Source organism: Puma concolor, chromosome B2, assembly GCF_028749965.1.
Source record: "Puma concolor isolate L17-30 chromosome B2, mPumCon1.1.hap2, whole genome shotgun sequence".
NCBI lineage: Eukaryota > Metazoa > Chordata > Mammalia > Carnivora > Felidae > Puma > Puma concolor.
The window spans coordinates 42,212,779-42,325,545 of record NC_141671.1 but is presented as its reverse complement, the minus strand read 5'-3'; the positions used below and the strand labels follow the sequence as shown (position 1 = coordinate 42,325,545).

Here is a 112,767-nt window from a genome sequence, read left to right as displayed (position 1 = left end):
GTTTGTCCTGTTCCCATCATCTCCATCAGCAAATATATAAAGCCATGTGATCTTCCACTGCAATTGTTCTCATGGTCCATGGTTTTGTTGGAGAGACATAATTTATAGGCACAACAGGGCCTGTGAATAAACATATGAAAATGAAAAATTAGGGGCACCTAAGTGGCTCAGTCAGTTAAGTATCCAACTCTTGAGTTCAGCTCAGGTCTTGATCTCAGGGTTGTGAGTTCAAGCCCTGCGTTGGGCTCCATGCCCAGTGTGGAGCCTGCTTAAAAAAAAGAGAGAGAGAAAATGAAAAATTAAAGTATGTGGTAGCAAATGATAATGTGCTAAGTTTCATGGATTCTTTAATAATATAATAGAAGTTTAGAAGGTGGAGAGGTAAGTGTGCTTTTGGGTGGCATAGAGAAACAGAACTGAGGACAGCTGTCTTAGAATTCTCAGGCACAAGCAATGGAAATAGATTCTGATTTTTTAAGTTAAGCTATAAACGGCTCACAGAATCACTGAGAAAGCTGGAGAACCAGGCTCAGAGGCTTAACAGCTAAAATCACAGCCAAAATCACTCCATAATCAGTGTCTGGTGAGAACACCGCTGTCCACTAGATGTCACTCCTCACACCACCTACATCATCAGGCTGAGAACCGAGCTGCACTGACTGCCAAGGAAACTGGAAGTTGGTGCTGCCAGGAACACTCTTCCATTGATTCTGCTTCTTTCCACCAGTAATTCCAGAGTCAAAGTCTAAGATACTTGCATCTGATCAGCCCAGCCTATGTCAGTGCCAGCACCAGCTGCAAAACGGGGCTGGGAAAGCAAATACCAGATATTTGCAGCTTCTAAAGTGACAAGTGGGGTCTGCATAAAAGATTCATAAGGTGGGAAATTCTCAGATGCTAGGTAGCCTCCACCCACACCCCTCAAAAAAGAAATGTCCACCTACAGTTGGCCAAACCTAGAGGGCAGAAGGAAAGGGAATGGTCTGTCAAGAGATCGAGAAGTGGTCTAGGATGGTGGGAATGATTCTCCGAGTGCCTTGGAGAATTCTAGAAAGGCTAGGAGTGCTCTTTGTGTTTGGAAGACCTCACCAAGGGCAATTTCAGTCGAATGCTGAGGTCAAATCCAATTATAGAGAATTGGAGAGAAAATGAGGATAAAGATGGGGAGGAATCTAGTATCAAAAATATTGATAATGTTTCCCTCTGTTAATCATCGCAAAAGTACAGTGTGTTTTGATTACTCATGAAGATGATCATCTTTCAGTGTTTTGTTGTTGTTGTTGTTCTTTGGACACTTGTATTCCTCTTTTGTGAATTGCCCGCCCATTCATATATTTTGCTTATTTTTCTATAGAGGTGTTTTTTTCCCCAAGGAATTGCAGGTGCTTTTCATTGATTACAGGTGTGAGCCTGTACCTGTCCTACATGTTGCAAATATTTATTCTCAGTTTATTGTCTTTGTGGTTCCTTTATAGTGTCCTTTGCTATTCAATTTTAAACCTTATGTTAAGCGTGTCTTTTCCTTTTTTGCTTCAGAAGATTGCACTTATCGTAAAGTTATACAAATGTTTGCCATGACTTTCCTCCAGTATTTTTATTATTTTATCTGGATCTTCTTTATTCTGCATGGCCTGTCAGTTAATACAAGTGCAAGTGTTTCTTGAGTGGAATTGCTAGGTCATTGGTTCACAAGTGTTCAAATTCACAAGATGGTGTTATAAGTTGTTTTGCCAAGTAGTTGAACCAAATTACACTCCCATTAGGAGTGGATGAGAATTTCATATATATTTTCTGACACCTGGCATTATGAGACTTCATAATTTTTAAGAAACTGGTGGCTAGGGGCGCCTGAGTGTCTCAGCTGGTTGAGCATCCTACTTTGGCTCAGGTCATGATTTCATGGTTCATGAACTCAATCCCCATGTCAGGCTTTGCGCTGACAACTCAGAGCCTGCTTTGAATTCTCTGTGTCCCTTTCTCTCTGTCCCTCCCTCATTTGTGTACTCTTTCTCTCTCAAAAATAAATAAACATTTAAAAAACCCAAAAACTTGGTGGCTATACATAGTATCTCATATAACGTCTTAATCCTTTTTGTTCACTGAGTTATAATTTACATTCTCGTATGTATGCACAGATCTCAAAAAAGTTTGAGAAGTTATAACAAATACATACTATCATCACCCTAATCAAATTCTAGAACATTTTCATCACTCCAGAAAGTTCCCTCCCAACCCTTTCTTGTCAATTCCTGGCCCCCACAGAGGCAACCAAAGTTCTGGTTTGTATCACCATGGATGAATTTTGCTGGTTCCAGCACTTTATTTATTTATTTTTTTAATTTTTTTAACCTTTATTTATTTTTGAGACAGAGGGAGACAGAGCATGAATGGGGGAGGGTCAGAGAGAGGGAGACACAGAATCTGAAACAGGCTCCAGGCTCTGAGCTGTCAGCACAGAGCCCAACGCGGGGCTCGAACTCACGGACTGAGAGATCACAACCTGAGCCAAAGTCGGACGCTTAACCAACTGAGCCACCCAGGCGCCCCTGGTTCCAGCACTTTATATGAACAGTGTGGATTCTTTTGTGTCTGGTTTCTTTTCCTTAACATCCCATTTTTGAGATTAGTCCATGCTATTGTGTATATAAGTTTGTCCTAAGTAATATTCCACTGCAAAAATACCATAATTTGTTTATCCTTTCATCTGTTGATGGAAATTTGGATTGTTTTCAGTTTTCCAGCAGAAGTTTTTAATTTTAATGAAGTCCAATTTGTCTTTTTTGTTTTTTCTTTTATGACCAATGCCTTTTACATCATGTCTAAGAAATCTCAGTCTACCCCAAGATTGTGAAGACATTCTGTATTGTATTAGTTTGCTAGGGCTGTATGATCTGTTTTTTACTCACAATACTTGTGACATCGATGTTATGCCCAGAATTCGTGATCCCCAAAGGCCACCAGGGAGCCGAGTCCAATGCAAAAGCAAAGAGCCTTTATTCGAGCTAGCTCGAGCTTAATCCCCTACCTGCACCGAGGCAGCGGTGAGATGCTGGGGAGGGAGAGAGCGAGTTTCAAAAGCACAAAGGTTTTATAGGGGTCTAGGGGCAGTTGGTGAGGTAATGGTTGTGGCCTCAGCCGATTGGCTGGGGAAGGGTCGGAGTCCTGTTACGCAGGCCACCGGGCGTGTTTTGATCGGGAAGTTTGAACGGGTGAGCAGGAGGTTACTCAAGGGGAGGAGGCATGGTCTGAGGTTTGAGATTTTCCCAGAAAGGGGGCATGTCGGGGACATAGTCACTCAAGGTGGAGGACACAGAACAAGATGGAGTCGGCCGGCATAGGTCCGCTCTTTCAATCAAGGGTGAGTTTTTTCCATACCAAGCAACTTTCTGCAGGCATCAACTGAGTGTCTTACAATTCAATTCATTTCTGACACTAACTACTTGGGGTAAGCGTCAGACTCCATAACTTTAAGAACTTAATCTCCCAAAACTGCCCTTCCTTCAAACATCCACTGAAAAGTTCCAGGTTGCCACCAGCACTTCTGACCAATTGGCTATAACTTGTGAGGGTTCTCACAACTCCCACCTCAGATTCAATAATTTGCTAGAATGGCTCACAGAACTCAAGAAAACACTTTACTATTACTGGCTTATTATAAGGGATGCAACTCAAGGTCAGCCAAATGGAAGAGACACATAGGACAAGATATGGGGGGGAAGGACCATGGAACTTCCTCTTGGCATGCTACCCTCCCAGCACTTTGGTATGTTTACCAATCTGGAAGCTTTCCCAGCCCCATCAGTTAGGGGTTCCATTATTTAAGCATGATTGATTAAATCACTGACCATTGGGAATTAACTCGATCTCCAGCTTCTCTCCCCTTCCTGGAGGTGGGGAGTGGAGGATGGGACTGAACGTTCCAACCCTCCAATGAAGCCTTAGTCTTACCAGCAACCAAACCCTTCCCCCCAAGCCATTTACAGTCTCCCAGGCACTAGTCATCTCATTAACATACAAAGGATACTGTAAACACTAAGATGATTACAAGGGTTTTAGAAGTTCTGTGCCAGAAACTGGGGACAAACACTAAATACATACATTTCTTTCTTTCCTTCTTTGGTACAAAACACTAAATATATATATTTCTTTCTTCTCTTTTTTGGTACAAACCAATGTGAGTTCACTCCTTGGTGAGTCAGAAACTCCACCAGGTTGAGTTGTCACACAAAGTAAACTTTATTTGCAGCACATAGGGAGATCACTGGGAATAGCTTCCAAAGCCAGGACTCTGGGAGCAAGGGTGGATGAGTTTCTTTTATTTAGGGTTAGGATGAAAATATGATAAGGGAGCCTTGCCATGATATGTAGAGGTGGGCATAAGGTCATGCATGCACCTTAAGGAAACATGACTATATTGTATTTACCTAACATTGTATGTTATGTAAATGAGGCTTGTGCTCCTCATTGGGCAGAGATTTTATTTATTTAATTAACTTATTTTAAAGTTTATTTTGAGAGAGCTGGGTGGGGGGGCAGAGAGAGAGGGAGAGAGAGACTCCCTGATGAGGGATTGTGGGGCAAGTTGAGGGCAAAATACAGGCTAATAATACCCCTTTCTGCCAGGTGGAATATGTATGATATTCCTTGGACACTCCAGGCTATCCAAGAACAAAGGAAAGGAAAGGGGTTTAAGTGCTGGCCATGGTAATATGGGAAGCTAAGGCAAATGAAAAATTAAATTCCCTTACTGCCTACAGCCCATTGACAAATCCTTGAGACCAGCAGAGTGACCTCCCTCTAGGAACTCAGCTGCCTCAAGGATGATACTTTGTTGGGGGCAAAAGGGAACCTTAGTTTAACATTATCCCAGCCTCAAGGATCCTGTAAGTTATCTCAACTGTCTCAAGATATATGCTGGCAATCATACTCCAAGCTTATGGCTCCCTGATACCCATCTGAAGGGTCTCATGACTGAGATTTTATTAAATGGTAATAAATGGTGATTCCCTAGCAAGAGCTAGCCCCTCAAGGTCCTGGAAACCTTGCTTCCAAAATGCCTTAGAGACTTACACTATCCCTGACCCCCTCCAACCTGAGGGTATATAATGAGTTACCTGTCAAGACCCCAGGGCAGCTCTTTCTGCCAATGGGTCCTGTCCCTGTGCTTTAATAAAGTCACCTTTTTGCACCAAAGATGTCTTAAGAATTCATTCTTGGCTGTCGGCTCTGGTCTCCCCCATCACCCCAAAACTTCATCAATCCTAAGCAGGCTCCACACTGATAGTGGAGGGCTCTAACTCACGAACCACAAGATCATGACCTGAGCCAAAATTAAGAGTTGGACATTTAACCAACTGAACCACCTAGGTACCCCCAGAGATTTTAGTATTATAATGAGATAAAGGTAGTTGTTGATCACTCTAGAGGTCATTCTGATAAGGTTTGAAGTGTTGGGGTTCAGAGCTGATGGCCAAGAAAGAATTCTTGAGACATCTTAAGCGCAAAAGAGGTGGTTTTATTAAAGCACGGGGACAGGACCCATGGGCAGAAAGAGTTGCAATTGAGGAATGACTGATTATATGAGATTTTCTATTCTATGGAGGGGAGCGTGACATCAGGACTCCAGGAAATTGAGTCTATAGGTTTCTGGAGATTGTGTTTTTTTCTTGCATATCATTAAAGATGGTTGCAAACTGATGGAGACTCATGTCCTTCAGAACTATTTGTTTTTCCCTTTCTTTTGTTCTTGGGCAGTTTAGAGTGCCTGAGGAATGTCACACAGATCCCACCTGGGGGTGGGGGGTTGTTGTGGGGTGTTAGCTTATGCTTTGCTCTCAGCTTGTCTTTGGCTCCCTCATTCCAGGATCCATCTGTGCAGGTAAGAGTCAGAGGTTAAGTTCAAACTGGTCTGGAACAGCTGGAGGTCTTCTCAGGGTGTTATGCCCAGAATTCATGATCCCCAAAGACCACTAGGGAGCCGAGTCCGATGCAAAAGCAAAGAGCCTTTATTCGAGCTAGCTCAAGCTCAATCCCCTACCTGCACCGACGCAGCGGTGAGATACCAGGGAAAGAGAGCGAGTTTCAAAAGGACAAAGGTTTTATTGGGGCCTGGGGCAGTTGGTGAGGTAATGGCTATGGCCTCAACCGATTGGCTGGGGAAGGGTCCTGGGGAAGGGTCCGAGTCCTGTTAGGCAGGTGAGGGGGGGGGTTACTCAAGGGGAGGAGGTGTGGTCAAGGTGAAGGACACAGAACAAGATGGAGTCGGCTGGCGTAGGCCCGCCCTTTCAAGGGCAGTCACTCTTCCTCCAGGGGTGGTTTTGCTTTCCCTTTGCCCGAGTTAAGAGATAAACTGGAAAGAAAAGGAAAAAATGTGGGACAAAGGTTGGTGAGTACAAGCAGGTGAGCAGTAAAGATCAGGTCTTGAGAAGGAGCTGGTGACAATTTCATTTAAATTTATTTTTGTCAACATGTTGCAAACAAAGGAAATCAAATTCAAGATAATGCATTATAATTTTACACTTATTTTAATGAAATACATTTATGCTTTCAAACATGATTCTTCTGTAAGTACATTGATTGCATTTCTTTTTTTAAATTTTAGTTTCACTGAGGTATAATTGACAAAAAAATTTGTAAGACATCTCAAGTGTAAGTCGTGGTGTTTTGATAAATGTATGTGTTGTGAAGGAATCCTCCCCATCTAGTTAATTAACACATCCATCATCTCCCACATTTATCATTTTTGTGTGTGTGACAACAACATTCAAGTTTTACTCTCAGCAGATTCCTTTTTTTTTTTTAATTTTTTTTCAACGTTTATTTATTTTTGGGACACAGAGAGACAGAGCATGAACGGGGGAGGGGCAGAGAGAGAGGGAGACACAGAATCGGAAACAGGCTCCAGGCTCTGAGCCATCAGCCCAGAGCCTGACGCGGGGCTCGAACTCACAGACCGTGAGATCGTGACCTGGCTGAAGAAGTCAGACGCTTAATCGACTGGGCCACCCAGGCGCCCCAGCAGATTCCTTTTTTAAAAGGAGATTATTTATTTTTAGATTTTAGTAAGCTCTCCACCCAACGTGGGGCTCAAACTCACAACCCTGAAATCGAGAGCCACGTGCTCTACCGACTGAGCCAACCAGCCCCCCCCCAACAAATTTCAATGACACAATATAGTATTATAAACTGTAGTCACCGTGTTTTATATTAGACCCTCGGAACTTAACTCATTTTATAACTGGAAGTTTGTACCTTTTTACTAACTCTTCTTATCTTCTGCCCCCACCCTCCTCACCCCACCCCTGCCTCTGGCCACCACTTTTTTACTCTGTCTCTATAATTTTGATTCCCCCTCACACACACACACACACACACACACACACACACACACACACACACACACACACATAAGTGACACTGTGCAGTATTTATCTTTCTCTGGTTTGTTTCACTTAGCATAATGCCCTCACAGTGTATCCATATTGCTGCAAGTGGACTTCCTTTTTTTCTCATGGCTGAATATTCCATATATACATAATCACATCTTCTTTATTCATCCACTGATGGACACTTAGGTGGTTTCTATATCTTGGCTACTGTGAATAATGCTGCAGTGAACATGGGGGTGCAGATACCTCTTTGATACTCTGTTTTCATTTCCTTTGGATATATACCCAGATGTAAGATTGCTGGATCATATGGCAGTTCTATTTTTAATTTTTGGAGGACACTTCATGCTGTTTTCCATAGTGGCTATGATGAGGGAGCATGGGGCAAGCTGAGGGCAAAGTACGGGCTAACAGCACCTCCCCCCACCCCCAAGTGGGATATGTGGGATATTCCTCCGACACTCCTGGCTGCTCAAGAACAGGGGAAAGGGAAGAAAGCAAATGGTTGACTGATAGAAATCATAGGCATGCAGGACAGGAGTCTCCTTCAGTTTACAGATAACTTAGTAAACTGCAAGAAAAAGGCAATCTTATCTGTAGCCTAATCTCCAGAAACCTATAGACTCCATTTCCTGGAGCCCTAATATCACCCTCATCAAGATGTAAGGGGGATTAAGTGCTTGCCATGATGATGTAGGAAACAAAGGCAAATGAAAAATTAAATTCCCTTACTGCCTACAGCCCATTGACGAGTCCTTGAAACAGGCAGAGTGACCCTCCTCTAGGAGCTCAGCTGTCTGTATGATGACACTTTGCTAGGGGCAAAAGGGAATCTTGACTTAATGTCATCCTGACCCCCCAGGATCCTGTAAGTTTAGTTTAACATATAAAAATTCCTTTGGAAACTTCCTTTATCTCAACTGCCCCAAGATATATGCTGGCAATCATACTCCAAGCTTATGGCCCCCTAATATACATCTGAAGGGTCTCATGACTGAGGTTTTACTAAACGGTAATAAATGGTGATTTTCCTAACAACAGCTAGCCTCTCCAGGTCCTGGAAACCTTGCTTCCAAAATACCTTAGGGACTTAAGCTGTCCCTCACCCCCTCCCAACCTGAGGGTATATAATCAGTTACCTGTCACAACCCCAGTGCAGCTCTTCCTGCCCATGGGTCCTGTCCCTGTGCTTTAATAAAATCACCTTTCTGCACCAAAGACGTCTTCAAGAATTCTTTCTTGGCCTTTGGCTCCGACCCCCACCATCATTCCCAACCCCATCAGCTGCACTAGTTTACATTCCTACCAACAGCTGACAAGAATTCCATTTTCTCCACATTCTCAACACTTGTGATCTCTTGTCTTTTTTGATGATAGCCATTTTAATAGGTGTGAGGTGGTATCTCATTGTGATTTTTTTTAAGTTTATTTATTCGTTTATTTTGTGAGGGAGAGCATGTGCACCTGTGCCCACGTGCAGGGAGGGAGGTGCAGAGAAAGAGAATCCCAAGCAGGCTTTGCACTGTCAGCGTGGAGCCTGACTTGGGGCTCAAACTCTCAAACCATGAGATCATGGCCTGAGCCCCAAATCAAGAGTCAGATGCTTAACTGACTGAAGCACCCTGCTGCCCCTTGTTGTAATTTTGATTTACATTTCTCAGATGATTAGTGATACTGAGCACCTTTTCATGTTCCTGTTAACCATTTATTTGTCTTCTTTGGAAAAATGTCTATTTAGTTTCTCTGCCCATTTTTTAATCAAATCATTTTTTGCTATTGAGTTTTATTTGTCCTTATATATTTAGAATATTGATCTCTTATCAGATATATGATTTGTAAGTATTTTATCCTATTTTGTAGGTTACTCTTTTCTTTTTTCTTTTATATATTTTTTACTTGAGGGAGAGAGGGAGAGAGAGAGAGCACACCTAGGCACCCTTGTAGGTTGCCCTTTTCAATTTATTGATTGTTTCCCTTGCTCTGCAGAATCTCTTTAGTTTGATGTAGTCCTGCTTGTTTATTTTAGCTTTTGTTGTCTTTGCTTTTGGTGTCAAATCTAAAAAATCATTGCTAAGACCAATATCTAGGAGCTTGCCCTTACCTCTTCTAAGAGTTTTATGATTTCAAGTCTTCTGTTCAAGTCTTTAATTCATTTTGAATTGATTTTTGTGTATGGTGTGAGATAGGGGTCCAGTTTCATTCTTTTGCATGTGGCTGTCCAATTTTCCCAACACAATTTATTGAAAAGACTCTCCATTCCCCATTGTATATTCTTGGCTCCTGTGAGAAATAAGCTCACCAACCCAATCAAAGGAGGGGTGCAGAGACTCAGAGCACAGTGAAGCAAGGCTTTAATCATTGTTCTTGCAAGAGTGGGTGTGTGATGAACAGATGCACTCGGGGCAGTTACAGCAGACAATTTATCTCCTAGCATGCAAGTCCCTCCCCTGGTTCCTCACTGGCTGAATACTACAGAGGTTACAGCCTTACCCAGAGGTTGCCTATGCCCACGTAAGGCAAAAAGTAGTCTGACTGGAACAAATTTACATTCCCTGAGGTGATGCAGAGACTTTCAGTCCCTTTTTCCTTTGTTCTTTGGCACATGTTCATTGCAAACACATGAAAATAAGCCCACGAAACAGAGAGGGGAAGAACCGGGAAGTGAAGTGTCCAGGGTTTGGGATTCCATTGTGGGGAGTGGTTCGTACATATTTCCAATATGTTGTAAACCTGCTGTTAACTAGACAGCACGGTTTTTATTTGGTATTTCTGAAAATGAATCATCTCCCTTCTCACAGCTCTTTATTGTAAGTCGACTATATATGCATGAGTTTATTTCTGAGGTCTCTGCTGTTCTGTTGATCTAGGTGTCTACTTTAATGGCAATACTGATACAGAGAACAAAGGCAAAAGAAACGTAGAAAAAATTCAATCGCTTTACAACTTGCAGCCCATTGATAAGTACTTGAGACAGCAGAGTGACCTTCCTTAAGGAGCTCAACTATCTCAATGTTAATACTTTTCTAGAGACAAAAAATAACCTTAGCCTGACATTAGCCTGACCTCCAAGATCCTGTACGTCTTCTTTAACATATAAAAATCCATTTGGAGGGGCGCCCAGGTGGCTCAGTCAGTTAAGTGTCTGACTAGATTTTGGCTCAGGTCATGATGTCATGGTTCGTAAGTTTGAGCCCTGTGTTGGGCTCTATGCTGGCACTGTGGAGCCTGCTTGGGATTCTCTCTCTCTCTGCCCCTCCCCAGCTCTCGTTCTTTCTCTCTCTCTCTCTCTCAAAGTGAATAAACTTATAAAAAAAAATCCTTTTGGAAACTTCCTTTATATCTACTGTCCCCCCCCCCCGCCCACCCCATATATGTTAGCAGTCCTCCAAACTTATGGCCCACTGGTATACATCTTAAGGGTCTTGTGACTAATATTTTACTAGACAATAGTAAATAACCTTACCTTAACGGAACTAGCCCCTCAAGGTCCTGGCAACCTTGCTTCTAAATTCCTTAGAGACTTAACGCTATCCCTAACCCCCACTAATTAAAAAGTATATAGTCAGTCACCCCACACAATATGAAGTGCAGCTCTTTCCGCTCACAGGTCCTGTCCTCATGCCTTAATAAAACCATCTTTTTGCATTGAAGACATCTCAAGAATTCTTTCTTGACTATTCACTCCTGGATTCCAACATTTCATATCAAATACCACACTATTTTGATTACTTACTATAGCTTTGTAATATATTTTGAAATCAAGAAGTGTGATGCCTCTAGCTTTGTTCTTCTATCTCAAGTTTGCTTTGGCTATTTGGTGTCTTTCATGTTTCCATATACATTTTAGGATTGTTTGTTCTATTTCTGTGAAAAATGCCATTGGAATTTTGATAGGGATTGCATTGAATCTGTAGATTGCTTTGGGTAGTATGGACTTTTTTTTTAATGTTTATTTTGAGAGAGAGAGAGAGAGCACAAGCAGGGGAGGGGCAGAGAGAGAGGGAGACACAGAATCTGAAGCAGGCTCCAGGTTCTGAGCTGTTAGCACAGAGCCTGATGTGGGGCTTGAACCCACGACCCATGAGATCGTGACCTGAGACGAAGTCAGATGCTTAACTGACTGAGCCACCAGGGGGTGGGGGGGGGGGGTGGGGGCGCCCTTGCTATGTTGTCTCTTAATATAAATCTGTCCTGGGAAGTGTAATTTGAATAAAGCGGTCATATAAGACTTTTGTCCTGGGGCAAAATAAACCTATGGTTCTTATTAGTTTTCTTACTTGATCGTGTGCTTGATTTATTGCCCTAATAATATTGTGCCAATTGGTATTTTTGTTACTAAACGCTAAGAATACTAAAAATATAAATACTGTCTCCTCACTTCAAAAGAGGATGATTGGCATAATGCAAAATATAAAAACCCCTAACTGTGCTAGGTTTTTTATTTTCACAAAGAGATGGGAGTCTGGGCTCATTGTTTTCTTCTTTTTTAAATTTTTTTTTTTTTCAACGTTTATTTATTTTTAGGACAGAGAGAGACAGAGCATGAACGGGGGAGGGGCAGAGAGAGAGGGAGACACAGAATCAGAAACAGGCTCCAGGCTCTGAGCCATCAGCCCAGAGCCTGACGCGGGGCTCGAACTCACGGACCGCGAGATCGTGACCTGGCTGAAGTCGGACGCCCAACCGACTGCGCCACCCAGGCGCCCCTCATTGTTTTCTTCTAAGTAGGCTTCCCGCCCAGTGCAGAGCCCAGCATAGGGCTTGAACTCAAAACCGCAACATCAAGACATGGATGCTTAACCCACTGAACTATCCAGGTGCCTGCCCCTGGTCTCATTTAAATGAATACCAAAGAATGAGAATAATTATGAAAGAAGCGCCCTCCAGAGGCAGGGAGCATTAGAATCATTTACACTTAGGGGCACCTGGGTGGCTCTGCCTGTCGGTTAAGTATTTAACTCTTGATTTTGCTTCAGGTAATGGTCTCAGAGCCAGAAGATTGAGCCCTGCAAGGCCTGCAAGCCTAGTGTTGGAGCCTGCTTAAGATTCCTCCCCTCCCGGGGTGCCTGGGTGGCTCACTTGGTGGCTCAGTTGGTTAAGCGTCCAACTTCAGCTTAGGTCATGTATCTTGTAGTTCGTGGGTTCAAGCCCCACGTCGGGTTCTGTGCTGACAGCTCAGAGCTTGGAGCCTGCTTTGGATTCTGTGTCTTTCTCTCTCTCTCTGCTGTTTCCCTGCTCATGCTCTGTCTCTCTCCTTCAAAAATCAATAAACATTTAAAAAAATTTTTAAAAGGGATGCCCGGGTGGCTCAGTCAGTTGAGCGTCTGACTTCAGCTCAGGTCATGATCTCATGATTCATGGGTTCGAGCCCCATATTAGGCTCTGTGCTGACAGCCCAGATCCTGGAACTTGCTTCAGATTCTGTGTCTCCCTCTCTCTCTGCCCCTTCCCTGCTCACACTCTGTCTCTCTCTGTCTCTCAACAATAAATAAATGTTAAAAAAAAAAATTAAAAAAGAAAACAGGAGCCAGTATCTTAAAAAAAAAAATACATACATACATACATACATACATAAAGATTCTTTCCCTCCCTCTTCTCCTCCCCACACATACAAAGAAAGATTAAAAAAAAAAAGAATCGTTTACACTTATAATAGTATGTGGTTACAAAATTAATTATACAATCACATGTGCTAAGAAAACATAGCTCATTTTCTTTTTTTATTAGGGATTTTTTTTCCATTTAAATTTTAGTTAACATACAGTGCAATGTTGGTTTCAGAAGTAGAATTCAGTGATTCATCATTTACATACAACACCAAGTGCTCATCACAAGTGCCCTCCTTAATACCCATCACCATCTTGCCACCCTCCCACCTACCTTCCTCCTGACAGGTTCTCTGTCATTAAGAGCCTCTTGTGGTTTGTTTCCCTTTCTTCTCTTCCCCAGCTTCCCATATGTTCATCTGTTTTGTTTCTTAAATTCCACATATGAATGAAATTGTATGATATTTGTCTTTCTCTGATTGACTTATTTCATTTGGCATAATATATTCTATCTCCATCCACATCATTACAAATGGCAAGATTTCATTCTTTTTGATGGCTGAGTAATATTCGATTTAATATGTATCACATCTTCTTTATCCATTCATCAGTCGATGGACATGTAGGCTCTCTCCATAGTTTGACTATTGTTGATAATGTGCTATAAACATTGGGGTGCGTGTACCCCCTTGAATCTGTATTTTTTTATTCTTTGGATAAATACCTAATAGTATAATTGCTGGATCATAGGGTAGTTCTATTTTTGTTTTTTTGAGGAACCTCCATACTGTTCTCCAGAGTGGCTGCACCAGTTTGCATTCCCATAACAATACAGGAGGGTTTCCCTTTCTCCCCATCCTCACCAACACCTGTTGTTTCTTGTGTTGTTAATTTTAGCCATTCTGACAGGTGTGAGGTGGTATCTCATTGTGGTTTTGATTTTCTAGAACCTGATCAAATCTTCACAATCCCAGTACCACTAGTGGGTTGGTAACTTAAACTTTCCAATTAATAGAATCTCCATCTCTTTCTATCTAAACAGATTCTTCATGGCAAAACAACTCATTCAGGTAAATTCTTAGGCCTTTAGATTGTCTCCTCCTCCTCTTCTTTCTGATTTGTCTTCTAGAGTGGGAAATGGCTATGTGACCTCCTGGTAAATGGGGAGAGAGAGTCTTAGATCTGCTCTCACAGGGGCTCTGCACCTCTGGTTTCTGAAGCAGTTTTCCTTGTCTGCCTTGCTGATTACTGAGAACCTTGTTGGCAACTACCCTTGAAGTCTGCATGTGATGAAATGTTGGTCTAATTTCTTGGTTCAGTCATGAATCAGCAGTACCTCCACTGATAACTCAGTCTCATGTTGGTTCCTGTTGGCTCTAAGGATCTCTCTGAGTCTCATCCATGTCCTTGAACCATTTTGGTTCAAGCTGAAACACTGTTCCTCTGAAACACTGTGAGGTCTCAGGAAATTTCAGAGGCCCTCTTTGCCTAGTTAGGGCACATTACCATGTCTACACTTCTATGCATGGCAAGGAAGAGAGGCGAATGGAGATGCAGGTTACCTACCTCTCAAATCCCTCAGAGTTCAAGTTCTTTGACTTACCTCTGACTTCCCCTTTCTTCCCTGACTCAAGGAATTAGAAAAAAAAATTTTATGTTTGTTTATTTTGAGAGAGAGAGAGAAGGACAGAGAGAGAATCCCAAGCAGGCTCTGTACCACCAGCACAGAGCCCCATGTGGGGCTGGAACCCACTAACCATAAGAACATGACTTAAACCAAAACCAAGAGTCAGTCACTTAACTGATTGAGCTACCTAGGCATCCCCGACTTAAAGAATCACTAATTTCTTCTGAATCTATTGAGAAAAAGACCTGTCTCAGAGATTTTTCTTTCAAGATGATTGTTTATAAAATTTTTGAATTGAGGTTTTTCAGCTTCTGGGATTTTACCCTGAAAACTTTTCTCTCAAATTATTTTCTTGGCCATGAATTTAAAATAGCAACTTTAAAAAGCAAGAGTTGATTAAGATATGAAAACATCCCATTAAGAAAGTAAGAAGGCAAAAAAAAAAAAAAAAAAAAAAAGTAAGGCAAGCCACTGTATGGAAGAAAACATGTGTGATGTGTATAACTGACAAAGGATTCAGCAGAATGTATGAAGAACTCTTAAAAATTGATAAGAAAAAGGATAATCCAGTGGGAGAATAGGCAGGAGAATTAATCAGGCAATTCACACAGGGATATTTGAACGACCGATAAACATATTAGGAGATGCTCCATTTTATTTGTCTTCAGGGACATGGAAATTAACCCAACAATGATATAGTACTTATATCACTTATGTCTACAGGATTCACAGAGGTAATTGAGTAATGACATGGAGAGACGAGAGGAGATGCCATTGAGAGAAGAGTTGTATTATGTATTGTTTCTAGGAGAAGAGGGGACACATGCCATGCTGGGCCACACGGGGAAGCACCAGGTTTGGTCAGCAGGGAGAAGCAGGAGTGAGAGAAAAGGATAGGCCACAGCCTTTATTGAGGTTTTTGCAAGAAAGGCAAGGCAGGACAAGGTAAACAGTTTAGGATTGGCCAGTTGAATAATGTCAGCTATACGAGTGGTCTCTAGTTGTCTGGCACCTAGCCCTGGATGATTTCGGACAGGGGAAATGTTGGCTTGGTGTGCGCAAGTTAGGTAAAGAGGGGGTTGGGAGGATGGATGTGGGCTTTGTTGAGGGGTTTGTCATGTGATTTTTGCAGGCTCACAAAGCCAGATTGCAGGGGAGATGCAAACAATTTGGCTGTTAGTTTGGCCCTGTGATTAGTGGATGCCAAATAGACAAATGCAGAATCTAAGAAAACAGAACAGCACTACCTCTACTAGAAAGGCTAAAAATGAAAAGAAAAACTGAAAGTACCAAGATCCGGCAAGGATGTGGGGAGCAACTGTAAGGCTCATACACTGCTGGTAAATGAAGTTCAAGAATAGGAAAAATTAATCAAGGTACTAGAAGTCAGAATAGTGGTTTCATCTTCTTAGGGGGAGCGTTACTGAAAAAGGAGGGGCACAACAAGAATATTGAATTGGTGAAGTCTTTTTCTTGGGCTTAGTTAACAGAAAACAGATATGAGACACAACAATATGCATTTATTATATTGTCTCATGGCTACATGAATTCTTGGGCTTCATGCCACAATTTAGTACACAGGGATTTTGACCATCATACCCATTCCACAAGATTTCTTGCTGGATGTGACATAATAAGTATATATTCGATCTCTGCCCTTGTTCCTAAACACAGAGCTCCTAAAATCCATGTCATTTCCTGAGTAACAGGGGTGACAGGAGCATCTTACATAGAGCTCTGAAATCCCTTGGACTTTCCTGGGTGATTGGAATGTCTTTTGTTCAAATGAGGTGGGTCTTGGTGGACTCTTGGAACGGGCCTGGTCACCAGAAAGACCAAGCCATATTTATAGGGTTATAGGGGAGAAGTGTTATAAAGACCTAACCTTGAGCATCATTTCTGAGAAGGTTTAAAAACTTAGGTGAAAACATGAGGCAGAAACATCAGAAGTAGAGAAACCAACATTGTGATTTCTAAGTGCATGGAATTTTAGGAGAAAAAGATGACACAGCCTATGACCTGGAACACCAGGCTTACCTGACACCTGGGCATTTCTTCTTCTTTCACCTCATTCTCTAGATTTCTTTCTCAGAAAATGTTTGTGGAGAAATCACAGCTGTATCAGGAAAAAAATTTTTTAATGTTTATTTTTGACAGGGAGAGAGCACGCAAGTGCTCGCGCGCACACACACACACACACACACACACACACACACACACACACACACACAAGTGAGCAGGGGAGGGGCAGAGAGAGATGAAGACACAGAATCTGAACAGGCTCCAGGCTCTGAGCTGTAAGCATAGAGCCTGATGTGGGGCTCAAACTCACGAACCGTGAGATCTTGACCTGAGCAGAAGGCAGACAGTTAACCAACTGAGCCACCCAGGTGCCCCAGGAAAAAATGCCTTTAAAGCCACCAACACAGCGTCTTCACTAGTAAACTCTTCACTGGCAGGCAGGACTTTGAAATGAAGAAAGGCCCAACTTCCCAGTTTTTTACGTCAGGAGCTTTTCAGAAATTAGGAGCTCCTCCTTGCAGACCAGTCTCTGAGTTTTCCTTCTGTGCTTTCAGGGGCCCCTCCTTCCAAAGACACCCACAAATTCTGCTTGAGCATAGGCATACTTTGCTATATGGACCTGACCCTCCCCAACTCCTATAGAGATCCAGTTACCTCTCCTTGAGCCAAAGCCTGCAATCAACTCTTATAAATTAATGGAAAGCCTTTCTGTGTAACCCTGGCCTCACTTAGTGCTCACCCGGAGTACTTAATTAAAACAACGACAACAACAACAACAGTCCCATCCTCTGGAGAGATGAGAGGGATGTCAAGACTGAGTTAGTAATCAATAATGCCCATGTGATGAAATCTCCATAAAAATCCCTGAACCACAGAGTTTAGAGAGCTTCCAGGTTGGTGAACATATCCATGTGCCAGAAACTTAGCACAGCACACGGTGCTCAGGATCCTTCTGGATCTCACTCTATGTGTCTCTTCCATCTAGCTGGTCATTTGTATCCTTTATAATAAACCAATAAAAGTATTTATCTGAGTTCTGTAAGCGCTTACAGCAAATGATCAAACCTGAGAAGGGGGTCATGGCAATGGCAATGGCAATGACAACTCCCAATTTGTAGCCAAATCAGACAGAACTGGTCCACTGAATAGATGACATCGGACTAACAGGACACACAGAGTATAAAATGGCAAGTACCTTACCTGCTTTAGGAAACACATGAATACCAAAGGATGGGGAGACTAAAGTACAAAGGCTTTCACTTCATTGAGGTGTTTTGTGGTTTTGCATACAGGTGTCCCTTCCAAAATGAAGGACATGTTGTTTTACTTGTGCTAGCTATCACTAAATGAAAAAACAAAGAAACAACATTCAGGTGATTTGAGAGACAATGTTTACCATAGTTAGGTGTGCTGCTCTGACCTCCTTACCTGGTCACCTGAAAAGAAGCCACATCTGAGTGAGACTGAGAGGAAGAGAAGCTTCTCCAGCTGGTCCAGTCTGCAGTGCAACTTGGTCTTTATGATCCCTTTGGTGTGCACTGTTTGTGACAGAGGTACTGTATGGAGCCTGGGTCAAGTTCTGACAGGAGAGTCACAGCAGAGGCCCTGTGACCATGACCTTTGACAAGTAACTGTCTCTTTGAGAGTCAATTCTTGGCTTGCTGCTGGGCCTTAGACACAGAATTGCCATGGAACTCAAGCTGTTCATCACGAGCTCTGTAGTCCTCCTAAATACGAAGCTGGATATGGATCCATTATCAAATAGAAATGATATATATACGGTGATGCTTGAGCAGATCCTGATGACACGAGTGTCTCACAGGACCCATGCCTGTACTTCTGTATTACCACTATGCTTCCCTGCTTCTGTCACTATGACCTGGTGAGATGTGCCCTGTTATCAGTTGGCTGTGGTGGAAAAGCATCAATATTAGTTTATAGCTGCATTTACCTGATATGCTGGCATTAGAAAGAAACAGACTGCAGCACTATTATGGCCCCAAATCAAGGGTGACCCTGGAGGACATTGGGGGTGGGGAGAACTTCAAGAAATACATCTCTGTAGTTTTCCCAAAAGGAGAGATGGCCTGAGGTAAAAATATGCACTGATTCTTGGACAGAGGCTAACGGTTTTGCTAGATGGGGAGTTAGAAGTAATCTTAAAAGGAAGTTTGGAGAGGAAGAGTGTAGATGAAATTCTCAGAAATGTCCCAAATGTGAGAATGTCTGTCAGGCTTTGGTTGCAGACCGCAGATACCACTATCTGCTTTAAGGGAAAAGGGATTTACTCTAAGGTGGCTTCTGCAACATTTGGAAGGGCTAGAGGAATAAATTTTATGTGGAGCTTGTAAGAGCAACTTCCTGCCCCTAGAATCTCACCGGTTCTGCTACAGTTGGGTAAGCTATGGCTGTCACCACAGGAAACTGTCAGATTAGTGAACTGGTAACCACAGATGCGGTTTCTCTGCCATGATCCACAGCAGCAAAGTAGATACTTCACACTCTGCCTCCTCTGCCCTTAACTCAGTTAATTCAGTTTTCAATTCAAGTTTCATGTAAGCGCAAGATTGGCAGAATCTCAATCACGTCTGGAACCCTGACAGCAATAGGATCCAAGACTTTGTTTTAGCTTTCCAGGCTGAGTATAGGAAGGTACACTAGGAGAAGTTTGGAATGTGTGTTGAGCGCACCATTCTACTATAGGGAAAATATTTGTGTCCCAGCTACAGAAGAAGCTCTAAACAATCAGGTAGACAATATGACCTAGTCTGTGAATGGTGTCCAGCCTCCACCCTAGTTACTCCAGAGCTTGCTCTATGAGCTCATGAACAAAGTGGTCTTGGGATGATTGGTTCTGCAAGGGCTCAGCAATAGGGACTTTCCCATGCTAAAACTAACCTGGCTAGTGCCAACTTGGACCCCTTCCAGCATGGAGGGAGCGCTAATATATCCTCACTATAGAAGAAACTTATTTTGGATTTCTGTGTATTTCCCTGCCTACTGTACTTTTGCTAACACCACCATCCAAGAAGTTATGGAGCGCCTTATATATCAAGCTGACATTCCACACATCACTGCTTTTGACCAAGGGAATTCACAGTGAATGAAGTAGGGCAGTTGGAAGACAAGACACAGTTTAACCCTTATGGTACTCCTTTGTCTTTTCATGTATTCCAGCTGGCCTTATACAACAGACCTATTGAAGTCTTCGTTCTTTTGCCATCCAGAAAACAGCAATTCATAATATTAGAGTGCTATTCTATACAATGTGCTGTGTGCTCTGAACGTGAGCAAGTATAATGGAGCTATGTTTCTCATGCCCATAATTCACAAGGGGTGCCTCTTAAAATTACACTTGAATCTGTAACAGATCACCACAAACGTAGTGGCCCAAACCAACCCATTTATTATCTTATAGTTCTAGAGGTCAGAAGTCTGAAATGGTTCTCACTGAGCAAAAATCAAATGTCATTGTGGCTATATGACTTTTGGACATCCTAGGGGCAAACCTGTTTTCTTGCCTTTTCCAACTTCTAGAGAGTGCCCACATTCCTTGGTTCACGGCCCCCTTCCATTTTCTTTTTTTTTCTTTTTTCTTTATTGAGTTTTAAATTTAATTCTTTTTTAAATGTTTATTTTTACATTTTTAAAAAAAATTTTTTTTTTAACGTTTATTTATTTTTGAGACAGAGAGACACAGAGCATGAACGGGGGAGGGGCAGAGAGAGAGGGAGACACAGAATCGGAAGCAGGCTCCAGGCTCTGAGCCATCAGCCCAGAGCCCGACGCGGGGCTCGAACCCACGGACCGCGAGATCGTGACCTGAGCCGAAGTCGGACGCCCAACCGACTGAGCCACCCAGGCGCCCCTATTTTTACATTTTTTAATGTTTATGAGAGAGAGACAGAGACAGAGACAGAGAATGAGTGGGGGAGGGGCAGAGAAAGAGGGAGACACAGAAACTGAAGCAGGCTCCAGGCTCTGAGCTGTCAACATAGAGCCCGATGCAGGGCTCAAACTCCTGAACCCTGAGATCATTACCTAAGCTGAAGTCAGACACTTAACTGACTGAGCCACCCAGGTGCCCCGATGTTTATTTATATTTGAGGGAGAGAGACAGAGAGAGCACAAGGGAGGGACAGAGAGAGAAGGAGACAGAGGATCCGGAGCAGGCTCTGCTCTGTCAGCACAGAGCCCAATGAGGGGCTCAAAACCACGAACCATGAAATCATGACCTGAGCCAAAGTTGGATGCTTAACTGACTGAGCCATCCAGGAGCCCCTTAAATTTCAGTTTTAATTCCAGTGTAGTTAACATACAGTGTTATATTAGTTTCAGGTGTACAGTATAGTGATTGAACAATTCCATACATCACCCAGTGCTCATCATGACAAGTGCCCTCCTTAGTCCCCATCACCTATTTCACCCATCTCTCCACCCACCTTCCCTCTGGTAATTATCAGTTTGCCCTCCATAATTAGGAGTCTGTGTCTTGGTTTCTCTTTCTCTTTTTTTCTTTGCTTGTTTGTTTTGTTTCTTAAATTCTACATATGTGTAAAATCATATGGTACTTGTCTTTCTTTTGTTTTTTTGATACTTAAGCATATCATTCAAAAATTTGCAGCATTACAAATGTAAATGAGCAGACATTTCATCTGAGGAGGAATGTGGGGCAAAAAAGTAAAGCTGAATGAAAACAAAGTCAGAGAGAATAGGAAGGCAAAAACCAAAACATTTTGACAGCAGAACTAGAACCAACCAATGATTTCTTGTTATGCACACATTCTGAACTCTCCTTTCTGTGCCCTGACTGAATATGAATTTACAGTATCTGTTCTCTTTGATATCATGCAGCAGAAATGGCATGTATCCTGTAACACTGCTGGTGAACAGTAAGAAAAGAAGAAGCTAATGCCACCATATTTACCATTTGGGTATTTCCAACATAGCAGTTCTTATTCCATAGGCTTATTTATTTATTATTATTATTATTATTTTGTAATTTAAATCCAAGTTAGTTAATATATAGTATAATAATGCTTTCAGGAATAGAAGTTAGTGATTCATCACTTACATATATACTATCCAGTGCTCATCCCAACGAGTGTTCTCCTTAATGTCCCTTGCCCACCCCATCTCCCACCCTACACCCATCCAGCAACCCTCAGTTTGTTCTCCATACTTAAGAGTCTCTTACGGTTTGTCTCCTTCTCTGTTTTTATATTATTTTTGCTTCCCTTCCCTTGTATTCATCTGTTTTGTATCTTAAATTCCACACGAGTGAAGTCATGATATTTGTCTTTCTCTGACTGACTTATTTCGCTTAGCATAATACCCTCTAGTTCCATCCATGTTGTTACAAATGGCAAGATTTCTTTTTTTTTTTGATTGGCAAGTAATATTCCATTGTATATATATACCACATCTTCTTTATCCATTCATTAGTCCATGGACATTTGGGCTCTTTCCATACTTTGGCTATTGTTGATAGTGCTGCTATAAACATTGGGGTGCATGTGCCCCTTTGAAACAACATTTTTGTATCCTTTGGGTAAATACCTAGTAGTGCAATTGCTGGGTCATAGGGTAGTTCTACTTTTGGTATTTGTCTTTCTTTGACTTATTTTGCTTAGTATTATATTCTCTAGCTCTATTCATGTCATTGCAAATGGCAAGAGGGAAATAGAAGCAAAAATAAACTATTGGGACTACATCAAAATAAAGAGCTTCTGCACAGCAAAGGAAACAACAAAACTAAAAGGCAGCCTACTGAATGGGAGAAGATATTTGCAAGTGATATGTCTGATAAAGAGTTAGTATCAAAAATATATAAAGAACTTATACAACTCAACACCCAAAAAACAAATAATCCAATTAAGAAATGGGCAGAAGATATGAACAGACATTTCTCCAGAGATGACATCCAGATGGTCAACAGGCACATGAAAAGATGCTCAACATCACTCATCATCAGGGAAATGCAAATCAAAACTACAATGAGCTATCACTTCATACCGGTCAGAATGGCTAAAATCAACAACACAAGAAACAACAGGTATCAACGAGGATATGGAGAAAAAGGAAACTCTTGCACCTCTGGTGGGAATGCAAACTGGTACAGCCACTGTGGACAACAGTAAGGAGTTTCCTCAAAATGTTAAGAATAGAACTGCCCTACGATCTAGCAATCACAGTACTGGGTATTTACCCAAAAAATACAAAACTACTAATTTGAAGGGATACATACACTCCTATGTTTATAGCAGCATTATTTACAATTGCCAAATTATGGAAATGACTCCTTTCCATTTTCAAAGCCAGCAATGGCTGGTCAACTCTTTCTCATGCTTTATCACTGACATTGATCTCCTGCCTCTTTCTTTCATTTATGTGGTAAACACATTGGGCCCACCTGGATAATGCAGGATACTTTCCCCATCTCAAGGTCAGCTGATTAACACTCTTCATGCCATCTGCAACCTTAATCCCTCTTGCTATGCCTAACATATTCATAAGTTTTAGGAATTAAGACGTGGATGCCTAACTATTCATAAGTTTTAGGAATTAAGATGTGGTCATATTTGGGGACCATTATTCTGCCCACCACATCATCAACTCTGAGCTCTGCTAGGAGGAAAGGTTTGACCAGTTGGCACAATAGGGAGAGTCAGGTTGCCACTTGGCCATTTGGACTCCTCATTGCAGTGGGTCAACAGAGAAAAGTAAAAGTTACAGTGTTGTCTATAATCATTAATCCTAATTTTCAAGGAGAAATAAGTTTGACTATTTCAAACTTAGTTCCCAGGGGTACATCCTTATACAGTCACATCCAGTACAAGAAGTTAATGAAGGACTCCTTCAACCTCTTGTATAAGCAGGACCACCGAGGGCTTGGATCCCTCAGAAATGAGATTTGGGACACACTGTGGGTACAAAGCAATAGCTAGGGGAAGTTCTGCCTAAAGGCATGGAGAACATGGACCAATCAGAGAGGGCAAAAGTTATAAATACCCACAGCCTTACAATCAGTTATGGAAATGAGAACTGGAGTCTCTACCCATATTTCCTTCCTCAATTTTTCCGAAATATATTTATCTATCTAAACTAATTTCTCTTTTCTTTTAATTCCTTTCCTACTTTTTAAAGAAAAAAATTTTTAATGTTTATTCATTTTTGAAAGACAGAGTATGAGCGGGGGAGGGGCAGGGAGAGAGGGAGACAGAATCAAAAGCAGGTTCCAGGCTCTGAGCTGTCAGCATAGAGACGCAGGGCTCGAACTAAGGAGCCATGAGATATGACCTGAGCCAAAGTTGGACGCTTAACCAACTGAGCCACCCAGGCACCCCCTACATTAAAAAAAATATTTGTTAATGCTTATTTATTTTTGAGAGAGAGAGAGAGGCAGAGTGTGAGGGGGGGAAGGGGCAGAGAGAGAGGGAGACACAGAATCTGAAGCAAGCTCCAGACTCTGAGCTGTCAGCACAGAACCTGATGCGGGGCTTGAACTCAAGAGTCGTGAGCTCATGACCTGAGCTGAAGTCAGACGCTCAACTGACTAAGCCACCCAGGTGCCCCTCCATTCCCACTTTTTAAGAAAAGTTTATTTATTTTATTTTATTTTTATTTTTTTAAGCATTTATTTATTTTTTTTTAAATTTTATTTTTTATTTTTTAAAATTTACATCCAAATTAGTTAGCATCTAGTGCAACGATTTCAGGAGTAGATTCCTTAGTGCCCCTTACCCATTTAGCCCATCCGCCCTCCCACAACCCCTCCCATAACCCTCAGTTTGTTCTCCATATTTATGAGTCTCTTCTGTTTTGTCCTCCTCCCTGTTTTTATATTATTTTTGTTTCCCTTCCCTTATGTTCCTCTGTTTTGTCCCTTAAAGTCCTCATATGAGTGAAGTCATATGATTTTTGTCTTTCTCTGACTGACTAATTTCACTTAGCATCATACCCTCCAGTTCCATCCATGTAGTTGCAAATGGCAAGATTTCATTCTTTTTGATTGCCGAGTAATACTCCATTGTATGTATATACCACATCTTCTTTATCCACTCATCCATCGATGGACATTTGGGCTCTTTCCATACTTTGACTATTGTTGATAGTGCTGCTATAAACATGGGGGTACATGTGTCCCTTCGAAACAGCACACCTGTATCCCGTGGTTAAATGCCTAGTAGTGCAATTGCTGGGTCATAGGGTAGTTCTATTTTTGTTTTTTTGAGGAACCTCCATACTGTTTTCCAGATTGGCTGCACCAGCTTGCATTCCCATATTTTTAAATAATCTTTACACCCAACATGGGGCTCGAATTCATGGGGCTTGATCACTCATGTGATCAAGAGTCACATGCTCCACCGACCAAGCCAGCCCAGGCCCCCTACTATCCCACTTTTTGGAAAACATAAATGCCATAAATGGTGATTGATAACTTTACAAGTTACTCTACAGAAGTATCAGGATGAGCCTGGACAGAGCTAGGAGGGAAGTAGGCATCAACAGACACTGGACTTGGAGCTGGGTGCAGTGACTACTGAAACCTGAAGTTGTCTTTTTGCGAGGAGGTAGTGGGTGATTTCATTTGTATAAGGAATATCTAAAGTTGCTGAATAGAATTACTTTCTGGAAGACTAAGTATAAGAGAAGAATGCATGTGGATAATAGGCAGCAGGAGGGATTTTCTGAGCCTTTCCCATCAACACTGTGAACTGCACAATTTACTTTCAATCATTTTATTTTCTGCTTAAGTTAGCCAGAGTTGAGACGTCTCACTTATAGCTAAACACCCTGATTGGCACAGCCTCCCGGCTTGCCTTATCCCTCCACCTCTCTCTTCACACCTACCAATTTCCTCTTCCTAAAACACAGAAAGGGTACATCACTTTATTTTATCAGGCAGAAATGTCCAAAGACTTCCCCACTACTAACAGCTAAAATTCTAAATTCCTTACACTGAGATGTGGGGTTTTTCACCAGACTGAGACCAAGCTCTTCTCCAAATGCGTGTTTGCCTGCTTCCTTCTAAAAGTCCAGCATTCAAACCAGATTGTCTCTTGGGTGCCCAGAGAATCACCAAGAACATTGCAATGTAACCTTTTCTCAGGACAAAGGAGTGTAGCCTTCTTTGACGTCCCAGTCCTCAAAGAGGTCTCCATATACAAAACTCCTGTTTGCAACAATTGGACTTAATGATTCACCACCTCAAGATTTTTTTTTTTTTAAGAGAGAGCGCACGAACGGGGGGAGAGGAGCAGAAGGAGAGAGAGAAACTCAAGCAGGCTCCACATTCAGCACAGAGTCCAATGCTCAGTCCCACAACCCCAGGATCCTGACCTGAGCTGAAATCAAGAGTCGGATGCTCAACCAACTGAGCCACCTGGTGCCCCATGTGTTTTTTTACTGATAATGAAGGAGAACTTCAACTACCCCCATTTTGACCTCAGTTTGTACTTTCTAATTGGTTAAGTTCTTCTTTCCAGCTTACATAACTCAGGCAAAAGACCCTATGGGCAAAGCATCCCCTGATGGGAACTGAAACTACCCCTCAAGCAATAAGGACTGCCCTGAGCCACCAAGACCCTGTGTGACTGACTCCAAGACCATAATCCACCTGCCCACCTGCATGTACCCACTGACCTTTGTCCCACATTTTTCTTACATAAACCAGGAAGTATTTTTAGCACTTTGGAGACAGTCTTTGAGATGCCAGTTTGGGGCCTTCCTGGGGTGGGCCTTACTGAAATAAATACCCCCCCCCCGTTTTTTTTTTAGAGAGAGAGAGCAAGAGAGTTGGAGCAGAGGAGGGGGAGAGGGTGAGGGAGAGAGAGACTGTTAAGCAGGCTTCACACTCAGCACAGAGCCCAACACAGGGCTCAATCCCACCACTCTGGGATCATGACCTGAGCCGAAACCAAGAGTCAGATGCTTAACCGACTGAGCCACCCAAGCGCCCCTGTCTTGAATGGAAATAAATTCCTGTCTTATTTCACCACTACTTATCCCTCTGCCTTTGGATTTTGTCAGTGGCAAGTGGCCAAACCTGATGTGTTTGGGACCCCTGGAGCCAAGTGCTCCTGCACTCCTGCTCCTCAGCTACGATATTTTGAACACTACAGAAAGAAACCAAAAAACACCCCCCAAACCCTATGAGCTTCTCAAAGAGAGGGACTGTGTCTTACTCATCTGTATAGATCAAAACATAACAGTGTTCCTGGCAGCTATTATGATTAGAGTTTTCAACAATTCAGGGATGTTTAATTTTTTTTTCTTTTTGCAAATTACAGTACCAATTTGAGCTAAGTTAAACTAAAAATGGAATCAATTAGAAGGTGTGATAGTTAATTTCATGTGTCAACTTGGCTTAGCCATGGTGCCCAGGTATTTAGACAATCATTATTCTGGATGTTTTTGTGCAGGTGTTTTTTGGATGAGATTAACATTTAAATGGGTGGATTTTGGATAAAGCAGATTGCTTCCGTAATATGGGTAGGCTTCATGCAATCAGTTGAAGGCCTTAATAGAACAAAGTGACGTCCCCAAGCAAGAAGGAATTCTGCCAGCAGACGGCCTTTAGACTCTTCCACGGGTCTCTAGCCTGCTGGCCTCCCCTGCAGACTTTGGGCTTGCCAAGCCATCACAACTGCATGAGCCAATTCCTTAAAATAAATCTCTATATATATCTACATCCTGTTGGTTCTGTTTCTCTGGAGAACCCTGACTAATACAGAAGGTTATTAGGTTGTTGTGTGTCATAAGAAATATATTTGGCCTTCTCCCCCAGTTTCTAGCACAAAGTCCCTAAAACCCTTGGAAATTCCTGATAGGAGTGTTTTGGCTATTCATAAGGAGCCCCAATAAGCACACTTGACTTTATGCTAAGGTGACTTAGAGTGGGACCCCCAGATAGCCTTAAAATGGGGCTGGTCATCTGAAGACCAAGTGATTAGAAAGTTATAACTTTCAGCCCCACCCACTGACCTCTGGGAAGAGGAAGGAGAAGGGCTGCAGCTTAAATTCTATAAACTCTTTAAATATGAGATTTGATCAATTTCCTGGTTGGTAAACACATCTACATGCTGGGAGGGTGGTGCACCCCAGTTCCATGAAGACACAACTTCTTTTGCCCAGGACCCTTCTGGACCTCACTGTTATGCAACTTTTCATTTGGCTGTCCATCTGTATTACTTATAATACTCTTTATAAAAAATTAGTAAATGCAGGTGCCTGGGTGCCTCAGTCAGCTGGGCATCTAAGTCTTAATTTCAGCTCAGGTCATGGTCTTGTGGTTCATGGGTTTGAGCCCTGCATTGGGCTCTGAGCACTGATGGTGAGGAGCCTGCTTGGGATTTTTTCTCTCTCTCTTTCTCTCTACCCCCCCCCATCTTCAAACTAAATAAACTTTAAAAAAAATAATAAACTGGTAAATGTAAGTAAGTGTTCCCTTGATCTTTGCAAGCCATTCCAAAAAATTATCTAATCTCAAGAGGGGGTTACTGGACCCCCTGAATTACAGTCAGTCAGAAGCACAGGTGACAGCCTGGACTTGTGAATGGCATCTGAAGTGAAAGTAGTCTCTCTTTTTTTTTAGTGTTTATTTATTTATTTAAAAAAATTTTTTTAATGTTTTGATTTATTTTTGAGACAGAGACAGAGCATGAGCAGGGGAGAGGCAGAGAGGGGGAGACACAGAATCCAAAGCAGGCTCCAGGCTCCGAGCTGTCAGCACAGAGCCTGATGTGGGGCTCGAACTCACAGACTGTGAGATAATGACCTGAGCTGAAGTCGGACGCTCAACCAACTGAGCCACCCAGGCACCCCTGAGAGACAGAGAGACAGAGAGAGACATAGCTTGAGAGGGGGAGGGGCAGAGAGAGAGAGAGAGACAGACAGACAGAACCTGAAGCAGGCTTCAAGCTCTGAGCTGTCAGCACAGAGCCGGACGTGGAGCTCAAACTCATAAGCCATGAGATCATGACCTGAGCCAAAGTCGGACGCCCAACTAACTGAGCCACCCAGGTGCCCCATGAGGTAGGAGCAGTCTTGTGGGATGGAGCCCTTACCCCATGGGATTTGACATCATCTCCAGGTGGATAGTGTTAGAACTCAGTTAAATTTGTAGGACATCTAGGTGGTGTCCACTGAGAATTGGAGAATTGCTTGGTGGTATTAGAAAAGAGTCATCCAGGATTAATTCCAGACTTATCTCATGAAATCCAACTAAAGTTTTAACAGCTAGGTCTTGAGAAGAAAAGGAGCCAGCACAACTTCTGGAATATAAGCAGCTGGAGTTATTTACACCATTGTCACTGATGTGACTCGGCTTGTAACAGTTCTGTGCATTGGTGTCTCTCACTGTTAAAACTCCCAGGAGAGACTAAATGATCGGCTTAACTAAAATCAGATATCTATCTATGTTTCAGTCAATTCTGACTATAGAGCACAAACATGATTAGAAATGACATATCTCTTTGGGGGAGGCAGTTTCCAGAGAAGGATAAATCACTGTGAAGAGCACAACAAATTATGGTATACCATATGAAGAATATTATAATTTAATTTCTCAAGCTACTATTTCTTGGTCCTAACTTGACCGTAAGCTCTTTGAGGACAAGAAAGTTGAGGTATAATTATTAATTCCTCAGAACTTAGCTCATATAACCACTAATAATCTAAAGGAGATCCAACCTATGTCTACTTCTGAGATTGATTCTAGCCAGTGGTCTGATGAGCCAGTGGCAAGGGCCTGATAAACTAGTATAGGGAACATCCTTGGGAAATACCTCATTCTAAGGGAAGAGAACATCTGACAGATAAACTTTGACTAATGACAAAATCTCTGTGATGGTTAATTTTATGTGTCAACTTGACTGGGCCATGAGGTGCCCAGATATTTGGTCAAAAATTACTGTGGCCATGTCTGTGAGGATGTTTTTGGATGAGATAACATTTGAATCCATAGACTGAGTAAAACAGATTGTACTCCCTAATGTGAGTGGGCTTATCTAATCAGTTGAAGGCCTAACTAGAGCAAAAAAGCTGATCCTCCTGCAAGTAAGAGGGAACAGCTGCCTGACTGTTTGAGCTAGGACATCAGTTTTTTTTCTGCCTTCAGGCTCAACTGAAACATTGGCCTGCTGGAATTTTGGACTAGAACTCTACCATTGGGTGTCCTGGATCTCCAACTTGCTGACTGCAGATCTTGGGACTTCTGGACCTCCATAACTATGTGAGCCAATTCCTTATAATCTGTCTCTCTTTCTTTCTCTCATTCTCTCTGTAGTCTCACTCCACATAGATTGGCCTCTCCAGTGGACTGCTGGACTTCCTGCGTAGCACCTTAGGCTGTTCAAAGCAAAAGCTTTCCAAAAGGGAGGAAGTTAAAACTGCCAGTCCTTTTAAAGGCCAGGAACAGAACTGACCCAGTGTCATTTCCACCATGTTCTATTGGTTAATGTGAGTCATAGATCAGCCTGCATCTAGAGTTGGAAGGAACTACCCAAGGGTATAATCATTAGGAAGTGTAGTTCATTGGGAGCCCTCTTTGCAAAGCTACCACAGATAGTTTAGCTGGGTGTCAGATCTAAGTTGAAAATCATTTTTCAGGGGTGCCTGGTGGCTCAGTTGGTTAAGCATCTGACTTTGTCTCAGATCATGATCTCATGTTTTGTGAGTTTGAGCCTTACATCGGGCTCTCTGCTGTCAGTGCAGAGCCTGCTTCAGATCCTCTGTCCCTCTCTCTCTGCCCCCCACCCCCGCTCACTCTCTATCTCTCTCTCTCTCAAAAATAAACATAAAAAAAAGAAGAAAATTATTTTTCACTCAGGATTTTTGCTACATTGTACCTACTGAGAAGCCGAATACCACTCTGATCCCTAACCTCTCTATACATGGCCTCTTTTTCTGTCTGGAAGATTGTAGGATATTCTCTTTATTGTCAGCGTTCTGAAACTTCTGGTGCTCTTTAGATGGGTCTTTTAGATTCATTGTATTGGGAACTCAGAGAGCCTTAAAATTTAAAGACTCATCCTTCAGTTCTGGGAATGTTTATGTATTATTATTATTATATTTTTTGAAAATTTGTTCCCCTCCTTTATCTCTGATCTCTCTGGAATTTCTAATAGTCAGATGTAAGATTTCCTGAACTGATTATCTAATCTTATAGTCTTATTTTTCCCCATTGTCCATCTCTTTGGCATTTGTTCCACTTTTTTTTAATGTTTATTTATTTATTTTTGAGAGACAGAGAGACAGAGCACAAGCAGGGGAGGGGCAGAGAGAGGGGGAGACACAGAATCCAAAGCAGGCTCCAGACTCTGAGCTGTCAGGACAGAGCCCAACACTGAGCTCAAACTCAAGAGCCCGGCCGTGAGATCATGACCTGAGCTGAGGTCAGATGCTTAACTGACTGAGCCACCCAGGCGCCCCACATTTTTCCCACTTTCTAGGAGATTTCCTTGTCCTTAAATTCTATTCTTCAATTTAAATTGTTATTTTGCCCAATAATGTTTTAATTTCAAATACCCTTTTTGATTTCATTTCTTTAATGTTTTTATTTATTTTTGAGAGAGAGACCCCATGTATGCGTGTGCATGAGCAGGGGGGTGGGGCAGAGAGGGAGACACAGAATCTGAAGCAGGCTCCAGGCTCTGAGCTGCAGCTCAGAGCCCAATGTGGGGCTCAAACCTACGAACTGTGAGATCATGACCTGAACCGAAGTCAGACACTTAACCAACTGAGCCACCCAGGTGCCCCTATGATTTCATTTTTATAGTCCATTTCTCTTGGTTCATGATTGCAATATCATCTCATGTCTTTGGGGGGATATTGTTACTTTTAGTTTTTAATTTCTTTTGGCCCACTTCCTCTGTTCCATTTGAGTTTCTTTTTCCTTTCTTTCTTTCTTTCTTTCTTTCTTTCTTTCTTTCTTTCTTTCTTTCTTTCTTTCTTTCTTTCTTTCTTTTTCCTGATGTTTAGCCTATAGGTGGTTCTCAATGGGTGATCCTTGGCTATCATTTGTATTTAAGAGAGAGGCACTAAGAAGCTGAGTAACTATAGGTGCATGGTGTGGGCTTGTGGGCAAGTCGGTATCATTGCAGAGTGCCCCAAATGTTGGTGTCTATAGACATTTTCTCTGGGGGTGATTCGATCTCTTCAAGGGAGAGTCCTTCAGTCTCTTGGCTAGGAATATAGGCTTCCTGCCTGCCTGCATTCTGGAAGCTGGTTAAAAAAAGGACTGGAAGGTCTGGCCAGACTTTTGTCCTGTTTTTCAGTATGCTATCTCATCACCATGCTCTGCTGTGGAGATTGCTCTACTGTGGAGACTGCTCTCGACTGTTGGGGAAGGGAAGGTGCAGTCGTCTGGCTATGTGGGCTAGAGGAAGAGGTCAAAGGGTCCAACTACTCATTATACCAACTTGAACCCCAGTTTTACTGTTTCAGCACCACCTCCCCTCCCACCATCAGAGGTACCTGAGGTCTCTAGGATCGTGAGAGTTGTGTGTATGAATCATTGGGTCTCTTTTTTGGCTACCTCCCTGCATGCCTGTTTCTGCTTTGCTGAGTCAGTTACCCATCACCATTTACTTTCCATTTTCCTAAATTTTGTCAGCATCTCCTGTCTGTTCTCACCAGTCCTCTTACTCCTTTTGTCCCTAAATATTTGCCTTTTTAATTCCTTTATTGTCTTTTCTTTTTAAATTGAAGTAACATTCACATAACAAAAAATTAACCATTTGAAAGCAAATAATCTGGTGGCATTTCAGGCATTCCTATCCCCAAGTAAGGTCACGTTCTGAAGTACTGGGGGGACTCCAACAGCTTTTTCTGGGGGACACAATTCAACCCATAAAGGCGGCATGGATGTTAGGTAGGAACTTACTCAGAGAAAGAATCACTGGGCTTGTCGTGTGCAACAAGGTAAGGAGGTTGTCCGGGCAAGGGTAGCCTGGGATTGGTGTTAGAGCCCCTAAGGGAAAGAATGTGGTGGCCCTATGTGGGATGTCATAGGAGGGTGTTCACACATCAGCCTGGCACAGGGTGTCAGAGTTCAAGTGGATTGAGAAAAGGGTATCGGCACAAGGGAAGGGGTGGTGATAGCAATGGGAGACTGGTTGGTTACAAGTAGAAAGGCTGATAAATAAGTAAAGTCGTTAAGGATCCAAGTTTCTCAGTGTTGCAGAAGAGAAAAGCAAGTATGGAAGGGGAGGAAACTAGATGGAGCCCTGTGGAGTCATACTGAAATTAGAGATATCATTGTGAACCCATGTTATTCAAGAAGGAGATAGATAGGGGTGTCTGGATGACTCAGTCGGTTAAGCGTCCAACTTTGGCTCAGGTTATAATTTTGCAGTTCATGGATTTGAGCCCTGCATCGGGCTCTGTGCTGACAGCTCAGAGCCTGGAACCTGTTTCAGATTCTGTGTCTCCCTCTCTCTCTGCCCCTCCTCCGCTAGCACTCTGTCTCTCAAAAATATGTAAACATTAAACAATTTTTTTTTAAAAAGGAGATAGATAGGATAAGATGAGATGAGATAACGAAGGGAAGCCTGGGTGGTTCAGTGGGTTAAGCATCCAGTTCTTGGTTTCGGCTCAGGTTCTCATAGTTCGTGAGTTCCAACTGAGAGTCAGGCTTCGCACTGACAGTGCTAATGCTCCTTGGAATTCTCTCTCTCCCTCTCTCTCAGCCCCTTCCCCCACCCTCTCAAAATAAATAAATAAACTTAAAAAAAGATAAGATAAATAAGATAGGTAGATATGTAAATGTATACGCGTATATATACATTTTCTAGTTCTGTGCACTGAGAAGGCCAAGAAGTGGCAACACTCCTATAGCAACAAACACACCAACTTCATAGATCTTGGATTCTAAGTATTATGTCTCACTGAAAGGGCTTCTTGCAGGAATGGCTGACTCCACCACTGGAAAGAAGGAAAGTACAAGATAGGCTGAACATTTTGCTGTGCCCCCAAAAAAGGAAGTACTCAAAGAGTAATGGAAATGTATCAAAAGAACACAGAATGGGCTCTCACTAGCTAAATTGAAGACACTTTGAGGATCAAAATAAATAATGATAGTAACAGATTACAGTTCATTGAATATAATCGAAAACCATAAGCCAATAGTGATATAAATGAATGAATGGATTATATAATGAACAAGACAATTATAGTTTCAAATGCTTCTATGCAAAATACTTAACAAATTCCTAAAAAAAAGAGAAACTGCACAGTAGATAAGCCTGGCAGATATCACCTTCCTCAGGTGATGGGAAAGTTCACCTTATCAGCACTATAAAGGAACATTTGAAGTCTTGCACCACCTGATGGGATGCAATGAGAGGAACATATCATCCCTTCTATAGTATTCCTACCAATCATATATAGTGTGAATCCAACCACAAGGAAATCCCAGCAAAACCAAATTGAGACACATAAAATAACTGGCCTATAATCTTTTTTGTTTTTAAAGATCTAATTATTTTTTTAAAATTTTAAAAACGTTTATTTATTTATTTGAGAGAGAGAGAGAGAGAGAGAGAGAGAGAATGTGGGGGAGGAGCAGAGAGAGGTAGAGAGAGAGAATCCCAAGCAGGCTCTTCATCACCAGTGTCGAGCCTGATGTGGGCTCGAACTCACGAACCATGAGATCATGACCTGAGCCTAAGTTGAACGTTTAAACGACTGAGCCACCATGGTGCCCTGGTGGCTTTTAAATCTTTTAAAATAATCTTTTAAAAAGTCAGGTCATGAATGTCAAGCAAAGAAATGAACTGTTCCTGATGAATAAGACTAAAGAGATATAAAACTTAAATGCAGTGTTATGATTATGATCTGGATCTTTTGGGGACAACCAGAGGCTCTTGAGCAGAGTCTGCAAGTTAAGTGGTTGTTCTTTATCAATGTTAATCTTTATTGTATGGAAGTTATGTAAGATAATGTCCTTACTTTAGGAAACACCTACTGAAGTACTCAGAAACAGTGGGGCAATAGGTAGCAATTTACTCTCAAACCATTCAAGAATAAAAAAAGCTCTGTAATTTGTGTAACTTGCAAGTTGTTTCCAAACCTCATGTCAGGACTGGGTTACAAGTGTGTCAAGAAATTATTCCTCTCAGTCCTGGGGCACCTGGGTGGCTCAGTCGGTTAAGTGTCCGACTCCAGCTCAGGTCTTGATCTCACAGTTTGTGAGTTCCAGCCCTTCATCGGGCTCTGCACTGACAGCTCAGAGCCTGGAGTCTGCTTCGGATTCTGTGTCTCCCTCTATCTCTCTATCCCTCCCCTGCTTGCGCTCTCTGTCTCTCAAAAGTAAATAAATAAACATTAAAAAAGAAAAGAAAAGAAATTATTCCCCTCAGTCCTGAGCAGGAATACGTACAGACTGACTAGGTGACTAGAGTGGACAGAGCCAAAGACAATGAAAAATGAAAATATCGGGAAGTCCCAGATAAAGGGTTCCCTCTGCCTAGAAGGCTTTACCCTCCACTTCTGCCTCCTTCTCATCTTCAGAACTCAACACCAACATCACTTATTTGGGAAGCCCTCTTTAACTTCTCTGGCCATGTCAGATCTCCTTGCTATATGTTCTCAGACCATCCCATGCCTTTTATTTCATCATACTTATCACGGTTGTAATTTTATGTTTGTTTGTTTACTAATAAACATACGACTCTCATACAACTCATCTTGACCCTAAGTTATATGAGAGCAGGGACTGTGTCTTCATCTCCTCTTTGTAAACTTTTTATTTATTTGTTCGTTGGTTGATTTGTTTATTTAAAATTTATTTATTTTGTGAGAGATAGATGGGGAGGGGCAGAGAGAGGGAGAGAGAGAATCCTCGCAGTCTCCTTGCTCAGTGTGTGAGAAGGGGCTCGATCCCATGACAGTGAGATCATGACCTTACCTGATATTAAGAGTCAGATGCTTAAAAAAGGGCTTCTATTGTGAGTGGCACACATAGGGCAGCTCCATTGCTCTTCGTGCGGAATTGACATCAAGAGATTTCAGAAGCATAATTTTTTGGTACCCAGGCAGCTTGTGATCATTGGTCCTGAAAGAAAAAAAAAAGAGTCAGATGCTTAACCGACTAGGCAACCAGGTGCCCCTTTTTACAAACTTTTCAAATTGAAACCTATATACAGAAAAGTGCACAAATCCTAAGTGTTTAGCTTGATGAATTATCACAAAGTGAACACATCTTGGTCAAGAAATAGAACATTCTCAGGATTCCAGAAGCCCCCCTCACGTAACCATTGAACTTCAAACCTCATAATTAATTTTGCCTGCTTTCTGAACCCAGTATAAATAAAATCATTCAGTTTGTATTTTTTGTGTGTCTGGCTTCTTTGATGCAACATTGAATCTGTGAAATTCATATAGTTATTGCATATAACTGTAGTCTATTTTTTGCATTGCTATATGGTATTCCATTGTATGAATATACTACAATGTGTTCATTATACAGTTGAAATCTCGACTATTATAAATAATGCCATAAGAACGTTTTTGTATGTCATTTTTATTGTGGGAAAACATACATAATATTTAACTTTTTAACTATTTTTAAGTGTACAATTCAAAAGCATTAAGTATACTCACAATGTTGTGCAACTATCAACACTATCCATTTCTAGAATTTTTCTGTACGTGTCTTTTTTTAAATGTTCATATATTTATTTTTGAGAGAGAGAGAGCACGTGTGTGAGCTGGGGAAGGGCAGAGAGAGAAAGAGAGAGAATCTTAAGCAGGTTCTGCACTGTCAGCACAGAACCCAATGTGGGTCATGAATCCACAAACCATGAGATCATGACATGAACTGAAATCAAGAGTTGGATGCTTAACCAACTGAGCCACCCAGGCACCCCTGTACATATATCTTTTTTGATGCATATATGTGCATATTTCTGATGGGCATATGCTTAGGAAATGCTGGGTCATAGAGAATGTTCAATTTTAGTAAATACTGCCAAACAGTTTTCCCAGGTGGTTGTACCAATTTACATGCCCACCAGCCCTGTATGAGAGGGCTGTATTAATCCTTTAATTAACCTAATAAGTGTTTAGTACAGTGTATCTTTTCCCATTTCTCTGATAACTAAGACAGTTTAGCACCTTTTCGCATGCTTAATGGCCATCAGAGAGCTTCTTTTCTTAAATGACTATTTAAGTCCTTTGCCCATTTTTTATTGGATTGCCTATATATTTCTTATTGATGTGCAAGTTTTTTATACTAGTACAAGCTCTTTCTTGGATGTTTTGCAAATATTGTCCTTCATTCCATGACTTATGTTTTCACTCTCTTAATGGTGTCTTTTGAGCAACCAAAGTTTCCACTTTTAATATAGTCTTATATACCAGTTGTTTCATTTACAGTTGGTGCTTTTTGTGTCCTATTTAAGAAATCTTTCTTTGCCTATTGAGAGTCATGAAGACATTCTCCTATGTCATCTTCTAGAAACTTAATTGTTTTACCTTTTACAATCTGAAATTTGCATGTAGATAATATCAATCTGGAATTAACTTTTGTGTATGGTATTAGATAAAGGTCAAGATTCATTTTTTTCTCCTGTAGTTATATGCCCAGCAGACCCAGCCCATTAACTGAAAATATCTTCTGTTTCCCAGTGCACTGCAGTGACAAATTTGTCCTAAAACAAGCATGGATTTGTTTCTGGACTCTGAATTGTAGTCATTGATCTATTTGTCTCATTGTGCCAATATCATACAATCTTAATTTGTAGCTTTCTGATAAATCTTTTTTTTTTAAAGTAACCTTTACATCAAATATGGGGCTCTTACTCATGACCCCATATGCTCTACTAACTGAGCCAGCAAAGTGCCCCTGTAGATTTCTGATAAGTCTTAATATCTGGTAGTGTTCTTCTTGCAAAGTGCTTTTGCCATTCTTCAACTTTTGTGTTTCCATACATATTTTCAAATCAAGTTGTTGATTCCTACCAAAAAATATGTTAGGATTACATCGACTCTATCTATAGATCAATTTGGGAAGAGTTAATTAACATTTTTACAATATTGAGTCTTTCAGTCCACGAATATGGTATATCCCTCCAGTTATTTAGATCTTCTTTACTTACTTTCATTAATGTTTTATAGTTTTCTCTGAAGAGATTTTATACTTCATTTATTAGATTTATTCTAAGTACTTGGAATTTTTTGAAGTTATTGAAAATAGGCCTGTTTTTCAAATTTTAGTTTCTTTCCATAGGTATATAGAAATACAATTGATTTTGGTGGCCCCTGGGTGGCTCAGTCGGTTAAGCTCCAGGTCTTGGTTTAGGATCAGGCCATGATCTTATGATTCATGAGACTGAGCCCCATGTCTCACTCTGCATTGTCAGCTTGGAGCCTGCTTGGGATTCTCTGTCTCTCTCTCTCTCTCTCTCTCTCTCTCTCTCCCTCCCCCCCAAAAATGAATAAAATAAACTTTAACCAAAAAAAAAAAAAAAAAGAAGAAGAAGAATACCATAGTATTACAGTTTCCTTAACATTAAAAGTCAACCTTAGGGGGCGCCTGGGTGGCTCAGTTGGTTAAGCGGCCGACTTTGGCTCAGGTCATGATCTTGCGGTCCGTGAGTTCGAGCCCCATGTCGGGCTCTGTGCTGACAGCTCGGAGCCTGGAGCCTGCTTCCGATTCTGTGTCTCCCTCTCTCTGACCCTCCCCTGTTCATGCTCTGTCTCTCTCTGTCTCAAAAATAAATAAATGTTAAAAAAAAAAATTAAAAAAAAATTAATAAAATAAAAGTCAACCTTAGGGGTGCCCAGCTGACTCACTTGAAGAACATGTAACTCTTTTTTTTTTTTTTTGGTAGTAGGTTTTAAAAAAATGTTTACTCATTTTTTAAATGTTAATTTAGTTATTTTGAGAGAGAGACGGAAAGTGCAAGAGGGAAAGGGGCAGAGAGAGAGGGAGAGAGAATCCCAAGCAGTCTCCGCCTGAGAAGAGCCTGATGCAGGGCTCTATCCCATGAACCATGAGATCATGACCTGAGCCAAAACCGAGAGTTGGAAACTCAACTGACTGAGCTACCCAGGTGCCCCAATGTTTATTCATTTATTTATTTATTTAGAGAGCACACATGTGAGTGGGGAAGGGGCAGAGAGTGAGGGAGAAAGAGAATCTCAAGCAGGCTCCAAGCTGACAGCATGGAATCCAACATGGGGCTGGAGCCCACAAACCATGAGATCATGACTTGAGCCAAAAATCAAGAGTCTGATGCTTAACCAACTGAGTCACACAGGGGTCCGCCGCATGCAATTCTTGATCTTGGGGTTATGAGTTTGAGTCCCAGGTTGAGAATAGAGATTATGTAAATAAATAAATTAATTAAATAAAATAAATAAATAAATAAATAAACTTAAAAAATCACCTTAACTTCTTTTTACTTTGCCTCCAATTTAGCAATATCTATGAAGATATAAATTTTATATGCAAGCCAGTTTAAATTCACTATTTATTTATTTGAAAGAGAAAGTGCACAAGCAGGGCAGAGGGGCAGAGGGAGAGAGAGAGAGAGAGAGAGGGAGAATTTAAGCAGGCTCCACTCTCAGTGCATAGCCCAATGTGGGGCTCAATCCCACAACCCTGGGATCATGACCTGAGCTGAAATCAAGAGTCTGACACTCACCTGACTGAGCCACTCAGATGCTCCAGCAAGCCATTAAAAAAATTTTTTTAATGTTTTATTATTTATTTTTTGGGGGGGGGGGAAGGGCAGAGAAAGAGGGAGACACAGAATCCAAAGTGCAAACTCACAAGCTGTGAGATCGTGACATGAGCCAAAGTTGGATGCCCAACTGACTGAGTCACCCAGGCACCCCAGCAAGCCATTTTGTAATCAATTAAGCAAACGCTTGTCTATTAACATATAAAAGTTTGTTTTACATAAATCTCTAGAATTACTTCAGGTGTATATATTACACTTTGGGATACATTGCTGTAAATGTTAGCTGTTTCATAAACATTTGTGTTAGCTGTTCATATTGTTGCTAGTGTTCATTTTTTAAAAATATTTTATTTATATATAATGTCTACACCCAATGTGGGACTCAAACTCACAACCCTGAGATCAAGAGTCATATGCTCCACAGACTGAGCCAGCAAGGTGTCCCTATTAATGTTAGTTTTTAAATTATTTTGTAAGTTGTCATATTGGTCACACAGACCAAACCTAGTGCCATATAGGAGGGGACTATACAAGGATGTGAATACCAGGAGACAGAGATCATGGGAGGCCATCTTGGAGGCTGGCTACCACATCTGAGGAACATAAATTGCTTGCTAGCACAAAAATAATACCATCTGGACTTCAAATTTCTTTTCTTTTTTTTTTTTTAATTTTTTTTTCAACGTTTATTTATTTTTGGGACACAGAGAGACAGAGCATGAACGGGGGAGGGGCAGAGAGAGAGGGAGACACAGAATGGAAACAGGCTCTAGGCTCTGAGCCATCAGCCCAGAGCCCCACGCGGGGCTCGAACTCACGGACCGTGAGATCGTGACCTGGCTGAAGTCAGACACTTAACCGACTGCGCCACCCAGGCGCCCCTGGACTTCAAATCTCATAGGCTACAGTTTTGTCTTCTCTCTTTAACCCTTTTATATTGTAAAAATTTTCATACTGTACATAAAAGGTGCGTAAAACATAAATGTGCAGTTTACTAAGTTATGAAAAAGCTGATATCTGTGGAAAAACAATCACCCAAGTAAAGATCTGGAACAATGCCAACACCCCAAAAGACCCCTCTCCATTCTCCTGAATCACAGCGCCTTCCACACTTTTGATGACCACCATGCTGATTCTTAGGGTTTTCAGTTTACTTTTCTTTATAATGTACCACCTAAGAATGCACTCCTATTCACTATAGTTTAATTTGCCAGTTTAGAAAATTTTTTACAAATGGAATCATGCAGTATGTAGTACTTTTGTATCTATTTTCTTTGGCTCAATATTGTTCTTAAGATTTATTTCTGTTATTGAATTAAGCAGTTCATTCATTTTCAACTCAGTATAGTATGCCATTCTATAAACATACAAAGTGAATCCATTTTGCTGTTGAAGAATATGTGGACTGTTTGTCTATTACAAATAAAGCCTCTGTGAGGGTTCTTTTTAAAAAAAAAATGTTTACTTATTTATTTTGGGAGAGAGGGAGGGAGAGAGAGAGCAAACGAATGTGAGTGGGGCAGGGGCAGAGAGAGAGGGGGAGAGAGAGAATCCCAAGCAGGCTCTGCACTGTTAGGAGACAGCTCACAACCAGAAGTTTACGACCTGAGCCTAAATCAAGAGTTGGACCCTTAACCAACTGAGTCACCCAGGCGCCCCTCTGTGAGCATTCTTACACACATCTCCCAGTATACCTGCACATGATTTTCTTAGGATATATACTTAGGAATAGAATTAAATAGTCATTTTCAACTTTAGCAGATAATGCCAAACTGTTCTCAAAGGGGCTGTGCCAACTTACACTCCCATCTGAAGTGTATGTGCATGTCCTTTGTTCTACCTCCTCACCAACATCTGGAATTTTAGCCCTGTTAGAAAGTGTAAAGTGTTATTTCATTATGGTTTTACTTTTCATTTTCATGATTATTTGTGAGGTTTTACATGTTTACTAGCAATTTGGATTTCCACTTTTGAGCACTTAAATATTTTGTCCATGTTTTGATCGAGGTGTCTGTCTTTTTCTTGTATTTTAACTATTGTTTATATATTGTATATACGAGTCCTTTTTACGTGTACCATATCTTTTCCAACTCCATTCTCTTTTTTTAAACTTATCTTTATTTTTTGTTTTTAATTGAAGTATAGTTGACATACAATATTAAATTAGTTTCAGGTGAGGGGCGCCTGGGTGGCTTGGTTGGTTAAGCGTCCGACTTCGGCTCAGGTCATGATCTCACGGTCCGTGAGTTCGAGCCCCGCGTCGGGCTCTGTGCTGACAGCTCAGAGCCTGGAGCCTGTTTCGGATTCTGTGTCTCCCTCTCTCTCTGCCCCACCCCTGTTCATGCTCTGTCTTTCTCTGTCTCAAAAATAAATAAACGTTTAAAAAAAAAATTAGTTTCAGGTGTACAACATAATGATTTAGCAGCTCACACATTTCCAAATTCTCACCACAGTAAATATATTACAAAATTATTGACTATAAATATGTATTTTTTACTATAAACCAGGTATTGTGCTACATGTAGATTTTACAAGTTTGAACAAAATGGACATGCCCATTAGTCTCACAGAGCTGACAGATATTAAACAAGCAATTATAATTATACTGGAGATATTATAAGGATGTCAGCAAGGGGAATCTAATTTATTACAGATGGTCAGTGAGGGCATCTCAGCAGAAGTGATATTAAATGCTTCTTTCCTTGTATTAAGTTTCTGTATATATCAGCGTATGATTTAGAGCCATACTGACTTTTTATTTATTTTTATTTATTTATTTTTCACATTAGCAATGATTTTAATGAAAATGATCTAAATATACAAGTTAAAAGCCTGAGATTTTCAGGGTGGATTAAGAAAATCGTATTCAACCATGTTATGTGAATATGGTTAATATTTTAGGAAGGAAAATTATATTAAGTAAAAAAAGTAAAAGTGATACACTATTCAAACAGCCAAAAAAAAACTACAATGGGTATAAGGACAATATAGTCATTAGAACAAGGAAAATTATCATGAATAAAAAGGATATTAAAAAATGACAGAAAGGGTCATTTTCCAAGATGATATAACAATTTTAAACATGTACACACCTATTTTTTGAAAGTATATATGTTTTCTAAATTTGATATATCATTTTATATTCCCACCAGTAATGTATGAGTGCCCCTGTTACTCTGTGTTCTCACCAGTAATTGAAATTTCAGTTTTTCTCCTTTCTAATAGTTTTCTAGTGCTATCTCATTGTACTGTTACTTTACCTTTCCTGATGTTTGCACATTGTTTTATGCACATACTTGCAATCTGTATGTCTTCTTTTTTTTTTAACTTGTTTTATTTATTTTTTTAAATTCACATCCAAATTAGTTAGCATCTAGTGCAACAATGATTTCAGGAGTAGATTCCTTAGTGCCCCTTACCCATTTAGCCCATTCCCCCTCCCACAACCCCTCCTGTAACCCTCAGTTTGTTCTCCATATTTATGAGTCTCTTCTGTTTTGTCCTCCTCCCTGTTTTTATATTATTTTTGTTTCCCTTCCCTTATGTTCCTCTGTTTTGTCCCTTAAAGTCCTCATATGAGTGAAGTCATATGATTTTTGTCTTTCTCTAATTTCACTTAGCATCATACCCTCCAGTTCCATCCATGTAGTTGCAAATGGCAAGATTTCATTCTTTTTGATTGCCAAGTAATACTCCATTGTATATATATATACCACATCTTCTTTATCCGTTCATCCATCGATGGGCATTTGGCTCTTTCCATACTTTGACTATTGTTGATAGTGCTACTATAAACATGGGGGTACATGTGTCCCTTCGAAACAACACACCTTTATCCTGTGGATAAATGCCTAGTAGTGCAATTGCTGGGTCATAGGGTAGTTCTATTTTTAGTTTTTTGAGGAACCTCCATACTGTTTTCCGGAGTGGCTGCACCAGGTTGCATTCCCATCCAACTCCATTCTGCCATTTGATGAGCAGGAATTCTTCATTGTGGTGAAGTCAAGTATATCATTCTTTTTGTTGTCATTTGTGTTAGCCTGGTTCCCCCTAAACCAGAGCCTCATTGTATTATTAGGGAGTCCAGGGTGCAGGTGTGAGGGACAAGGAGAGTGATGCAGGAAAGAAAGGAGAAACAACAGGAGAATGTTTCATCAGATACCTGGCGGCCACTAAATGAAAGTGATTGCTGGATCTGGACACCGTGTCCTCAATAAACAAACCATCCTGGGAGAGGTGAGATAATGGAAGAAATGGAGATAAATTATTCACAGGCTCTTGTCTCCCACTGGTCAAAATTCCACACCATGGAGCATTATCTCCCTCACATTTACAGGTTGAATGTAGGAGTATACACCTTAAAAAACAGACAAATGAAACATTTACTGTCATTTTAGAGGGGTTTAGGGACTTAATAGTGATAATGCATGGATTGAATCCACCATGTTTAACATAAAATCATATTTTCTAATTGGTTATTGCTAGCATATAGGAGCTGGTGATATAAAGGTACAGCCATTCCACTCACTGAACAGGCAGTGCCTAAGCTCAGTTCTCATCTAAAGACTCAACAACTTTGTTCTCCCGCTTACTTGGCACACAGCTTCCCATAAAGCTATAGCCCCAAGCAGAGGTTTGGCAATAGTTGTGTTCAGGTTGCACATAGGGTTGGAGTGTCCTTGGCTTCAAGCTGAAAACCTGGCCCAGGTCCTCCACTTCCTGGGAGGCACTTATATCTCCACACACAGGAGTGAAATCTCTGATGGCTACCCTTACTTCTATCTAGACTTATTTCAAAGCCTCAGAAGTTTGTGGATTTGCACATATTCACAGGGAAGGTGTATTGTGTCTTAAAGTCTAGGTCTCTTTTCCCTTTTCAGGTTTTATCTGTCATTGCTATACATCTGCTGCAGTGTGTGTGTGTGTGTGTGTGTGTGTGTGTACCCATTTCACCATTTTCATTGGGGGTCTAGTAAGAGTTTCTTGAACTGGTGACAGACAGCAGTTGTGACAGGATGTTAATTAGATTCTCCCTGTTGTCTTTGGAGTTTCAGCAAAGGTCTCAAAAGCAGAAAGGAACACAACAGATGCCAGGCACCTCTTTCCCCCACCATCCACCTCAAAGGGAGATGGGAAGAGATTGTGATCTAGTCGGCCAGCTTTACTAATGTTCTACAGTTTGTATATAAGAATGAGGATTGTGTTGGGAGTTACCTGTGGGCTCTGAATTTCCTCTTTGCCACTCTGGGGAGGGAGAAGGGTTGTTCCCTTCACCTAAGGCCAAGTGACTTAGAGGCTTCCACTAGCACCTCTCAGAATGTTTGGCATATATCTCCTGGGGTCTGGAAGTCCGTAGGGAATGATATCCTAACTCCCACCTGAGGAAGTTCAAAAGCAAGATGCCAGCTGACTGACATGGCAAGTAAGGTGTGTGGGATAGAGAGTGAACTGCACTGCCCTTGTTAGCAGGGCAAAGATGCATAAGTGGTCCGGTGGGCCAAGTGTCCCCACAAAGAAACCAACATGGAATCATTTTAAAAGGATCCTTCCCAATCCAATTAAAAAATGGGCAGAAGACATGAACAGGAATTTCTCCAAAGAAGACATCCAGATGTCCAACAGACTCATTACCAGGGAAATACAAATCAAAACTACAATAAGATGTCACCTCACACTAGTCAGAATAGCTAAAATCAACTATACAAGAAAAAACAGGTGTTGGTGAGGATGTGGAGAAAGGGGAACCCTTTTGCAGTGTTGGTGGGAATGCAGACTGATGCAGCCACTCTGGAAAACAGTATGGAAGTTCCTCAAAAAGTTAAAAATAGAACTACCCTATGATCTAGCAATTGCACTGCTTGGTATTTGCCCAAGGAATACAAAAATACTAATTCAAAGGGACACATGCACCCCAATGTTTATAGCAATATTATCTATCACATCCAAATTTTGGAAACAGCCCAAATGTCCATCAACTGATAAATGGATAAAGAAGATATGGTGTATATATACAACGGAATATTAGTTATAAAAAAAGAATGAAACCATGCCATTTGCAATAACATGGATGGAGCTAGAGTATTATGCTAACCAAAATAAATCAGAGAAAGACAAATACCACATGATTTCACTCATGTGGAATTTAAGAAATAAAACAAAGAAGCATAGGGAAAAAAGAGAGAGAGAAGCAAACCAAGAAACAGATACTTAACTATAGAGAGCAGACTGATGGTTATCAGAAAGGAGGCAGATGGGGTGACAGGGTAAATAGGTGATGGGGATTAAAGAGGGCACTTGTGATGAGCACCGGGTATTGTATGTAAGTGTTGAATCTCTAGATTGTACACCTGTAATTAATATTACACTGTATGACAACTAGCTGGAATTTAAATAAAAACTTAAAACAAACAAGCAAATAAATGAAAGGATCTTTCCCGTGATGTGTGCCCAAAGAGGAAAGGGACCCCAGGAGAGTGAGTTTTATGTGGGATGAATCTCTACAAGGCCAGGGACTGTGGGGAGAAAAGTAACAGGTAGTCAACCAGAGAAGAGGCATCACTGAGGTCCCAACAGGAGAGCCATAAAAAAGCCCACAAAGGTGACATACAAGAGAAAGAGCCAACATGTGTGAATCCTCCACGTGCATGGGAAACCAACTTTCAAAGCTAACCATATTCTGCACCACCCAGGAAAGACGGCCCTTTCCCCCTAATCCATTCTTTTCCTGCACCAAATGCTGTTCAGAAACAGCAGCTGGCCAGTGGGAGAGGAGCAATATACACTGAGGTAAAGGCAGGGATGTGGAGAAGCCTGGCATTCCTCCCTTCATCACAGCAAATTTCCCATCTGTAGCAGGCAAGAGCTGGGGAATGGGAGAACCTCATAAACTGAGGTTTAGAGTGGTACTTGTTACCCTGGACAAAACATTTTCACTACTGCAATGAGACTATTCTTGTGACTGAAAAATACTTAAAAAGTGAAGGAATCTGCAAGAGGTTTCATGCGGGACATGGAAAGAACTATGCGTAAGGCACATGTGAAGGAGAAGCAGAAGAGTTTTGCAATTTTACACCATGGAGGCCAAATCCCTTGGTAAAAATAGCTATTCAGTATGGGAGAAGGATTGAAGAGGAGAATTTGATATAAAGTATAACTAACCCTGATTTATTTTGTTTTAATTTATCAATTTTTTAAAGTTTATTGATTTATTTTGAGAAAGAGAGTGTGTGGGCATGAGTGGGGAAGCGGGAGGGGCAGAGAGAGAATCCCAAACTGTCAGCACAGAGCCTGACTTCACCCACTGGATCCCATGAACCAAGAAGTCATGACCTGAGCTGAAATCAAGTGTCTGATGCCCAACCAACTGAGCCACGCAAGGTGCCCCTAACTAATCCTGATTTAAAATGTATTGACTCCAGGGGCATCTGGCTGGCTCAGTTGGTGGGGTGTGTGACTCTTAATCTTGGGATGTGAGTTCGAACCCCACGCTAAGTGTAGAGATCGCTTAAAAATAAAATCTTTAGGGGCGTCTGGGGGGCTCAGTCGGTTAAGCGACTGAGTTCAGCTCATGTCATGATCTCACAGTTAGTGAGTTTGGGCCCCTGTCGGGCTCTGTGCTGACTGCTCAGAGCTTAGAGCCTGCTTTGGATTCTGTCTCCCTCTCTGTCTGTCCTTCCCCCGCTCACACTCTGTTTCTCTCAAAAATAAACATTAAAAAAATAAGTAAATAAAATAAAATCTTTAGGGGCACCTGGGTGGCTCAGTCGGTTAAGCGTTGACTCTTGATTACGACTAAGGTCATGTTCTCCATATTTGTGAGTTCGAGCCCTGTCTTGGCCTCCACAATGACAGGGTGGAATCTGTTCAGGATTCTTTCTCTCCCTGTCTTTCTGCCCCTCATCTGCTCACTCTCTCTCTCTCCCTCACTCAAAAATAAATAAATAAAATAAAATCTTTATTATTTTTTTTAAGTTTATTTATTTTGCATGAATGGGGGAGGGTCACAGAGATAGAGGGAGAGAGAGAGAGAGAGAGAGAGAGAGAGAGAGAGAGAGAATATCCCAAGCAGGCTCAGCACCATCAGGGCAGAGCCTGATGCAGGGCTTGAACTCACAAACCACAAGATCGTGACCTAAGCGGAAATCGGACACTTCACCGACTGAGCCACCTAAGCGTCCCTAAAATAAAATCTTAAAAAAGTATAATAATAATTGCTTCTCAGTCTTTTGGCTAAGATCAAGTGTAAAAAAAATAAATAAAATGTATTGGCTCCAAGTGTCTGTGAACATCTTTTAACTTTTCTTCATGTTTGTTTAGATCCCACCAAAAACATGAGTAACTGAAATTCATGTTTAGGCTAATACAAAGATAGGGCACACCCCTCTGGCAGATTTTTAATTATTTTTTTAAACAATTTTATAGATTTTTAATTTTTATAAATTTTTAATTTTTAATTTATAAATTTTTAATTTTTAGAGTCAGAAAATACAGATGCAAAACAAAACAACCAAAAAACATTTTCATAATGGTCACATTCGTCAAGGTTGTACTGTGGTAGCAAATTATCCTTCAAAATCTCAGTGTTTTACACAACAAAGCTTCATTTCATGCTCATAGTGTATGTTCAACTCAGGGTTGGGGGTGGTACTCTGTTTTACACAGTCACTCAGGGACCTAGGCTGACAGGTTGTACCATCTGTAACATGTGGCTTCCTCATTTGCCACAGCAAAGGAGGAAAGAGCATGGAAATCTTATAACCATTCTTTCCTGATAGAGCCTGGAAGTGCTTCCATTCAGTCTATAGTGGATAGAAATAGTCACGTGACCCCCTTTCTGAAAGAAGGAAGAAAATGTCCTTTTCTTTGTGCCCTAAATGAGAGGAAACACAGGCTATCAATAAGCGCTGCTAAAGTCTCCCAGATCTCTGAATCTCACCAACCCAGGGATGACTAAAATCATCTTCCCTGGACTATTTTATTTTTTTAAAGTAGGCTCCATGCCCAGTATGGGGGCTTGAACTCACAAGTCTGAGATTGACAGTCACGTGCTCTACTGACTGAGCCAGCAAGGCACCCCTTCTCTGGACTATTTTATATGGCAATTTAACTTACATAGACTGTCACCCTTCAGTTGTTACCTAACCAGTTCAGTTTGCCCTATGCACAGAAGCCAATCACTGAGACCTGCAGATATGTGGCGGAGAAAGGAATTTATTCACAAGGCAGCCAAGCGTGGAGACGGAGAACAGGTCTCATATCACCTTTCCTGAAAAAAAGGTCTTTTGAGTATTTATGGGATTTTAGGGACAGTGTGGGGGGATATGATTGGAAGCTAGAGAGGGTGAGATAAAGGTCAGGGAATTGTTGATCTATGCAGGCACAGTCCATCATCTTGCTTCTTCATATATCACATGCTCAAAGATGGGGTATTGACAAGATTAGGGGGTGGAGATTTCAGGCTCCTTGACATCAAAATGTCACCTATGGAGATTTGTGCGGGCCCAGTAGGAAGGTTTTGACCCGTCTGAACTGGATGAAAGTGGGCCTTTTAGTTCCTGGAAGAGAACTTAAGCTTAAGTGTCTTGTGACTTGTACCTCAGAGACATTTCATACATAGAAGCAGTTATACATTCTTATGATATTTTACCTGGGCTGTCTGCTGTTCAGAGGCAGTTTTAAAGTTTATTGTTTTAAAAAATGGGCTTAGCAATGAGAAAGAATGAAATATGGCCCTTTGTAGCAACATGGATGGAACTGGAGAGTGTGATGCTAAGTCAAATAAGCCATACAGAGAAAGACAGATACCATATGTTTTCACTCTTACGTGAATCCTGAGAAAGTTAACAGAAACCCATGGGGGAGGGGAAGGGAAAAAAAAAAAAAAAAAGAGGTTAGAGTGGGAGAGAGCCAAAGCATAAGAGACTCTTAAAAACTGAGAACAAACTGAGGGTTGATGGGGGGTGGGAGGGAGGGGAGGGTGGATGATGGGTATTGAAGAGGGCACCTTTTGGGATGAGCACTGGGTGTTGTATGGAAACCAATTTGACAATAAATTTCATATATTGAAAAAAAAACGGGCCTTAGGTTATAGTCTGAGCAGGAATTTTCCCCATTTTCAATCTGACAAGTCTTTTATGCTACTTAGCTGGTATAATCAAATCTCTGAGTAGAGGTCTCTACTGCACAGCACACATTATGAAATATGGTTCTAAACTGTACAAAAACCTTACATTCATATATTATGGTTATAATATAATATAAGAATAATGAATAATATGAATTCATGGATAATAATGAATAATACGTGAAATATGAATAATGAATAATATATGAATAACTCATATATTCTGGTTAAGAGCCATTGCTTTCTCAGACTGCTTTACTTTCTTTTACTTCCATCATCAATACTGATATTTTGTTTTCTTTTCACAAGGAAATCCCATTAACAAAATCTCTTTACTGTTAAGTTACACAACTAAAAGAAAAGAAAATGGGCGGAGTCGTGGATGGTGAACACTTGGCAAGGTTCATTCATTAGCTGGGAAACTCACTCCCTCACTCTGACTTCCCACTATACAGGTAATCCCAACTCATGTTTTGAATAAAATTGGTTATCTGTGAAAAGTAATTTTAAATTTTAACTTAATGAATTGATTATGGGGGAATTCACACGTAAAATCCCAGATAAACTAAATATGGAAAACAAAATCATTCAAGTGTTAAAAAATATGCGGAATACATTAATAACCTTGACATGATGAAGACCTTAAGCCATGAAACCCAAAAGTCAGGAATCAAAAATTCAAATGCCTATTGGGAGCAAGCTTGTAATGTTAAGGAGGGAACTAAACTGAGTGCAAGAGAAATTAACTAGTAAAAAATTTATTCTTACAGAGCTATGATATAAGCAAATGTCATGAAATTGGATATATTTTAAATTTAATGTTGTAATATATAAATTAGAAGATAGAAATCTTTCATGTTTAAAATTTTTTGTTCTGCCTTTGCTTGGGAATCAGAAGTCTAATTCTCATACCAATTTCACATTTTGTGTTTCTAGCTGATAGATGAAAACTGTCAAAGCATTGTTTTGTTTGGAAGAGTTTGGTTAAGGTCAACTTTTTTTTCTGTTTTGACCATGGTTTTTCTTCTTTCATGTGTTGACTTCTTCACTTTTGTATGAAGTATGCAGGCCCTGAGACTGGGGACTACTACAGTCAGGTGTCCAGGAAAATTCTGGTCATAGATTGGAGGATCTGAATTGCTCAAAAAACTCTCCAGTCTTCCTGTCATGATATGGACCCCTTGGCAATGAGACCTTCCCCATGACCGTATGTATTCTGGTTGAAAGAACAATTTACTCTGATGTCTGCTTTGGATTTGACTCTCGCCCCCCAAACCCGTCCCCATTCCGCATTTCTCCGTCCCCAACTTCAATCGACAGAGATCAGATAAAATGGAAAGTAAAATGATGCGTCTTCTGTGGGGTCCGGGGCGTTGGTGGTCACTACGTGCCATAACCTTCTCCATACCTAACGTTTTGGGTTTATTTATATTCCCATCACTTATAACCACTTATCGTTCCCACATAAAGTAACAGGGTTGGGGGACAGAAGAAGGGCGAAGATGCTACCAGATGTCACCCCACGCCTCGAGCAACCCCAGGAAAGCCAGTTCAGCTCCCGCTAATCCCCTCTTCCGCCCGGGCCTAACTGCGCGGAGGCTCCCTAAGTCACGTGGTCGCCGGGGGACGGGGAAGTGGGCGGCTCAGCCGCCGCCATCTTGCAGGTTCGGAGGCGGAGCGTACGGGGCGCAGGTCGCGCGTCCGCTTCCCCTCCCCTCGCCCTGCCTCGCTCGGGCTTCTGCGCTCCTCCCCACTTCAGGCTCTTGTGGCCGCTCCCTGAGTGGAGGAGCGGGGAGCCCCGGAGGGCGGGGGGGTGTGTCGGACGCGTGCTCGCGCTTCCAACCGCCAGCAGCGGCCGCGCGCTCGGCCGGCCCCAGCGGCGGCGCGGGGCCGAGGGGAGGGGGCGGCTCCGGCTGCGGGGGCGGCGCGTGGCGGCCGTGGCTGCAGCTGCGGCGGCGCGCTGGGGCCCCGCGTCCAGGGCGCCCCCCGGTCGGAGCTGCCGCCGTGGCTGCTGCTGCCGGAGCCATGTACCGCAGCGGCGCCCGCTCCTCCGTCTCTTCGCACCGGCCTAAAGAGAGCGGCGGGGGCGGCCCGCGCACCGGCCGCAGCTCCGGCTCCTCCTCAGGCCCGGCTCGCCGCACCTCGCCGCTGCCCTCCAGCTCCTCCTCGTCTCGGAACCCGGCTCGCCGTCCCCGCTCGCCCTCAGGGCACCGCGGCCGACGGGCCTCGCCGTCCCCGCCGCGGGGTCGCCGTGGCTCCCCATCCCCGCCCCGCGGCCGCCGGGCCTCGCCGTCCCCGCCGCGGGGTCGTCGCGTTTCCCCCTCCCCGCCGCGGGCGCGTCGCGGCTCCCCGTCGCCGCCGCGGGGCCGACGACTCTTCCCGCCGGGCCCGGCCGGTTTCCGAGGCAGCAGCCGCGGGGAGTCCCGCGCGGACTTCGCCCGGGACGGCCGTGGAGACCATCCAGGCGACAGCGGCAGCCGGGTAATCCCACCCCTCGACCGGGACTCCCTCTATACCCTAGCTCCCTCGCCCGGGCTTCCCGCTTTCAGAAACGCCCGCAGCACAGGCGCCCCAAGGCCTCCAGGCCAGAGTCCCGGGATCGAAGGCCCTCCACCCCCCCTCGGGCTCCCTCGGCGACGTCCGAACCTGGAGGTTCCCGTCAGCCCTGGGAGCCGCTTTACACAATAACGGACTCGGGACCCAGACGGGCGCCTGGTTCGGGAGGCAGTGCATCATTTCAGGAATAGGCTGTTTGTCTCACTCTGGGTGAGATGCGGAAAAGTTTGCCAGGGCGAGGGGAATGTCCTCCAAACTGTGTGCCTGGTACTTGTTCAGTAGTCGATGTTTCCCTCAGAGTTGCGTGGTTTGGTATCCCCTTAGACCTGAGCTGCCCCGTGGATCTTAGAAAAGAAGCTGAAATGTCTTTGTGGCCAGTTAGGGTTGCCTAAACCTCATCAGCGAAGACACCTAGAGTGTGAACTGTTAGCAAATTGGCGCTACTCTGAAATGAACTGTGCATACCCACAGTCATTAATAAGTACCACCACTTATTGAGTTATGTGGCAGGATTATGCTTCGACCTTCATTTACACATTCCCTTTGAACACTCACAACCCTTTGAGGCGAGGAAGTTAAAATTTTGCCTTATTGAATAGCTGAGATATCCAGAGAGGTTTGAGCAACTTTAAAAAATGTCATACAACTAAGAAGCGGTGTAGCTGTGATTCAGTCCATGCGTACCCGGTTCCCACCATCCATAATTTTAACGGTTATGTTTCCCTGCTAAAGGGATGGGACATGAGGTTAAGAAGTTCAGTTTAGGAGCACTTGGCTGGCTGGGTTTGTAGAGCATAGGGCTCTTGATCTCAGGGTCATGAGTTCAAGTCCCACATTGGGTGGAGAGACTAAAAATAAAATCTTTTTTAAAAAAGATAGAAGTTTAGACATAATATTGACCTCTCACCGTAACTGCCTCTGACCTGGGACTGGTGTTTTGGAATTTGTTTTTATTTTCAGTTCATCAATTTTTTTTTAAAAAACCCCATGACAAAGTTTCTGTTTTCTCTGCTTGCTCTCTAAGAGTATTGATGTGCTCTAGGTACTCTGGTCTTAGGTGAATTGACTTGTCACTATGTTAAGATTTTCACAGCTGAGCAGCTATAGTCTGAGGAAGCAAGAAGTTCTACAGAGGAAGCAAAGAAAATTGAATACTAGTTCCCACAGCCTCCCTTTTCTTCAGTGCTCCAAGCTTTTCTTCTCAAGTCAGTGACATCACCCATTGCTCAGCCAGAAATAGTGATGGTTTCCCTTCTCCCAAGTCTAAGCTGTCAGATTCACTCCATGTGTCAACATGTCAGCTCTGCCTCCAAGATACATCCCCCAAACTGTCCACCTGCCATTAGTCTAAGCCCTATTGCCTTTTGAGTGGATTATTGCCTTAGTTTCCTTTACATTCCATTCTTGTTACCACCTAGTTTATTCTGTACCTAGCAATCAAGATAATTTTTGTTAATCTTCATTGTATACAATTGAGAAGTATTTATTCAACATCTACCATATTAGGCACTGTTCTGGGCACTGGGGATACAACAGTGAACGGTCAAAAACCCCTGCCCTTGTAGAGCTTATATTCTACCAGGGGGAGTCAGGCAACAAGAGAAGTAAAATATTTTGGCATATTAAATGGAATTAAGTACTAAGTAAAAACAAAAACAGAAAGGAATTCATCATTTTTAATAGGGTAGCCAAGGAAGGCTTGGGAAGGTGACTTCAATAAAGACTTGAATGAGATGAGAGTAGGAGCAATGCAAGCATCTGGAGGAAGAATGTAGTCAGATCATATCACTCTAATGCTTGAACTCCTTCTGTGGTTTATTACTACACTAAGAATAAAATCCAAATTTCTTGTCTTCTGTCACTTTGCTACAGTCACACTGGCTGTCTTTCTGTTACTCAGAACATGCTAAGCTCATTCCACAGCTTGTTCTTTTTGCCAGAAACATACTTCCATCTGTTTGCAAGGCTGACATCTCATCAGTCAAGGGTCAGGTTAAATAATACCACCTCAGAAAAAGCCGTCTTTAACCATCCTATCTGAAGTAGTTCCTTTTCTCTAATCTCTTTCATATTACCACTTTTTAATGACTTTATAGCATTTACTGCTATCAGAAATACTTTAAAAAACACACAAAACCTGTTATTTGTTTACTTCACCAGAAATGTATAGATTCTGAGAACAGACTCGATTTACTCTTTTAGTCCCATGCCCAGTACTAGTAAATGAAAGAATGAGAGGTCTCTGATTGGGAGGCTTGGAAGTGTGGTCTTTCATCTAAGAAAATGATAATTTTTAAAAACATGCTTTATTTTTGGAGTAGTATCTTACCATAGTCATTTCTCTCCTTTTTGGGTGACAATTTTATGACCTCCGAGGAGTACATTTTTGGGTATAGGGATGTCTTGATCCTATAGAATATTACATTATCTTTTACTTTTGTAGAGACGCTCTCCTGGTCTGCGTTCTGACTCTTCTTTGGAACAGAGCTTAAGAATCACTGTTGGCAATGACCATTTCTGTGTTGGCATACCAGAACGGCGGCGGCTTAGTGATCGACTGGGGTCACCAGTGGATAATCTGGAGGACGTGGACAGGTAGGCTTCATTTGGGGTAGGGCACACTATAATAGTGCTTGAAGCTAGAAAAGTTGCTTTTTTCTAAATAATGTATTTGAAAGAGTGGTGCCAGCACTGAAGTTACACCCTGTGTCCAGTACAAAGTATAGCATTGGAAAAGGCTTTCTAAGTGGGAAGAGTGTATTGACGTAGACTCTGTTGCTGAAAGAATTACATAGAAGAAAAGACTTTAGAATGTCATCCTGGTCCATCTAGAAAGGGGAAGGCTGAGGGGACATAAACAGGACATAAACGTAAACAATTGAGATGGTAAGGATTCTAAAGTACTGGAACTAGGATCCTTTCTACAAAAGAAAGTTCTGGACAAAATAGGAAATCTTTTTTAAATGGCGTTTTCAGCTTGGTCAGGCTGAAATATAGATTCAGAAAGGTTTTAGATAAATTCATATCTAACATGTATCTAAATTCAGTATATTAAGTATATTAAGCGTTAGTAGAAAAGTTAAAGCTCTTTAAAAATGTTTAATTTCAGTTTTTACAACTATTGAATGCTGAGACAAATACACTCCACAGAGTATTAAATGTAGATCTTAGGTATTAGGAACATCACCACGTGGGAAGTTAACTAATCACATTAGGTGTTTTTCACCTCACAAAAGTAAATAAATAAGAATGGGAGTACAGGGAAAGTGCTTTCTGAGAGCTGGGAACCATGTCTGTTGTGGTCTCTGCCCAGCATATTGGGAGTTTTCACAAATGATTAGCAGTAGCAACAAGTCAATGTAATGTTCTTTCAAACTGAGACTGTCCATGTAGTGGTACACTGAGCATAGGCAGACAGGTGGGGGACGGCTGGGCAGGAAGTCTGAAGACCAGTGTTACTCTTTGGTGATATTTACTTCAAAGCTCCAGTGGCAATTTGATGTGGCACACCAAGGCAGGAGAGTTCTGTGTCATATGACAGAAATTTCATGGGGCACCTGGGTGGCTCAGTAGGTTAAGCGTCCGACTTGGGCTCAGGTCATGATTTTGTGATTCACGAGTTTGAGTCCCCCATCTGGCTCTGTGCTGACAGCTCAGAGCCTGGAGCCTGCTTCAGATTCTGTCTTCTCTCTCTATGCCCCTCCCCCACTTATGCTCTATCTCTCTCTCAAAAAAAACTAAAAACATTAAAAAATATATTAAAAAAAAGAAACTTCTGAACATAGGGCTTTAAGTTATGTGACTGTATCCCTTAATTGAGGCAAAAGCCCTTGCCCTTCTGGCTACTTCTATTTTGGGAAATGATTGAGTAGGTGGTGCCAGGTGTGACTCTCTTCCTTCCTTGTTAAGGTTTTGAGATAACTATAGCATTTCCTCTTGTCACCTCCCCTTTCTATAAGCTTCGTTATGCACGTGTGCTTCAGATAGTGAATTGTCCTTTTTTAAGTTGTAAAAATTAAAAATTGCCTTTTAGGGAGTTTGGGATAGTAATTGTCTTCCCAGAATCATGTGTTTCAGAGAGACAAGTCTGTTTTAGAGAAAATGAGACTAAGGTTCTAAAAGGAGCTATCGGGGGCGCCTCAGTTGGTAGAGCATGCAACTCTTGATCTTGGGGTCATGAGTTCAAGCCCCACATTGGGCATAGAGATTACTTAAGGAAAAAAATAATAATAAAAGGAGGTAGCAACCCATTCTTTATATTGTTTTGTCCCCTGTATTTTTTCTCTATATGGTTTGTGTGGATAATTACTGTCCAGTAATACCAGGCCATAGGACCACTGGCGTTCTCATGATGTCTCCTGACAGTGTATCCAGTTCAGCTAATGAAACAGGCCATTTCCATCCTTTGTATGTAGGTGCTTTACATTTTTTTCCTGGCGATACGTGGTTAGCTAAGTCACTAGGGCATGCCACTTTCATTCCCAGGGACTCTTGTTCCTGGGGGTGTTAAGTTCGAACCCCAGGTTGTGGGTGTAGAGATTACTTAAAATTTTTAAAAATAAACTTTTCCTAGGACCCTGATAATCTTTCTCTTCCCTTATTTATTTTTTTTTTGTAAAGTTTATTTATTTTGAGAGAGAGAGAGAGCACGTGCTCTAATTTAAGCTTCTAAAGACTTGTGGATGTGAGTTCAGTTTACCCTGTTAACAAAGTAGTCTGCACGTTTCATTCACAAAATTCTTATCTTAACTCTTCCTTGCCCTGACTTAGGTTGAAGGAGCAGAATTTTTTCTTTCTGATTTGCCTTAGGGAAAAGACGGAAGCAAAGAGCTTTCTTCAGGCATTTTAGGGAATCAGAGCAGAAGAATGGGAAGTTTGGACTCTACAGGGTCTTTTTTCTTCTTCTTTTTCTTAATCATATACATTTTTTCACAGCTTTATTGAGCCATAATTCACATACCGTAAAATTCACCCATTTAAAGTGTATGGTTCAGGGGTGCCTGGATGGCTCAGTCTGTTAAGCACCCAACTGTTGATCTCAGCTCAGGTCTTGAGCTCAGGGTTGTGAGTTTAGGCCCTGCACTGGGCTCCATGCTGGGCATGGAACCTATTTAAAGAAAAAAAAATGTGTGCAGTTCAGTGACTTTTAGTCACTGAGTTCACAGAGTTGTTCATCCACTACTACGATTAATTTTAGAAAAGTTTTATTACCTGCACTCTTAGCTATTAGTTACCCCCCCCCCCCCCCCGACATGCGATAGCTTATCGCTAATCTGTTTTCTGTCTATAGATTTGCCTGTTCTGGACATTTCATATAAATAGAATCATACAATATATGGTCCTTTGTGACTAGCCTCTTTCACTTAGCATAATGTTTTCAAGATTCATTCATGTTGTAGCATATAATAGTACTTCATTTCTTTTTGTTACCAATAATATTTCATTGTATGTGTTTTGTTTATGCATTCATCAGAGATGATTGGATGGATAAATTTGGGTTGTTTCCACTATTTGGCTATTGTGAATAATGCTGCTGTGAACATTGGTGTACAAAGTTTTATGTGGGTATATGTTATATGTTTTTTTACTTGTTTAATGCAATTCATAAATACAAAAGTACAGAGAGGGAGCTCCCATCTACTTGCTAGATGAGATGCTGACCAATTCATGAGTAGCTTAAAAAAAAGTAGAAAAATACAGTGAGCCCCCATGTACCCATCCAGCAATCCAACAATCAATTACTTATTTATTTATTTTTAAAGTTTATTTATTCATTTTTGAGTGAGAGAGAAAGTGAGAATCCCAGGCAGGCTATGCACTGTCAGTAGAGAACCTGATGAGGGGCTTGAACTCACAAACCATGAGATCATGACCTGAGCCAAAGTCGGATGCTTAACTGGCTGAGCCACCTAGGCACCCTGTCAGTTTTTTAAATAGATAGACCTTATACATTATTTAAAACCTTAGAAAAGAGTTGGACTTAACTAAAACTTTCAGAGTCTGTCCCTGGACTATTCTAAGCTACAGAGGATGGGACCCTTTTTAGGGCTCACTTTTACCGTAGCCAGTTCTTTCTCTTATCCTTTGGGAGACCTGGGGAAGGAAGACATGAGCTTCTAATAAGCATCTTGATTTCTGCCTGTATAGAAATCAATGATTTCTGTATTGCATGATATATATGCATGATATACATATGATAGTTTGTTTATTCTTTTAACTGTTAACATACCTTTTTTCATTGTGTTGTTTTTGCCTTCTTTTGCTGAAGGTTACAAGTCTGGATTGATACTATCTGGGAGTCATCTCATTATTTCTAGCTTCTTGATATTTAGTGCTAGATTAGATCTTGAGCTAGTATGCCATTTGATGGTGATATGTAATAGTTCTAGTGGGGAGCTGAACATGGAAGTATGGATGAATTTGCCACTCCCCGTGGAGCCTGTGTTTTTTCCTCTACACTAATACAATCAGAGACTTTTTCATGGTAGATGGTGTTGTAGTAATAGAGTGGTTCATGGACATTTCCTCCCTGGAAATAGGCGTGTTCATGGCTGACAAACCCATAGAGTAAAATATATTACTCTAGTTATGTTTGATTTCAGAGATCATCCTTGGTTCATTCCCATTTTTCCTATTTTATACTATATCGAGACCTCAAAATTCCCCAGATTCTTGGGGAGGAGGTGGGTAACAGGAACCTGGATTCTCATGGGTGGCATTCTTTTAGAGGAAGTGATAAAGTTTATCTATGATAGTCTTTCGTAAAATTATTTATAGCTGTTACCCAGGTCTAAAACTTTGAACAAAGTTCTAGAAAAGGCAACTCTTTGATGTTCTGCTCAGTCCCAGAGAAAGCAACTAAAAAAAAAACAAAATCAAAGAAAAGTTATTTCTCAGAAACTCTACAAAACACAAAGTACATACTAGAAACTAGAAAACACCAATGTGAGTGGAGTGTGAATGACACATACATTTTTAAAAAATGTTTATTTTTGGGGCGCCTGGGTGGCGCAGTTGGTTAAGCGTCCGACTTCAGCCAGGTCACGATCTCGCGGTCCGTGAGTTCGAGCCCCGCGCCAGGCTCTGGGCTGATGGCTCGGAGCCTGGAGCCTGTTTCCGATTCTGTGTCTCCCTCTCTCTCTGCCTCTCCCCCGTTCATGCTCTGTCTCTCTCTGTCCCAAAAATAAATAAACATTGAAAAAAAAAATTAAAAAAAAAAATGTTTATTTTTGAGAGCACACGTGCAAGCAGGAGTTGGCGGGGGGTGGATGGTGAGAGAAAGCAAGACAGAGAATCCCAAGCAGGCTCTGCACTGTCAGCACAGTGCCCAATGCAGGGCTTGAGCTCATGAACTGTGAGATCATGACCTGAGCTGAAATCAAGAGTTGGATGCTTAACCAACTGAGCCACCCAGGTGCCATGACATGTAAATGTTTCATTCAGATTACTTAAAAGTTAGAGTGCTGGAGGATCTTTATTTCTATCTATGATTGAATCAGAAATTTTCTTTTTTGGACAGTAGAAACTCTGTGACCATAGTACCCAAAAAGATTAGGACGATTTTGTGTGATAAAGAGCTCTGAGCTGAAAGGACAGGTGTCCCATCCTGTATTTTTATCTTTGTGCCACAAAGGTCCAAGACCATTTTATTTCTTTTTTTTTTAAAGACCATTTTATTTCTATGAAAATAAAAATATATAGTGAGCCAAATCATTTCATACTCTTTCGTAGACCCAGGATTAGCAGAGTGCTTGTGGATATCCAAGCAAAGTAGAAAAGAGAGAACAAAACAGGCTGTAAAGGGATTTTATGGTTTTTAATACGTGACCTAGCAAAACAGAGCATTGGAGAATCTTCTAAAACTTGTGAGAAAATCGTGCCAATTAGGTAGCTCAGTAGTTTAAAAAAAAATCTTCCCCACAGTGAAATACTTCTTTTCCAAATGGTATATTATACAGAACCTTACATTACAAACAGTAAAAGTTGGGGCCAGTATGATTTCAGTGAGGTGGAAGGCCCAGAGCCATGCAGGCTCTGCTTTCTTAGCATGTCCTTCCTTTAGGCATCTCCTAAGCACTCTTAAGAGTCTCTGTAGAACACAGCTTGAAAATTATTGACCTGGCCTGATATTTCTCACATTTCATTTATGGATTAATTTTTTTGAGAGGGGGTTGCAGAGGGAGAGGAAGAGAGAGAATCTTAAGCAGGCACCCCACCCAGCACCAGAGCCAGTGCAGGGCTTGATCTCACGAACCATGAGATCATGACCTGAGCCAAAATCAAGAGTTGGATGCTTAACTGACCTAGCCACCCAGCCAGGTGCTCCTATTTCTCACATTTAAAAGTACATACAAATCATCTGAAGCTCTTATTAAAATAATGCAGTTTCTGAATCAGTAGGCCTGGATGGAGCTTGAGATCCACATTTCTAAAAAGTTCCTAGGTAATACTCATGCTGCTAATTGAGACCACACTTTTGATAGCAAAGAGCTAGAATTTAAACTAGTGTGGAATTGTGTAACCCACACTTTTTGTAGTCTGGTAGTGATGTTTTCACATCTCCCAGACCCTCTCGTGATATTCTGCATCCCCAAAGTCTAGTCAAAGAGATTAGCCTAAAAGTTCTGTCTAGATAGATAGTAATAGTTCCCTTTGGTTAGAGATTGAAGCTGCTTGTGCCCAGGGGAAAGGGAGAAGAAATGTTCCATAGATTTGTTCTTGGATTTCATGATTTTTGTCTTTTGTCCTAAGCATTCTGTAGCCCCCTTGCTGAATGTCAGCCTCTTAGAGGCTTGTTTGCTCTTGCTCTTTCCAAGTCCATTGTATTCACTGATGCTTGTCTCTTTCCTCAGGGATGACCTGACTGATGATTCAGTCTTCACTCGAAGTTCCCAGTGCCCTCGAGGTCTTGAACGATATATTTCTCGGGAGGAGGGACCTCTCAGTCCCTTCTTGGGACAACTTGATGAGGACTACCGGACAAGAGAAACTTTCTTGCATCGTTCTGATTATAGTCCCCATATCAGTTGTCATGATGAGCTGTTGCGGGGAACAGAGCGGAATAGAGATAAACTCAAAGGCTCCTACTCTGTACGACCTGAGGAAAGGAGCCGGGAGGCCAAACGGCCCCGTTATGATGACACAGAGAAGATACATGGCATGGGCGGTGATCACTCAGGTTTTTCATCAGGGACCCGCAACTATCGACAGCGTAGACGAAGCCCAAGCCCTAGGTTTCTAGATCCTGAGTTTCGAGAGCTGGACCTTGCCAGGCGAAAACGAGAAGAAGAGGAAGAACGAAGTAGGAGCTTGAGTCAGGAGCTAGTGGGAGTTGATGGTGGTGACACTAGCTGTTCTATTCCTGGACTATCAGGTGTCCTAACAACATCAGAGCCAGGGTATTCTTTACATCGCCCTGAGGAAGTATCCGCTATGCCCAAGAAGTCAATTCTGAAGAAACGGATTGAGGTGGACATGGAGCCTTCCATTCAGGTCTCTGCTGCATTTCTGCTAGAATCTCTTACTTGTCCCTCTACTATCTTAAAACTCAGTTACTTTCCTGAGGGTTGTGTCCCTAATGGTATCTTTGTAATATAGTATCTTCCAAGATTCTCCAGAGTAAACTGTAGGCCTTATAATGCATCAGTGGAGGGCTTCTATTGTCATATTTTAGGCTAAGTAAACATTTTGGAGAGTATTTATTGGAAGTTTTTTTCTCTAAATTGGATAGCCCTCAAGGAATCTTTGAATATGGGTTTCTTGGAAGTGAAGCTTGAAGGGCGAAGAGAGTAGATGATCTGAATTTTCCTCATTTCTCTTTAGAGAAAAGATTTATGAGTAGACACTAGGCACTAGACCAGAAACCAGGTGATTCTGATTCTGATCCCACTGCCACTACATGCTGTGTGATTTTTAGACAAGTTACTGGGCCCTGATGTTTTTTCCTCATCTTTGAAAAGATGGTCAAGCATGAATGCTAGTTTTTAGCTATTCTCCTAGGAGCTAAAAGTTTCTGAAGAAGTACCTAAGGGCATGTAAGGAAGCAAGGGGAGGTTGATCAGTTAGGTTTCAGAGTTTCCTTATCTCACTTCAAAGTGGCTCCACTTTTATATGTCCCCCCCCCCCTTTGAGGGACCCATAGGAAAAAAACAAGTAAGCTAGAGTATATCTCTAAAATCCTTTTGAATTCGTATTGCTTGGTAAGGAGTACAAGAAATGGGCAAAAGTAAAGATTCATGCCAATCTACTTTATTTCGTGTTTCCCCTCGCTACAGCAGAAGCATCTGGAGAGATGGAGACCCAAATCTTGAACCTGCCTAAGGATACTGTACCTCCCTTTCATTCATACTTAGCATCCCCCTATTTATTCAAGAAGAACCAACTATTTAAGTATTTGTCTCAGTTACTAGTTTTCTGAGATTCTACATAGAGGCTAAATCAGTTGTGTCTGTCTTTACAGCTTGAGAGTTTTTCCAGCAATACCAGCCCCAGCCAGGATCACCCTGTCTACTCTGGTCACCCATCTCTTCCACTAAGTGGTGCTATTGCTGCTTTTGCCTCAGAAATTGAAAACAAGGGGACTATGGTAGAGACTACCTTGAAAGAACCTCAGGGCAACCTCTATCAATGGGGTCCCCTCCCTGGGATGCCCAAAGACAACAGTCCTCTCAGAGAGAAGTTTGGAAGTTTTCTGTGCCACAAGGAAAAATTGAATATGAAGCCTGAGGGGCCTGAACGACACACAGACTTCTTGCTGCCCCATGAGAGAGCTAGCCAGGATGGCAGTGGTTTTTCCCGCATTTTGAGCATGTTGGCAGATTCTACCAGTACACAGGAAAAAAGGCGTCGTAGTTTCCCTGACATTGAGGATGAGGAGAAATTTCTCTATGGGGACGAAGAAGAGGATTTAAAGGCAGAATCTCCACCAAAGCCCCTTGGGAGCTCTGAGAATGAAGTCATGAGACAGAAGGCAAGCTCCCTGCCCTCTTCAGCTCCAGCTGTAAAACTAGAATCAATAGAAGACACCAATCCAGAATATGCCAAGATTCATGACTTGCTCAAGACCATAGGGCTGGATATTGGGGTAGCAGAGATTAGTAAACTGGCCGCACGCACTCAGGAACGACTTCATGGCAAGAAACCATCACGTTCCTCTGCTGACCGCCGTCCATCAGTTGACCGGCACTTTTCAGCAGAACGCTGTTCCTCAGTTGACCACCATTTCTCAGCTGATCGGCACTCCTCAGAGCCTCACAGACTGGAGAGCAGAGAGGCACACCATAGCAATACCCACTCCCCAGAGGTGTCCCATCCACATCCAGTCTCCCCTGTAGACCCTTACCTGCTCACAAAAAACAGCCCCCCATTCCTAAAGTCTGACCATTCAGTGGGTCATATTGCAGGACCAGAGGTGGTTGGCAGTGGGTTTCAGTCATCTGTGGCAGTCAGATGCATGTTACCATCAGCCCCATCTGCCCCAATTAGACTTCCACATCCTGCTTCTTTATCACAGTTTCATATGCCAAGGGCCTCTCAGTTTGCTGCAGCTCGGATACCTCCTAACTATCAGGGACCTGCCATTCCCCCTGCTTCCTTTGATGCCTATAGGCACTACATGGCATATGCAGCCTCCAGGTGGCCCATGTACCCTGCCTCTCAACCATCAAACCACTCTCTACCTGAACCACACAGGGTAATGCCAGTTACCAAACAGCCTACTCGTAGCCGTCCCAATCTCCGTGTGATCCCCACTGTGACTCCTGATGAGCCCAAGCAGGAGGAGTCAGTGCTAGGCTCAATTCCTACTGCTCAAGTGCCTGTCCAGGTGTCCATCCCATCACTCATAAGATATAATCCGGAGAAGATCTCTGATGAGAAGAACCGTGCTTCCCAGAAGCAGAAGGTGAATATTAGCTTTGAGCATCCTGTGCCTGAGTCTTCTATTTTAACATAAATTGGTATTTGCCTTTCAGAGGGTGTAAGGCCCTTTTAAGTTTTTGGAGGCTGCTGTCCTCACTCTAAGTAATGTATATACTCCCTCTGTTTTTCTCACATTTTCTCATTAGGACTAAACTAAATTCTAGCCCTAGGTCCCACTGTGATTTCTTGACTTCTTTTTTAAGTTTATTTCTCTATCAGAATTATTGGCCTTACAATACTATGGGTAGGAGTTGAGAGCCTTGAAGTTTTCAATATGACCTCGTCAGGGAGTGAGGAACCAAAATTGGATTGGGTGAAGGATGATCAGTAAATGTGTTTTCATCTTAGTGAATTTTGGATCCATTTCCTGTAGTGATTATGTGGGTTAAAAGCTAATACCTGGTTGTTGCTTGGTAATTAAAAAATCAGCTTTGCTTTTTCTGGTTTGTTTTAGAGTCCAAGAATACAACATATTTTTTGACACTTAAACAGTAGTTTTTATACTACAAAATTCATTGGGTTCTCAGGTATAAGAAGGGAACTGGCTGGGGTAATGATGTAATAATTCTAGATATTTTAAAATAGCAGGTAAAAATTAGGGATGAGGAATACAGAATAGCAGAATTTCAAATGGAAAAATTAATGCGTATTCTTAACGTAAAAGTCCTTAGTAACTAATGACTCACTTTGTTTAGGAGCGTAAAAATGTAATATATTAAATTTGGTTTGCTAATAAAGTAATTAAAACCTAAAGAAAAAGAAGGAAAGGAAAAATTAGAGGGTCAATTTTTTTCCAGTTTAAAAGAAATTTAGCTGATTCTTGAGAAAACAAAAATCACCTCTTAATTTTTTATTGCATTTAGATACTCTGAGCTTCAGTCTTTTGTTCTGTTGAAGTCTTTTGGAAAAGAGGAGGGAAAGGTTCAATATAGACAAAACCTGAGACTGTACAGACACTGTTTGGAGATTGAGTGTTTTCCTTTTACTTCCCCTTCAAGAACCTAGCACTTAAGTCAGGGCTGATAATATACAGGTTTTCCACACTAGTCCATTATATACAAACTATATTTGTTTTTTCCATCAACTAGTAGTAATACAGTTGAAATGTGTGCTTTAGGCTATATATACCTGGATTTTATCTATCTATATCTATCTATCTATCTAATATACCTGGATTTTAAATCTTCTTACTGTATGACCTTGGATATGTTACTTTATCTTTCACAACCTCAGTTTTCTTACTGTAAAACAAGGATAATGTCATGAGGATTAAATAAATTGATGTATGTAATGCAACTAACACAATGTGTCACCTGTAACACTCATTAGTTCACTTCTTGATGGTTCCCTTTGAGCTCAGAACCACGGTCTAATAGTTGCTGTCAGTGCCTTTAGGTTAACATTAATAGTACAGTGCTTCCTGCATAAAAATAATGCTTTCTGGGCAATGTAGTTCTGAAGAGGATAATTCTACTCTGGAATTTGGATCAGAATGAAATACCAACTTTGCTATAAAGTCAGAACTTCTCTGTGTAGACATTTGGGTCCTTGGATTCAGGTATCATCTGGCATGAGGACTTACAGAAGAGAGTAGTAGAAAAGGAGAATGATGGAGGCTGAAGGACACTATTATGTACTTTGCAGGTTATTGAAGAGAGGGAAAAGCTAAAGAGTGACCGGGAAGCTCGCCAAAAAAAGATGTACTACCTCAGGACTGAATTGGAGCGGCTTCATAAACAACAAGGTATCAGACATTCCTGTGCATAAGTGCCTTTTTGTAGTAACTTGAGTAGGAGACCCAAATGGAGAACTGTGGGGACTCTCAGATAAGTTCAGTGATCTGAAGCCTCACTTTTTAAAAAATTTGGCTTAATTAGACTCATAAAAAGTTGCAGTAATAGTGTAAAAATTCTCAGATATTCTCCATGATTATTAGCATTTTACCATATTTTCTATATCCTTTTTTTCCTCTCAATCTGTGTATGTGTGTGATTTTTCTTGAATTCTTTAAATTTTATATATGATACTCCTTTAACTCCTAAATAACTTCATTGTGTATCTCCTAACAATAAAGCATTCATTTGTATAACCATAGTACACTTATCAAAATTAGGAGATTAACCATAGTGTACTACTAGTCTACTGATCTTATTTATATTTCACTAGCTGTCCTAATAATGCCCTAAAGCAAAAGAAAATGGAAAATTATACGTTGCATTCAGTTGTCATTTCTTTCACTTTTTTTTTTTCCTATAACATTTCTTGGATCTTTATAGTTCATGACATTGACATTGTAGAAAAGAAGTCACATATTTATAGAATGTCCTTTAATTTTGGTTTGTCTGATGTTTCCTTATGATTAAATTTAGGTTATGCATTTTTGACAAGAGCATCACAGAAGTGATGCTGAGTTTGTATCATGTATTAATTTGTCCCATTACTGGTGATATCAACTTTGATCACTTGGTTAAGATGGTGTCTTCAGGAATTTCTTTGCTGCAAAGTTATTATTTTACCCTTTATAATTAGTAACTTATAGGAGAGATACTTCTAGACTGTGTAAATGTTTAGTCAGTCCTCAAATTTCCTCTCACTAGTTGAGCATTCATTGGTGATTCTTGCCTAAATCATTTGTTATGATGGTTGTTAAATAGTGATTTTCTAATCTCATTATTCCTTCTACCTCTATTAGTTGGCTTTCTACTAGGATGAAGAGCTTCCTACCCATCCCTCCTCTCCCATCTCTTGGTCATTTATATTGGTGTGAAGTCATGGATTCTTCATTTAACAAGTTATAATTATATACTGTCATTTATTTTCATGCCCAAATTGCCCCAGATTTGGCCAGTGGGAGCCCTTAAAGGGTCTCCTGTGTCCTTTGATATGTCTCCATTTTTTAAGTACTTCCTTATTTTTTGCACAAAAAGATGTTCCATGATGCCTCTTGATTCCATCTCTTCATCTGTGCCTTTAGGAATTCACATGCACACTGAGGAAAGAACATAATAAGGCTTCTAAATATTACAGCTTGATGACAGCTTGGAATAATAGAGAGTGAGAGAAGATACACTTTCTTCTGTTTGGATTTGGACTGTTTATGGATAAGAAATTTAGTTATTAATCCTGTGAAGATTATTTCATGAGGACCTTCTGTTTGGAATAGGAGATAACATTAGGTGAACCTGAGGCAAAACCTAACACTCAGTGTAGGTACTGGTAAAGGGTCCTTAAATCAGATAAAGTCAAATATGTAACTGAATTCTTTTCGCCCTCTGAATAATTCCTTGGTTCTCTGAAGAAGACCGTCACTGGATTCATAGTTAACAACATAAAGACAAATGCACATAAACTTATATATACCATTTTGGGGATTCATGGATCTCCTGAAGCCTGCTTGTAGATCCTTAGCTAATAACTCCTACATAAGAGATAATGTAATCACTCATCCTTTACCTCCATAGAAGCTTCACCTAAACTAGCCCATGTGATAGGAGAGTCTTTCTTGCCTTTATAAAGGAAAGTTGTAAGGGAAAAGATTTTCTGACCATAGACTCTTGGGAGATTACTACTTGTGACAGAAAAATGACCTGTCTTACTTTCCTTGTGTTTCTTTCTTTTGACATTCGTCTGCTCAGGAGAAATGCTGCGCAAGAAACGAAGGGAGAAGGATGGCCACAAAGACCCACTCCTGGTGGAGGTGAGTCGGCTTCAGGATAACATCATGAAGGACATTGCAGAACTTCGACAAGAAGCAGAAGAGGCAGAAAAGAAGCAGTCTGAACTGGACAAAGTGGCTCAGATCTTGGGAATAAACATTTTGGATAAATCCCAAAAGTCTTCAAATGACAGTAAAGAGACTACAGAGAAGGCTGGGAAAGCAGAAAAATCTAAGAGCCCAGAAAAAGTGTCATCAACCTCAAGCTCCTCTTCAAATAGCAAGGTAACAATTCAACTTTTCCATTTCTTTAAAAAAATTTTTTTTAAATTTTAAGTAGGCTCCATGCCCAGTGTGGGGCTCAGTCTCATAACAATGAGATCAAGAGTTGCATGATCTACTGACTGAGCCAGCCAGGTGCTCCTTTCTGTTTCTGTTAATCTTTTATTTCCATGGGCTCCTAAAGAAGCCTTCTAACCATTTTCTTAGATTCCTTTTCCAACCTGTTCTTACTCTTGTTGAAGTTATTTTTGTAAAGCGTAGGTCAGACAACGGGACTCTACTTCAGAATTTTCTTTTTTTCAACGTTTATTTATTTTTGGGACAGAGAGAGACAGAGCATGAACGGGGGAGGGGCAGAGAGAGAGGGAGACACAGAATCGGAAACAGGCTCCAGGCTCTGAGCCATCAGCCCAGAGCCTGACACGGGGCTCGAACTCACGGACCGCGAGATCGCGACCTGGCTGAAGTCGGACGCCTAACCGACTGCGCCACCCAGGCGCCCCATCTACTTCAGAATTTTAGCAGCTCTCATTGCCCACAGAATAGAATCCCAAATCCTCAGCATTCAGGGCCCCCCATGTTCTTGCTTTAGCCTTTATTGCTTAACCCACTCCAGCCTGGCTTCTAATCTTCTTGTAACTTATGTATACCATTTTGTGGGTTCATGGTTAACAACAGGGTCACCACCATGCTGCATAGCCAGTGAATACATTTTAGTTCTCAAAGCAGTATTTAATACAGGGAAGCACTCTCTCTAAAAATGCTTTCTTCCCTTGGCTTCTCTCACATTTCTTTTCTTCCTAGTATGCTGGCTGCTGCTGCTTAGTCTCCTTTGCTGCTTATTGTGTTTTGCCTGATATTTAAATATTTTAGTTCTTCAGGAATCAGTCATAGCCCAGTTCTCCAGAATTCTGCTTTTTCCCTAGGTCATTTCATCCAGGTCTATGCTGAAATACCATGCTGACAACTTCTAGTTTTATATTCTAACTCAAAGGAGTCTGGTGAGATCCAAACCTGAGGTCCAATGGTTTACTCACCATTTCTACTTCATTGTCTCATAGACACTTCAAAGTCAACATACCCTAAACTAAACTAAACAAACTAATGATGTGCTCAACCTCCCTCTTTTCTGCCTTCATTGTTAACCCATCTCAAGGGCCCCAGTGTCCAAGAGTTTTCATGCCAACAACCTGAAAAGCTTTCTTAGTGCTGCTTTTCCTTAACCGCTCCATACAAAATCAATGCCAGATTCTTTCAGTTCTCCCTGCAAAGTAAATCTCCGTTTCATCCATCTCACCATCTTTGTTTCCATCCAAGTTTAAGCCACCTTCAATTTTTGCTTATATGGCTATACTCTTAATCCTTTCTCCAAGTATAAGCCAGTGATTGTAATACTCCCTTACCTACCTCTTCAGCCTCATTTCATGCTTCTTTTTTCCCTTGCTCATTATAATTTCATACTGGCTGGGGCACCTGTGTGGCTCATTTGGTTGAGTGTCTGACTCTTGGTTTTAGATCAGGTCATGATCCTAGGGTTGTGGGATAGAGCCCTGTATTAGACCCTATGCTGATAGCACAGAGCCTGCTTGGGATTCTCTCTCTCTGCCCTTTCCCTGCTCACATGCACGCTCTCTCAAAGTAAATAAACTTTTGGGGCGCCTGGATGGCTCAGTTGGTTAAGCGGCTGTATCTTGGTTTCAGCTCAGGTCATGATCTCATGGTTTGTGAGTTTGAGCCATGCATCAGGCTCCATACTGACAGGGCAGAGCCTGCTTGGGATTCTCTGTCTCCCTCCCTCTCTCTCTCTCTGCCCCTTCCCTGTGTGCACACTCATGTTCTCTCTCAAAATAAATAAAATAAACTTTTAAAGATTATTTTTTAAAATGTTTAATCATTTTGAGAGCAAGAGAGAGTGAGCAAGGGAGGGGCAGAGAGAGGAGGAGACAGAGCGTGAGCAGGGGAGGGGCAGAAAGAAAGGGAGATACAGAATCTGAAGTAGGCTCCAGGCTCTAAGCTGTCAAGACAGAGCCTGACACAGGGCTTGAACCCATGAACCATGAAATCATGACCTGAGCCGAAATCAGACGTTTAACCAAGTGAGCCACTCAGGTGCCTCACCCCACCCCTTCTTTAATATATTAAATATGTAGTGAGCTCTCTCATAATGTATTATGGTTACTGTATAAGATTTATTTCATTCTATCTTATTTAAAACTTAATTAAGATCATGTCTGTTATCACGCCTGTCTCTTCCACTAAGTAAGAACTTCCTGAGAATAAAAGAGTAAAACTCATTTATCTTTGTGTTTCCCATGGTATCCGCTTTGTCTAGGGCATAGTAGGTGCTCAGTTAATGTTGGGGAGGTAGAGAAGAGGCTATTCTGTATCCTCTATCGTCCAAGCTCTAATTTTTCTATGCCTTCCTGGGAGAGTCCTCTTTTCAACCAGGTAGGACTATGCTCTTTTTTATACCAGGGTCATTGAGTTCAGGGCCTTTGATGGGAGAAGAACTTAAAAGTTCTGACCCTTTATAGTTGACTTATACATCGTTTGGGGTCCATTTATGCACCAACCCCATGATGGCCTGTCATCTTGATTTGAATTTGGTTTCATTTTCACTGAAGCTAATATGGATATGTTAGAAGTCAGTATTCATTTCAATAGTAAGGAATGTTGTTCCTTCCTCTGGTTGGTATTTTTTCTGTTTTTGCCTCACTTTAAAATGCATAGCTGGCTTGAGGTTTTCTTTCTATTCATTTCATAAAAATAAACACACACACAAGTCCACAATTCATCTAGCTAGAGACAACTGTCATTAATACCTTGGTGTATATTATTCCAGCTATTCATTTTCTGTTTATAATTCATTAAACAGATATTTATTGATCTCCCAAGAAAGTGACAGGCACTATTTTAGATAGAGGGAAGTATAGCAATGACCTATATAGACAAGGTCCTAACTCTCATGAAATAGAAAAAGATAATACAAAAGCAAGTACAGGTTAGGTGATGATAAATGCCTAAAAAAGAAAACAGGATAAAGGAATATGAGTAGTTACAGAAAGTTGTTTGGATAAGATGATATTTGACATTGTGTCCTATTTGCATAGCCTTTTTGATTATTCAAATATATTTAGTTACTTGCTTTTTCAGTATATCATGAACATCTTGCCATGTTAATAAATAGATTTCTATAATTTATTTTTAAAATATTTTCTTACAGTTTATTTAATTGTGGCGAGGGGGGCAGAGAGAGAGGAAGAGAGAGAATCCTAAGCAGACTCCGTGCTGTCAATGCAGAGCCCTGCACGGGGCTCAATCTCATGAACCATGAGATCATGACCCAAGCTGAAATCAAGAGTTGGACTCCTAAGTGACTGAGCCACCCAGGTGCCCTTATAATATTTTAAATGACCTTAATTTGAAATTATTGTATGGATACCAAAATTTATTTAACCAGTCAAATCACCTCCTGTTTGACAAAATCATTTACTTTGGATAAATGTCAAGGAGTAGAATTGCTAGGTCAAAGGGTATGAAGAATTTTGAGATATGTAATATGTATTCCTAGATTATTTTTCAGAAAGATAGCGTCAGTCAGTACTTGCCAGCAGTGTATATACGAACCCACCCCTTACCTGCTGGGTGTGATTTCTTTAGTGACTCTTTTTTTAAAAAGTTTTTTAAATGTTCATTTATTTTTGAGAGAGAGAGAGAAAGAGAAACACAAGCAGGGGAGGTATAGAGAGAAGGGGACAGAAGATCTGAAGTGGGCTCTGCGCTGACAGCAGTGAGCCCAATGAGGGGCTTGAACCCACAAACCAGGAGATCATGACCTAAGTCAAAGTCAGATGGTTAACCAGCTGAGTCACCCAGGCACCCCTCTTTAGTGACTCTTGAATAAGACTCTAATAAGGAAAGATTCTCTTTGAAGTCCTAATTGTTTCTCTTTCTCCAGCCTATCTTCCTCTCCCTACTAACCCATGTGCCTAGTTCTCTGACCTTGTCTCCTCATTCATACTTACCCTCCCTGTGTTCCAAATTATTTTTTTCTGTGCCTCACTCCTCAACATTAACCAAGATTCTCACTTCCTAAGTACCTTATTCCCAGCTTGCTGACACATGAATTCATATTAAAGTATTTATTACTGATAACTTAATCTGGGGAGTTGATATGTTTTAAAAGAGGATTCACATTGGGGCGCCTGGGTGGCTCAGTCGGTTGAGCGGCCGACTTCGGCTCAGGTCACGATCTCACACTCCGTGAGTTCGAGCCCCGTGTCGGGCTCTGTGCTGACAGCTCAGAGCCTGGAGCCTGTTTCAGATTCTGTGTCTCCCTCTCTCTGACCCTCCCCCATTCATGCTCTGTCTCTCTCTGTCTCAAAAATAAATAAACGTTAAAAAAAAAAAAAATTAAAAAAAAAAAAAAAGAGGATTCACATTAACTCAAAAGTGTTAAATTCTAAAGATGGTATTTTAGGCAGTTTGAAATATTTTACCAAGATTCTTTTAAGTCATTCCATGTAGATGACTGTCTGCTTTATCTGTGCACAGTGCCCACCCTGCTCTCCAGTTTTGTGTCCCTGGATGTGACTTTGACTTGTTTTCTGCATTTGCTTAACCTGTCAGTTACCTCTTCCATATTGTTTTTTCTTTTCTTCATAGTTGTCATTATGATTTTTAAATTTAACATATTTAATTGCATAGAGAACACATTCAACATCTACCAAAGGGTATATAATAAAAAGACTCCTGTCCATCTTTGTTCTCTACTTCCTTCTCCAGAGGCAGCCAGTGTTTCCATAATATTGAGTATTTTTCTAAATATTTTGGGATACATAAGTAAGTATATTGCTATTATGATGTATTCTCCCTGGTAAGGCAGCACTATGGAGTCTAGTTCTGTTTGAGCCTTGCAGACAGATTTCTCGGGTTTTCCCTGGTTTATATAGATTTAGGCCCTGGAAATACGGTCATATGGCCCTGTATCTATTATAGTGGTAAGCTGCTTGCTTTTTCTGAGAGAAGACAGGTCTAGACTACCTTGAATTCCTTCTGAGTGCAGGTGTTTTCCCTCTAGGAATCCAAAATAAACAGTGAGAATTCCCATACTAAGAGCCCTAAGCCTGCTGAGAGCCTCCAGCCAGCTACTAAGCATTCTGATCAGCCCATTGCTGCCTATGAGTATTATGATGCTGGCAATCACTGGTGCAAAGACTGCAACACCATCTGTGGGACCATGTTTGACTTCTTCACTCATATGCACAATAAGAAGCACACACAGGTAGGTATCATGCCCACTGTTCTTTCCATTCTCGCCCTCCTTCCCCTCAAACGTCTATACCCCCATCTGCATTACAAAGCTGGAAAATGAAACATTCTCATATGGGCAGGAGCCCCAATCTGAAGAGCCAAGAGATACCAACAAAGGAGACACCATCCCCAGGGCTCAGTCCAGGGGACCTGCCTGTAACTAAACACCATGACAAGTGTAAGTGAGGCTTCTGCCTCTTTTGATTCCTTGAGTACCTGATTATTTGTTTCATTTTATCTATTGCTAGTACTTGCTCTAACATGTGTTTACCTTTTCCACAGGTGATTTCCGTTTAAACAGTTCGCAGAGAGGGTGGGGGTGGGTACCTGGGGGCTTCTGGTCCCCCCTGGTGTGGGGGAGAAAAAGGAAAGAAAAGGGGTCATTGAGTTTTAGTGCTGTTATGTGAGCACCTCTGCCTCTTGCAAATAGACACTGGATCCCTACAACAGACCTTGGGCTTCAAAGACCCAGAGTGAGGCCAAGCAAGATGCTGTAAAACGTACTGACAAGATAACTGTTCCTGCAAAAGGTATGTTCCCCCTGGCTCCACTTGTAGTTTCCTTACATTTAGCCAAAGAAGAGGTGTCCCTGAACTAGGTACTAGGAAGCAGCATAAGATGAGACATAACTGTTTTGTTAACAACGGTGTAAGAATGCCTTCTATGTGCAAAACAGTGTACTAGAGTCTAAAGAAATAGAGATCTGTAAGACAAGAATGCTCTCTACTCATATGGCCAAAATTCTAACACATGTTACATATACATACCACATACTACTGGCTCAGTTGGTAGAGCATGCAGCTCTTGATCTCAGGGTTATGCGTTCAGTCCCCATGTTGGGCATGGAGCCTACTTAAAAAAAATTTTTTTTAATATATGTATACTTTTTTTCGTCACTGATTTATGCACTAAAATCTCATTTATTTAGAGTCCACGTAAATAAAGAACAGTAAAAGGTATGGTAATTTAACTGCCTTTTCAACTAGGAACTAGAAAATATTTTTGAATAGTTGTTATTGGGGATAAGTTGAGAAGTAGAAAGTTTCTTTTGTCTTTTTACTTCTCAGTTTCTTACCTTTGTAAGTAGTCAACGCTGCTCCATCCTTTAGATCTATAGAAGGTAGATTCCTGAGTCATTAATACCAACATGAGAGATCCTCATACAAATGGTACTGAGCTAGCATCCTGCAATGCTTAGTGGTAGTTGGAGTTTGAGGAGAGTCAACAACAGAAATGAGTCTGGCACAGAAAACTCCTGGATTAACCAGTTAGTGTTCCCAAGAGGTAGAAGGGCTAGAGGTCCTGAGTTGAAGCTTTAAATTGGGAAAACTGTGCCATTTGGATTCATCTAAATGCCACTTCTGACCGGAAAGTGGGTAAGGTCCTATATACCATTAACTTTTTTACTGCAAAGGGAAGTGGGATTTCCTTTACTGACGTCCTGGGTGGGAATGACTTATTTTCTTGACTTCTACTTCTTCCAGGGTCTGAGTTTCTGATTCCCATCACTGGATATTACTGCCAGCTCTGTGAGGAATTTTTGGGGGATCCAATTTCCGGAGAGCAACATGTGAAGGGTCACCAACACAATGAGAAATACAAGGTTGGTCTTTGTAGTAGTTGTGGAGTTTCCTACTTTCTCCAGTAATCCTTTTGACTTTGTCAAACCACTTCAGAGCCAGAAAAAGTTGTTAATACTTCAAATTCCGTGTAATCTCTAGGAAGTTCTTGTCAGTCTTAATAAGAGATGCTAACCTGGTAGAACCATCTATATCCTTGAAGAAGATGACTCTAGGGGTTTCTACCAATTGAATTCCAGTAGTAGCAGGGCCAAGATTTTCTTTCTTATTGTATTTTGACCAGTTGTTGAGCCTTTATGTTTTCTCTTCCCAGAAATATGTGGTTGAAAACCCATTGTATGAGGAGCGGCGGAATCTAGACCGCCAAGCTGGCTTGGCTGTGGTCCTAGAGACAGAACGGCGACGGCAGAACGAGCTAAAGCGCAAACTTAGTGAGAAACCAAAGGAGGAGAAGAAAGAAAAAAAGGCAAAGGTCTTGAAGGAAGTAAAAGAGGATGACAGAGTCTCTGAGGAATTAGAGGACCAACTCTCTGAGGGTGGGAACTCCCCTGAAAAGGCTGAAAATAAAAGGAAGGGTAGCATCAAACTGCAATTAAAGGAAGAGGTAAAGAAAGAATCACCAACATCTTTTGGGAAATTCAGCTGGAAGAAGCCAGAAAAAGAGGAGGAAAAAAGTTCAATGGTCCCAAGTATTCCTAAGGAAGAGGTTGTGGAAAACAGTAAGGACAAAGAGGATGGGAAAGCTGAGGCTGGGAAGGCAAAGCCCATCAAAATCAAGCTCTCTGGGAAAACAGTTGTTGCACATACGAGCCCTTGGATGCCCGTTGTGACAACTTCAACCCAGACTAAGATCCGACCCAACCTGCCTATCCCATCCACAGTACTCCGCAAGTCAGGTTCAGCCACAGTGAGCAAGCCAGCTCCTCTTAACACCTTTCTGTCCATCAAGTCCTCTGGAACTACTGCTAAGCCTCTGCCAGTGGTTAAAGAGTCTTCAGCTGATCTTCTCTTGCCTCCTGATATCATCTCCAAAGCATTTGGTGGGGAAGAGGTGATTCTAAAAGGGTCTCCAGAGGAAAAAATGGTACTGGCTGAAAAGAATGAACCATCCCATATACCTGAACAAGTGCTACCACCTCCTCCACCACCCCCTCCGCCACCACCTCCACCACCCCCAGTTATACCTCATCTAGCTTCTCCATCTCCTGCTCAGACAAATGCTGTCTTGGCTCCAGTCAAATCAAACCCAGCTGTATCTCACACTCTCAGCCCTGGCTTCCTGGGTCCTAACATTTTGAATCCTGTGTTGCCAGTAGCCATCATGGCGTCGGCACAGCCAGCTGCCATTCCTTCCGATGAGACAGCTCCTGGGGTGAGTGAGAGTGACCGAGACCAGACCCTCTTCTCTGTGTTAGTGCGTCCTCCACCTCCCCTCTCAAGTGTGTTCAGTGAACAAGCCAAAAAATTGGAAAAGCGAAATTCATGCTTAGCCACAGCCAATGCTAAGGACCTATATGATATATTCTACAGTAGTGGTGGAAAGGGGGCCCCTGAGACTAAGCTGAGTGGCGGTCTATTGGCCAATGGGGAAAATAGCAATCTTTCTAGAGTCGAAAGTTCAGACACCTCTTCCACTTCCACTTTGAACAACAGTACATCCCAAGAGGGATTGCCTCCAGATAGAAGTTTGATCTCTGCTCCTGAAAAGCCCACTGCAAAAACTCTGGTGTCTCTAGGGAAATGGTCAGTTGTAGAACACACAGACTCAGAAAACAGAGGCAGTGGCTATGGATTCCTACAGCCTCTGACAAGGTTGTGCCAAAGCAGGCCTTACGAAACTATTACCCCAAAGACAGATACTTTGGCCATGTGGACTTCTAGCTCCTTCCAGAGTGATACTAATAGGGATATATCTCCAGGAGGAAAAATCGAGCTTGATCTCAGAGAACCAGGACCACCAGGTGTAGAGCCAGCCCCTCAGCTGTCAGATATGCACTGTCATATCATGGAATCTCAGAAGTTGGTAGAAACCCACCTTATAGACTCTGGTAACCAGGATGAGGAAATTCAAGAGCTCCACAAATCTAAGGATTGTGAGGAAAGTGAGGTAGAGGTAAACAATAAACTAAGAGAAAAGAGACCAAAGCTTTCTGAAGGGATGGTAGGAGAGGAAACAGGTATCAGTGCTGGGCCCAATAGCATAGAGGATTCTAATTTGAACCGTGGGGACAGATGTACATGGGAGGGAGAAATAGAACAGTCTGAGTTGCAGATGACTGACAAAAAGGCTGAACAGTCCAGGAAATTGATGACAGTAAGTGAAACTCAAAGTAAAGTAGTGAGTGACTTGAGTGCACAGGCTCTCTCTTCTACAAAGGCAAAAATAGACTCATTTCCACCAGAAGCTAGGTCTTTACTCCAGAACCCACAAGATATACCTGTGAAAGTTTCTGCTCCGGAATTGCTTCTCCAGTCCCCAGCCAGATCAGATATGTGTTTAACAGATAGTGCACAGGAACAAGGAGTTTCAACTGGTAATGAAGAGTGGCTAGAAAATTCAGCTCCAGAATCATCTTCCAGGACAAGTTACAGAAGCCTCAAACTCCAGAGAGAAAGATCAAAAGACTTGCAGGGTAAAATGATTTATGAACTGACTGTTTGGGATGAAAATAATAAGTCAGAGACCTGGAAGAGCCCAGAGAAACCAGAAACAGAAACCCTGGAGCTACAAGATGTCCATCCAGAATTAACAGTGACAATAGAAAGCAAGGCCTTAGAAGACTTTGCAGTTACAGACTTAAAAGTAGAAGAGCTTGCTGCCCTGGGGAACCTGGGGGATATGGGTGTTGATTTCTGCAATACTCGGGTAGACCAAGCACATAGATCCCCAAATGCCCTGTCTCAGAAAGTGTGTGAAGAAAATTCTATGTCACCTATAGGATGTAATCCCTCCACTCTCCCTGACTTGGAACCAATCCCATCCTTTTCTGAGTTTCCATTAGATTCTCGCAAAACCCTGGTGCTTAACTTTGGAGCAGAAGGTGAACAAAACTCATCTAATCCCAGAAGTGGAAGGATCACCCCTAACATTTTGAAAACTGGACTTCCTATAGAAAATGTTAACCTTGGTTTGGGGAGCTTAGAGGGAACACACCAAGCACTTGACCTATTAGCAGGAGGAATGATGCCTGAAGAAGTGGAAGAAACTTCTCAATTAGAGAAACAAGATTCACTCAGATTGGAATCGGAAACAATTAATCCTGCAGGCCTTGGGCCATCTCCTTGCCTTCCAGACCTTGTTGAATTTGTCACACGGACATCTGGAGTTCAAAAAGAGAAGATATGTTCTCCTCTTTCTGAGCCAGGTGACCCTCCTAAGTGTAGTTCCCCGGAGACGGGACCACTACAGCTAGAAATACCGAAAGTATCCATCACACATCTAGCAATTCCTCAAGTAGATGAGGACACTGACCACCCTTTGAATTTGGCAAAATCTCTGGCTTCAGGGTCTCCTACAAGGGAGCAAATAGTTGGAGGCAATATGGTCCCTCAGGAAATAACTGCACAAGAAGCTTCAGTTGCTGCCACCCAGGACCACACAGAATCCAGTGTTCATGACTAAAAGTACACATCCAGAGCTACTTGTGGATGAATCAAATTGGCTTCTAGAAATCAGGTGCCCAGATGATCCAGGACTAGTTGGCTATCTCATCTGGAACCTACACCAAGAGATGCAGTAAGCATCTTACAGTAAATGTTCATGGAAGCCAAAAGTTTACCTCTTTCCTTTTTTTTCCTTTTTTCTTAAGATACCAGACAAATCAGTCATAACTTCTATACATATCTGTAAAAAAGTATTTTTCTGTTGTTATTATTATTATTTTTATTTTTTGCCAATTTGCTTTCTCCTACTTTGTCATTAAAATCAAATGTCTGTCTGGCTCACCACATAGTGTGCTTTGATTGATTGTATTTTGGCTTTGACTCTGCCATTTCTGGAATGTGGGGGAGGAGGGAGACAGCTGACTTCGATTGCTATGTTGTATTCCTACCCAATTTCCTGGGCAGCTGATGGATCTCTGGGAGAAACACCAGAAAGCCTGCTGAAATGGAAAACTAATGAAGGAAGGATTGTTCATCTCTTAGGCTTCCATTTGGATGGGCCTGCCTTAACATTGTTTGAAATGCAGCGTGAGTAGCTCTTTTGTTTACTGTTTACTTCCTTGTGCCATGTCAACCCCACACTTCCTTTATCCTGTTGCCTTTGCTTGAAATGGTCCTGCTAACCCACAAACCTGTTTGGAAATAGCCTCAATAAACGAAGAAAATCTAGCAGGTTCACTTTTGGAAGACGACAAATCGGTAAGGCTTATTCATGGCTCAATGCCAGGAGCAGATATGCTTTTTGGGTCACTTTATTTTTGAGACAGCCTTTGTGTTCATTGTATTGTGATCCAGTAACATTTTGTGTTAAATTGTGTAGCAGCCATTTCTGTTCTGAAGAGATAGAAGAGCTGAAACTTGTTTTGGGATTGGACTCATTCTCTGTTCCACAATCCATATGTGTTCTTTCCTCTACCTCTCCCTTTCCCAAGTTATTTCCACCATAGTGTGATGTTTGGGGTTGTACATTTTGTTCAAAAGATTAAAGAATTTATAAGTTGGCTTGGACAAGTTTAATTTTATTTTTAATGTGTTAATTACTTGGAATAAATGCATTAACCTCATGTTTCTTTCTGGATTTTGTTTTGAAAACCACACACATTTGAACTCCACAGGAAAACTAGAACAATGAACTCCTGCCGTCCTGTTGTCTATCTCCTCCCTCCCAGTCGTTTTTTTCCCCCCCCATTTGTTAGGGCTGCTTCCATCATGTCAGATTGTTAAATTATGTAGTCTGTGCCCAGTGCTGCCTGGGTGGGTAGTGAGTAGGCAATAGTGGTCTGGTTTTGGTATCTTCCTATTGTGAAGCTTTTCATAAACTCTTATATTGGCTCTCCCTGTGCTCTGGAAGCTGAGCTCCCCATAGAACATTCATGTTCTTGCTGAAGGTGCTCTTGGGGATCAGAAAGCTTAGTCCTCAGATTTTTTTCTTTTCTTTTCTTTTTTTTAATGTTTATTTTTGAGAGAGACAGCGCATGAGCAAGGGAGGGGCAGAGAGAGAGAGAGAGAGGGAGACACAGAATCTGAAGCAGGCTCCAGGCTCCGAGCTGTCAGCACAGAGTCCAGCACAGGGCTCGAACTCACGAGCCGTGAGATCATGACCTGAGCCAAAGTCGGGTGCTTAACCATCCCCCCAGTCCTCAGATTTTCTGATCTCTGTCCCAGTTTCTCTTTACTTTCTTGTTGTCAGAAATTTATAACCTGGCTCAACAGAGGCTTCAGAGTCTTGTTTTCTACCCACTCCCTCAAAAATAATGCAAAGTTGCTGATCTTTTTTCCTAGGAATTTTTTTCCCTGTTAACTTGTGTGCAGAGCTGCAGAATCCTAGGTTGAGTTTGGGGAGGCTATTTACTTTTTCTAAAGCCTTGACTAATGTCTACTTAGAAGATGTCCTGGCCTTTGTTGTTGTTCATGTTGTGGGAAGGGCACATATTTGGGAGAGTTAAGTCCTTGAATGTTCCTCAGCCATTTGCCTTGCTGTGATATTGGACAAGTTACCACACCTCACTGTGCCACAGGGATTTTTTTTTTCCCTCCTTTAAGATGAGGATCATTATCTCCATTGCAGCACCAAATGTATCCAGGGTCATGCCATCCCTAGTAGTCTTCCTAGGCCTGCTTTTTAGGCTGAAGCTTGAGTTTAATGCACTTTTCTGGCCCAGAGACCATAGACTGACTCAGAAGGTGCCCTTTAGATGAACGTAAACCCAGGTGAGCTTCTGAGATGTATTTGTTTTTCTGGAGAACTACTCCTTCCCTATTCTGGCAGCCTATCTACAGGAATCAGAGAACCTAAGAGTTTAAAATGCCAGATATTACTTAGTGAGTTCATCTCCCTTTGGGGACAGATGGTTGGGTTTAGAGTGGAGAGGGGTTAATCTTGTCCAGATCTCTTACCCTTATTCTATATCTGAGGGAGTCAGAATCTTCCTCTTTAGGTTAGGAGAGGGACACTGGAGAACAGTAGGGAAGAGAAAAGAGGCAAAATCTAGGCAGTACAGAACTAATTCAAGTAGCTGTGGCTGGAGTACTTTGAATTATTTTCTTGTACTTGATAACTTCAGGCTTTTTCTGGAATAGTGAGTGGATTCCTACTTGTAAGAAACAATAGTATTCTTCATATCTGCCTTGAACTAGCAGAAGGGGAGCCTTTAGGATTCTGTAGTCTGGGCAGGAAGTGTTGCTGGCTTTCTCTTTGATCAGTAGGATCTAGCTTTGAGCCCATCCAAAGAAGCCTTGTGATAGGAAAGGCAGAACTCTAACCCAGTTGCCAGCATCTAAAAGTAGGGCCTATTTTTATTCAGCACTATCACAGCACTGAATAAATGTTCACCTTAGGAGACAGGCACATGCAAGGAGTGGGCCCTAATCTTTATATGTTGCTTATGGTGTCAGAGATAACTATTTTAATATTCTGCAAACATCAGAAAGTTTTTATTGGAATCTCTCAACTGTGAAAACAAATTATCAGTAGGTTTAAATTTGGGGAAACCTAATTTTACCTAATTTGTGTAAATAACCCCCCCAAATTCCACTTGGCTTTGTGAATGGAGACCTTTTGCTTCGTAAGCCATCTTCCTCCTATTCACAGGGCAAATAATACTCTTAATCTTTGTGGTAAGTATTCCCATTTTACCTAATACAGCTTCATCTCTAAAAAAATTAAAATCAAAAAGCTAGCTAATGCTTTGGTACCAAAGCATGCCAGGACATATGTCCATTTATCAACTGCCAGATTCAGGGACTGCGGAAGAATGGTGAGGTGTTGGGCAGCAGGGATGGTTGGACGTACAAAAACAGGCATCCTATAGGGACATTAAGTATGTGTTTAAAAAATAAAAAGTCAGAGGCATGTTCAGAGAGGAGACAGCCTATAAAGAAGTGAGATGGGTATTTTTTTTTTAATGATTATTTTTAAGAGAGAGAGCATAAGCAGGAGAGGGGCAAAGAGAGAGGGACAGAGGATCTGAAGCAGGCTCTGTGCTGACAGCAGCACGCCTGATATGGTACTTGAACTCATGAGATCATGACCTGAGCCAAAATTGGATGCTCAACCAACTGAGCCATTGAAGCACCCTGTGAGATGGGTTTTTAAAAAATATACCCGAGGCACCTGGCTGGCTCAGTCAGTAGAGTATGCATCTCTTGATATTGGGGCCATGAGTTCAAGCCCTATGTTGGATCTAGAGCTTATGTAGAAAATAAATATCCTGGGGCGCCTGGGTGGCTCAGTCGGTTGGGCGTCCGACTTCGGCTCAGGTCATGATCTCATGGTTCGTGAGTTCGAGCCCCGCATTGGGCTCTGTGCTGACAGCTCAGAGCCCAGAGCCTGCTTCAGATTCTGTGTCTCCCTCTCTCTCTGACACTCCCTCGTTCATGCTCTGTCTCTCTCTGTCTCAAATATAAATAAAAATTAAAAAAAATAAAAAATAATAAAAAAGAAAGTAAATATCCCTAAACCTTGGTTTTCACCTTAACAGAACATACCTGCCAAGCTTGGGATAAGAGAGAACCTAAGCAAGGTCTTCATTTATTAACAATTTTGTGAGAACATGGACAAATGAAAATAGTTTGGGATTGTGAACACATTTCTTTGGAGTTTAATTTTGTAATAATGTTTATGGAATTTTTAACCAAAAAAGTTCTGTATATGGTAACTGTTCATTGATAAGCCAAGCACTGGAACTGATAATGAAAATCTATCATTTAAAAAAAAAAAATCACTCCCATCCTGGTTTGCCTTCAATGCTTATACACTTTCAGAGGACTCTGTATGTTTTCATTGTAGCAATTAATGTTTTAATTTTACATTTATGTGTTTATTTGATCAATATATGCCTTCCCCCACAACTAGATTATAAACTCTCCAAAGCAAGAAGTTTGTCTTTGCTTACAGTTTTTTCATGATTGTATTCCCAGTGCACAGTTGCCTGACCCACATAAGAGTGCTCAATAAAAATTCGTTAAAAGAATCAATGTGGTAATAGTAGCTATTTTTTGTTAACTGATTTTGAATACTCGGCAATTTATAAGTGGGTAAAAGCTGCAAACTGCTGATTGTATTTGTTGGGTACTTAGCACTCCAAAAGACTGCTTCTGTCCTGGATCTTTGTATACAAAGCATTGTCTATAACAGCAAATGCATATCAAGGCTGCCAGTGGCCTCTTCATTTGAACAGCATTCTGGCCAGGAGGGGGACACACTGCCCCTGAAGCTCCTAGAAGAAAAATTGAGGGTAGGAATGGGGATAAACTGACCTTAGAGTTACCAATAAAAGACTTTTGGACTCTAATTTTCAGATGGCTACCTTTCTCCTTCCAGCCAGATTTTATAGGCGCGTTGAAGTCAGTCAGTCAAACCCACATCTCTGATTTGGCGCAACATCCTCTTTGTCACCTCATAAAAACTAAGCCAAGCTGCCATTTGATTTCCGGAAGGAAACAAAAAAAAAGCAAAAAGTTTGCTGTTGGTAGAAGGAGGAGGGATGCTTTCACTTCTTACTCTCTATTTTTGTTTCAACATCCTGACCATTTTATATAAAATATAAATATTTCATGCACATATAAAATAAGTACACTCACACACACACGTAAAATATGTAACTTTATGTCAGTAAGGGTTATCTGGTGCTGTGGAGTTGTAGACCAGGTTTGTTTGTTTTTTTTCCTTTGTGTGTGTATTTTTAAATATGTGTCTCTTTCACTCAGTGGATCCCTGTCTTCATTCTTCTTACCAGTTCTCTATCATTATAAATAGGTCCTGCTGCTTTTCCTTCAAGACTCCCTAAATTCCTGTATTCCCATCAGGGCTGGGCAATGTACATTCTTCAGCCTCCATTCTTGAAGAATATTATTCTTTTCTTGTTTCTCTTTTCCTCTTCCCTTTCTGTTGCCCCCACCTCTGTTTAGCTGTTTATGTATTTCCAAGTATACAAGCATTTGGCCATAAAATACTATAAATTGAGCTACTTGTCTTCACAAAGCTTACTTTAATGCAGGTACACAAAAGATACCACAAAGTCTTTGCTGCATTCAAGAGGATAACAGTTAATTCATATCTAGATGTATTGATTAAAAGCTTTATAGGCTTTTGTCCATTCCACTGGTGGAAGATCAGGAGAGAAAGGTGTTTTGTAGAAAACAATGGAAATGAGCATGTTTAAGGGAAGTGAATAAGCAGGGTGCAAGTAGAGGCAGAGTTACATGATAGAGGATATGGAGAAAGATGGCAAAGAGGTAAAGTCAAGCATATTGAGGTATTTTCTTTCATCTCCTCTGATACTCTGCTCCTGCTAAAGTTCCACCCAGCTCTCCAACAGCCTACCTACATAAGGATGATTATGAAGATGTTTACTGACTTTTGCCCGCCTCTCTTCCTTTCTTTTCAGGAGCAATTGCAGAAGTCTTCAGATTTCCAGAAGGAAGGACTGCAGAAGACATCTCTGCCTCAGGGAGGCAGGGATAGAAGCCACAGAGACCAAAGAAATGATGAGCGCCCTTGGGGCCAGTAGGTACTCACCTCTAAGGTCTGACTTTCAGAAGGTGGGTATGACTGCTGGGGCAGGAATGGGTTGTGGAGAAGACCCTGTGTTTTTAACTGCCAGGAAGTGGTGAATTGGGTGAGCAAGTATGTATGTCTGTATTTTTGTAGCAGTAGAATAGGGACAAGATAAGGATAGGCATATAGATGTATATTTTAAACTTGCCACTCCTCATCTCCAATTATCTCCTAACTTCCATCTCTCATTTTGTGCCACACTTACGTTAAAGCTGTGGAGTTCAGATCTTCTCATCCGTCCTGGATCCAGGGGTCCCAGTGTTCCCAGCAAGTAGAACATCTACTGTCTCAGTTTCATTCTTGTCCATTTAAGAATCAAGGTAAAAATTTGGCATGTCCTTAGAGGAGTGGGGTATGAATGGACAAACGAGGCAGAGGGATGGGGAGACAATCACAAAAGGTAGTGTTTGAAAAATCCTGACTTCAGGATTTCTGACTTCAGGACCGCTGTCTACCAGTTTTCATTCAGACTTACTACCTCTCCTACACTCACTGAAACATCTAGTACACAGAAGCAGGCAAGCATCGTTTCAAACTACCAGGGAAACCCCTTACTCTCTATCTAAAATGCTAGTAGGTACTTTATTTACTCCTTTTTGCACTTTGGGACTGTGGAGGAAGAAAACCAAAATCAAATAAAATTTTAGCTGACCTTTAAGTCCTTTAAACTCTGAGATTCATTTAAATCTGAGCTCCCCCTGATCCAGATTTGCCCTTAAAACTCTTAGCCTACTTTTTTTCATGATTTGTAAATCCAGGCATTTTTAGAGTCCCAGAGGTCTAATTTACTACCCAAATAAATCTGTGGTTTGGGTAAGTTTTGGGAATACTTGTAACACTACAAGTACAAAGAACTGCATAATATACAACCAAAGCCACCAAAGGAATAAGAAGTAAGGGGATAAGGGGTAAAAAGTATCTCAGGGCCTCTGGCTGTTGAGCTTCTGTCAGTTAAGGACTACTCATTCCTAAGGTATGACCCTGTGGATGAAGCAATGGAAAGCATTCTGGTGCCAGGGCTGCCAACACTTTGTCACCACCACTTTCTACTTTCTCTCCCTTGCTTCAACCTAAGATCTGTTTCTCATCAGCTACCACATTCCTCTGTTCAGGGACAATCAGGTGTTTGGTCACAGCTTTCATTCCTAACTTCCTGCTTGCATTCTCCAGTGGTATCTGAGGTCCACCTTTAAGATGTGCTGATCTGGGGGATGAGCAGGGGGAAAGGGAACATTTTTATTTATTTTATTTTACTATTTTTTTAATTTTTAATTTGTTAATGTTTATTTTTGAGAGAGAGAGAGAGACAGACAGACAGACAGATGTGAGCAGGGGAGGGGCCGAGTGAAAGGGAGACACAGAATCGAAGCAGGCTCCAGGCTCCGAGCTGTCAGCACAGAGCCTGACGTGGGGCTCAAACCCACAGACAACAAGATTGTGACCTGAGCCAAAGTTGGACACTTAACCGACTGAGCCACCCAGGCACCCCTAGAAAGGAAACATTTTTAGAGTAATATTTTTCCTCTGAACTTTTATTTGATATGCTAGAGTTCACACATATTATAATGATAAGATACTTAAGGCCTTTCTGTTGAAATATATTTCATATAACGTTAAATTTTTTGTAACATAAGATTCACCATTTTAAAGTATACAGTCCAGTAGTTTTTAATATATTCAGGGTTGTGCAACTATCACCACTATCTAATTCCAGAACATTTGTACCACCCCCCCCAAAAAAAATACCCATTAGCAGACACTCCCAATTATTCCCTACCCCAAAGCTGCTGGCAGTCACCAATTTGCTTTCCATCTCAGTGGCTTTACCTGTTCTGGGTAGTTTGTATAAATGCAGTCATACAATGTGGTCTTTTGTGTCTGGCTTCTTTCATTTAACATGTTTTCAAACTTCATTCACGTTGTCCCGTGTGTCAGTACTTCATTGTATTTTGTGGTTGAAAAATACACTACTTCGTCGATATACCACATTTTGTTTATCCACCAATTGACGGGATTTGGGGTTATTTCTGTTTTTTGGCTAATATGATTAATGCTGCCATGAACATTTGTATGCATGTGTTTGCAGACACAAGTTTTTCAGTTCTCTTGAGTATATCCTGGGTCCTATGGCCAACTCTCTAACATTTTAAAAATGAAGTTTTATATTAAAGTATAATGTGCATATAGAAAACAGAAGCACACACATCACAAGTGTTAAGCTCAAAAATTTGTATGGAATGAATGCACCTAGGTAACCAACAACCAAATCAAAAGATAGAATATAACCAACACCCCTGAAGCCCCTCTCATGTCCTCATCCAGTTACTACACTTTCAAAAGTGTAACCACTGTTCATTCAAGCCCACATTGGGCTCTGCATTGACAATGTGGAGCCTGCTTGGGATTCTCTCCCTCCCTATCTCTCTTCCCTCCCTTGCTTGCACTCTCTCTCAAAATAAATAAATAAATAAACGTTACACACACACACACACACACACACACACATTTTAGAAATGTAACCACTTTTCTTGACTGCTATCTGAGGTATTGTTTGGTTTTGTTTTTGTTTTATGGAGGTGAGATAAACAAGTGACATTTAGCACATTCACAATGTTGTAAACCATCACCTCTGTCTAGTTCCAATACGTTCTCATCACCCCAAAATAAAACCTTGTGTCTATTAAGCAGTTAGTTCTCATTCCTACCTCCCTTCAGCTCCTGGCAATTACCAATCTGCTTTCTGTCCCTATGGATTTGCATATTCTGGTTATTTCACATAGATGGAGTCATAGGATATGTGACCTTTTCTGTCTGGTTTCTTTCACTTAGCATAATGTTTTTGAGGTTCATCCATTTTGTAGCACGTATCAGTCGCTCATTACTTTGTATAGCTGAATAATATTCCATTGTATGTGTATACCACAGTTTGTCCATTCATTCATTGATGGGTATTTGAGTTATTTCCACCTTTTAGCTATTGTGAATTGTACTGCTATGAACATTCATGAAAAAGTATGTGTTTGAGTACCTGTTTTCACTATTTTTCAGTATATAACTAGAAATGGAATTGCTGGGTGATTATTTTTATGTTTAACTTTTTGAGGAACTGCCAAACTTTTCCACAGAACCTGAATCATTTTACATCCCTTTCAGCAATATACAATGGTTCCAATTTCTCCATATTCATAACACTTGTTAATTTCCTTTTTTATATATATTATAGCCATCCTAGTGTTTCATTGTGGTTTTGATTTACCTTTCCTTGATAACTAATGATATTTAACATCTTTTCATATACTATTTGGCCATTTATATATCTTCCTTAGAGAAATGTCTACTTAAGCCCTTTGCTCATTTTTTAATTGGGTTGTTTGTCTCTCTGTTGTAGAATGGTATGTATGTATTTTAGAGAAGGAGCGCAAGTGGGGGAGAGGGGCGGGGGGGGGGAGAGAGAGAGAGAGAGACAGAGAGAGAGAGAGAGAGAGAGAGAGAGATGGGGGGGAATCTTAAACAGGCTCCATACTCAGTGCAGAGCCCAATGCGGGGCTTCATCTCACAACTTTGTGATCATGACCTGAGCCGAAATCAAAAGTTGGATGCTCAACTGACTGAGCCACCCAGGCGCCCTTTTGTTGTAGAATTTTAAGGATTCTTTATATATTCTGGATACTAGACCTTTATCAGATACATGATTTGCAGATATTTTCTCCCATGCTGTATGCTGTCTTTTCACTTTTTTCTTTTGATGCACAAAAGATTTTAATTTTTTTTAAGTCCAGTGTATCCATTTTTTCTTTTATTGTTGGTTTGGTGTAATATTTAAGAATCATTGCCAAATCCAAGACCATGAAGATTTATCCATCAACTTTTTCTATGAATTTTTTAGTTTTAACTCTTATGTTTAGGTTGTTGATCTACTTTAAGTTAATTTTTATATATAGTGTGGGGTAGGGGTCCAGCTGCATTCTTTTGTATGTGAATATACAGTTGTTCCAGCACCATTTATTGAAGAAACTGCTTTTTCTACATTGAATGGTCTTGGCATTCTTGTTGAAATTGATTGGCTGTAGATATATGGTTATTTCTGGACTCTCAGTTCTATTCCAGTGGTTTACATGTCTGTCCTGATGCCAGTGCTACTCTATTTTGATCGCTGTAGCTTTGTAGTAAGTTTTGAAATTGAGAAGTATGAGTCTTCCAACTTTGTTCTTCAAGATTGTTTTGCTGTTCGGGCCCTCTGGCAGTTTCATATGAATTTGAAGATTGGCTTTTCATTTCTGCAAAAAGGGTCATTGGAATTTTGATAGGAATTGTTTTAAATCTGTAGATCACTTTGGATAGCATTGCTATTTTGACAATATTAAATTTTCCAATCCATGAACATAGATAGGATGCCTTTTTGTTTATTGAGGTCTTTTTTAATATCTTTCAGCAATATTTTATAGTTTTTTGTGTTTGTCTTTCACGTCCTTGGCTAAATTTGATTCTCTGTATTTTTTTATTTAATATATATTTTCAAAAATTTTTAATGTTTATTTTTGAGAGAGAAAGAGAGAGACAGAGACAGAGTGTGAGTGGGGCAGGGGCAGAGAGAGAGACAGAATCTGAAGTAGGCTCCAGGCTCTGAGCTGTCAGCACAGAGCCCAACGTGGGGCTGGAACCCACAAACCACGAGATCATGACTTAGGCCGAAGTCAGATGCTCAACCAACTTAGCCACCAAGGCGCCCCTGTTCCTCTGTGTTTTATTCTTTTGTATGCTGTTGTAAGTGGAATTGTTTCTTAATTTCCTTTTGGACTATTTATTGCAGGTATAGAAACACAAATCACTTTTATGTGTTGATCTTATACCCTGAAACTTGGCTGAATGTGTGTGTGGACTCTTTATAGTATTAATATTAAAAAATAAATACATATTATTAATATAGTGTAATATATATTATATATAAATAAGATCATGTTATCTGAGAATAGAGATAGTTTTACTGTTTCCTTTCCAATTTGGATATCTTTTATTTCTTTTTCTTGCCTAATCGCTTTAGCTAGAACTTCTAGTACAATGTTTAAAAGCAATGGTAAAAGTGACATCCTTGTCTGTTTCCTAATTTTAGGGGAAAAAGTTTCAGCTTTTTACCATTGTGATGTTAGCCCTAGGTTTTTTATAAATGACCTTTATCATATTGAAGGAATTCCTTTTTGTTTCTAATGTTCTGAGAGTTTTTATCATGACAAGGTGTTGAATTGTGTTAAATACTTTTTATGTTTTAATTGAGATGATTATGAGTGGGGTTTCTTCTTTCATTATATTAATGTTGTGTATTGCATTGATTGATTTTCTTATGTTTTACCACCCTTACATTCCTGGGATAAATCCTACTTACACAGTTGTTCATAGGGTTATCTTATAATACCTTCTTATTTCTGGGAGGTCAGCAGTAATGTCCCACTTTCATTTCTGATTTTATATTTTTTAATTTTTTGCCCAACTACATATCAGTTTTAGTAAAGCCATTATTCTTTTTGGGGGTGGGGAGGAACAGAGGGAGAGAGAGAGAGAATCTTAAGCAGGCTCTATGCCCAGCATGGAGCCCAACGTGGGGCTCGATCTCATAACCATGAGATCATGACCTGACCCAACATCAAGAGTCAGACGCTTAACCTATTGAGCCACCCAGGTCCCTCATTTCTGATTTTAGTTATCTGCATCTTCTCTCTTTTTTTCTAAGTAAATTTAGCTAAAGTTTTGCCAATTTTGTCAGTCTTTTCAAAATACCAACTCTTGATTGATTGCATTGATTCTCTATTGTTTTTCTGTTCCCTATATCATTTATCTCTGCTCTAATCGTTATTATTTCTTTCTTCCTACTGTCTTTTAGTTTTAGTTGTCTCTTTTTTTTTTCCTGTTTCCCCAAGCTGTAAAGTTAGGTTATTGATTTAAGATCTTTTTTAAAACATTTCACAGCTATAATTTCCCTCTTGGCACTGTTTTCACTGCATCCCATGAGTTTTGGTATGTTGTATTTTTATTTTCATTCATCAAAGCATTTTGATGAATTCATCAAAGTATTTTATTATTTTCTTGTGAGTTCTTCTTTGACCTATTGGTTACTGTATAGAGTGTATTGTTTAATTTCCATTTTTGTGAATTTTCCAGTTTTCCTTAAGTTATTTTTAGCTTCATTGTATTATGATTGGAGAAGATACTTTGTATGATTTCAGTATTTTTAAATGTATCGAGTTTTATTTTTTAGATATATTGTGGACTAACATATCTATTCTGGAGAGTGTTTCATATGTACTTGAGAAGAATGTATATTCTGTTTTTGGATAAAGTATTCTGTATGTTAGGACTACTTAGTTCAGTGTTGTTCAAATGTTTATGCATTTGCCTTTTATTTAAAAAAATTTTTAATGTTTATTTATTTTAGATGGCGGGGGGCAGGGGGCGGGGGCAAGGGGCAGAGAGAAAGGGAGACAGAGAATCCCAAGCAGGCTCCACAACTGTCAGCACAGAGTCTGATGCGGGGCTCGAGCTCACAAACAGTGAGATCATGACCTAAGCTCAAACCAAGAGTTGGTCACTTAACCAACTGAGCCACTGAGACACCCCTGGGCATTGGCCTTTTAAATCATATGAGAAACTAAAGGGGAGTTACAAACCACATATAGAATAATACTGGATTTTATATTTACCTATGTGTTTTCTTTGACTGGATTTCTTTCTTTGTATGGTTTTGAGTTATTGTCCTAGTGCCCTTTCATTTCAGCCTAAAGGACTCCCTTTAGCATTTTATGTAAGGCAGGTCTACTAGTGATGAACTCCTTCAGCTTTTGTTTCTCTGTAAAGGTCTTAATTTCCCCTTTGTTTTGAAGGATAGTTTTGTTGGATATAGAATATTGGTTGAGAGTCTTTTATTCTTCTACTCAGAATAATTTCAATAGTCCATCTTCAAGTTCACTCATTTTTTTCTTCTGCTAGCTTGAATCTGCTGTTGAATCCCTGTAGTGAGTTTTCCATTTCAGCTACTATACATTTTAGCTCTAGAATTTTATTTAGTTCTTATATAATATTATGATAATAAATGTATATTAAAATAATATAAATTTAAATAATTTCTCTTTATTAATATTCTTTATTCATTTGTTCATTCTCCTAGTTTCCTTTAGTGTTTTTGTCTATTGTTATTTGTTTTGTTTTGTTTTGGGGGGGAGAGTGAAAGTGTGAGCAAGGGGCAGAGAGAGAGAGAGAGAGAAAGAAAATCCCAGGAAGGGTAGAGGGAGGTGGGGGGAGAGAGATTGAGAGAGAGAGAAGCAGGGCTCACCTGAAGCAGGGCTTATGTTTTACCTGAATTGGGGCTTGTGTTCACCAGATGTGGGGCTCCCAACTCATGAACTGGAAGAATATGACCTGAACTGAAGTCAGATGCTTAACAACTGAGCCACCCCGGTGGCCCTGCCTATTTTTTTCTTTAGCTCTTTGAGCATATTGAAAACCTTGATTTAAAATATTTGCCTAGTTAAGTCCAACATCTGAACTTCCTTGGTGTGAGATGGCTTCTATAAACTTTTTTTCTGTGAATGAATCATACTTTCTTTATTCTTTTTATACCTTGTGATTTTTTTTGTTTAAAACAACATTTTGAATATTACAGTGTGTCAGTCTGGGAATCAGATCGCCCTCCCAGGGTTTGCTGCTGTTGATTATTGAAGACTGTTGTCATCCATTTGTTTATTAACTTTTCCAAACTCTTTTTGCTAAGACTGTATTTCTTGTTGTGTGTGACTACTGAAACTGTTTTATTATCTCAGTAGTCAGTCAGTGACCTGACAGAAATTTCCTTAAATGCCTGGAGTGAAAACACCACCACCACCAGCTTTTTGTAGTTTGGCTCTGAGCTGGGGCACTAGTTCAGTGCTAAACCAACTTGTCTGAAACTCTGCCTCAGCCTTCACCTCCTGATTTCATGGAGCCCAAAGATCATCCAAAGGTGCAAGTCTAGGGTCCTCTCAGTTCTTTTCTGAACATGCACTTTCATGCTGGGTTTCCCCAATCACATGATAACCCTTCAGAGTCCTTATTTTCCCATGTAGCTTTCTCCTCATGCTCCTACTTGTCAGGCTTTTAAATCCATCTGCTGCTTATTCCATTCTCCATCTCTTGCTTTAGGTAACCACCAGTAGTATATATGTCTTTAAATACTTTCAACAGATGCTACTTGGAAATCTACTTCAACCTGAGCGGGCAAAACAAGAGGTCAGACTCAGCATGGGTCCCCTGGGGAACCACTAGACAGGGCAGAATTTACAGCCACAATCTTTTGAGAACAAGGATGCATATATCCTCCCCTGGCACTAACAAGCCACACTAGGAATGTGGGCCACTGTCCCACAGCCACCACCAAACTGGGGAAGAGGGGATGGTAGACAGGTAAACAAAAATGCCATGTTTTGTTACTGATATTTAATAGCTGCTTCCTTCATTAAGCACCCCACTGGTTAGACTCCATTGTAAGTTTTATTAGACTCCCGAGTTCTGAAAAAGTTGCTTCTTTCAGTTTTTGCCAGCTTAATGATAGCTTCAGTGGAGGACTGATTCTTGTAACTCTCTACCATGCCATTTCTGTGACATCTCAATATATTTAACTTTTTGAGGAACTGTTGAACTGCTTTCCATAGCAGCTGCACCACTTTGCACTCCCACCAGAAGTGGGAGGGTTTTATTTTTTCCACATCTTTCCCAATGCTTGTTATTTTCTGTTATTGTTCTTTGATTACAGCCATCCCAGTGGATGTAAAAGGATATATCCTTATGGTTTTTATTTGCATTTCTTTAATAACTAAAGATGTCAAGCATCTTTTCATGTGCTTATTGGCCATTTGTATATATTCTTTGGAAAACTTTCCAAATCCTTTGCCCATTTTTTAATTGGATAACTTGTCTAAGATCCATTTTTTAATATATCATTGTCTAGTCTTTTTTCTTACATGGTTATCCTAAAAATCATGTATTAAGAAAACATGTATATAAAGGTATCTACAGTGTCAGAACTTTATACAACATGACGTAATTTTTAAGTACAAGAAGAGGCACTTCTACCTGTGTAAAGATGCATGTTGTATTAATTAGGACTCTTGGTTATAACAGAAACCTAACTCAAACAAGCTTAAGAAAAAAATGGATAGGGGATAATTTATTTGGTAACTGGAAAACTGGGGCAGCGTTATATCCAGGAGATCAGAGATGTCATTAGGACCCTCTCTTCCCCTTTCCCTCAGCTTTGCTTAGCCTCATTCTCTCTTCACTCAGGGGCAGGATAGTCCCTACAGTCTCAAGCTGCCATGGTCCTTATAGGTTTCTATCTAGAAAATGAAAAATGTATTTTTCCTAATAACACCAAAAATCTCTGGGATGAAGACAAGTGTGACTTGGTCCACATTCCTATCCCTGAACAGTTACTATGGCCAGGTGGATGAAGTACTCACACCAGGCCCTGCTCATAAGCTCACCATGGAAAGGCAGGCTCTACCCTATAGAACAATCTAGACTAAGTTGAATTCATGTGGAATGGGGGAAGGTGAGATTCCTCAAAGGAGATGCTTCTCTTTTTTTTTAAGCTTTTTTTTTTTTAATTTTTTTTCAACGTTTATTTATTTTTGGGACAGAGAGAGACAGAGCATGAACGGGGGAGGGGCAGAGAGAGAGGGAGACACAGAATCGGAAACAGGCTCCAGGCTCTGAGCCATCAGCCCAGAGCCCGATGCGGGGCTCGAACTCACGGACCGCGAGATCGTGACCTGGCTGAAGTCGGACGCTTAACCGACTGCGCCACCCAGGCGCCCCAAGCTTTCTTTTTTTTAAATGTTTACCCATTTATTTTTGAGGGGGTGGGGTGCAGAGACAGAGGGAGAGAGAGAATCCCAAGCAGGCTCCACGCTGTCAGTGCAGAGCCCAATATGAGGCTCGAACCCACAAATCGTGAGATCATGACCCGACGTGAAAATCAACAGTTGGATGCTTAACTGACTGAGCCACCTAGGCACCCCCAAAGGAAATGCTTCTAAATAGAAAATAAAATGTCCTCAGTAGAGCTGCAAAGATTCAGTGCTGCCTTTACGTTTGTAACCTTTCTTTTAGTGGCTTTTTATCACAATACGGATGCTCAAGTTCTTGTCCCCACAAGATATAATAATTATTGCCCTGTCCTTGGTGGAGGGTGGTGGTGGTAAGAGATTATGAATAAAGATGTTCTAGCTCTGCCTCTTCCAAAAGTCCCAGAGAAGAAGGGGAAAAGCCAATCATTTTGGAGTGGGAAGAGCCTGGAACTTGACTCCTGATTCTCTGATTTTGAGTTTCATAGAGGAACTGAGAAACTCCTCTATAAAAAGGTAAGCATTTGCATTTTTCTGAATTCATAAGATTAAACTATTTTAGTTTCATTAACATGGTCTCATGACCTGGAAGGACTGTTCTTATATATTGTAAAAAATTACCCACCACACCTTAGATGAGGAAGTTGCCGATGAATATCAGGTCTATAGCAGGCTGACCACCAAGTTTCACTCTTTTTGTTTTCTTCTCAGTTTCCAGCATATAAATACATTTTTCATGCTGCAAATTATTTGGATATAGTTATTTTTATATACTTTGAGGTGAAATATACATTTCGAAGTGATATTTGAGAAACCAAATTCATCTTTTTATGGAAAACCACCATTTGAAGCTGTTGTTGATTTCTTCATGAGCATAAATTGAAGGCAACTGTGGTAAAGGATCAGCGGGTCCTTTCCTACAATCTTCAGTCTGAATTAGCGCACAGCTGATGCCACTGAATCACAAAATCTAGCCCACTTAATAACCCTAAGCAGCTAACCACAAGTAGCTGTATACAGGGGGCTCTCCAGGTTCGTGTAACGACAAGTGGAAAACAAAGGAAAAGGTCAGACTTGCTGGTGTGTTTTTAAGAAAGCATTTCAGTCTGTTTTTGTTTTGTGTATATGTTTCTATTTTTTTAAAGTAATATAAATGACAAAGTTTACTGGTTGGAGGAGATATTCAGAATATGGAGTGAGAACACAGGTTATGGGAAATAAAGGTTAAGAAACACAATGATCAAGAGGTAAGACTAATTTTTCATTAACATGCCAGAACTGAATGAAACCTTTCAAGAGTCATCTAGGAACAAAGTTTTTGGTAATGCCTTAAAAGTCCAGCATGTGCTCATATACTTGAACAAATCTACAAAGATATAAAATAAGTGGACTTTATAGTTGTAATCAAAACCCACTGCAGTATGGCAGCCAAGTTTGTATGGTGCTTTACAGTTTACATAACACTTTGCCACATTCTCTCATTTGCCATATATTTAATGATAGACATAATTGTGCTACATACTAATTAAGTTTAATTAGTAAGTTCTTGTGAATGACTGTAATTAGTGGAACTGGTTTGCTGCCAAAGCAAATTTTCAGTTCTCATTTTATTAGTTACCTAGTATTTATAATCAGGATCAGCTTAAGTCGTATTCTGGTTTGTATCATACACACTGATCCTCATGAATATTAAGAGAGAAATTCCTGAGTTCTTACTCCTCGGCACTTAAGCTTCCCTTGCTCCAGGGCTTTTGTTGTACCGAAACTTTCAACTCCTACCAGTCCCCTCCTAACTCCACATCTCTTCATTAGCCTTCATCTACCCATTTTTTGAGGGAGACTTGTATATAACATTTAACATTCTTTCACCAATAAATATTTATTGAGCACCGTGTATCAGAGATTGAGCGAGGTGTTGGAAACATACACAGTGGTTGACAAAGCATTCCTGGTCCATGCCCTTATGGAGCTCACAGACTAATGGGTAGACAAAGCCTAGACTGGAGTGGGGAAGGTGGGCAGGAAGTTGTCAGACCTGTTTTACTCTCCCACTAAGCTACCAATGTAGACTTTATCATGAGTCTCCATTTGTCTTTTTTTCCTTGTGTGGTTGAACTCTCAAGCAAGGAAAACACAGTTATCATCAATTGTACCCCCTGGGCCCTCCAGCACAGGATATTGTAGGAGAGAGTGCCGGGGGCCAGTAGCCTGGTATTGAGTAGGTGAGGGGAACCTAAAGTTAGGCAGGAATTAGTGAGGAATTAGTGATCTTAAGGAGGCAAGTTCTCAGAAAAGAAATAGCATTTGCAAAGGTCGTGAGGCAGGAAGGAATTTGGCAGGTTTAAGAAGCTCATTTAGTATGGTTGGAGGGAGAAACAGGAGAAATGGCTAGAATTGGAAAGGTGTAGGCCTTAGAGCCAAGTTAAAAACTTTACCTTGAGGGTACTGAGAAGCCATGGAAAAGTTTCAGTGACATTTCCCTGTCTCTTGTAACCCATTATTTACCTGGATAGGTCCTCTTATCTTTACAGAGGTGGTGTGCAGACAGGTGTAGTATCTTTTCAGACTGAAACGCACCGGCAGCATAGCAGAAACCATGCTTAGAAGCAGGGGGTGGAAAGAGCTTGAGAGCTTGAGAGTCTTGGGTCTGTATGATTTGAACAAATCTTTTAACCTCTCCAGGCCACTTTCCTTTTATGTACAATTGATAATGTAGCATTTAAACCCCTCATCAGGCTGTTGTAGGGTCAGGAATAACAGGTACAGTGCCTATGACTGGTACTCCATAGGTGGTAGCTGTCTCTATTTTAACAGTGTTCTCTTGCTAACACAAATTTTACACTCTTCTTTGGGAATAGAATCACAAAATCATATACTGTACTGTCAAATTGTGAAGAAACCCCGAAGGTCTGCCTGTGTATGATGCTTGCATCCCTTCTGCAACGCTGGCGATCAGTTGGTTTGTTGTCCAGCATTATTTATAACATCCAGGGACAGGAAGCTTACTACTGTCTGAAACATCCACTCATGTTTGGGTTCTGCAAAAGGGTTCTTTTCTTGGACAGAATCCAAATCTGCTTCCCTGTGACCTCTCTCCAGGGGTCTCAGTAGTGCCCCTAATGCCTTGTCCATGTGACAGCCCTCAGGTGTTTGAGGCCATTATCTTCGCCACCACCTAGAGTTGAAGAGCTTATTTCTTCAGCTTCACAACAACAATAAAAGGGTCAATTCAGGGGCACCTGGGTGACTCAGTCATTTAAGCATCCGACTTTGGCTCAGGTCATGATCTCATGGTTCGTGAGTTTGAGCCCTGCTGTGCTGACAGCTCAGAGTCTGGAGCCTGCTTCAGGTTCTGTGTCTCCCTCTCTCTCTGACTCTACCCTGCTCACACTCTGTCTCTCTCTCTGTCTCTCTCTCTCTCTCTCAAAAATAAATAAACATTAAAAAAAATTTTTAAAGGGTCAATTTATCAAGAAAGACAGCAATCCTAAAGCATACATGTACCTAACAATAGACCTTGAAAACATGAAGTAAAAAGTGTTAGCGATAGATTTTAATTTTTTTTTTCAACGTTTATTTATTTTTGGGACAGAGAGAGACAGAGCATGAACGGGGGAGGGGCAGAGAGAGAGGGAGACACAGAATCGGAAACAGGCTCCAGGCTCTGAGCCATCAGCCCAGAGCCTGACGCGGGGCTCGAACTCACGGACCGCGAGATCGTGACCTGGCTGAAGTCGGACGCTTAACCGACTGCGCCACCCAGGCGCCCCAAACGATAGATTTTAATAAAAATAAAAGGGGCATCTGGCTGGCTCAGTCAGTGGAGCATGCAGTTCTTGATCTCAAGGTTGTGTGTAGACATTACTTAAAAATCTTAAAAAATAATAATAGTAGCTATCATTTACTGAGCACCCACACTATACTTGGTGCTATAGATAAACAGATGAGTCTCAGTCACAAGTAAGTAAGTGTAACACAAGTATACAGATACTGTGACCGGTCTGTGCAGGAAAAAAGTAGGGTGTAATGGTGGAGCACCAAGGGAACAATCATCTTTATGAAAGAGGAACCTGCCTCTTAGATGACACAAACTCTACCCTGACAACGGAATGGGTAATACCTACACTCAACTGGACTTCGCCACGCGTGGTATTTGTTAAAATATCACTTTAGAGGCTTTAGTCACACAAAGTATTCAAAACAGCCACGTCAGTAAAACAAGTGCATTTCTACAAGAAGTGTTCATTTTCCCTGTTAGCATTCTTTATAAAGCCTCTTTTAAAAGAGACAGAATAATAGCAGCCAGGCAAGGAAGAGGAGTGGAATACTGTGATTTACTGTATGTACAAATGGATGGCCAATATTTAGAAAGGAAGAGCTTCAACTAGTCTTTCCTAAGCACTGACATAGAAAAGACAAGGCATACTGTGTTTGTTACAGCCATACAGTACAGGAAGGCCACAGAAGAGAGGAGCAGCAAAGCACTTGCCCCCCAACTCAGTGCAAGTTGTGTGAAAGCAGCATGGTGCTCACACTGCAACACCGGCTTCTTTGTGTGGGGCCCTGTGCTGGATGCAAGGGTAAAGATGACCTCTCTAGGAGGCTGAGGCATGTGTCCAAGGTGATCCAGCACAAAGAGCTACAGGGCCTTGGGAAAGGATTGCTCTGGAAATTCAAAGGATAGATCCTTGGACAAATGAAGCTAACCTTCCTAAAGGAGAATACATACAATGTCTAAGAATAACTACAACGAAGTCCTCGCTGCCTTCTTTAAGAAGAAATGAATGAGAGAGGCAGAAACACAAGAGTAAATATTGGTGGAGACTAAAACTAATATTTTGCAAATTTGTAAAAGGAAGCCCATCAAGAAAGTTACAAAACTCTAGGGGCGCCTGGGTGGCTCCCCTACCCATCCAACTTCAGCTCAGGTCATGATCTCCTGGTTCGTGAGTTTTGAGCCCCACATCAGGCTCTGTGCTGACAGCCTGGAGTCTACTTTGGATTCTGTCTCTCCCTCTCTCTCTGCCCTTCCCCCCATGTGTATACTCTGTCTTTCTCTTAAAAAATAAACATTAAAAAAAAAAAAAAAGAAAAAGAAAACTAAGGATCTTGAAATAGTTACCAAAACAAGAAACAATGAAAATGTATAGAAAAGTTTGTTTCACAGTGTGCAGCCTTGCACCTTTATAATTCAACAAGGAGGATAAAACAAGTGTTATAAGCAAAAAGTACTGATGGAGACAAGTGAAGAAACAGGAGTGTTAAGTGGAAGTTCATAGACCCCAGTCCCATTCCATTGCCCAGTTGAGGGAACTCAAGTCCAGAGAGGGTTCTCTGACTCCTGAGACACAAACAGACTCCTCTTACCCAGCAGAGCAGAGCACTGCAGCTGAAGGATAACTTTAGCACAAACTCCCTTTCAGCTGTTTCTGAGCTGACTTGACAAAAGAAGCTTACTCCAGAAAAGTCTTAATTTTACCACCTAATACTTCATCGAGGTATTCTTTTCACTGCTGGGGCACTGGCACACAGTAATCAGCTCTCTTTCCTGCCCCTCACTTGCTGAGCTACCTTTTTATTTTTTTTTAATATTTTATGTTCATTTATTTTTGAGAGAGAGCACAGCAGGGGAGAGGCAGAGAGACAGGGAGACACAGAATCTGAAGCAGGCTCCAGGCTCCGAGCTGTCAGTATAAAACCCGATGCAGAACTCAAACTCAAGAACCGTGAAATCATGACCCGAGCCGAAGTCGGATGTTTAATTGAGCCACCCAGGTGGCCCTCTGAGCTACCTTTTTAAAAAAGTAAGTTCTCTTCAAGCATTGTCATTGAGAAATTGCTCACACACCATAAAGTTCACCCTTCTAATGTATACAATTCATTGATTTTTAGTATATTCATGAGGTTGTGCACCTATCACCACCAATTCCAGGTCATTTTTATCTCCCCATAAGATCTCATACCCATTAGCAGATATGCCCAACTGTTCCACCCCAAACCACTAGCAACCACTAATCCACTTTCCGTCTTTATGGATTTTCCTATTCTGGACATTTTATACAAATAGAATCATACAACATGTGGTGTTATGTGTCTGGCTTCTTTAGCATGTTTTTACGGTTCATCCATGTTGTAGCGTGCATCAGTACTTCATTCCTTTTTATGGCTGAATCATATTCTATCACAGATATACCACATTGTTTATCCATTTATCAACTGATGGACTTTTGGCTATTGTGAATAGCAGTACGATGAACATTCATGTACAACTTTTTGTGCGGACACGTGCTTTGCTTTCATTTCTCTTGGGCATATACCTAGGATTGCAGTTGCTGAGTCATATGGTAATTGTCTAACCTTTTGAGGAATTGCCAGAATGTTTCTCATAAGGCTGCACTATTTTACATTCTCATCAACAGCATATGAGGAATCCAATTCTGACACATCCTCCCTAATACTTGTTATTACTCCTCTTTTTTATTATAGCCATTCTAATAGGTCTAAAATGATATTTCATTGTGATCCTGATTTTCATTTCTCTAATGACTAATGATGTTGAGCATCTTTTCGTGTGCTTGTTGGCCATTTGTGTATCTTTAGAAAAATATCTATTCAAATTCTTTGCCCGTTTTAAAATTGGGTTGTCTCCTTTTATTTATTTATTTATTTATTTATTTATTTATTTATTATTTTTTTTAACATTTATTTATTTTTGAGACAGAGAGAGACAGAGCATGAACAGGGGAGGGGCAGAGAGAGAGAGAGACACAGAATCCGAAACAGGCTCCAAGGCTCTGAGCTGTCAGCACAGAGCCCGAAGCGGGGCTCAAACTCACGGACCGCGAGACCATTACCTGAGCCGAAGTCGGACGCTTAACCAACCAAGCCACCCAGGCGCCTCTGTCTCTTTTTTTTTAATTTATTTATTTAGAGGGAGAGTATGAGCAGGGGAGGGGCACAGAGAGAGGGAAAGAGAAAATCCCAATCAGGCTCCGTGCTGTCAGCACAGAGCCCTATGCAGGGCTCGAACTCACAAATCACAAGATCATGACCTGAGCCAAAACCAACAGTCAGACACTCAACTGACTGAGGCACCCAGGCACCCCAAATCAGGTTGTCTTTTTATTGCTGAGTTGTGAGAGTCCTTTATATATTCTGATTATTAGATCATTATCAGATACATGTTTGCAAATATTTACTCCCATTCTCTGTGGATTTTCTTGAAGTGTCCTTTGAGGTGCTGCTGGGCTACTTTTAACAAATACTAAAACACCTCAAAACAAAATTAGGAATATGTAATTAGTGCCTGAATTATAGCTTTAAATTTATAAGCATTATAAAGCCCAACTGGCTCAGTAGGAAGAGCATGCAACTTTTGATCTTGGGATTGTGAGTTCGAGCCCCACATTAGTTGTAGAGATTACTTTAAAATCTTAAAAATAAGCATTATAATGTCATAAGCAAAAGTTGTTGTTTTTAAGTTTATTTAGAGAGTGTGAGCAGGGGAGGGGCAGAGAGAAAGGGAGAGAGAGAATCCCAAGGAGGTTCCTCACAGTCAGTGCAGAGCCCAATGCAGGGCTCCGTCTCACCACCCTGGGATAATGACCTGAGCTGAAATCAAGAGTCAGTCGTTTAACCGACTTAGCCACCCAGGCGCCCCTCACAAGCAAGCTATTGCAGCCATACCGGTTTTGAGGCTTCCAAACGAATCTTGAGTTCATGATGAGATCCATCATAATGATAGCTATCACTTTTATAGCAGTTATGTGCTAAGCACTGTTTGGGCACTTTCCATGTATTAACCTACTTAAGTTTCCACAACAATCCTATGAGGTAGAGATTTGTCATTATACTCATTGTACAAATAAAACGGATGCAGAAGGAGCTTAAGTAATTTGCCTGAAGCCAGAGAGTAAATAGCAGAGATGCTCCCCAGATTCCGTTGCTCTTAACCATCTGCGAGACTGTCAAGACTGAATTAAAACATTTCAAAGAATGCCTGACCCCTCACTTTAAGGAAATAATAGTGTTTTCATGGCGTCTACACTCTGGATAGTTTTCCTCTTGTACCAAGCCAAAAACTAGTGCCACCCTTCCAGGCGTCTTCATTTCTATCTTCCTTTCCAGTCTGGCTTCAAGTCCCTCTATTTTCTCCACCGGCCGGAGGCTTTAGTTTTGGAAGTAACCGTCTCCCAGGTGGAGTTGTTCTAAATTTCTGACGGCCAATAGGCGCCGAGGCGCCTCGGATCCAGCCCAATGAGGCTCAAAGCTGAGCCATGGGAGGGGCCAGCGAAGGGGGCGGGAACGGAGCCCCCCCTAGGTGGTGCCTACTGTGTGCGGCGCCAGCTTCCCTGCGCGGAGCCATGAGCTGGACCTGCCCGCGTTGCCAGCAACCCGTTTTCTTCGGTGAGGTCCGGGCTGAGGAGGGAGGGGGAGATGGGACGTCCCCTGAGAACGCGAGGAACTGGCGACCGTGTGGTCTCAGACCCCCTTTCCGCCTCTCGGGAGCAGGGCACTCGGGCGGGTTTGAACTGGCCTCCCGGGGACACTCCTCGTAGTCTCTAGGAAGCAGGGCGGGCGGGGCTGAGGAGGGGAATGGGGGCGTCCGCTGCTAGGCCTGGCTCCCCCACAGCCCGGTTCCACCTTGTCCCCCACAGCGGAGAAGGTGAGCTCCCTGGGCAAGAACTGGCATCGCTTCTGCCTGAAATGTGAACGCTGCCACAGCGTCCTGTCCCCAGGAGGGCATGCAGAGGTGAGGCCTGGCCAGGGCGCACAGCCCTCTGTCTGTCCCTGTTCTCCAAGCACCAGTCCCCAGTTTCCGCTCAGGAAGCTCACCGAAGGCAACCTCAGCAGTCAGCTACCAAGACCATCTACCCGGAGGGCCCCACACCAGCCAGGACTTGGGACGCCTGAGTTGTGCTGGTGGACCCGGTGCCTTTTGATGGGGAGGGGAGAGAAGCAATGCTGTTTTCTGGCCTGCTCTTGCCCTTTCTCCTGTCCACAGTGGCAATTCTAGCATGCCAGCTTACCCTCCACCCCTCCCAGCCTCACCAGCCCCACCACGCAAGTGGACACATACACCTGGCAACCGGACTTGAGGGAAGGCCTGTAGGACACAGGAGAACCCCCCCCCCCCCCACCTCCTTTAGCCCTGAGCAACCCTCTTTCCTCTGCTTGTGCCTAGCACAACGGGAGGCCGTATTGCCACAAGCCATGCTATGGGGCTCTCTTCGGACCCAGGGGTAAGTACCAGCCTAGAAGAGGCCAGGGGACAGCAGGACCCCTGCTTGGCTGGGAGCTGGAGACTCAAGGCTGACTGCCCCTGTTTTCTCTGCAGGGGTGAACATTGGTGGTGTGGGCTCCTACCTCTACAACTCCCCCACTCCCACCCCTGCCAGCACCACACCCCTCAGCCCCAGCAGCTTTAGCCCCCCCAGGCCCAGGACTGGCCTCCCCCAGGGCAAGAAAAGTAAGTGAAGTTGGGCCCCAACTACTCCTCATCCTTAGGCTGGAACAAAGGGTAGGACCAGGTGGCAGTCTCCCACCTAGTCCTCTGCTTCACATTCCTACAACTTTGTGGCAAAGTCTTCTTTTGTCCATGGCACTTTGGCGGGGGAGAGGGGGGTTCCCTTATGTCAGCTGCTGAGTTAAGAGGTAAATTGGGTAGATGGCATTATCATCCCCATTTTACAGGTGAGGAAAACAAAGTGTGTAGAGAGCAAAGTGTGTGGCTTGTGCAGTCACACAGCTAGTCAGAGGCAAACCTGACCTGGAATTCGGGCCTCTCTCAGGCCAAGGCCATGGAAAGGATGACCTAGGAGCGAGGGGTCATTGAGACAGGGCCAGCCCCTCATATTCTTCCACTTCTCCCCTCTCCCTGTTCCTCCCTCCCATCCCCTAGAGTGGGCAATGACACCATGCTCCCCAACACCTGACACCCATGCCCTGGCCAGCTCCTTTATCAGCTCAGGTTTCCTGAGGATTGAGTTGCTGACAGGGTTGGGATGGTGGGCACCTGAGCCCCTGGGAGGAGAAGGAAGTAGGTGGTCCCTCCTGCAGATAGGGATGGGGCAGGACGAGGGGCTACAGGAAACAGCTCTGTCCAAGAAAGCAGACTCATGGCCACCTGGGTGGGGGGCTCTGGGATGAGCATGGCTTTTGGAAGAAGCCATGTGCGCGGGCCAGTGCTGGTGGGCCCTGCTTAGGCATGGCCCCCACCTCAGCCCTAGCCAGGGCCTCTTCCCCTTAAAGGCCATCCCCACGTGAAGACATTCACTGGAGAGACTTCACTGTGCCCTGGCTGCGAAGAACCTGTCTATTTTGGTAAGCGATAATGGAAAGCTTGGGGAGGGGGGCAGAGGATGGGCATCAAAGTGTAGGGAGGTGGTGCAAAGTAGGCAGGTCTCCCTGCCCTGCCCCTAGAACTACCAAATGTCTCCACCACCAGCTGAGAAGGTGATGTCTTTGGGCAGAAATTGGCACCGACCCTGTCTGAGGTGCCAGCGCTGCCGGAAGACCCTCACTGCTGGGAGTCATGCTGAGGTGAACAGGGTAGGGATGGGTGGTTGTGTTGGGAGGAGGGAGGCTGGAGATGGGAAGAGAGCCAAGCTGAGATGGCTCTCTTTCTCTTTATGTCCCAGCATGACGGCGTCCCCTACTGCCACATCCCCTGCTACGGCTACCTGTTTGGCCCCAAAGGTGGGCAGCCACACCCCAGACAGTGGGCCTAAAGTATGGCATGTGGGTCTGTGGGGATGTGTGGGCAAATTTCCCTGTGGTCAAACACACCCCAGACCCCTCCCAATTCCTTTCATCCCTCAGCCCAACACCCCCCAGCACCAGGGCCCTTGGTAATGGGGCTCTCTCTCTCAGGTGTGAACATTGGAGATGTGGGCTGCTACATCTATGACCCTGTGGAGATAAAATCCAAATGAGATGCTCACAGGAGAGGTCACTCTAACTCGGACCTCACCCATTCCCTCCATGGTCCTACTGGAAGCTACAGAATTCTTCAGTCCCACAGGGGGAAGGTGGGCTTCAGGTGGCCTGGGCCTAGGCTCTACGGTAGACCAGGGGGTCTAGACATTCTCTGCCAATTCCTGCCTTTCGCATTTCTATCTGGTCAGGGGAACTAGGCTACCACATTTTAAAGGGTAGCCTCCTGGCCTTCCCAATCCCTTTCCCTAGCAAATTCTATAACTTCAAGGTACTTATAAAATGTGTTGATTTTGGCTTCTCCAATAAAATGTTGGCTCCCATGCCTTCAACTCTTCTTTGGGCATGAGGCCTAATCAATGGGTTGGAGGATGGGAAGTGTAGGGAGGGGGGATGCATTACCCTGCAAACTACCGGGAGGTATAGGGCTGGCCATGGGAACAAAGAGCTCTGTTCTCCTGGAACCCTGGTCCTGCACAGTTCCCAGCACCATGCAGTGAGTGGACAGCATGCCTACCAGCTCTGTTGGTGCCAGAAGTTATCATAGGGTAATTCCTTCTTTAGCACCATCTGTAGGAGAAACACATTATTCAACATCTCATTTGAGCATGACAACAGACAGATCCTGTGGTGAGGTCTGCTAAGAGGCTTCATTATCCGTTTGAGAGATGAACAGACTGAAGCCCAGAGAGGGAAACCCACATGCCCAAGGTCACACAGCAAATCAGTGGCAAAGTTGGGATTAGAACCCAGGGCCAGACTCTGGCTTCCCATCCAGGGCTCATCCCACAGCTCCTCACTGCTGCCTCAAACCCACGGGACACCTTTATTTACAGAATAAGAGGGGTACCAGAATTGTCCAGCAGCCCACTGCATTCTAGGAAGCTGGAGGCTAAACAGTCAAGGCTGGATGAGCACAGAGAAGGGGGAACTGGTGGCAACTCCAGCCCTGGGCAGGGGACTTGATGCCCGTAGCCCCAGCCACAGGGCTTGCCCTTCTAATCTTCCAGCCCCTGCTGCAGAACTTCTGTAGAGAGCTTGCCCCTGATACCACTCAGTTCTGGATCTGCTTCATGGGCATCTCTTCCTCCTGAAGCCTAGACAGGGCACTGGGGAAGAAGGAGTCATGAGCAATGGTGGGATTTAGCCCCTGGGCCTACCACCCAAGCCTGCCTCATCACGGCTGGCCTATGCCTCTCCTCAGCTGCTGGTAAACAAACATGTATACTTCTGCCAGTGACTCGCACACATGCTTGTATGCATCTCTGATGTGCAGGCATACGTGAAGGGGTGCACACATCCACCTCTTCCTGGACAATCTTGGACATCTGTGTACACACACATATATGGACTTGTGTACTTTTATACATGCAGTTTGCATACCTCAGGCCATACACCCATGCACGCTTGCACATATGCACCAGATACACAATGTGCACACAGGTCTTCTCTGAATCCTACCTAAGGTGTCAGGTACCTGGGCACCCATTCCCACATGCATGTGCTCACACAGACACAAATAGTTCTGTGCACACACCTCCTCTCCACATCCTGGATGGTCTCTGGCAGCTGTGCTTGCTTCGTCTCTGGTAGCAGGAGGGCAGTGCAGGCAGCCAGCAAGGCGATCCCCCCATAAGTGAGCATGGGTAGTGACAGCCATACTCCATCCAGCAAGGCTGCCAGTGGAGCCAAAGAGCCCCCCAGCCGGCCCACCAGTGCAGTCAGCCCCATTCCTGTCTGTCTGTTCAGAAAGAGGATAGGGGAAGGTAGGTGTTCACACCTACTTAGGGTCATGCCTCACAGGGCTCCCCCATCCTGGGCTGGCAAGCCCTGGTGTCCCCTTCTCCCCAGACGGCTAAGAAAGCTAAGGCTTCTTTCAGGTGGTCTTCCCACCTGTCCCCAGGCTAGGGACCCTCATTCTGAGAGTAGGGTGATGTGGAAGGAAGAGGGACAGCAGCTCCTACAGACCCTGTCATGTTGGTAGAGGAGGAGCAAGGCTTTCTAAGCATACCCAGTTACCGACAAGTCTCCCCACCTGCCAATAGCTAGCTGAAAGGGCCCCAGGCATTACTTACAGAGACAACCCCATAAGGCAGCTCTGCCTGGGCTGTGGTAAATGGGAGGGAGGTACAGATGGCGCCTTTTGTGACTGTTTTATTTTAAAGGAGCCCCAGAGAAGTGTGACCTCACTCAGGGTCACTTAGTAAAGATAAAATGTTCTGCCTTCTCCCAGACTTAAGCAAACGCAGACGGCTCTGATTAGCTCTGTATTCTGGGTGTGGTATAAGGAATGGGTGGGAGGAACTGGGCTGCAGTGTGTGTGTGTGTGTGTGTGTGTGTGTGTGCGCGCGCGCGCGCGCGCGTGGCGGGGAAGGGGGGGGTTGGTAAAGAGAAGTGATTACAAGCCCTCCCCCCCCCCCCCCGATGGGTTGTCAGGCTCCCCTCACCTGAGCACGGTAGGGTACAACTCCGATGTGAACAGATAGGCTGTGGTGAAGGCAGCTTCACAAAAACCTTTTCCCATCACTGCTAAGGCGGTGCTCCAAGACCCCATCTCTAGAGGAAAAGGGGTTCAGGCAGTGAGCGGGTCTTGTGCGAGACCGAGAACTCCCAGGGTGGGAGGTTGCCCAAATGGAGGGCTTTGAGTGGGGGCCTCCGGGAAAGGGCAGGAGCTCTGGGCCAGGAGGCGGGGCCTCCGATGAGTGGGCGGGGCCTCCGGGTGAGGCTCACCCGAGGTCACCAGCAGTCTGGCACCAAAAGCAAGGGCGGCACCCAGCAGCGTTCCTGCTTGCGTGAGACGGCGTCCTGCGTGGCGCACCGACAGGTAGACCAGCAGCTTGGAGGGCACCTCCACGGCCCCGAACAGCAGCTGCGTTTGGTACACGTTCAGCCCCAGCCCCGACACGTCCAGGCTCAGGCCATAATAGGAGAAGTTTACTCCAAACCTGAAAGGGGTCGCAATGCACTCAGGGGCCCTCCTCTTCATCCCCCTTGTCCTGTCTTCCTAGGGAGCCTTGGCCTTTTAGAGGGACCACCTCCCCCGCCTCCAGAGCCTACTGCCCACCACCATCCCTGTCCTCATAATCCCCACGGAATATGCAGCACGTGCCAGTGGCCAAAGCGTCTTTACCTAATCTTCACAGCAACCTTGTGAGGTAGGAACTAACAGCGTCCTGTTTTGCAGAAGGGGCTCTGAGGCTTGGGGTTAAGTGACCTGTCCAAGATCTCACAGGAAGTGGCAGCACCTGAATTTGAGCCCTGCTTCTGATGCCTGCTCCATCTTGTGATCTTCCAGTGTCCCATCTCCCCAGAGGCTGGTCCTCCTGCCCTGCACGGTTACAGTCCCTCCAACTCACACTCAGCATCATTCTGGAGTCTGCCTCTCTGTCCACCCATCCCCCGCTCCTCACCACATCACCATGCAGCATAGCGAGATATGTCGGAGCCTTGGGGTCCGGAATAGGTCTAGGTACGAGGGTCTGCGGACCACTTGCTCTCTGGCGGCCACTTTGCTCAGGGCCTGGTGGGAGAGGAGGAGAGTTTGTGACATCAGAGTTGGCTGTGCTTAGCTAGGCACACTGATCTCTCTGGGTCTCTGTTCCTCCTCCCTTCTCCAATAGTGGGGGTGGGGATGCACATGCAGGCTGAGTCGGGTGGGCTCCGAGTCAAGGGTGTGGCCCACCAGAGCCAGGTAGGACATCCCAATGAGTTTGGAAACTCTCCACTGGGGGTCAGGAGCTTTTCCTGCACATACAGTGGGCCCCAGGAAGGGGACGCTTGACACGGGACGGCCACACACACACACACACACACACACACGTGCGCGTCCCCACACACATGGACTTGCATGTGCTCACACACACACATTCACTCTCACCTCCCGGCTCAGGCTGTCCTCACCCACAGGCCGCCCATTGATCCTGGCACAGCGGAGTAGGTACCTGTGGGCCTCCTCCACACGGCCCTGGGTCAGAAGCCAGCGTGCAGACTCAGGCACCCACCTGGGGGACAGCAGGAGGCCCTTCAGGCAGAGTCAGCACCCACAGTCACATCTCCCTCCTGGACACACCATAGCCTGTCAGCCTCCAGGCTCTTGCTCATGCAGTCCCCTCAACCTGGAATGTGCTCTCCTTCTCAAACCCTCCTCACCTGACAAACTTTTATTCATCCTTTAAAGCCCCACTTAAAATCCACCCTGCCACACTTCCTTGCCCAGGCTTAGTTCCTCCACAGCCTGGGATTCCCTTCTCTGTTCAACTGGATTGGTCTCATTCTCATTCCCCAGCGTCAGCCACCCACTTCTCCCATAAGTGACAGGAGGGCATAGGATGAAGGAGAGACCGACATACAGAAATCCCCAAGGGGCATCAAAAGCCAATTCATTTTTGGAAGACAATGAAATGCCCACCCTGCCTGGCTTCCTATTGTCCTGCTTGGACTCCCTACCCCTATGCTGGCCCTGTCTCTCCATCCCTGTCTCTCTTGTGACCCCCATGTCCATCTCTATCTGTCCCCCTGAATCTGCCCCTCAGTCCTGGTCTCTGCCACTTGCTATCTCTCACTGATTCTGTTTCTGTCTCTCCACTGTCTCTCAATATGTTACTGTGTGTTTCTCTGCTTCTCATGCCCACTGCCATCTTCTTTGTACTGGTCTGTCTCTCTTTCTCTCTTTTTCTGTTTCTCGGTCACTGACTTTTTCTTTCTTTTCATATCTCAGTCACTCTGTATTCTAATCTCAGCCTCTGATTAACTCTATCTCTGGCTTCCTCTATCTCCCACTCCCAAGCTGCCCACAGTCCTCACCAGAGGCTGAGGATCCCTGGGGCACAAGGCAGAGTGACAGCCAGCAGAAGCCATCGCCAGTCCCGTATCAGGTACCCGACCAGTGCCAACAGCGTCACACCCCCTGTCCAGAAGGTGCTGCTCAGGACACCTGCCACGGTGCGGTGTTCCACGTCCAGCCATTCCAGTTCTGGGCCCAGGGCAGGGGCCAGAGACAGGAAGACAGTTAGCAAGGGCCAGATGAGTTCAGTCTCACCCTTGACAACTGCCTCCCTCCAGTCTTCTGGGCCCTGCCCATCCTTTGCCTGCCTCACCCAGTGGCATCACGATGATGGTGAAGCCAGCCAGAGCTGTGCCAGTGAGGGTGCGGGTGATGACAAACATGATGTAACTGACTGAGGCTGCAGACACCAGGCCTAGCACCAGGGAACTCACATAGGCCACCAGCAGTAGACGGCGCCGCCCAAACCTGCACAGGGGTCATGCAGAGTCAGTTCCCTGTAGAGGGGAGGTCCCATGACAGAGGTAGACTAGGCCCATACCCCAACCAGTGGGAGAGGGTGCCCCAGCCCGCTCCCTTATTGGCCCCCACTGCACCCCACCTGTCAGACAGGTATCCGAAGGCCACAGCCCCCACAAGCACACCAGCAAAGAAGAAGGTGGACGTGGCTTTGTTCAGGCCTTTCTGTTCACACACGAGGTCCCACTGCAGGGACAGACAGGGAGGGGCCTCTCATGGGCACAGGCCCTCTCCAGGTAGCACCAACCCCCCCACCTCCAGACTCTTGGCCTCCTGAGGTCAACTGTTCCATATTGGTACCTCCGTGTCAGATAATAAACCCTCAACTATTCACTCCAATTTGAGGGGTAAGAGACTTTGCCCTTCCCCAATTCTGTAGCCTCAACTTCTTTCCGTGGAGGGTCTTGACCTTGACAACAGGTCCGCTCCTCTCTAGAGAGACTCTGCCCCATCTGCACTCACCTCTAGGTAGATTAAGTAAATCCCAGACCTGGGCCCAAAAAAAAGGGAAAGAAGGAGGCCTCTGTTGTGTCTCCTTCTCCTACTGCAGAACACCTTTCTCAACTCTCCCCCAACTCCCTAGAGCCATCTTAGCCCTTACCTGCCTTAATCACCTCCTAATTAATAATAGCAGCTCTGGTGTATGGGCTCCTTACTACAAGCCAGGAACTAAGCTCAGTGCTTTAAATTCATAGACACCATCTACAGATAGGTAAACTGAGATTAGGTAAGGTAAGGTAACAGGTCTAATGCCCACACAGTAATTAATCACCCAGGGCAGTGGCAGGCCCATCCCATTCACGTGTCCCCCAGTCTCCTGCTCAGGTACCTCGGTTGCAATGGTGGAGGAGAACTCCGAGCGGTCGTACTCCCAGCCCTGAGGACAGGGCATTGTGGAAGGCTCACCCTCCAGCAGCCCAGGGCTCTGCCCCGCTCCCCATAATGTGGTGTTGGGGAGGGCCTGGGAGTGATTGAAGTAGAGGCAGGAGCTGAGGGTGCCATCGGGCTCCCGGGGCAGGTGGGCCTCCAGCCAAGCGTCCTGGTGGCTGAAGTTGGCAGGGGCACCAGGGAGGGCACAGCGGTGGGCAGGTACGGCAGCCAGGAAGATGGGCAGGAGAAAGTTCATGGGCAGCAGCACTCGGGGCAGGGCCAGCAGTGCCACATTCCACAGTTGGAAAGGCCCAAAGCCTCCCACCTGATCTAGCAGCTCTTCAAATCTCATGCCGCCCACCCACCCACTGACCAGTCTCAGTGCGGGCTTCCTCTGTAGCGTTCAGTGCAGCACAGTCCACCCACCACTTGGACCTTTGGACTCTGGAGGCGGGAGCAAGTAGACTGATGAGCAGAAGTTTACCGTCAGAATCCAGCCCTCAGGGGCTGGGCCAGGACTGAGCCCTCCCTGGTCACCAGGTCTCCAGGGATCCCCGCCTGTTTGGCCCAGTGCCTGGGTGAGGGGCCGTCCATTCAGAGGTCACCGACTCCATGGCTCTGGGACTTACATATTGGTGCTCAGGGGTAGCCTCCAGTTGCCATGATGGGGTAGCTAGGTGTGCAGGAAGTGAGCCCCTAGCCCCAGGATCAACTGAGCTCCAAGAGTCCTTAAGAGGAGGAGTCCCCTGGGGCCTGATGGCAACTCTCCAGGAATGCCCTTTGTCCTGTGAAGATTTAGGTCAGCCTTATGTATTGAAGCCACAGCTTGGCTGGACCCTCAGGATTCAAGACTGAGAGCTAGGCCCTAACCAGGTTGAAGAGTTCTTTCTGCTGAGTCACAAAGCCTCCCTATACCCCAAGGCCCCCACCTGGAGCTTATGCCCTGGCCTGAGACACACCTGGAACTGCACTGGGCAGCCTGGTCAATCTGGAGGATCCCAGACCTATCACCGTCCCACTTCCCATACACATAGTCCCTCCTGCCTTCCCCCTGCCCCTCTTTTCAGGAGCTTCCCCTTGGGGGACTGAGTGGGCAGAGAGAGCGGTTTGCCAAGGTCCCACCATAGGTAGCTGCAATGCCTAAGACTCAGGATTTGTCTGACTTTCCCCACTCAGTTCCCATTCATGGCCCCTGCAGCAAAAGCACAGCAGAGGCCAGCAATATCAGCTTTATTCTCATCTGCTTCTCCAAACTCAGTGTTGGCAGAGCTGGGAGGTTGTCAAATTTGTTTTCCCCAGGGCTCCAGATTTCTAAGCAAATAGGCTTCTAAAAGGCCCAACCTAAAAAAAAAAATTTGAAAACCACTA

The 112,767-nt window shown here is 42.6% G+C and overlaps 3 protein-coding genes and 1 non-coding gene across 13 annotated transcripts; 3 read left to right on the top strand and 1 right to left on the bottom strand.

The window, feature by feature from the left end:
- Nucleotides 1-35,517: 35,517 nt before the first annotated feature.
- LOC112863014 (U11 spliceosomal RNA) lies at nt 35,518-35,672 on the top strand. The gene has a single exon (XR_003223854.2). It is a non-coding gene; the product is annotated as a U11 spliceosomal RNA (small nuclear RNA).
- A 15,437-nt stretch (nt 35,673-51,109) lies between these two features.
- ZNF318 (zinc finger protein 318) lies at nt 51,110-94,813 on the top strand. 5 transcript variants are annotated; one of them, XM_025926025.2, is made up of 10 exons: nt 51,111-51,878; nt 54,397-54,548; nt 60,806-61,445; nt 62,413-63,855; nt 65,517-65,616; nt 67,508-67,812; nt 72,890-73,093; nt 73,553-73,652; nt 74,607-74,725; nt 75,016-79,429. In XM_025926025.2, exons 1-10 carry the CDS (start codon nt 51,423-51,425, stop codon nt 78,322-78,324), a joined length of 6,828 nt encoding a protein of 2,275 aa, XP_025781810.2. In that variant the 5' UTR covers nt 51,111-51,422; the 3' UTR covers nt 78,325-79,429. The 5 variants fall into 5 exon arrangements, with proteins under 5 accessions (XP_086563042.1, XP_086563043.1, XP_086563044.1 ...); XM_086706916.1 differs by lacking the exons at nt 73,553-73,652; nt 74,607-74,725; nt 75,016-79,429 and adding exons at nt 84,254-84,407; nt 94,693-94,813 and having other exon boundaries at nt 51,110-51,878; XM_086706917.1 differs by lacking the exons at nt 73,553-73,652; nt 74,607-74,725; nt 75,016-79,429 and adding exons at nt 84,254-84,407; nt 84,636-87,490 and having other exon boundaries at nt 51,110-51,878.
- A 6,413-nt stretch (nt 94,814-101,226) lies between these two features.
- CRIP3 (cysteine rich protein 3) lies at nt 101,227-105,564 on the top strand. Of its 4 annotated transcripts, none has more exons than XM_086706921.1 (8): nt 101,241-102,698; nt 102,950-103,044; nt 103,477-103,534; nt 103,630-103,761; nt 104,544-104,615; nt 104,740-104,843; nt 104,933-104,990; nt 105,165-105,564. In XM_086706921.1, exons 1-8 carry the CDS (start codon nt 102,569-102,571, stop codon nt 105,224-105,226), a joined length of 711 nt encoding a protein of 236 aa, XP_086563047.1. In that variant the 5' UTR covers nt 101,241-102,568; the 3' UTR covers nt 105,227-105,564. The 4 variants fall into 4 exon arrangements, with proteins under 4 accessions (XP_086563049.1, XP_086563050.1, XP_086563047.1 ...); XM_086706922.1 differs by having other exon boundaries at nt 101,249-102,698; nt 104,740-104,834; XM_086706923.1 differs by lacking the exon at nt 103,630-103,761 and having other exon boundaries at nt 101,227-102,698.
- A 294-nt stretch (nt 105,565-105,858) lies between these two features.
- On the bottom strand, nt 105,859-111,854 carry SLC22A7 (solute carrier family 22 member 7). Of its 3 annotated transcripts, none has more exons than XM_025925649.2 (10): nt 111,359-111,852; nt 110,612-110,715; nt 110,324-110,478; nt 110,031-110,199; nt 109,105-109,228; nt 108,638-108,747; nt 107,958-108,172; nt 107,675-107,783; nt 106,765-106,968; nt 105,859-106,336 (listed from the first exon to the last, which is right to left on the bottom strand). In XM_025925649.2, exons 1-10 carry the CDS (start codon nt 111,749-111,751, stop codon nt 106,282-106,284), a joined length of 1,638 nt encoding a protein of 545 aa, XP_025781434.2. In that variant the 5' UTR covers nt 111,752-111,852; the 3' UTR covers nt 105,859-106,281. The 3 variants fall into 3 exon arrangements, with proteins under 3 accessions (XP_025781434.2, XP_086563046.1, XP_086563045.1); XM_086706919.1 differs by lacking the exon at nt 105,859-106,336 and adding an exon at nt 106,390-106,555 and having other exon boundaries at nt 111,359-111,854; XM_086706920.1 differs by lacking the exon at nt 106,765-106,968 and having other exon boundaries at nt 111,359-111,854.
- Nucleotides 111,855-112,767: the final 913 nt, after the last annotated feature.

Coding starts and splice junctions, on each gene's coding strand:
- ZNF318 (XM_025926025.2), top strand. CDS start 51,423: ATGTACCGCAGCGGCGCCCGCTCCTCCGTCTCTTCGCACCGGCCTAAA. Junction 54,549..60,805: donor AATCTGGAGGACGTGGACAG/GTAGGCTTCATT, acceptor CTCTTTCCTCAG/GGATGACCTGACTGATGATT. Junction 61,446..62,412: donor ACATGGAGCCTTCCATTCAG/GTCTCTGCTGCA, acceptor CTGTCTTTACAG/CTTGAGAGTTTTTCCAGCAA.
- CRIP3 (XM_086706921.1), top strand. CDS start 102,569: ATGGGAGGGGCCAGCGAAGGGGGCGGGAACGGAGCCCCCCCTAGGTGG. Junction 102,699..102,949: donor CCAGCAACCCGTTTTCTTCG/GTGAGGTCCGGG, acceptor TGTCCCCCACAG/CGGAGAAGGTGAGCTCCCTG. Junction 103,045..103,476: donor CCCCAGGAGGGCATGCAGAG/GTGAGGCCTGGC, acceptor GCTTGTGCCTAG/CACAACGGGAGGCCGTATTG.
- SLC22A7 (XM_086706919.1), bottom strand. CDS start 111,751: ATGAGATTTGAAGAGCTGCTAGATCAGGTGGGAGGCTTTGGGCCTTTC. Junction 110,200..110,323: donor CATCATCGTGATGCCACTGG/GTGAGGCAGGCA, acceptor CCCTGGGCCCAG/AACTGGAATGGCTGGACGTG. Junction 107,784..107,957: donor CAGACTGCTGGTGACCTCGG/GTGAGCCTCACC, acceptor CTTTTCCTCTAG/AGATGGGGTCTTGGAGCACC.